At 42.3% G+C, this 129,026-nt stretch overlaps 1 protein-coding gene across 1 annotated transcript; it reads right to left on the minus strand.

Moving 5' to 3' along the window:
- Positions 1-60,849: 60,849 nt before the first annotated feature.
- Positions 60,850-102,226, minus strand: Actr3 (actin related protein 3). The gene is made up of 12 exons (XM_041648772.1): positions 101,835-102,226; positions 84,801-84,856; positions 82,865-82,989; positions 77,935-78,045; positions 74,884-74,979; positions 73,962-74,069; positions 72,556-72,699; positions 71,436-71,609; positions 65,367-65,459; positions 65,036-65,161; positions 62,988-63,071; positions 60,850-62,030 (listed from the first exon to the last, which is right to left on the minus strand). Exons 1-12 carry the CDS (start codon positions 101,876-101,878, stop codon positions 61,935-61,937), a joined length of 1,257 nt encoding a protein of 418 aa, XP_041504706.1. The 5' UTR covers positions 101,879-102,226; the 3' UTR covers positions 60,850-61,934.
- Between the last annotated feature and the right edge of the window lie 26,800 nt (positions 102,227-129,026).

The following is a 129,026-nucleotide window of genomic DNA, read 5'->3' on the forward strand; positions in this document are numbered from 1 at the left end:
CGTTTGGAGCTGTGTTATTGGAAAAGGAGGTTCAGCATTGTCTTCCTAACACTACACAGATGCCCCATTTCCATCCAGTCTCATGTTCCACACAAGTCTATCTTCCCAAGCCACCTGGCTAGTGAGGTTGGATTGCTCTGAGATCTCTTTTGCTGTGTCTCAGGTACAATTAACAAACCTCTGCTATTTAGAATGGATATAATCAATCTAGGCTTTGTTTCTATTAACAGTGGAATATCAAAATACAGCATTTTTGAAACTAGCTAGGATTTGTTTCCAAGTCTTGAATTCATTTGAGGCTCCCCAGAGCACTCTCAGAGCATCTATACAAACATGAGGATTGAATGAGCCTTTCGGGGTTAAAAGTTTTCTACTCTTAAGGGAGAGACCTTGAGGTGCCACGGGGGAAGTAGCCAAATGAACTAAAGAACTGGTCTCATTCCAATAGGCAGGTAACAACTCAAAAAGGGGTCCAGAAAACCACTGGGCATTTACTTACAGGATCACCAGGGCTCACTGACTGCTCATCTCTTTAAAAGACCATTTTCACTGCACCCCGTTAAGTTTCTCACTGGAATTAATTGTTCCTCCACCTAGGAAGGTGTGGGGTATAATTACTTCTAGGCAGTGGGGCTTTATAGCACCTGGAGGCAGATGAAACCTTGTGTCCTTAATTGGGAGAAGTAGTAGTGACAAGACCCATCTTTGTCATTGGTCTTAGACATTGCCTCAGGTCTTGGAGAGGGAGATGATGCAGAGGACCATCCCAGCAGGAAAGGAGCCATTGGAACTCATGGTCTGCCTATCCCACGTGCACGTAAAGGTGCCTTTTGTTTAATGAGTGAGCTGGTGATTCAACCCATTCCTATCAGCACCTCTAGATCAGGCTTCAATAGAAAAGGTCTATCTTAAATCTTCCTAATTGTTTTTTATCAAGGTCATCAATTATTGTGAGAAAAGGATTATAATTGAATGACTGATCATTGGGGGAATGCCTTGAATAAGTCATAATTTTTAATATTTCTTTTTTGAGATAATAGTAGAGTTACATAATTTCTCCCTTTTCTTTCCTCCCTCCAAACCCTCCCACATGCCCAGCCTTTCTCTGTTTCAAATTCATGGGCTCTTTTTTTCTTTAATTGTTCATTATTTTTAAGTCTTCATTCTCCTAAGGATTTGGATGTATATCTCCTAGTCTGGGTGGTCCAAACTACACAATCCCAGCTTTGGCACAGTCTTCATAATTCTACTGAAAAGTCATATGCATATAAGAAAGATGTGCACTTGCCGGGCAGTCATGGCACACGCCTTTAATCCCAGCACTCGGGAGGCAGAGGCAGGCGGATCTCTGTGAGTTCGAGACCAGCCTGGTCTACAAGAGCTAGTTCCAGGACAGGCTCCAAAACCTCAGAGAAACCCTGTCTCAAAAAACCAAAAAAAAAATATGTGCACCATATTTGCTTAATATATGTCCAGTGGTCCAATGGGTATGAGGGTACCATATAGGCCATAATATTGGAGTTATCTTTAATGTAATAAGTCTTTGTTCCCACGTGGAAGAACAAGGGATCAAAATTGACTGCTAAAGGTAAATTAGTTTTAGTCACATTTATGTTTAAAAAAAATAAAATAAAATAGAGTCTTAGTGGTCTGGGTCAAAAGTATGGGTCCTAACAGAGCCTGCTTAACTTAAACTAGATCCTTTTGCATTTTAGTGCATTTGGGGTATGAGTAGCCTAATTTGACAAGGAGGGAATAGAAATATAACAACTGCAAATATAACATTGAATAAAATACAAAAGTTCATAACAGCTGGTTGGAGACTACCTTGGAAGGGATGTTCAAGATGACTCACCGGGCAATCATCTATCTCTTTAAACCAACTTTAGAGATGGGTCAGATGCTTTCTGTGTTTGCCAACAGGTTTAGTCAGCGCCCACAGGGAGATCCCTCATCAGTGGGCTACCTCTTGACCAGACTGTAGTATGTCTAACCCTTCACAACTGTCTTGGCAGAGGGCAAAATTTGGTAGAGACCCTCCCTGGTGGGCTTAACCTTCTTGTCAAGTATTGTCCACAAAGGAGGTAGAAGGATAAAAGAGGTGTGCCCAATCCCTGTAGGTGTCACTCTTTGGGAACATGGGGAAGAAGAGAGTAGCCTTGAAGCCACCCAGATGGATCTGTGACCCTCTGTGAAGGCCGCAGTATGAGACCAATTTATGAAAAAATATTTAATCTTTGTTTAAGACAGTAGCTGTTGAGAGTGTCCTTGAGATTGCTCAGTCTCTCCTTAGTTGGAGCAAGGAGGGATATATTATAAGGTGTGGGGGAGCCTCTGGGACTGCCAGAGGATTTTGGTTCACCCTTATCTGGGAAAATCAACTTCCGTGGAACTCCTTTTGCCTATACTGTTTCCTACCCTAGCTTCATGAGAGCTAACCTATGAGAGCCTCAACACACACACACACACACACACACACACAGAGAGAGAGAGAGAGAGAGAGAGAGAGAGAGAGAGAGAGAAAGTAGAGGTTTCTTATACTCTAATGTTTAATGCTTTGTCTATCTCCAACCAACTCCCGCCTGGGGCAGGGTCCTATGTTAGGTGATTCTTAGACATAGGATTATCAGGTGTCACCAATGATACCTATTGAGCTATGGATCAGGGCTCTACATTTACTTCATGTCAGTGGTAGGTCTCATTCACTATGTCCTATCCAATGTCCAGAATGACAAAAATCACCAAGGACTACTTTGCCATTCTTTGAATTTCCTGCCTAGGTCTGTTGTAGGAAAACCTTTTTGTATACCATTGCAGTGGAATAATGCTTTTGTACACTGTATTGTTTTAATAAAACACTGATTGGCCAGTATCTGGGCTAGAATCATAGGGAGGAAACCTGACTAGAAGAATTCTGGGAAGAGGAAAGGCAGTCAATCACCAGCCAGATGTAGAGGAAGCAAGATGAGAATGCCTTACTGAGAAAAGGTACCAAGTCATATGGCTAAACATAGATAAGAATTATGGGTTAATTTAAGTTGTAAAAGCTAGTTAATAATAAGCCTGAGTTCATAGGCAGAACAGTTTATAATTAATAGAAGCCTATATGTGTTTCTTTGGGACTGAACAACTGCAGGACTGGACGAGACAGAAACTTCTGTCTACAAATTGCACCCAAATGTTTGGCAAGAATTTCCACATAAAACCTGAGAAAGTTTTTTTTTTAAAAAAAAAAAAGTATTCTAAACGGACAAGAATAAAGCCAATTGCAGCTTCTTGGTAACCATATTTTTTTCAGTAGGCTCTGCTTGCTGGTGGCAAGTACAGCAGGCATGGCTCCTTTAAGAAAGGCTTCCTGACTCAGCATTAGCAGCAAAAACAGCATGGTGGCTCTTTTAAGAGGCTCTGCCACCAAACACTTAAGTGGTGTTATGAGCAGCTGGAGACATGCTTCTTGGTGGTAGCATGAACCTAGAAATTCTGCAGAGTTGTGATAATAAATTTGGCTCCCACCAATACTTCTGCCTCCACCATGAAGCTAGACCTCAGGAAGCCAAGGATTGGGCAGAGCCAGCTGTCAAAGCCACAGTTTTAATCCTATCCATGCTGCTTAGCAGATTAAAAAGTCATGTGCTCAGAAAGAAAGATAGAGATATACAGTAAAGACAGATTCAGATGAAAAAAACTAAGCGATTTACAGTGTGTTTAAGAATATATTTATGCTTGGAAAAATAAAGAAAAAGGATACAGAAAGTCCTTAAAGAAGAGAGATAGAGTAGTTGGGCGTGGTAGCATATGCTTTTAATCCCAGCACTTGGGAGGCAGAGGCAGGCTGATCTCTGTGAGTTCAAGGCCAGACTGGTCTACAGAGTGAGTTCCAAGACAATCAAAGATACAAAGAGAAACCCTGTCTCAAAAATCTAAAAATTAAAAAATAAAAATAAAATAAATAGGGTAAAAACAAAGCCACATAAAGAAGGAAAATACACAGAGAATCTGGGTACTGTATGTTATTGTCTTTGAATTGTTTGACTTCTGAAGAAGAAGCTACAGCTGCTAAAAGACATTTGATCATAAATGCTGCTGGACTAATCCAACCTATATATTTTGAAAATGCCTTGACTTTAAAATTTAAGTCAAAAGTGATGTTGCTTTTAAGATGTTTTACTTTTGTTCCCGCAGGAAATGAGAGACTGTGGATTCAAACGAGGTCTGACCATAGAAAACCCCCTGAAAAATCTCCACGGGAACAAAAGTTTCTTGGTTACTGGGGAATTTTCTTGGACCCAGACATATTCTGTCCTGGGATTTTTTTTCTGATCTAGAAGAGTGAAGTTCACCTGATACCCTGGAAACCATGTAACATGATATGGGATACATCCATCCAAAAGGAAGGGGACCCAAATTCTCTTTCAGATGGGTTTGACATTCAACACGAAGCTGGGAACTAATCACACAATCAAGTTACTGTCAATTTTGTTTTGCAAAATTGGAGGTGGGGAGTGGGCTAGCAAGCACACACAGCCAAAGCAGTCTCTCTCCTTTATTTCTAACATAGTTGGTGACCCTGTCTCACCAACCCATTGGTGGGAGCATGGCTTTCCAATCTGAAACAACTGACTAATCAACATGAAGTGGGTGGGGCGCTCAGGGAATGTGAGACCTTGTCTCCTGCTAGGAAAAAAAAAACAAAAAACAAAAAACAAACACATCCTGCACTGGAAGTATTGAGAAAAGCAATCCAAATTTGGCTTCCAGAAAAGGCACCCTAAAGTTTTACTTTAGGATTGCTGTTTGGCTTGTAACACATCTTCCTTTGATGGAAGGCAAGATAGAAGCAAAGATGAACTCTGAAGATCATCCAGAAAATCAATCTGAGTTAAAAGCAGCAGAAAAGTTTTCTGGGGAGGTAGGCAAACAAAGAGAGTGCCCCCAAAAATCCCAAGTTATTTAGTTGAAGGACAGAAATCCAATTATTGCACGTTGTCCACCAGAACGAAAGCAAGTGAACCAGGAAAAGACTGTGGACCAATATCAGGAAAGGTGTGTGCTTGGAAGACCAGGCTTGCAAACTTGCTACTCTCAGTTGGCCAGAGCTTGGCAGTTCGATCTGTGAGTCCAGACTAAATTTTTAACCTCCCTCTGATCCCTCCTGTGCACTTTTTAACGCTTCAGCAGCTCTCAAGCTCAGAGGGAACAGGAAAGGAAAACTCAAAATAGTTCGCCCAGATATTTGGAGAGTCGAGCTTTTGAATTTTTTAACCAGTAAATCGATATTTCTCTAGATCACAGTGACATGGGCAACCTTTGTGGCCTGCTTCCTGCTCTGTCCATCGGGGTATGCAGGGGAAATACCTACACAGTGGCACAGTAACTAATGACCCCCCACATCTTGAAAGCTTGAAATAACAATGGTTTATGTCTCATTTACGCAAACTTGTCCTCAGATACTAGCACCCTCCAGAAAGGTGTCTTCAAGACAGCACTGCTGTTACCTGAATTGCTGGGATCAGAGACGGGCCCCTGACAGATTTAACTAACTAGGAATAGGTATCTCTCCTCAACAGACCAACTAAACAGCTAACTAATAGTGAAAAGGGGAGAAAAGAAATCCTCAAAGTTACTAGACCTTAGTAACCTTCCTAAATCCATTTTCAGGGTCCTGGCATGAGATTTGGATTTAAATAGAGCCCAAGAGGTGTGCATAGCTAAGTTGTCCTGGTGTGGTCCCACCTGTCACCATCCTTTTCTGACCCATCTTTATCTCAGCCCAGTGTCTCCCACAAGGTGTTCTGACAAGTTGCCATAACTGTGTGAAATCTCCTACCAAGAGACAAGCTCCCCTCTGGCTGGTACCGATCTTTTCTTTCCCTAGCAGGGAAATTCTAATTTCTTGGTGCCCATTGTTTCAATTGTCTGAGAGCCAGAGGTTGGGGAACAAGTGTCTTTCATTCCTTCCAGGAAGCTGGTTACCATCACAGTAGACAGTGAGGAGGGAGCATGGAGCATGCTCCAGGCTGAAACACCTCCTCAAGAAATGATCTACACCCCCTCCACCCACAGTCAATGGACCAAAAAGTATGTTACCTCTGAGGGTGGGGAACATCATCTTGTCTGCCTGCCTCATGTGGGGTTTTGCCTGCATGGTGCATACAAAGAGGGATGACAGAAAGCTCTGTTCTGATGCTTAGGAATAGAATCCTAGATAGTTAACTTGGAGAACACCAGCTCCACCGCTACTCTCCATTTCCCTGTTTTCTGACATAAGCCAGTTTTTGAAAGCTCCACTTTATTCAATGTAACTTGAAAGAGTCTGTTAACAGAGTTCTGTTTTCGTGGGCCTTAAAACTCCTTATCCAGGCCTGAGGAGATGACTCAGCCAGTAAACGGGCTTGCTGACAAACCTGGGATCCAACGGGTGGAGACAGAGCTCTGACTCCCCAGGCTGTCACGTGACCTCCATGCTTTCCAGGGTTACATCATTTTGTAAACCTCCTCCATGTTGGTTGAACCATGGAAACTTAAAACTGCTGTCGTTTATTTTCTAGAATCTCAGTAACTTGCTGTCTAGACTCTCACCCTCCCACCACTGAGACAGCCTGGCTACAATCAGGGACTGTGGGCATTCATAAAGTGACATCGAACCTCACCTTTCATCTAAAGCCTTTAAAGAGAACCCCTTCCTGAACTCCCCTCAGAGCCCTCGTTATGCTGCTGTCTGTCTGTCTATGACATTATTGACTCTTTTAATAAATCTTTTTAAAAATTATCAGGATGTCTGTGTCCCCCTCGAGCCCTAGGTCTAAATGTTTCACCTCATGCATGTTATGACACATGCAAGCAGCTCCCACAACCCCCATTCCTACACACAATAATAAGTAAAGATAATGATTTTTTTTTCTAAATACTGTGTTCACCAACTCTCTGTGACTATAACAAATGCAGGCTGACCATATTTAAGGACTTTATAAATAAACTGGTTCATTGGCTCATGATTTTGGGGGCTCAAGGGTGTGGTGCTGGCACTGACTGAGTTCTTATGCATGTCCCCACAGCTTCATTGTGTTCCTTCCAGTGGCCGTGGGAAAAGTGCTTGTGGGAACAAGTGACCACATCACTATTCAGGAGTCAGAGAGAGACCAGCATCTCTCAAAACTTTCCAAGAGCATGCCTTTGAGCTGGAGCACTTACTGCTAATCCAGAGGACCTGAGCACACACACCAGCAACTCACAACCATCTGTAACACCAGATCCAGAGGCTCTGACACTCCTCCCCTTGTTGGACTCTGTGAACGCTGTAGCCACATGCACATACCACACACACTGTAGCCACGTGCACATACCACACACACACTGTAGCCACGTGCACATACCACACACACTGTAGCCACGTGCACATACCACACACACACTGTAGTCACGTGCACATACCACACACACTGTAGCCACGTGCACATACCACACACACACTGTAGTCACGTGAACATACCACACACTGTAGCCACGTGCACATACACACACAATGTAGCCACGTGAACATACCACACACACACTGTAGCCACGTGAACATACCACACACACACTGTAGCCACGTGAACATACCACACACACTGTAGCCACGTGAACATACCACACACACTGTAGCCACGTGAACATACCACACACACACTGTAGCCACGTGAACATACCACACACACTGTAGCCACGTGAACATACCACACACACTGTAGTCACGTGCACATACCACACACACACTGTAGCCACGTGCACATACACACATACACTGTAGCCACGTGCACATACCACACACACACTGTAGCCACGTGCACAGACTCAAACACTCTATAGTCAAGTGCACATACCTACAAAGAGGCACACATACACATAGTAAAATTGAAGATAAATATTGTATTTGGCTAATTATTTAGGGATATTTTATGTGTATGGGTGTTTTGCTTGAATGTATATCTGTGCACCATGTATATGCAGTGCCCACAGCGGCCAGAGGGGAGAGTCAGAGTCTCTGAAACTGGAGTTATATATGGTTTTTAACTGCCATACAGGTGCTGGGAATTGAACTTTTGTCCTCTGAACAAGCACTCAGCGATCTTAACCAACAGCTGCCTTTCCAATCCTAAAAATAAATATTAAAAACACATGTTCTAATGACAAAAGGACTTCCCATGAGGCTCCTCAATTCCAGTTTCACTCCATGACCTAGTTGCCTGTAGATGAACTGTGGAGAGTACATGTTTAATAATAGTGTCATCCTTGTAAGTAATGCCAAATTATAAAATTACAGAATCCCTCGTGATCTAGAGAGCAAGTTCCTGAACATCTAAGCTGGCAAAACCGTTAGAAACATTTCCACATGATTCAGCACACATTTCAGATAACGCACATGGAGCTCTGAAATGGAAATGACATCTCCCCCAAACCTCAAAATTAGTGCTCAAGTATCGGCTTAAGAGGCTAAATGCACAGTAAGCTTACAAATCAATAGAAAGCTAATATAAAGTAGACGTCCAAGCGAAATGACTCATTTTTAAAGATTTGGGGTGTGTGGGTGTGTGTGTGTGTGTGTGTGTGTGTGTGTGTGAGAGAGAGAGAGAGAGAGAGAGAGAGAGAGAGAGAGAGAGAGAGACTGTATGCACTCATGTATTCTGAAACACCAAAAAACTCCAAAATATTTTGGCTACCCATTGTCACTTCCATTTGCAATTCAAACTGAAATATGATTTTTGAGTCATACATAGTTCATGTATGTAATCTAACTAACATGGTGAATCATACATAGTTCATATATGTAGTATAATTTTGAATCATACTTAGTTCATATATGCAGTGTAACTAATATGGCTTCCTTATCACTCTCTTTTCTAGTGTTCTGGTTTTTGGAAAGAGGATCTCATGTCAGCCAAGTTGCCCTAGCTCTATTCTAAGAAGGCTTTGAACCCCTGATCCTCCTGTCTCCACTCCCAAGCTGGGATACAGGCACACACCACTACACCCAGCTAAAGTTCCTCATGGCTTTCTGAATACAAAATATCTGCTTCTGTCTCTCAAAACTTTTTTCCTGTCTCTTTCCTTCTTAGAAAGCCCACAACTAGTGCTGGAGAGATGGCTCAGCGGTTAGGAGCATTGCCTGCTCTTCCAAAGGTCCTAAGTTCAATTCCCAGCAACCACATGGTGGCTCACAACCATTTGTAATGAGGTCTGGTGCCCTCTTCTGGCCTTCAGGCATACATGCAGAAAGAATATTGTATACATAATAAATAAATAAATAAATAAATAAATATTTTTAAAAAAGAAGAAAGAGAGCCCACAACTGGTTTTTGGGATAAGGGGTATGAAAGGAAAAAATAAATGTCTGACTATAAAATTATAGAAATGCAGACGTGAAAGGGGCTCACGGGTGGTGGAAGAGGAAGCTGTTGTGTTCAGGCTGCTCTGGGAGAACAAAAGTATAGAATAAACATATTTTACAAGACACGGCGATTTAGTAGCCTGACTTACCCCACACAGACTGGAGAGTCCGGCAGTGTCTATGTGCAGACAGGCGGAGTAAGAATCGGGTGACTGAGTGACTGAAGGCATGAAGGATCCCTGGAGAGCCGCTGGTCTTCAGTCTACATTGCTGAAGAAGTCGAGTCTCTGGCCAGGAAGGATAGCAGCAGGGGCAGCAGCAAAATCATGGGACGCCACTAGCAAGAAGGGAAGGCAGCCGAGAGAACACCACTGATTTCTCCCTTGGACCACTTCCTAGTGGTGCTGCCCACACGGAGTGAGGGGGGTCCTCTCCCATCAGTTAATCCTCCCAGAAATGCCATCACAGACCTGCCTAGACGTGGACCTCTGAGTTCATGCCAGATCTGATCACACTGGCAATCAAGGCTGACCATCACAGGGATCTCCGTTATACACAACCACACCTCCTTAAATAACAGGATTTCACAGAAGCTCCGAGTTAGCCTGTGCCCCCCTCACCCTCCTCATTGAGCTGCCTCGGTCTTGCATGGCTCCTGACATGTCTCTGCCTAAGCGAGACAGAGAGCTGGAAAGGAAACAATGGTGAAAGGGTTATGGGGTTAAACAGTTGGGCTGTGCTTGAAGAGATAGTCTCAGAGTAGAAACACTCCGAGACCAACAGGACAGGAGCACAGGAAGCTGGGGAACACGGTCAATACACTGGAAAGAAACGGCTCAGAACACCCTTATTTGTGTGTGTGTGTGTGTGTGTGTGTGTGTGTGTGTGTGTGTGTGTGTGTATGCAAGCACAATGTGTGCAGATGCCAGTGAAGTCCAGAAAAGGGGAGCAGACCCCACGGAGCTGGAGTTACAGGCAGTTGTGAATGGCTCAGCCTGGGTGCAGGGAACTGAACTTGGGTCCTCCGCATGAGTACATCTCTGCAGCCCCTTCCTTTGGTCAACTTTCTAGCATAGCCCTCAATGGTCCTTCTTTCCTCTGAGCCCCATTATTGCTCAGGCCATATGAAACAGAAATAACGGATCCTAAGGAGCTACCTGATTCCCCTACAGGGCCGGCTTAATTGGTCCAAAGCAGCATCGCCATCTCTGAGTAAAAAACTGTCCGTCAAAGTCACAGTGGAAAATTCCAATCCCAAAGTCCCACAGATGAGGCGAAACAGCAAGTCCATTATCTGAGCAACATTACAGAATTATTTCCTATTTTCTCCTCAGTGTAGAGTCATTATGTAATGGTCTAAACCTCGTGGTTAGAACACAGTCATTTATTCTGCAGTGTGCTGGTTCCGTTCGTCTGCTAGGTGGATAGGAATATGTTCCTCCCCAAAGGGAGCAACAGTAAGAACAGAAATGTAATTTATTTTTTATTGCTGAGTTGGGCTTTTTCAAATGATTTTTGCAGACATGTCTTTAATAGATTTTCAGGCATATTTTATTTGTTGAAAAATTTCCATGTCCTTGCATAATTTCAATTATTCAATGGGAACCAGTTGGGGGAATTGTTCCAGTCATTTATGCAGCCCTTTGAATAAGCCATATTTATTACTTCAATTGATTGCTTTGTCCATTTGGAGATTAGCTCGGATGAATGGAGATTAAGAGAGAGCTTGATTTAGATCCCTTCTCCCTTACAGACACACGAGTCACCCCCACACTGCTTCCCTCCGAGTAGCTCTGTAGATACCTCATAGCCAGCCCTTGCCGCTGGTGTGGCCTAGATGCCGATGCTCAGAAAGAATGTTTCTTATCACAGAAAGACAGACCAAGTTGAAATGGTCCCTTCTCTTTGATTCTTTCCTCTTCATGACTATGAGGATTTGACCAGAAACAGCCATCCTTGGTCCCAACTCAGGCAGGGATGTGAGGAAGCACCATGGAGCCCCTGTCCGTTGGAGAGTTTTGAAGACACTGGTTCCTGAAGATGGGGCATTCCGCAAGCATGGAGGCTTGACCACAGAGCAGAGCATCCACAGATGTCTGCTTATTTTCAAGAAACCTGGGACAAGGCAGTCACGGTCATGTGTTCCATTATTTTTTGAGACAAGATCGCTCTCTGAACCTGGAGCTTACCAGTTCAGCAAGACAGCCAGCTCCAGGGACCCTCCTGCCTGTCTCTGATTCCATAGCACAGGCACTATCACCCCTGTTTACATGAGTGCAGGGAATACACTTGGGTCCTCATCTCCCTCGACCTACAGAAGTAATTTTTGACTGACTCACCCACACATTTATGTCTGCCATGTATGTCTTCCTACTGGTCCCTCTTAAGGCCGATTCCTGACCATTCAGGAAAAGACAGAAGTTGATGGAGCTAGGGAGATGGCTTGGCTGTTAAAGTGCTTACCATGCAAGTACAACGTGCTGAGTCCAATCCCCAGAACCCACATAAAACCAGGTACAATGTATATGCCTGTAAGTGCAGTGGGAAGGTGAAGACTGGGGATCCCTGGAGCTCCGTGGCCAGTCAGTCTTGTAAGATTCATGATTTCTAGACAGGTGAGAGATCTTGTCTGAAAGGAATGAGGAAAGTGATTGAGAAAGATGCCTAATGTTGACATCTAGTCTACACACACACTTGCACGCCTACACACATGAATACATACATTATGGATGCCATAAACATGATGAATAAATAAGTTACAGGTGTTAAGCAACATGGCTACAGACCTCTTCTTTCATGTGAGGTGCAGATTTCAGGCTCCAGGTTCTGTGTTCTCCTTGCTGTATCCTACACCTCCTGACAAACATGCTATTGTCCTCATGGTCATAGCATGACCCAATACACAGCTTCTAGAAAACCAGGAATGGGGACAATGCCATCCTCACTTGCTGTTTTAGCCAAATATTTGACCTGAAAATGAGAGGAACTAATAAAATGATCATCTAATTTGGGGCAAATTCCAAGCGTGATATCAGACTCTTGGAAGATGCACCCTACCCTCAGCATATTCTTAGTATGTGACCTGACATTCCTTTAAGATTAACACTTTTGTGAGTTTCTATGTACTGAGTGTGTCCAGGCTTGCTCCCAGTTTTCTCCTGGTGTTATTCTGATGTGGCTTTTTCAGTTTTACTTTTTATATGTGTTTGTGTGAAATTCCTAGAATGTAAGAAAGTAAGGAGAGAAATCTCTCTCTCTCAATTTCTCCCTCTCCCTTTCTCTCTCTCTCTCACACACACACAAGAGAGAGAGAGACAGAGACAGAGAGAGAATATAGCATTTTCCAATCTATCAGTATGAAATAAACACTTGTTGGCTGTGTGGTTTGACTGAGAATGGCCCCCACAGACTCATATATTTATATGCTTAGTCTGCAGTTGGTTAGTGAATTATTTGGAAAAATTAGTAGGTATGGCTTTGTTTCAGTATTGGAGGATGTGTCATTGTGTCACTGGGGGTGGCCTCTGAGGATTTAATATCTCTCTCTTTCTCTCTCTCTCCTTGCTGCTCACTGATTAGGATGCATAGTTCTAAGCCACTACTTTAGAGCCATGTCTGTCTGCTATCCACTATGATGATAACAGACCAACCCTCTGAAACTGTAAGCAAGTTATATATAACATAGGCTCACAGTGTTCACATATACAACATAGGCTCACAGTGTTCACATATACAACATAGGCTCACAGTGTTCACATATACAACATAGGCTCACAGTGTTCACATATACAACATAGGCTCACAGTGTTCACATATACAACATAGGCTCACAGTGTTCACAAATATAACATAGGCTCACAGTGTTCACATATATAATGCAGGCTCACAGTGTTCACATATACAACATAGGCTCACAGTGTTCACGTATACAACATAGGCTCACCGTGTTCACATATACAACATAGGTTCACAGTGTTCACATATATAACATGGGCTCACAGTGTTCACATATATAATATAGGCTCACAGTGTTCACATATACAACATAGACTCACAGTGTTCACATATATAACATAGGCTCACCGTGTTCACATATATAATGCAGGCTCACAGTGTTCACATATACAACATAGGCTCACAGTATTCACATATACAACATAGGCTCACAGTGTTCACATATACAACATAGGCTTACAGTGTTCACATATATAATGCAGGCTCACAGTGTTCACATATACAACATAGGCTCACAGTGTTCACATATATAACATAGGCTCACAGTGTTCACATATACAACATAGGCTCACAGTGTTCACATATATAATGCAGGCTCACAGTGTTCACATATATAACACAGGTTCTGGTTTCCAAGCACTAGCCCCTCAACCACTTCCAGAAGCAACTTCTCATTGGCCATCTATGGACCAATCCTAAGGGAACTTATTAGAAATTCAGACCTTCTCATTGCACATCAGACTTGTATGCAGTCAGAAGGTGAACTTTAACAAGATCTTGGTCTAATTGTATACCCCTAAATTCAGGGATGCCTAGGCTAGGCATTTTTATTTTTCCATGCTAAAAGAAAAGGGCCACTTGGGAACTAGGAACTTCACTATTAGTTTTTGTCCTTAGTTTTTTTTTTTCACATATTTCCTTAAAAAATTGTATTCAGCTTTTCATTTCATTTCCATGTCATCTTTGGCCCTGAGATAAGAGGACGAACCAGACAGTGGCTCTTGGTGGTGTGACTTGTGTCTCTCATGCTATTGGGGACTCACTGTGGGCAGTTGAACTTCTTTGACTGCTGCAGTGCTCTGTGAGAGAGCTCTGAAGAAAAGAGAAGGGCACAGACTGCTCCTTGCATTCTAAAGTGTTCCCGGGAAAGGATGCAGCCAATACATCCTTGCTCTTAAAAAGGAAACTTTCTCAGAATCTGTCCATCTCCATGGTGACTCAAGAATCTGCACAGCTTCCATTAACATCCTTGTTCCAGCAGAGGTTCAAACAAGCTTGATTCCCCACTTTGCCTAAGCCTCTGTAGAACAGTGACTTCTCCTCTTACTCTGGGGAAATATAAAGATTTTAGTCACCTCTGTGTGTTCCTGGATAATAAAACTGAGTCCACAGTCATCCTGAGGAGCACTGTGGTAGGTGACCTAAAAGGAGGCATCAACGAGTTCTTGCCAGAACAATCTGAAAGCTGAGCTATCAGAATTCTTTTCCTCCATTTCTACCATTTCTACAATTGTAATTCCCCTGGCTTGGTCAGTTGAGGTCATTCCATGCCTACTTTGTATAGTGTAGGGACTACAAGAGATAGGACAGTCCTGTCCTGGAAAGAGATGTTGCTATGAGAACAAGCAACAGATTAAAATTCTCCCACAGGTCCCCTTGCTTCATCCATGGAAATATTCAACTCCTGGATACCAGAGTCTGAGTGCAGGAAGGGCCCCTTTGTTTCCCCAATTTCATGGCAGCCCTAACAAGGTAGGTTCAGCCATCCTTGTTCAATAGACTACTAAACAGTTAAGTGATAGTAAGAAGGAAAAAAAAAATGTCCTTCTTTCAGTGTGGCCACATGGGGAGGGTGTGCCATTTAGTCTTTTGTCAACTTGACACAAAATAGAGTCATCTGAGAAGAGGAAACCTTGAGGGATTGACTGCTTAAGCCTGACCTGTAAGCAAGCCCTGCGGGGGCATTGTCCTGACTGACGGTTGTGGTGGGATTGCAACCCCTGGGATGTCAGTCCTCAATGAAATAAGAAGGCAGGTAGAAGACGGCAGACCAGGAAGGAGCACTCCTCCATGGCCTTCAGTTCCTGCCTCAGATTGATACCCTGAGCTCCTGCCTTGGCTTCCATTCATGATGCACTGACTACAAGCTGTAAGATGAAATAAACCCTTTCTTTCCCAAATTGTTTTTTGTAGTAGGGGCGGCGGGGCTGCATCCCACCACTCAGCTCAGGGCCACTGGCTAGCTTAACCCAAAATAATTACAAGGAAACTGTATTCTTTTAAACACTTCTTGGCCCATTAGTTCTAGCCTATTAATGGCTAATTCTCATATCTTGCCTAACCCATATTTAGTAATCTGTGTACCACCAGTCTTACCGGGAAAGATTCAGCATGTCTGACCTGGCTGGCTGCTTGCTTCATCACGTCTGCCCTGGAGAGGAGAGGCATGGCGTCTGCCTCACTTCCTCTTCCTCCCAGCATTCTGTTCTGTTTGCTCCACCCACCTATGTTCTAATCTATCAGGCCAATGAAATAGACAGATTGATATATGACACTCCCACATCAGTTTTTGGTCTTGGTGTTTATCACAGCAAGACATACAAACTAGGGCAAATAAAGAACAAATAAAGATGTCCAGTGGCCTGCTTTCCACCTCAAGTCCTTCAGAGTCTTGGCATGAATTAGAGGCTCAGGCTTCAACCCTGATAACTCTCAACTCTACTAACAGCAGCTTATGAGGCAGGGTGTGGGAGGAGGAACTGTGATGTGGGATTCCCCTCTATATGCTGTGAATACCATTGGTTAATAAAAAGATATTTTGGACCTGTGATACGATAGAGCAGAGCTAGGCAAGGAAAACCAAACTGAATGCTGGGAGAAAGGAGGCAGAGTCATGGGAAGCCATGGAGCCACTGCCAGAGACAGACACACTATAACCTTGCCAGTAGGTCACCAGCCTCATGGTAAAATATAAAATAATGGAAATGGGTTAATTCTAGATGTAAGAACTAGCTAGCAATATACTGAAGTGATTGGCAAAGCAGTGATTTAATTAATGCAGTTTTTGTGTGGTCATTTTGGGGCTGAGCAGCCAGGAACTAACAAGCAGCCTCATACAACAAATTGGCACCAACATGGACAACTAAAATCCACTTGAAACCTGAGAGAGTTTGGGAAGGAATTCTAGAGAAAACAAAAAAAGACAGAGTTAAGCACAACGTAACCCCTTGGCTCCTTTAAGAGAGGTTTTTTTGATTCAGCAGTAACAGAAAAAAAATCTGTATGGTTTTGAGTCCGAGGCTTTCTGGGCCATGCTGCCAGCAGGAAGTCTGGAGATCCAGCATTTAAATGGGGCTTGTGGGCAGCATGCTGCAAGTTACTTGGTGGCAGCATGGGCCAACTGGTTATAAGAGTTGAGGTGGTGAGGACGGCTCTCATCCGGCAGACTCAGGCACTAATGGACTTCTGCCACGTTGACTGGGTGGAGCAAGCAGGCAGGACCATATTACTCGTAGCAGTGATACTGTTTAGGTTTTTAAGAAGTGCTTAGCATTTTAAGAAGTCATCCTGATTAGAAAAGGATTACAGATACACAATAAAAACAGAATCAGCCATAAAAGGCATTTAAATGAGACACAGTGTGTTTTAAAAAAAAAATGTATGTAGGCTTGGGAGAGAGAAGATAAAGAGTATAGAGAATCATAAAAGAAAGTAAATGGTTTAGAAAAAATATAAAACAAAGTCTTTAAAGAGACATAGTACAGATAGTCATAGATTAAAGGAGTAAAGATAATAAAATAAATGTTAAAAAGTAATAAAGTAAAAAAATAATAAGTCAAGTAAAGATGGAAAATACACAGAGAGTCTGGATTATGTATATTATTGTGTTTTCTTTGAATTTTTTGACTGTGAAGAAGCCAAGTAAACAAGAAATATACTTTAAAGGTATCTTGTCTTCAAAATTTGGATCTAAGGATATGATGCTCTGGAAAGGAGGTTTTTCCTTTATTTTCACAGAGGATGATAACCTGTGGAATCCTTCCAGACTAATGTGGTTTAATGGACCAAGACCTGAAAGGTCACCTTTAACACCCCTCAAAAAAATTACTTTGCCCAACAAAAAGCAGGAAGCAGTTTGGAGAGAACTATGCCCAAATTTTCAAATATTGTTTATAAATGTTTGTTTTTATTTAAAGGGGGATATGCTATAGAGGTTTGCATTGGTATGGATCTTGCTTTACGGATACAAATTTAAAGTCAATTTTGTTATATGTATATTTCTGCTCTTGATTAAGATATTGTGTTTGTGCAGCTCATTTAAAAATGTAAAGTATAATTAAGAAATACAGGTTAATAGATAGTCATCTATGATAGTCAAGCTTGTAGTCATGTTAGTTAGACCTTCTAGATGTTCAGAGATATATTTCAGGTGGATAGGCATTTTCCAAACCTTTCAAAGACCTTCAGAATATGACATTTAAAATGTTTAAGAACTTAGGGCTTTTCATGACAATGAGACATATCTGGTCCTGGCAGTGCCAATCTACTTCAAGAGGATGGCAGGCATCAAAGAGGCTCCTTATGGAGTTTGCTAGCCATTTGGGAAATAAACTGCTTTTCCCTGGACTGCTTGATGCTATGCTGTATGAAATGGCAGGCAGGACCCACAGAAAAATGCTGAACTTTCCTAAAGGTGAGGTGGTCCTTTGGGGTTCCTGCTTCTTGAAAGAGTCTACAAGACATTCTGCAGGACACAGAAAAAAAAGTGACTGACAAACTGCTAATATAGGCAGAACAGTCCGAAATTTCTTGCTTCATGGAAAAGTCTGCTGGAAACTATGAGCCTGTATGCTGAAGATGGATGCTCCAACAATACAGAAAAACTTTGGGTGACTCTCCAGGCAGTGAGATGTCTCTGTCATTTCTAGAGTTTTGGAAGTTGCTTACAATGCACTTCCTTTTAACTTAGGTAATATTCAATCCTTATGGAGTCTTTGATGGAGTTGAAGAATATATAGTTACAGTTTTCCTTAGTTATTATAAAAGATAAAATAGATATAAATCTTGTAACTGTAATTCTTACTTGAAAACTGTTTTATGTAATTTTACTATGTTAAAGTTAAAACCTTCCTTTTTATTTAAACAGGAAAGGAGAGGTGATGTGGGATTCCCCTCTGTATGCTGTGAATGCCATTGGTTAATAAAGAAGCTGTTTTGGACCTGTGATAGGGTAGAGCAAAGCTAGGCAGGGAAAACCAGGATGCTAGGAGAAAGGAGGCAGAGTCAGTGAGAAGCCATGAAGCCACTGCCAGAGACAGATACGCTGTAACTTTGCCAATAGGCCATGAACCTTGTAGTAAAATATAAAATAATGGAGATGGGTTAATTCTAGATGTAAGAACCAGCTAGCAATATGCTTAAGTAATTGGACAAGCAGTGATTTAATTAATACAGTTTTGTGTGGCTATTTTGGCAGTCAGGGTGGCCGGGAACTTACTAGTGGCTTCCTACAACAGAACTGCTTATAGTGACTTAAGTTCCTTCATGAAAATTTCCTTCCTAACATTTCCACACACCTGCCTCTGTGTCGCCTTGGTACCCCAGTTCTCTTATTAGAATGCATTTCATGTTTGTTTTTTAAGGTTCATTTTATTTTAAATTGTGTGTGTGTGTGTGTGTGTGAGAGAGAGAGAGAGAGAGAGAGAGAGAGAGAGAGAAAGAGAGAGAGAGAGAGAGACAGACAGACAGACAGACAGAGACAGAGACAGAGAAAGAGAGAGAGAGCCAGCACTGTAGAAGGCAGAGGTATTAGAGCCCTTGGAGCTGGAGTTATAGGCTGTTGTGAGCTACTGACTTTGGTGCTGGGAACAGAACAGAGATCTTCTGCAATGGAGTACACTCTCTTAACCACTAAGCCATCTACCCAGCCCCCACTTTCCACATTTTCATAATCTCCACACTACTCCCTGTTCCCATTCCTTTTCTGTGGCATTTTCTGATGGATCCCCACAGTAAATCAGGCAGTCTCTGTGTGTTCAGTGATGTCTTGTTAACTGCACAAGAGGAACACAGTGGAAGACTGGAAAGGGAAGATATCGGAGATGGATTCATAGAGAGGAGTACTAGGAGAACAGCCTCATACATCAGCTAATTGGAGCAGATGGGGTAACTCTATGACTTAATCCCAGCATGTCAGAGGGAAGTAGCTAGATATGGCAAGACTGCAAACTTCAGTCATGGAGGACACGACAGCCATGGTTAGGTTCAGAAGCACTCCCTCCACAGATGAGAATCTCAAAGAAGCCTTATGCGATTTATTAGCCTGAACAGTGGCACTTGAGGAACCATTTATACCACAACTCCTAAAACTTTACAGCAGAAAGGCCTGGTTTCCCTTCTAAATTTGCAAGGAGGGAGTTGTGTGAACAGAGAATCATGTGTTGGCTCTAGAGTACCATCTATTCCTTTTCCCAGGTGGAGCTACACAAGCAGAAAATAACAAGGTGATCATAACAACAGGTGATCATAATAACCTTTTGAAACAAAGACATGGTTGCCATTTTCTGGAGCAAGCAGTACAAATCCATTTTTAGTTAAGGCTACAGGTAAGGCATAGACTAATCCTTGAGAATCAAGTTTAACCATAAGGAGAAATGAGCCTAGTTTGTCTTTACTATAAAATGGCTTTCAGGCCCAAGCTGGAGGCAGGCTGGTTCTTCACCACTAGAGATTGGGGGTTGAACTTTCAGAACCACTCAAGGCAAAATAAACCACTCCCTTCTTCAAAAGCAGCCTGCATCGGGTGTTTCACTGCAATCAGGAGTCTGAAAAATGCAACCAGCTACACACAAGCCAACCCAGGAATCTTCCGGCAACCTTGAGGCCTCTTGCTGTGCAGCCTTTCTACCATCCCCAGCCTGTGGTGCCTTGTCTCCAAAGCCCATGACAAATACTAGCTGTCTAGAATTTGCTTACACCCTCCTCTTTCAGTCTGATCTCGCTTCCCTCCGCGAAATTAATTCCTCTCTTTATGTGTTCCCGTTGAACCTCCTTTTTATCTGTCATAATACTTTTTCAAAAGATTGTCTAGCTTGAGTTCATCCCATGCAAATCTGTGAAGCTTCCCATGGCATGATGGTCTCTTTTTTTTGATGTCATGATTAGCGCCCCTTGGTAAATAGCAATCCACCCATAATTAGCACATCAGTGGGCTGTTCCTGTGTTCTTTGCAACCTAAGGGTTTCTGTATTTAATGACCCTAATTAAAACTCTTAGCATATCAAAGGAATTTTTTTACAAAAACAACAATAATTAGCTTTGGAAATTTCCATGATTTGTTACTTTGTCAAGCTCAATGAGTGCTCATTCCACTCCCTCATTTCCTACCTCCCTGTTTACAAGACTTTCAAGCAAAGCTTCAAAATTCTAAATTTTACTCTCTACTCTGTGGAAATGGTATGGCTGATCATTTTCAAACCTTCTCTCTTTATTGCGGTGCCTCTCTCAAATAACATTCTATATAGGTTTTAAAGACAGCCAACTCAAAGACTAATTGTCAATTATTTCCTCTCTCCTAGGTAACTCCTTTTCGCTTACCAGAATATGCAGAGTCTCCATATTTGATAAATGGATGGTTTGTATTGATTATCACCTTAACAGAATCTGAAATCACCTAGGAGACAAATCTCAGGACACAGCTAGGAGGGGAGTTCTTAGATTAGATTAAGTGAAGTTGGGAAGACCCACTCTAAACGTGAACAGTACCATTCCATGGGCTGGGGTTCTGAACTGAATAAAAAGGAAAAAGCAGGACTCCCATGCCTCCCTCTAGCCATGCTGCTTGTGGTGTGGCACAGCCTGGAGAGCTCCCCAGATTTATTCCTGTCTGACCACACCATCTCTACCTTCCCTGGGCTAGCCAGAGTCACAGCTTGTGCAATCTCCAAGCCTGAGGAGCTCTCCAAATCTCCACCTACCCACACTGTCCCTATACTCCTAAGCCTGGCTATAGTCAAACAGCTTGTACACCATCCTTCCCAGGTGACGACCCAAGATCCCAGCAACTTCATACTGTCCCCACATCCCCAGAAGGTCCAGCAGGTTTCAGTCCAGCCTGTTGAGTGAACAAGATACACTCCTGCCATCCTCACACTCCCAGGCCTATTTCAGGTGTGCAGAGTGCACACTGGCCCAGACAGACCAGCCAGGAGTCACACTGGCCCAGACAGACCAGCCAGGAGTCACACTGGCCCAGACAGACCAGCCAGGAGTCACACTGGCCCAGACAGACCAGCCAGGAGTCACACTGGCCCAGACAGACCAGTCAGGAGTCACACTGGCCCAGACAGGCCAGCCAGGAGTCACACTGGCCCAGACAGACCAGCCAGGAGTCACATGCTTTCTTAGTTGCCACAAAACTACTATCACCCCTCACTCTTTAGTTAAAAATCATCACTATCTGAAGGATTGACCTGCAAGAAAAGGCACCGTGAATCACCAAACTGGACCACTCTGTGGGTAGAAGAACGGTTTTCTGGAGCACTGGCCTACTGACTCTCCATACCTAATCTGATATCAATCAAGTTTTGGCAACATCAAAAAGAGAATCAAACTTCTACTCTACAGAGACAGAATAGAATCTCATATCAGACACAATCAATGAAAGAGAACCAACTTTCTCATCTGGACATCCATAAGTGACATCGGCAAACAGTCTTCAGAATGAATGACCAGTGAAGTGTCATACACAGGGCTAAGGAGATGGCTCAGTGGATAAAGCATTTGCTGTGCAAACATAAGACCCCCATGTTTCAAAGTTCAAATCCCTAGAACCTGAATTAATGTCAGGTATGTGTGTGTGGTGGCCTGCCTCTAATCCCAATGCTTGGAAGGCAGAAATGGGAGGCTCCTGGAGCAAGCTGGTCAGCTAGACTAGTCACATCAGAAAGTGTTGGCTTTAACTGAGAGATTCTCACATTAATGTATGAGATGGGGGGGTACCTGACATCAACTCAGACCTTCACATGAATACACACATATATACATTCTCATTCATACATACACACATGTGCCCACACATATGTGAACACTTACAGCACACACAATACACATACAAACCGTAGGAGTAGAAAAGCAATCGACTGAAGACTAAGGATGTGTGCATAAAAACCTGTACATACATGACTGTTGAGAACGTCAAACAGAAATACCCTGTAAGAGACTGTTCTCTCGGCTACATGAGTTAAGAGTCCTAGGTACTCCCTTAGTGTGACAGAACTAAAGGTGACTATCAGAATCTGCTCTCAGTTTTTTAACATTCATATTCTATAAATACATATGTAGCACCAAGTGTTACGGGAGGTCCTCCCACTCCTCCAGCCTATCGCTGCTGAGATACCAGCCCATTGGGGCGTGGTCTCTCTCCCTTAAAAAAGCGGCCACTTCCCTCTCCTCTAACTCTTCACTTCCTGCTCCGCCGGCGACTAGACTCCCTTCCTGGTTGCGCAGAGGGCTGACGGTGATCTGTAAGTTTTTTCCCCTTTAAATAAATACCACCCTATTAATCATAATTCCAAACTGGTGTGGCATTGTTTATGACTTACGCCTTCAGTTGGCACCCAACGTTTGGTTTTAGAACCTCTCCTTTCCCCGCTCGGCTGCTGGCCACAAGTTCGGCTTGGCGGGAGCCCTCCCTTCCTCAGCTGCCACCAGCGGCCTTGGCCTCCCCACGTGGATTTAAACTCCACAGGCCCGCGTAGTCTCTGCCGCGTGGTTTGCTCTTTTCTGAGTCGTTTTTAAATCTCCCTTGCAAGCACAGCTCTTAAGCGGCACGAACCAGAGCACGCGGTTGCTGAAAGCTGCAACCCCTCAGGGTGACTCTGTCACGTGGAGGCATAAGCGGCTTCCAGGTTGCTCTTCTCTACCCCTGGATTCTGGGTTTCTGGTTCCGTCACTGGAATTGATTTAATTACATTTACTTTGTTGAGCAACTTACATTTTCCAGTTTTTAACAAATACTGGTGGACTCTGAAACAGGACTCTGTTTTCGTCGTGACTTGACAACAGTGCCACCTGCTGGATAATAGGTAATATGGCAGTTTTAGTTTCCAACGCGAATTTTACTGTTCTGGTTACCAATACAATGGGTTATATCATGCAAGGTTTATATGACTATGGGGATAACTTAATTTACTGGTTACTAGTTCAGTATTCTTTTGAATATTCTATCATTTAGGAAGATCATGGCACTCCTAAGAACCATACAATCTTTACTAGAAACTCGTGCAGGTCAGGAGATTCAGGATTCAAAAGAGACAATAATAAAGACAATAATAAAAAGACTTGAAATGATTGAAGAAATAATTGGAGCTGGTGAACAGAGTAATAAGGCACAAAAACAGGATACAATGCCAACACCAGCTATTAGAACTGGCTTACCCAAGGTTTTAGCAGCATACCCTATACTTAATTCTGACAAAGCGTCAACTTCTAAAGGCTCAAAGGGAGTCAGAGAAGCTAGACGGACGCCAATAGCAATGAATGATCTAAAAGAAATTAAGCAAGCTATTGTTAATTTTGGCTTGCACTCTGCATATGTAAAGGAAATGATAAGGACTTGGGCTTCTAATGCAAGAGCTACCCCCCATGATTTCCATCAATTAGTGTCTGCAGTTTTAGATAATGGACCTTCCTTGATGTTTGGAATTTATTTCAGAGAAGAATCCAAACATATGGAACAGCAAGGAAGAGCAAAAGGTGTCAAGGTTTCCCAAGATCAAATTCTTGATGCAGGAGAATATGCTGATCCACAGGTCCAAGCTCTTTATGATGATGAAGTACTGTGTCTATGTCACCAAGCAGCTTTAAATGCTTGGAATAGGATACAAGATCCAGCAAAAAGGGTTGAATCATATACCAGAATTAGGCAGGGACCAAGAGAACCCTTTATTGACTTTTTGCAAAGATTAATTAAGGCTTTGGACATAGGGGTAACAGACCCAGAAGCTAGACGAATACTTCTTGAATCTCTAGCTTTTGAGAATGCAAACATAGAATGCAAAAAGATAATTGGGCCTTTAAAGTCTAGATAGGCACCTATGGATGAATGGATTCAGCATACGATGAATGTTGAGACGTTTAGCTATAATGATGAATCTTGGGTAGGAGAAGCGATTTCCACAGCAATGAGGAGACATCAAACTGCCAGGTGTTTTAATTGTAGTAAATTTGGACATCTGAAAAGGGATTGCAGGCACAGAATTTCTAGGAATATTATCTCCTCTGGGAATGACAAAAATAGGAGACCTAGGCCTTCAGGTATATGTAGGAGATGCGGTAAAGGCTGACATTGGTCCAATGAATGCAGGTCAACAACAGACAAGCAAGGCAACCCGATACCATCGGGAAACTCCTTGAGGGGCCTCTCGCAGGCCCCCAAGCCAACAGTGGCCCAGTCATTCCCAGTCACAGTGGAGAACGTGCCTCACCAAGAAAATTAAAAGCTCCACTTTCTGCTGTAAAAAGTAATACTGGTCTAAATGATGAAATACGTGTGGAAGATGATTCAAAAAACCCAGTAGGACAGAGTAAACATATATTTTGGCAGACTTCTATTAATGATCAAAGACCAAAGCTAAGAGTCTGTATAAATGGCACTTTTATTGAAGGCTTATTAGACACAGGTGCGGATGTAAGTATCATTACCCCAGAATCTTGGCATCTGAATTGGCCTCTTCAAGAGGTAGATGTTCAGTTCCTGGGAATTGGAACCCTATCTCATGTAAAACAAAGCACAAGATGGATTGAATGCATAGGGCCCAAATGGCAAATAGGAAGACTAAGGCCATATATAGCCAATATTGCCATAAATTTATGGGGCCATGACCTGCTACAGCAATCGAATACCCAGATTAACATTCCTGTAGTTCCAGGAACTCATAATTCTGGGAAGGATATGATGAGGTATTATGGAAAAAGGTCACCAGCCATTCAGGCTGTACAAAAACATACAGCAAATACCAAACCTTTAGAGGTACCAACAGCCCTACCTTTAAAATGGCTAACTGAGAAGCCAATATGGATCAAACAGTGGCCTCTAGCTGAAGATAAACTACAGGCATTGGAACAGCTGGTGCAAGAGCAACTAGATGCTCACCATATTGAAGAATCAACCAGCCCTTGGAATTCTCCTGTGTTTGTTGTAAAAAAGAAATCTGGTAAATGGAGAATGGTGACAGATCTAAGAGCTGTCAACAAAGTAATTCAACCTATGGGCCCAATACAATCTGGAATTCCTTTGCCTTCTCTGTTACCAAAAGGATGGCCTCTTATAGTTATTGATTTGAAAGATTGTTTTTTCACTATACCATTACAAGAAAAGGATAAAGAAAAATTTGCCTTCACAGTGCCTACTTATAATAATTCTCAGCCTAATAGGAGATATCAGTGGACTGTCCTCCCACAGGGTATGCTCAATAGTCCTACATTGTGTCAATATTTTGTAAGTAAGCCATTTGAAATAATTCGCAAACAATTCCCCAAGTCCATAATTTATCATTACATGGATGACATCTTGTTATCTGATTCAAATAAAGATACTTTAGAAAGGATGTTTGAAGAAGTAAAGAAAGTCTTGCCTAGGGCTGGAGAGATGGCTCAGAGGTTAAGAGCATTGCCTGCTCTTCCAAAGGTCCTGAGTTCAATTCCCAGCAACCACATGGTGGCTCACAACCATCTGTAATGGGATCTGGTGCCCTCTTCTGGCCTGCAGGCATACACACAGACAGAACACTGTATACATAATAAATAAATAAATATTAAAAAAAAGAAAGTCTTGCCTAGGTGGGGATTACAAATTGCCCCTGAAAAGATTCAAAGAGGAAATTCTATTAATTACCTAGGTTACAGAATAGGGTTAGAGAAAATTAAAATGCAAAAGGCACAAATTAGAAGAGACCGGTTAAAGACTCTTAATGACTTCCAAAGATTGTTAGGAGACATTTCCAGTCTATGACCAGCTGTTGGGATAACACCTGATCTAATAGTTCATTTATACAAAACCTTAGATGGTGATAAAGATTTGAATAGTCCAAGAAAACTGACAGCTGAAGCAGAAAAGGAACTGACAATGATTGAGGAAAAATTACAGGAGGCACATGTGGATAGGGTGAACCCAAATCTTAGCTGCATCCTAGTCATATTGCCTTCCAGAATTTCTCCTACAGGGATTCTAATGCAGAGGGAAGATATTATTTTAGAGTGGATATTTATACCTAATAAACCAAGTAAAAAATTAAAAACTTATGTGGAAAAAGTCTCTGAATTAATTATAAAAGGTAAGCTGAGACTTCGTCAACTAGCAGGTATAGACCCAGCAGAAATTATAGTGCCTTTTACTATTGAAGAAATAAAAAAGTTATGGGAAGACAATGAACCGTGGCAAAGAGCATGTGCTAATTTTTGGGGAGAAATTAATAGCAGCTATCCCAAAAGTGGTAGACTTAACCTCATAAAAAGAACTTCTTGGATTCTTCCTAGAATTGTACGTGATGCTCCAATAACTGGAGCCCGTACGTTCTATACTGATGCAAATAAATCAGGGAAAGCAGGTTACAAGTCAGATGAATTGAGTAAGGTGGAACAAAGCCCTTATAATTCTGTCCAGAAGGTAGAATTATATGCCATTCTTATGGTGCTAAGGGATTTTAAAGAACCTCTTAATATAGTTACAGATTCACAATATGCAGAAAGAGTTATCTTGCATATTGAAACCGCTGAATTTATACCAGATGACACAGAGTTGACTTCATTGTTTATCCAGGTAAAAGACATAATCAGGAACAGGCTTTGTCCGATGTACATAACACACATAGGGTCCCATACAGGTCTGCCTGGTCCTCTAGCCCAAGGCAACGCTGAGATTGATCAATTGTTGATTGGAAGTGTGTTGCAGGCCTCAGAATTTCATAAGAAGCATCATGTCAATAGTAAAGGCCTAAAGAAAGAATTTTCCATTACTTGGCAACAAGCTAAGGACATTATAAAGAGATGTCCTACTTGTTCTTTCCATAATCGAACACTGTTGCCTGCAGGGAGTAACCCAAAGGGTACTAAGAGAAATGAAATCTGGCAGATGGATATGTTCCACTTTATGGAATTTGGTAAATTAAAATATGTACACCACACCATAGACACGTATTCAGGTTTTCAATGGGCTACTGCCCTGAGCTCAGAAAAGGCTGATTTAGTAATCACACATTTATTGGAAGTTATGGCCATCATGGGTATACCTGTGCAAATAAAGACAGATAATGGTCCAGCATATGTATCTAAGAAAATGAAACGCTTTTTTGATTATTATAATATAAAACACATTACAGGTATACCAAATAATCCTACAGGTCAGGCAGTTATAGAAAGATCAAATCGTACTATAAAGGATATGCTGAACAAACAGAAAGGGACTGAAAATACCCCCAGAAATAGATTACATAATGCTTTATTAACCTTGAATTTTCTTAACACTAATGAGAAAGGAATGACAGCAGCAGAAAGACATTGGATAATGGAAAAGTCTGCTGAACTAAATCAACCGATTTATTTCAAAGATGTGCTGACCTCTCAATGGAAGCCAGGAGATGTGCTACATTGGGGAAGGGGTTTTGCTCTTGTTTCCACAGGAGAAGAAAAATTGTGGATACCATCAAAATTAATAAAGTTTCAATTTGAAGAGGAGAAACCTCTTGGAAAGGAGAAATGACAACTCATCCACAATGATGATATTCATACAGGTGGTAAGAAAAACATATAGAATGGGGGCAGGGTTCTGTTCTTATCTCCACAGGAAAACACTCATCTTTGAGAAATTCAAGGGACCCTGGATGTTTGGATACTGACAGATGGAAAAATACCTGCCCAATAGGAAATATCAAGACAACTGAATGGGTTGTGTAAGTAATATTAAACCATATTTCTAAATTTATAAAGCTGGTTTTGAAGTTGGACTCTGGCTCAGTCCCTCTCCAATTCCAAGCCTGTTAGTAAGAGAAAAACCCAGAGTTTCTGGAGTTTCTGTCTCATGTCAAGAGCCATGATATGGGACAGAAAGAAATATGAGTTTAGAAAACATCTTTGCTTTTCTTCATATCTATCATACTTTTCATTGAATATATCTATCATGTCTTTCATTGAATATATATATATGTCTATATGATTAATGTTTAAGTTTTTCATAATGAACAATGAGTTTTTCCTGAAGTAACATTTGAAGTTTCCAGGAAGAAGATGGGGCCCCATAACAACAACTCCACCTGGTTATATGACGTCATGATACTGATAGCACTACTACAAGACCTGCTTTGGGTACCAGGTGCACAAGACAGTTCCAACTTGGTTAGCTGAAATGGTGCACATCTTATACAACATTTTGGCCAGACCTGCACAAAATACTCAGAGACTATTGGCAATTTTAAAAGACATTGATCTTGAAATTTAACCATCATTTTACTTTCACAGGATCCCCCAGAAAGAACGTCGCCCCCATGACAGCTGGAAGTAATTCTGGAGGACGACGTCCCCTCTCCCAGTAAAGTTTGCCCTTGGGTTTAGGGACATCATTTAGGGGTTGATTATAATTAGTATACGACTGAGGGTTGGGGGAGGAATTTTATAAGCTCAGGGATCATTTTGAAAAAAAAGAAAAAAAAAGAGGGATGATGGGATAATAGATTTGTAATTGTGAGTTACTGTTTTTAGACAAATATATTGGTATAGATTCTTGTATATTGATACAAAGTTAAATTATATTGACTATTGTATGCATGCATGTTTCTACCTCTGTTTAAAACATTTTTTATGTATTGACATATATTGTATTGATATATATATATATATTGTATATATTTACCATATTGCAGTGTACATTTCTACCACTGATTAAGATACTTATATAATATTTGTGTATTGATATATATTTACCTACTGCAATGTGTAATTGTACATTGTTTATATTTGGAGGTCATTGTCCTCATTTGTTTCACAGTCGTTTATTGTCTTAGTCTTTAAGTTAGATAAATTTTGAGAATTATATAGATTAATAGTCATCTAAGTTTGTCATTTATAACTAGACTAATCAGGTTCTTTAGATATATAGAGATTATACTCAGTATAGATAGATAATCTTCAACTTCTTCAAAGAACTGTAGAAAATGGCCTTTAATCTAACTCAGAGTTTTGTGGTAGTGAGACACAATTGCTCCTGGCAACACCACTCTATTCCCGAGAGAATGTTGAGCACCAAAGACACTCCACCTGGAGCCTTTCTTTTTGGCAGAACTGGCCTTGGGGCAAAGAAATGCCCATACCTCAACCACTGACAAAGATACAGAGTGTGCATCAATGGATAAAACAGGACTGTCATATCCTGCCAAGACAGGGTAAGATAGTTTTGAAAAGTTGCTTGCCTTTGAAAATGGTATGTCAGTTATGTTAGGCCTTAGCCAAAGTTGGTTGCTTCAACGCTGCTAATGTGACTTTGGGTGATTGCCTAGGTAGCTAGTTGTCTCTGTGATTTGTTGCATGTTTTGGAAGTTGTTTTACTGAACTTCCTAATTACCCAGGTAACATTATTTCCCTTCTCAGATCTTCGATGGGGTTGAAGACTATATAAATGTAGTTACTTTCTCTCATGACTTGGCCAAGTTATTTATTATATAAGACCTAAGCTAGTTAGAATAGGATATTTGTACTTATTGTATATAATTGCATAGTAGGTTTAGAACTCTCTTATTTAAACAAAAGGGGGAGGTGTTACGGGAGGTCCTCCCACTCCTCCAGCCTATCGCTGCTGAGATACCAGCCCATTGGGGCGTGGTCTCTCTCCCTTTAAAAAAGCGGCCACTTCCCTCTCCTCCCTCTCTTCACTTCCTGCTCCGCTGGCGACTAGACTCCCTTCCTGGTTGCGCAGAGGGCTGACGGTGATCTGTAAGTTTTTTCCCCTTTAAATAAATACCACCCTATTAATCATAATTCCAAACTGGTGTGGCATTGTTTATGACTTACGCCTTCAACCAAGTGTAGTTCTTAACAACATAGTAAGAGATTAGTTGTTTTCAGTAATCCTGGCTAACAGGCTATCGATAGGCAGGGAATGTTAGCCTGCCATGTATGGTGCACTGCTTTCAATTCCCTACACCACCAAAGGGAAGAGTTGAGTGAAAAGATTCCCCACTGTTTCTTATAATATATCACAGACTGAACAGGTACCTGCTTGTCTTCTTAACTATGAACTCCTTTGACCTCCCAGTTCTACTTTAAGGAAGCCAGTCTAAGCCAATTAAGAATGTAAATTAATACATCCTCAGTGGTCGCTCCCTTGAGACCACTTCCTAAATATCACCCAAACAGCACAGACACTGAGAGAAACAATTATTAAGTGGGATCTCCTGAAACTGAAAAGCTTCTGTAGAGCAAAGGACATGGTCAACAAGACAAAACGACAGCACACAGAATGGAAAAAGATCTTCACTAACCTAACCCCACATCAGACAGAGGTCTGATCCCCAAAATATACAAAGAACTCAAGAAATTGGACACCAAAAGATTACATAATCCAATAAAAAAAAATGGAGTACAGACCTAAACAGAAAACTCTAAGTAATCTAAATTTTAGAGGAATTTTAGAGGAATCTAAATTTTAGAGGAATTTTAGAGGAATCTAAAATGGCTGGAAGATATTTAAGGAAATGTTCAACATCCTTATTCATCAGAGAAATGTAAATCAAAACAACTCTGAGATTCCATCTTACACCTGTAAGAATGGCCAAAATCAAAAACACTGATGACAACTTATGCTGGAGAAGTTGTGGGGAAAAGGGAACACTTCTGAATTGCTGGTGGGAATGCAAGCTGGTAAAACCCTTTTGGATGTCAGTGTGGCAATTTCTCAGAAAATTAGGAAACAACCTTCCTCAAGACCCAGTAGTACCACTTTTGGGTATATATCCAAAGGATGCTCAATTGTGCCACAAGGACATGTGCTCAACTATGTTCATAGCAGCTTTGTTTGTCATAGCAAGAACCTGGAAACAACCTAAATGCCCTTCAACTAAAGAATGGATAAGAAAAATGTGGTACATTTACACAGTGGAGTACTACACAGCAGAAAAAATAACGACAGCTTAAATTTTGCAGGAAAATGAATGAAACTAGAAAACATTATTTTGAGTGAGGTAACCCAGACACAGAAAGACAATTATCACATGTACTCACTCATAGGTGGTTTTTAAACATAAAGCAAATAAAACCAGCCTACAATTCACAATCCCAGAGAACCTAGACAACAATGAGGACCCAAAGGCATACATGGACTTAATCAACACGGAAACTAGAAAAAGACAAGGTCTCCTGAGTAAATTGGGAGCATGGGGACCATGGAAGAGAGTTGAAGGGGAGGGGCGCAGAGAAAAATATAAAGCTCAATAAAATCAATTTCAAAAAAAGAATGTAAATTAACTAGTGGCTGCAAGGATATTCATCACATTTTATTTATATCAGCAGCCTAGATATCTAACAATAGGAGATTGGGCACAGTCTTTAAAGGAATTATTCTCTTGAAAAATATTTGTTAACATAAAATGAATTCAGTAGATTGAAAATCAAGTTTATAAAGCAATATGATCCCAGTATATTTTCTGTAGGTATGTTTGTATTCAGAGAGAGAGGGAGACAAGGGGGATCAAATTTAGATTTTAAAGTAATTTCATGAAAAAAGACAGATAAGAGAGAGAGAGAGATGATTAAGAGAGAGAGATGATAAAGAGACAGATGATACATAGAGAATAGATAGATGATAGAATAGATAGATAGATAGATAGATAGATAGATAGATAGATAGATAGGCAGACATATACATATATATACATACATATGCATACATACATACATACTTGGATAAATAGATGACAGGTAGGTAGATGATAGATAGATAGATAGATAGATAGATAGATAGATAGATAGATAGATAGATAGAAACATAAATAGGTAGGTAGATAGACAGACAGATAAATAGATTTAGTTTCTTTGGTTTTATTTTGTTCTGAAGCAGAATCTCACTTTGTAGAACATATTAGTATGGAACTTACTATGTAGCCCAAGATGTCCCTGAATTCATGACAATCATTTTGCCTCAGCTTCATAAGTACTGGGATTGCATGCATGAGCCACATATACTAGCTCTAATATAAATTTCCTCTGTTCCTTGTGATGAAGAGTTGCATAAAGGCTACACGCTAGCAATGAAAGCTCCCTTGGTGACATGAGTGTCCCTGCATCTCTGCTATCACATGATACAGCCTGGGACCTAAGCCATGCTGTTTGAAATTTCATCACCCGAGAACTACTAATAGAGAATCTAGGAAAATAGGCTGTTCTAAAGAAATACAGGGAGAAAGCAGCTCTGTGTGTCTGAGGAACAAGGAAAAGGGGGACAGTCCCATGGGATGTGTGATATTTGGCAGCGTCTGCAGGTGACCACAGAGTTTACAGCCTGACACACTCCCTAGGACAGAAGACCTACCAAATGAGAAGGAATTCAGCTGGGTTCAGTCAGCAGAAGGCTTGTCTCCCAAGCAGAAGTACCCGAGTTCAATCCCCCGAACCCATGAACCAAAGCTGTGTGTGGTGACCCAGCACTGGCTTCTTGGAAAATCTGTGAGAGATGCTGTGTCATCAAACAAGTAAGTGGTCCAGATTCCAGCAACTAGTTCCCATTCACGTCCATGTATGTAACCCTAGTAATCCTAGTGAAACAATGTAACCACATACACAGAGAGAGAGGAAGGAGAGAGACAGAGAGAGAGAAGAGGGAAGTAGGAGAACTAATTGGGAAGAATAGAATTGTGAGAGAGGGAGTGAACAAGAGAGGATCCTGGGAAGGGGTGAACATAATCACAATACTATATGTGCATGTTTGAAATTATAAAAGAAACTATGAATTTGCAGTACAAAACACAACAAAATCAGACCAAGCACACAAGGTGGAGTGCTCCTGAGGAACAAGACCTCAGACTGACACCATGATGGACTGTGCCCTCCTGAACTGTAAGCCAAATACAAACCCTTCCTTCTTTATTTTCTTCTTGATGAATAATTTGTCCCAGTGGTGAGAAAAGGAGAGGTACCCTTCTAGAAGCCCAGCTTGTGGGGTACAGACCTCACTGTATGTTGCGACAGTTGTATGTGAATCTCTCTCCCGCTATTTCCAAGGCTGTAAGAGGACCAGTGTGGAGTCTGTTCGATTCTACTTCAACATATAGTTTTGGACTCAGACATAAATGTTCAGTAAGAAATTCTGAGTGAGTGGATTAGTAAAGTAGTGAACAAAACGAAGAAGGATTAACGACCCCAAATGCAGTGAGGTCACCTCCAGGAAGGGGACATGCTTCAAGTGTGGTTAGGAACCACCGTGGATTTGAAGAATCATTCGCCTAGCAAGGTATCTGCCCCACAGAAGTCAGTAGTCAGGGCTATCGAAAGAGGAAGTGATGGGGGTGGATAAATATGATTCAGAGATTAGAAGGATTGCTATGTATGCATGAAGACCTGAGTTCGAATCCTCAGCACTGTGTAAAAAGCTGGGGGTGGTCGTGCCAACACCCGTAATCCCAGTACAGTGGGGTAGAGGGAGGTAGGAAGATCACAAAAGATTGCTGGCTAGCAGCCTGATTCTGTGTTTAATCACACACACACACACACACACACACACACACGTGCACACACACACACACACACATCATAGAATTACCTTTATTTTAAAGGAAACATAGCTAAGGAAGTTGCTCAGAAGAGAGTTCGGGTCCCTGTCACGTTAATCTGGTATGTTTCCAGCAGCACTAAGACATCACTGCTCAAACTCACTTCCTCTCAGCCAATACCTTCCAAAATATGACCAAGGGACAGCAAATCTAGCTGAAAGCAACACGCTATGAATTGGGGGCTCTGAGACAGGACCTGTCCTGACAGGAGCGCTTCTGCCATTTATATCCCTCTTTAATCAAATCCCCGGACACCTCAGCTCTGGGCTCCCAGGGCTTTCAACAGATTAATGGACTTGATTAGTGTCCACCGTTATCCAACCACAGCACTGGCCTCCATGGTTCACACACAAGTCACATTGTCCCCTTTTATTACAGGAACCGAAGGCCATAATGGTCTTGCTAGACAGCAACATAATTTATGAAAAATATAATTTTTAAGAGACACCATGTTTGATCTTGGAGAGAACCTCGGAGCCCATTGCTATTTTAATTTTAAACAGGCAATGCAAATAATTAAATGTCAGGTCATATTGACAGCATCAAATTTAAGAGAGTATAGATGGCAGACGGCCCCCAGAGTACTGGAGCATATTAAATCAGATTTATCAGTGCACTGAATCATATTTTGCTTTTGAAATCAAACAACAGTATCGATTGGGTTAAAAACGAGCCACTTTCTCAAAACCTCTCGGCTACAACTACCTCCATTCAAACCAGAATTCTTCAGAAAAAAGCGACCAAGGGAAATGGAGATGGATTCACAGATAAACAGGAAGTTCCTTTTTAGTCTTTTTCTTTTCTTTTGCCTCCACTATCTCACGCCAGCCTAATTTAAATGTTGACTTCAAGGAGAGAAGGGATGCATACAGCCAATATTCAGTGCCAAGGTAACGGAGGCAGCTTGATCTGCTTTTAGAACAGGTTAACTTGAATATTTTGTCTAGAATTCACACACAGTTTTATGCACCCGAGTATCACTTTCTCACACCAGTTTGTGCTGTGCACTGGGCACTATGGGCATTTTGCACAGCTATTACCAATTAGTAGGATTTTTTATTATTTGTATGTATGTGCGTGTGTGTATGCATGTGTGCATGTGTGCACAAATGCATGTGGAAACCAGAAGAGGCCATCACATCCCCTGTAGTTACAGTTCCAGGAGCTGTAAGAGACCTCATCTTGGTTCTAGGAATCAAAATGAGGTTCTCTACGAGAACAGCAAGCACTCTTAAGGAATGAGCCATCTCTCTGGCCCTAGGAAATGTTTTAAGTCCTTTAAAGATGGCATCTTTGGTAGTTTGAATGAAAATGTGCCCATGTAGGTTCATAGATTTGAAATCCTGGTTCCTGTTTTGGGAAGGATTCAGAGGTGTGGCCCTGTTGGGAGGTATAACACTGGGAGTGGGCTTTGAGTTTTCAAAAGCCTATGCCTGGCCCAATGCTCTGCCCCACTCAGCCTCCTACCTGTACATCAAAGATGTAAGCTCTCAGTGCTCCAGTGCTGTGTCTGCCTGCCTGCCCCACAATGATCACCGTGGACTCTAGTTCTCTGGAACCATAAGTCCAAAATTAAGTGTTTTCTTGTATAAGTTGCCTTGGTCATGGTGTATCTTCACAGCATTAGAAAAGATAACAAAGATAGTATCAAAGAAAAAAGCAAACCTGACCAGCAAATAGCTACTGTGTTCCTATGAATTATGCTACATCATATAAGTTTCCCAACAGATAAAATACTGATGAGGAAGGTAACAGCCAAAGATGTGTTTTCTCTTTTCTCTCTAATAATCTATGTGTGTATGTCTGTGCCTGAGTGTAGGTGCCCAGGCCATGGCACAAAGCGTACCTCAGGTGTGAATTCTTGCCTTCCACCTTGTCTGAAGTGTGTGCTCTGTGCTGTTCGCTGGTGTGTACTCCAGCTAGCTGGCAGGTAAACTGCCAGACACCCTTCTAGTTCTGTTTCCCATTCCACCACTGGAACCCTGTGATGGCAGGTGTACCCAACCATGCCCAACTTTTACCTGGATTCTGGAGATCCCAACTCGGGTTCTCATTTGGGCCATGAGCACCTTGTCCACTGAGTCATCTCTACAGCCTTCTTTTGCCTTGACTAATTGGTACTTAAAAGAAATATTTTCCAAAGAACTTCATAATTAGCTATCACAGGGTAGCCTAGATACAAATTCATTTCTGTGTGTGCACATATATTTGTATGCATGTACACATGTGTGCATTTGTGTGCATATATGTGTGTGCATATATACATGTATGCATTGTGTGCTTTATATGGTCAGTCATACGTATGCACACATGTGCACATGTGTGCAGGCATACACACGTGAATGTGTATGTGTGCTTGTTTATCTAGGTATACACGTGTATGTATGTGCATTTGTGTGTGCATGCACTTATATGTGCAAGTCTACATGGATGTGCCTTCATGAGTCTGTGTGTTCAGGTGTGAATGTGTCATGTGTGTGTGCAGTTATGTTTGTACCTATGTGTGCTTTTCTGTTTGGGTGTCCATGTGTGTGTGTTTGTGTGTGTACGTCCACATGTAGGTGAGTGTTTTAGGTGTAGGTCTACATGTTTGTGTTTGTGTGTGTAGGTATATATGTGTGATATGTAATGCACTCATGTGCATGTGTGTGGAAGTCAGAGGACAGTTTCAAGTGCCATTCTTCAGGAGTTGCCTGTCTTGTCTTTTGAGATGGAGGCTCTCACTGAGCCTGGAGCTCACTGTCTGAGCAGAGCTGGCCAGCCTATGAGACCAAGGGGCCTCTTCTCTCTGCTTCCCTAGGCCTGGGGTTAAAAGCATGCTCCACCTTGGCTGCTAGGAGTTGAACTCAGCGAACAGTTTCCCAGCTCAGCCATCTCCTCGGTCCTTTTACATGAGGTGTGGAGCAGACAGTAGTTCAGATCTGACCCTTAGTCACACAGATGCGCCTACGTTCCTGCAGCACTGTGCATTCGGATAACAGAGGTTGGCATTCATTTGGTAAGAACAAAGAACAACATGAGAGTTTCTGACGTGGTTTGAGTCTCTTCGCTCAAGCCACACAGGTTTCCACTCTATTTGTAAGAGAGGAGTGGCCTCATGGTTCCCTGCTGTTGAGCGAGGCTGGCTTGCATCTCATCAAGCCATGACCTGAGAGACCAAGGATGAGCCAAGCCTCCTCGTCTCCTGAGAGGCTGGGTTCTAGCACAGCCCATTGACTTACTGTTTCTCTGAATTCCCAGACTCTGAAGTAAAGACGGAGCTAGTGCTGTGATGGATGCCAGGCTGTTTCCAGACTCGTTGGGGTCACAGCTCTGGCAACCAGTACAGGCCAGGCTCGGTCACCCATCCTCAGTGGTCCAATTAAAGAAATTGAAAGGCTTGGGGTTCAGAGTTCAGGGACACAACAAAGTGGATTGTTCTGTTGTAGTAAGAAGTTTATTAGGAGAATTATTAATGTCATAGACAGTCAAGCAGCAATATGCTGGGGACGCTGAGGAGAGATCAGATCCATGTGGCAGTAGGGGTGGGGGGTGTCCCTCCTAACAGGTCTCAGAGGAGGGAGAGTTCTAAGGCCCCTGATTGATGGACACATCATCCATGCATGGAGTCAGGCTGTCTTTGAGTTGACTATGAGAATCTGGCCAGTTACCATAGTGCCGGAAAGCAAACCACTGTCATTTTCCAATTATCAGAGTTCAGCCTAAAATGGAGCGTGATAAAACGCTGTGGCTCTGGTTGGCAGAAACAGGCAGATAAAGGAGGTGTATTCAGTGTGGCCATGTGGGGAAGAGGGATAAAGAGGTCCGGGGCCCTCTGTGGCCAAGTCTGATCTTTGAGGTCCTGATATGAGGCTGGGGTTTGAATAGAAGGCAAGAGGCAGGCCCAGCTAAGCCATCCCGGTCAAGTTGAGCCGTCATCCAGCACTGAGCACCATTGTCTAGGCTGCAGTCTCTCTTCCAAGGTGGTCTGACGGGTTGTCAGAATGGTGTGCTGTCTCTTTCTCAGGGGAAACAAGCGCTCCCTCCGGCTGACACCAAGATCCAGCCCTTTCCTTCTCGAAACATGAGACTTCTAGGGAAATTCCACTGCCTTGGGGTCCACTGTTTTAATTGTTTGACAGCTAAATGGAGGGATACAAGTGTCCCTTTAGCATACAGTGATCTCTGGTGAGGTAGCCCAGAAGGGTGCCTGCTACCAAGTGTGACAGTCTGAGTTCAGTCTGCCCGTGGTAGTGGAACAGAAGTGACTACTGCAAGTCCTCTGACCACACACACACACACACACTCTCTCTCTCTCTCTCTCTCACACACACACACTCTCTCTCTCTCTCACACACACACACACACACACACACACTGACACACACACGGACACACGAATATATGGACATGGACACACGGACACATAGACACAGATACACATGCACACACAGAGACACATGACACCCACACATGGACACATGGACACACACACGGACACATAAACACACGGACATACAAGCATGGACACACAGACATACACACACACACAGACATACAGACATATGGACATGGACACAGAGACATACACGGATACACACTCATACACACGGACACACAGACACGCACACATGATCACACACACAACAGCCACACATGGACACACGGACACACAGATGGACACACACACACACCACATAAAGAATATCTTGATTGCTGCCAAGATGATCACTTGGCCTCAGGAAAGGCTCTTACTCTCTTCATAGACAAGAACCTGACGTTAGGTCAGAGAAATGGCTCATGGGGTAAAGTTTCTGCTGCCAAGTCTAACAACGTGAGTTCAGTCACAGATATCCACATAGAAGAGAAGAGAACTGACTCCCACTGCTGTCCTCTATCCTCCCCTTATGGACCATGGCAGGAGTGTGTCCACACGTGAATGAATAGCAAATGGTTAAAAAAAAAACTTAAGACAGGCCCTTGATGCCAGTGTGGGCTCACTCACTGACTGTATCCCAGTGAGAAGTATAGCAAGAGTTTATAGAAATCACAGCATGGGCACCAAGCATTTCCCTCCCAAGAAGCGATGTGAAGACACTTGCTCATCCAGCCTGCTCTGGCTTAGACCGCAGAGAGCTCTGAGGACCCAGGACAGAGGCCACAGGCCAGAGAACCCAGGCTTAGTGATGGAGCAGAGTAGCTGTCCTGCTTAGCCCCCCACCAAGCCCATCCTCGGCTATAAATGAAGGCTTCAGTCTGCCTCTTCTAAAAATGTATTGATTAGGATATATTAATTATGCATAATAATGGGGTTCCCTGTGACATTTTTCATATGTGTATATAATGTCCTTTGATGATATTCACCCCACAGCCCTGTCTTATGCACTCCCAATCCTGTCCATCATCCTCCTCTTCCCTCCTAGTCCCCACTCCCCACTCCCCACCCTCCCATTCTTCTTCCATGGCTTTGTCTATCGCCCAGTGAGTTTAATGAAGGTGTGGGCAAGGCACCTCTTCACCCAACAGCCAATGAACTGTCAATAGCTCAGCTAGGGGTGAGAGTCCCTAAGATTTAAATTGAATTGTGTGTCTATATTTCCCTTTGCTAAGTCTGGCGACCTTGTCTTTAAGTCGCCTGTATTAGCTATGGAACATCAAGCAGAAATAATCCGGTTACAAGCAACAGCGATGCAGAGACTGTTTGCCATTTCCAAATAACTTCCCCCAAACTTACTTGCTCACCACGCTGAGTGAGAAGCTGTTTAGACCCGAGGCCTGAGTGTAGCCCTAGTTATTCTAAGCAATGGCATAAAAGGAAAAGCTGACAGACATCTCAATGCAAAACCGCAAACTTTTTGCCACTTTAATTTGAACCACCAGTGTCTCCAGAGAAGGTCTTTTTGGCCAAGGGCTGACTTGTATTCCGTCCTAAGCCCTTGCTGAACCCACACTGAGTGTGTACTCAACAAAAGCCTGTGGAGACCTGAGAGCATCGAGAGCAACCCACTTGACCACTAGAGGGCAGCAGAGTGCCTGAAACCGCCGCTGTGAGCCTGTAGGTACCAGGCTAATCACTGGTGACCTTTTTAAGGGCCTGTAATAAAAGAAGACAAGGAGTGGTGATTTTTTTTTTTCTCATGAAACCATGTTCCTCAATTTTTTAAACATAATTCTTTACTTATTTGAAGCACGATTAATAAAAACTCAGAGACAGAAATTGGGGTTCAACCTGAATATCCAAAAATCAAAGCAGCCAGGCGCTGGCTCTTAACCTCCACCTAAGTCCGAAAATGGCGATCCTGCCTCCAGGAAGCTCAGAAGGAGACTGTATCTGAGAGCCGTCTCCTCCAGTTTTATAATCCTCCCTAGGTCTGGGATTACAGGCGTGCACCACTAGGATTAAAGGGATGCACCGCCCGGTTTCTATGGCAACTAGTGTGGCTACTGAGATTAAAGGTGTGTGTTACCCCTGCCTGGGTCTGTAAGGCTGACCGGTGGGGCTGTTTTACTCTCTAATCCTGAGGCAAGTTTTATTTATTAAAATACAATTGAATTACACTGATTCTTTGGAAATTTTCACATCATGCACCCCAATCCTGTTCACCTCTCAGTCCCTCCACATCCTCCCCTCACTGCTGCAGCATTCCTCACACACACACACACCCAAAAAAAAATCAGTTAAAAACAAAGCAAGACACACACACACACAAAAAAAAAAAAAAAAAAAAAAAAAAAAAAAAAAAAAAAAAAAACCTTTACTCCTGCATCTTTCCAACACCTCTTCATTCACACTAGGGACACCGGGTGTTGCGGTATGTATACGTGTATACCCTTTCATTTAATCAGTCCCACCTACAAAATGTTCTTTGGTCTGGTTCAAGTCCTCTGGCACCCCATCATCACCGGACCCTCACCAAAACTCCTCCCAGACACCCCAGACATGGAGATCCTGTGGTTATAGGTCTGTAGTCCCTTGACAAGCTCCAGCAGGTTCCAGATGGGGTAGATCTTAGGGTGGACCAACCCAAGACCCAGGACATGGGTCTGGGTGGTACCTGCGCTGCTCAGTCTGGGCCATTGGGACCACCCCATTAGGTGAGAGACAGAGTCAGCTCTCTTAGGCCCTTGTCATTGTGGCCACCTCTCCCATGGGGGGCAGGGCCATTTCTCCCACGGTGGGGGGCGGGGCCAGATCAGCCGGGTCAGGGTCAGATAGGCGGGGCCAGCCATCCCAAGGACAGTCATAGTCCTCAAATTTAAAGGAGTATCCTTAATTCGGAAATTATCTTCCCCATGCTTCTGTCACTAAGCATACTTTTATGAATGACAGTGACTGCGGTTGGATTTTTGTTTCCTGTCTATGGTCAATGTTCTCATGAAATCAAATAAGTAATTGAAACCTTTTGATATTCATGAACGCTTTTAGAAAGTTACTTTATAGGGGCAGGCAGGATAGCCCAGTAGGCAAGACAGCTCCGTTGATAAAGGCGTTTGACAGCCTGAGTTTCATTTTCAGAACTCAAATGTATGTATAGCTCCAAACAGAGAGGGGAGTGGTCAGCATGATGGGCTTCTCTCTCCAAGCTCATCTTCAAGGAGCCTGGGTAGACGAGGCACTTAGGCAGAGAAGCCCTCCCTCAGCTATTCCTTCTTTCTCTCGGAACCCCATGGGTCACCTTTAAAAGCTACTCAACCCAGGGCATGGGAGGTGCGGGCAGACTACAGGAGACTGGCCACGCTGCTCTAACTGAAGTGTCGTCTGTCACTCACGTTAAAGGACCACAGGGGTAGCTCTCTTGTTTGATGAAAGTGAGTTCCTTTGTAGTTAGCGTCCCGGCGTAATTTCGCCATGTGAAGGAGGCAGCACAGATTAGCCGGTGTAGGATTCTCAGGCCTTAGTGGGAAGCACTGATAATGGAATTTCCAGTTGTGTAGCTGCTGCCATGGAAATAGGGGCCATGCAGATCAGGCCCCTGAAAATCAAGTTCATGAAAATCAAGGCAGTCCTGGTTGATTAAATTTCAGTCCTGGTCAAGAGCTCCGTTGCCAGGCAGCCTCTCTGTGGTGTCAGGTTGTAGCATTCGAACACTGGTGGCTGGGGACTCCTAGACCGTGCCCAGAGAGATACCCTGACAAGAACCAACTCCTTCTGGTCTCTCTCTCTCTTTTAAAAAAAAAATATATATTTATTTTTATTTTATGTGCGTTTTGTCTTTCTTGCTTGTCTGTCTGTGTGACTGTGTCAGATCTTGGACTTAAAGACGGTTGTGAACTGCCATGTGGGTGCAGGGAATTGAACCCAGGATAAGAAAATGCTCTTATCCAATGAGCCAATGGCCTTCCCCCCACAAGGTCTGACCTGTCTGAAGCAGGTGATGTAATTTCCTAGAGTTCACGGCTTTTCCTGCTAGTGGTCCATTCCACACTGGAGGGAGGAGTCAGCAGCTCTCTTTCTACTCTGGTCCCTGTAGTGTCATCTGTCCTCACCTGACTCCCTGCTTTTTTTTTCTTCTGAACTTGGGGTCACAACCTATATGACCACGAATCTGAGTTCAACTACCCTTCCCCACAACTACCCATCCTCAAGAAGCCAATTAAAATAGTCAAATTAATAATAAAAAGTAAGGAAAGACATTCAGTGTGACTGCATTGACAATGGGAACAAAGAAATCCAATCTCTCTCTCTCTCTCTCTCTCTCTCTCTCACACACACACACACACACACACACACACACACACACACACACACTCCCCCTACCCTGAATTCACCTTTGGGGTCCTGAAGTGAGCTTCAAGTTTAAACAGAGAACCAGGACTATGGACAACTAAGCAGCCCTGTCAGGGGTGTGGTCCCACCCACCACTGACCCATCATTCTCTGGGCTCCAGTCTCTCCCTTAAGATGGTGTGACAAGTTGTGTAAGCCCATTTCCGGGAGAGCAGTTCCCAGCTGGATGGCTGGCTCACTTTCCTTCCCTCGGCATTCGATTCCCGTGTACATATTCCCATTTCTCTGAGATCCATTGCTTCTCAGCCTGAAAGTCAAATGGAGAGGCACGGTGCCTCTTTTGAATATCTTCATTTCTGCCAAGCTGCTTACACTTTTATCACGTGTTTCTCCAAGCTTAGGTCCCCAGGGGCCTTCTCCCACATCTGCCTTATCTGAGAGTCTGCCCCACTCATCTATGCACGGCTCCCCCCACCGCAGAAAGGAAATCTCAAGGTCTCCTTCGGGTTCTGCCGCTTCTCAGCGTCGCCTGCTGCCCTTCAGGGGTTGCCCTGACAACTTAATTCCTTTAACGGTAAGCAGAGCGGGCACCTAATTCCACAGCACATCTGTGAGGCTGGAAAACAATGTGAGGTCCCACATCCTGAAACTGAATTCCTGGTAGGAAGGTACCATCTGCTGGATGGTTTTGAAACTGCTCGTGTTGTTGGAAAATGAGCAGCTGGGGACAGCTTGCCTGTCCAAACACCACTGGAACAGGCAACTTTTGTCTTCGTGAGCCTGGGTCACTTCATTTCATATAGTACTTTCCATATATTTGCCTGCAAATTTCATGACTTCAGTTTTCCTTACAGCTAAATGAAGTTGCATTATACATATGTGTGGTGGTTGAATAAAAACAGCCCCTATAGGGCACAGGGAGCGGCACTATTAGAATGTGTGGCCTTGTTGGAGGAAGTGTGTCACTTGGGGCAGATTCTGAGGCCTCAGAAACTCAAGCCAGGCCTCATGGCTCAGTCTCTTCCTGCTGCCTGAGGAGCCAGATGTAGGCCTCTCAGCTGCCTCTCCAGCGCCGTGTCTGCCTGCATGCCACCATGCTCCCCACCATGATGATAATGGACTAGAACTCTGAAAATCTAAACCATCCCCAATTAGATGTTTTCCTTGGTAAGAATTGCTGTGGTCGTGGTGTCTCTTCACAGCAATAGAAGCCCGACCTAAGGCAGTGAGGTCCACATTTTCACCCTCTGTTCATCTGCGACAAGCTCTAGGCTGGTTTCATTTCCTTGCGGTGAGCAGGAACATGCAAGGTTTCCTATGGTCTATTCGAAGTCTTGAGGCATACATCCCAGAGTGGTATAGCTGGAATCTATGAAAGATTTATTTTGTATCTTTTGTTTTAAAATGGCCCATGATGGCGATGTGGGAGGGCCAGAGATGCCCCCTTACACCTTACTGCCTGCAGCAGATGAGAGAGCTGACCCTCCCCCTCACCAGCTGCAGCACTCAGGAGATGGACCCCCAAGTAGGCAGCACAGGAGAGCTGCCTGGTGGTCAGAGGTGAGGGGACCCAGTCCTGATGTTATGAGCAAAGGAGAACTGCCCCATCACTCATCTCACACGAGGTAGCAGGGGCGAAAGAGAGGTGCCCCCACCTCCCACCCTTCAATGCCTGAGACAGATGGAGAAGCTGGCTCTGGGGTCTAAGAGCAGGAGGACTGTCCCTACCCCTCACCAGCTGCAGCGCTTGGGAGAGCGGCCTCTGTACCTTGATGTAGGAGGGTGTTTTGTCTATGTGTTACATTTATTGGTTAAATAAAGAGACTGCCTTGACCTTTTGATAGGACAGCAGCTTAGATAGGTGGAGTAGACCGAACAGAATGCTGGGAGAAAGAAAGCAGAGTCAGACAGGCACCATGGCTCTCCTCTCTGAGACAGACACTGGTTAGATTCATCCCAGTAAGCCACTGTCAAGTGGCAATACACATTAATAGAAATGGGTTAATCAAGATGTGAGAGTTAGCCAGTAAGAGGCTAGAGCTAATGGGCCAAGCAGTGTTTAAATGAATATGGTTTCCATGTAATTATTTCAGGGGTAAAGCTAGCCAGGAGCCTGGCGGTGGAAAGCGGCCCGCTGTTCCTATTACAACATTACCTCACCTAAGCACACAATAGAGCTGGCCTTAATGGTGTGGGAGAGCCAGTCCTGAGGGTGTGAGAGCAGGAGAACTGGCCCCACCCCTTGCTCACTGTTGCAAGAGATGAATTGGCCAGGGCAATGCTGGAGAGCTCACCCTGGTGATGAGAACAAGGGAGAACTGGCTGACGAAGGAACTCTACAGCTGCCCAGGCCCAGAACCAGGGTTATGATTTGGCTTGCTCCAACATCCACTCCATCAGTGATCAAGGGACCTGACCCACAGACCCAAAGCTGCAGGATCTTCACAACACAGGGCAACAACAGGATATCCATGAGGAGTCCCCAGGAGGGCCCAACATTGATCACTATCAATGTAATAGAAACCAGAGACCCCAACCAGACCAATGACTCCTTGCAATGAGCATCTGCAAGTAAAGATGCGTGGACAAAGGGGTTTACTGCGTGACTCGCTGTGTCACCCTGCAGCTTCCAAGATGAGATTTTTATTTTCCCCCCTTTTTATTTTTTTTCCTTTTTCTCTTAAATCTTGTTCTATTTGGAGGTCAGAGCAGAGGGTGGGTGCAAACGGACAGGGAAATGAATGAGAGGCATATAGAATAAATAAAAAGGGAAAAATAAAAAGCCATATGAAACCTAGCACTGTGTATCTATTTATTTTAAGATTTATTTTTTATGTATGCATCTATGTGTATTTGTGTGTTTATGCCACATATGTTCACATACCTACCGAAGTCAAAAAAGAGCATTAGACTCCTTAGGTCCAGACTTCCAGGTGCTGTGGTCCACAGGATGTGAACGCTGGATGCAGACTCCTGATTCTCTAGAAGCACATCGAGCTTTCTCAACCATCAAGTCATCTCTACAGCTCCTTTTTCACACATGCCACACTTTAAAAAAAAAAAGATTTATTTAAAGAAATAATCAATCTTTTTAAATAGTAATTTTTTTAACAAGATGAGGTTTCATCATGTAGCCCTTACAGGCCTGGAATCTACTATGTAGACCAGACTGGCCTTGAACTTACTATGTAGATCAGGTTGGCCTAGAACCCACTTTGTAGACCAGACTGGTCTTGATTGTAGATCAGGCTGACCTTGAACTCATAAAGATCTACCTGATTCTTGCCCCTAACTGCTGAGGCTAAAGGAGTGCTCCACCAACAAGAACCACCACAGTTGTCTCTCAAATTTTTTAAATAAAAGCAAGAAAAGAGACAATCAAAGTGTCACTCATGACCACAGAAGAGCTCAGTCGTCAGGACCAGGTGGTTCCCCTACATACATGTGTCTCATTTAACAGTTTTGATCAAGTGAATGTTACTAATTACTTTCTCATTACTATGTTAAAGCTCCTGACAAAACCAGCTTACAGGGCCATTTATTCTGGCTCCTGGTTTACAGAGACACAGTTCACCCTGGCGGGGATGCTGTGGCAGTAGGAGCCTGGGGCAGCTGGTGGCACTGTGCCCCCAGTCGGGAAGCAGAGAGGGATGGATGTTAGAGCTCACCTGTTTTCTCCTGTTATCTCATTCCAGTCCATGGGATGGTGCTGTCCACATTCAGGGGGAGTTCCTCACCAGAATTTACCTGTCTAGTAACTCACACAGGCATGCCCAGACGCCCGTCCCTTCTGCAAGTCTAGATCCTGTCAACTTGACCGTCAATATTGACCACCCGGATTCCATACTCTGTAACTTCTGTAGCTAACGGTAAGTTAAGACAAGTCGACCTGCACCAACATGCCTGAAGGTTCTCGTAAGGAAGAAGGCTAAACCTCTGACCCAAGGGAAGAGCAGGCTTTCCCTGAGGGAAAGATTACCTCCATGAGGCAGTGTCTGAATATTGTTCATGAGCTCTGAGTCAGCTCTGAATGTCTCTCTGTGACAGGTTCTCCATGGAGGCAGACTCAGAACTGCAGATCCAGTAAGGAGAAGGGTGGGGCTGGAGAACACACCAACAGCTACACAGTAGGAAAGGAGAGAGGGGGATGGGCAAAGTGTAGGACGGACATAAAAGAAGCCAGTTGACTGACAGAAAGTCTGGAGCCCCCTTCTCATGAGGGCTACTTGTAAGGGACGAAGCATGCGTGAGAAAAGACGACACTATACAAACTAGAAAGAAGGGGGTGTGATGTTACTGGCTCCTCTGAGAGGTCACGACTCTCCTGGCATCAGACTTTTTAGCTTCTAACCTTCCCTAGCTCTCTGTTTCACTTCCATCCTGGAAGTACTAATTATCTCAATTTCTACTCATCTCCATGTGTCCCTAGTCTAATCCAGACAAAAGAACCTGGTGATCTCAGTGGGTGGCCCATGCCTGTAACATTGAGATACCAGGCTCATACCTACTGCCTTCCTTCCCCCGAGGTGCCAACTCTTGTCCACTGCTATCTGTCCTTGAACTGGGCATTGAGGAACCAAGGAGATACCGCAAACTTCTAACAAAGGGACTTGCAGGAATTGGATGATGTGTTTTGGAATGGCTTCAGTGTCCAGGGAGACTAAGGAGAAATGGGGCAAAGATGCCAGACAGAACATCCTCTAATTCAGCCAGGATGAGCATCTGGCTCTAAGCGGAGATGGATATGAGTTGGTAGCATTGGGCTGGAATAATTAGGTAATAATTATTTATTGCAGAGTATGAATTGCTGTGTTCTGTTATTCAGCAGCAATCATCTGTTACTGTCTTCAAGGAGTCGGAAAACTGTTTGAACAAGGAGAGAGGAGAAAGTAGAATGAAGGTGTTAACCAGGGAGGGAGTCCTGGCTTAGTAGTCTCACTAATAAGGAATTTAAGAACAGACTAAACTTTCATTTCACTAGAGTTTGAGAGAAAAACACCAGGTTAGCTGGAAAATCCTGGTGGTTGCCAGGAAGAGGAAGATGAAGAGAAATCATGTCTTTTGAGTTCAACAAGCTGCTATGAAAATGAGTGTGCATGTGTGCATGTGTGGGTGCATGTGTGTGCTTGAGTGTGTGTGTGTGCATGTGTATGTGCATGTGCGTGTGTGTTTGCATGTCGTGCATGTGTATGTGTATGCGTGTGTATGTGCATGTGCGTGTGTGTTTGCATGTCTGTGCATTTGTATGAATGTGTGTGTGCGTGCGTGCGTGCGTGCGTGTGTGTGTGTGTGTGTGTGAATGCATGTATAAGAGAGGGAATGTCATTCAGAGAAACAATAAAGTCCCAGACTGTCAGGGAAGGTATGGCACTATGAATGAGAATGGCCCCATTGGCCCACAAGTTTGAATACTTGGTCCCCAATTGATAGAACTGTTTGGGAATGATTAGGAGGTGTGGCCTTCCTGGAGGAGGTGTGTCACGGGGGAGGGTTTTGGGGCTTCAAAAGATTCACACCTTCACGTGTTCTCTCTCCGCCTCTCTCTCTCTGTCAGTGTTGCTGTCTCTGTCTTTCTGTCTCTCTCTCTCTCTCTTCTACTCGTATATCAAGAGGTGAGCTTCAGTTGCTCATTCTGCCATGCCTTACTCTACTACCATGGTCCCTAAGCCTCTGAAACCATAAGCCCAGTTAAGTGCTTTCTCTTTAAGTTGCCTTGGTCATGACATTTTGTCACAGCAAGAGAAAAGGTAACTAAGATAGCTTCCAAGGTTGCTAATATCTACTTAGCTATCTAACACAGGGACAATGGAGCCAAAGTAGAAATGGAGCAAATGCCAGCGACCGTGTCCGTCTAGGGCAGTGGTTCGCCACCTTCTTAATGCTGCGACCTTTTAAGGCAGTTCTTCATGGTGTGGTGACCCCAATATAAAATTATTTTTATTGCTACTTCATAACTGCAATTTTGCTACTGTTATGAATCGCAATGTAAATATTTTTGAAGACAGACATTTGCAAGAGGGTCACGACAGATTGCGAAGCGCTGTTCTAGGAGATGGTTGAATTTACACAAATGTCAGTGTCAAAATCTCAAGGCAGAAAGGTAAAAAGAGAACAGAAAAGATTTTTTGAGAGGACAGTAGGGAAATAAAGACTACATGGGGACCCACGGTGGCTTTCCTTTAGGACTGTAGGAAAAGGCGTGTTACTCACTGTTGGAATGCCTATCAGGCGGCTGTGCAGCTGTTGGCTACGGAGTCTTCCTTGTGTACCGTCATGGCCGTGTAGGGCAGTCTCCAGACTGTGTACCATCATGGCCGTGTAGGGCAGTCTCCAGACTGTGTACCGTCATGGCCGTGTAGGGCAGTCTCCAGACTGTGTACCGTCATGGCCGTGTAGGGCAGTCTCCAGACTGTGTACCGTCATGGCCATGTAGGGCAGTCTCCAGACTGTGACTGAAGCCAAAGGACAAAGGCCAAGACACCGCAGGAAACTTTGGGAAACACGAGCAGCCACTGAAACTGAAGAGCCTTTTTTGAATCAAGGCAAGGCTGCTCTCAGCACCAGCTCAGGTTCATCCTCTGTGCACATCTGCCCCCCCCCCATTCATCCTCGGAGCACGGGCAGTGGTTTGGACAGGGAAAGTCCCCACCACTTATGTACTTGAACACGTGGTCGCCAGCTGGTGGTGCTGTGTGAGAAGACTATGGGACCTTCAGGAAGTGGAGCCTTGCTTGAGGAAATCTATCACTGGGGTTTCACTTTGAGAGTTTATAGCCTCTCCCTGATAGTGTCTCTCTCCCTCTCCCTCGCTGCCTCCTTCCTGTGAGGATAAAATGTGACCAGCCAGCTGCCAAATTTTTCTACCATTCACCGTATCTCCCCTCTATGATGGGGTCTATCGTTCTGGAACTGCAAGCGAAAACAGAGCTTTTCTTTATTACATTGTATGGTGGTTTGAATAAGAACGGCCCCCATAGGCTCTTATTTGAATGCTTGGTCGTCAGGGAGCAGCACTACTTGAGAGGGATTGGGAGGCATGGCCTTGTAGGAGGGGGAAGTCTTGCTGGAGGAAGTGTTTCACTGGGGGTTGGCTTTGGGGTTTCAAAATCCCAAAGCAGACCCGGTGTCTCTCTTCCTGCTGCCTGCAGATGAATGCAGAGCTTTCAGCTGCTTCTCCAGCATCATGGCTGCTCGCATGCCACAGTGCTCCTGCCATTATCAAATGGACTAAACCTCTGAAACTGTAAGCAAGTCCCAGCTAAATGCTTCCTTTTATAAGAGTCACCATGACTATGGAGTCTCTTCACATCAACAAGACAGTGATGAAGACAACAGGCTTTGGGTCATGGTATTCTGTCACAGCCACAGAAAAAGTAACTAACACGGGATGTCTTGAAAAACACCTTGCCCACCAAACTCTTAGAGTCTTCTGCCTCTTAGATGAAAACGCCACACTGTGAAGATGAGATTATGTGGAGTGAATACTTTTAGTGTCTCAGGAGCTAGCCGAGGCTCTTCTCTGCTCCTGGGAACTCTTCACTGGGTACCTGACTGACACCTGAGTGAACTTCACCATGGACGGCAGGAACTGCAATCTCATCTCATCGTCTTCTCTTTTGTTTTCTTCTTTGTTCGTTCTGAGACAGGTTTCATGTATCCCTTGAGCTCACTCTGCAGCCAAGGATGACATTGGTTTATTGCGTTTATTTGTTATTATTGTGTATGTGTGAGTGCTTATGCGCATTTGCGTGTGTGTGTGTGTGTGTGTGTGTGTGTGTGTGTGATGGCATGTACACATGCCACAGAACATGAAAGGCCAGAAGACAGTTTGTGGCGGGGATCTGTTTTCTCCTTCTGTTGTGTGTTCCAAGGATCAAACTCCAGTTAACAGGCATGCACAGAAAATACCTTTATCTGCTGAGCCATCTTGCCAGCCCAAGGATAACCGTGAACTCCTGGTTCTCCCGTCTTCACCTCTCACGTGGTGGAATTACTGGCATGCACCACCACATCCGGTTTATGTGGCGAAATGGATGGAATCATCATGCCCTCTAGGAAAGGAAGTCTCGTCTTCACAGGAAGAGACTGGGCAGTAAACGGCGCTCGCCACCAAGCCTAACAACCTGAGTTCGGTCCCTGGGACCCACACAGTGAAGGAGAGAACTGAGTCCCACAAGCTGTCCTCTGACTGTAACAGCACATCATGATCAGTACATACCCAACACATCACACACACACACACACACACACACACACACATACACACACATACACACACACACTTTTTAATCTCAGTACTCTGGAGACAAACAGCAGATTTAAACTTTGAGAGTTCAAAGACAGCCTGGTCTGCAAAGCAAGTTCCAGCTTAGCCAGGGCCACCTAGTGAGACTTCACCTCAAAACATTGTAAAAAAGAGGGGTGGGCAGTGAAATGACTCAGTGGGTAAAGGCACCTGTTGCTAAGCCTGGTGACTTGAGTTCAGTCCCTAAGACCCGCACGATGGAAGGTGAGAACTGGTTCATGCAAGCTATCATCTAACCCCATCCCCCCACACACAAATAATTACATAAAAATAAAATTTCAAAAATGTAAATCACAGAGATCAGCCCCAGGGTTTCTGGCTGCTCGTCCATATGACGCCACCAAAACCTACTCATTCAGATACATTTCCAAACAACAGAATTCGGCAACATAATTAGGGGATCACCCTCAAATAAGCCTTTGTTCCAATCCTGCCCAGCCTAAAGCTAACCCTGCTAACGCTTCCATTATCAGTCTCCTTGATATAAGACAGAAGTCACCTTCCATAGTATGCCACCTTCAGGGTCTGGAACGCCTTCTTCTGCATAGGTGGTTCTGGAAGTGTTTGCTGATGTGCGCTACCTTCTAGCTCCCCATCCTCCCACACTCTGGGCCCCTCCAGAGACTCCTGGAGCACAGGCCCTGGAAAGCCTCTGGTTTTTTCAATTGCCAGTTTAATTTGCCACCATCTGTCATTCTGCATGCGGTTCTTGGAGACCTGGCACGTGAGTCCTCCCAGAGCTCGGCATTGGGCCTGTCCAACTGCAGCCAGATGCAGTCACATATTGGTGTCCAGAGGGGGAAGGAAGAATGAAGGCTGGAGGCCGGCGGGGTGACCTCCAGTCTGCTCCACTGGTGCTGGTGGGTTTGCAGAAACATACCTATGAACATTTAGAAAAATTAGTACCCTCCGGAGCAGCAAGCTCCTGGGAAGAAAATGGCCTCTAAGGCTGGTGACATAGGTAAGAGCTACAGGCCCTACAAAGCTGAGAAGCTGAGGTAAGTCCCTGGGCCCAGCATGGGAGGGGAGAACCAACCCTGGAAAGCTGTCTTTTGACCTCCACACATATGCCATGATACACACACAGTTTTAAATTAAGAAAGTCTCCTAAATACTCTGTTTATTCTTTTGTATGCTGATATGTATTATACTCACAAGTAGCTTTTGTTTTGGTAAAAGAAGCAGCTATAGGACAGGCCTAAAGCTACAGAAAAACCCTGTCTCGGGGGGGGGGGGGAGGCAACTAAGATTCTTAAGGCCAGGGTTGGAGAGATGGCTCAGTAAAAACACTGACTCTCTTCTAGGGGAGCTTCTTTGGTTCCTAGCACCCACATGGCAGCCCACAAGTATGTATAATTCCATTTCCAGGGGACCCAGTACCAAGGGAATCCTATGCCCTCTGCTGACCTCCACAGGCACCAGACATGCATAAGGTGCACAGACATCTATAACATAAAACAACCATACACATAAAAGTAATTTTTTTTAATATTTAAGACCTACAGAATTGTGGGAGGTGCTAAGTGACGTTTGTTGTTCCTTTTGGAGACTACAGCACCCAGCATCCCCCTGGACTGGAAGCTGCAAAGGCACAGTGCATTTCTCCTTGTGTTCCCCGTTAAAAACAGGGGTTGCCACGAGCTCTCTCTCTCTCTCCCCCTCTCTCCTTCCGTCTCTGCACACCCGTCCCTTACTTGTTGTTACCCCCCCCATTAAAGTGCACCCACGTGGGACCGCCGCGTGTCCGTGTCTCCTTCCTAACCCTGCACCGCCGTGTGTAACGTCTCCACTCTCTAACCCCGCAGACAAGACAAGAAAGAATAACAACGTTTACTCCTAAAACCATCAATGATTAAGTCTGTAAAATCATGTAAAATAAATAAATAAATAAACCCTGCCATGTTAGGCTGAGTTCAGAGTGCTTGTCTACCATCCTGGAAGCCCTGGATTCCATGCCCAGAACCCCAAACCAAGCATGATAACACGTGCCTGGAAATCTGGCATCCAGGAGGTAAAGACATGAAGATAGAGTTCAAGGCCACCTCACTACACAGTGATTTCAGGCTACCTTGAGTTACATGAGACCCATATTAAAAAAAAAAAAAAGACAAAACAAAAGGACCTACCTACCACTACCATGCTGTGAAGGAGTAAGGCGTCTCAGACCAGTGTTTTTTGCCTAAAAGGTCGACACACACATCCATGTCTACATGCCACATGACCTACATCTAGGTCTGTTACCTTAAGAATAGTCAGAACAGCTGCCAGTATTCTCCAGGAGGTAGTCAAACATACATCTAGCTGTAACTGGTAAAAGACTGAGCCAACTAGACCAGTCATTATCCACCAGGCAGAACATAACTGAATTCAGGGCGTTGCCAGTGATGAGTCAAAATGGAGAGGATGTGAAGGCAAGAAGGGGAAGCTGTGCTGGAGGAATAGCAGGGTGGTGGGGGGCGTTGGGGCGTATGTATTCAAAATAAGTTGTATGTAGGCACGAATAACTATTTATTCTTGTCAATGGATAAATAAAAGATAAAAGAGACACACCTAAAGGGAGAGGAGGAGGGAGAAAGAGAGAGATTGGTTTCTATCAAATCCACCCTCTCCCCACCCCCGAACACCACCAGGACCTGGGAGTAGAGGTGATGAAAACACTTGAGTTCCACTGCCTCTCAACTGTTGCACCTCCAGAAACACAGCCTAATTCCAGTGCAGTATGCTTGACTGTGAAGCCAATGCTGGGAGTCCCCTTTGTGCTTATGATGTAATCCTGAAAACGAATGCAAACAAGAACGCCGCTGAATTCAAAGCCTGCCATTTCCCAGTCTCGCCTTACCAAGCAACACAGCCAATGCTAATCTTCATTGTTAATGCCCTGTTCAATCCCAGATTAATCTGATCAAAGAACTTGTTCCCAGGGTTTCCTATTAACATGGCTTAGTTTGCTTCCTAACCTAGGACTTGCTGCCAGTTGCCACAAAAGCAGGGGCAGGGTTACAGAGTGACCCCTCCTAGTTGGGGTTGCAGGGACAGAGGCACAGCTTCACATTGTCATCCAAGGTAGCTTTAGGAATTCCTTCATTCTCTTTTGAGTGTATTCTTCATTATTGTGTGCATGTGTGCATGTGTGCCTGAGGGGTGAGCAGAGCTCGGAGGACAACTTGCAAGAGTCATTTTTCTCCTTCTGCCGGGGGCCCAGGGTTAGGACTCAGGCGGTCTTTGATTAGTCGAGATTTAATTGAGGTGGTTGCTTACAGTTTCAGAGGTTTAGTCCATTATCATGGTGGGGACAAGGCAGCTCAGACAGAGTATGGCAGCATGCAGGCAGACACGGTGCTGGAGAAGGAGCTCAGAATCCTACACCTTGATCCAAAGGCAACAGGAAGTTTACTGAGACATTGGACAAGACTTGAGCATATACAAGACCTCAAAACCCACTCCCACAGTGACACATTTCCTCCAACAAAGACATACCTACTCCAACAAAGCCACACCTCCTAATAGTGCCACTCCCTATAAGCTCATGGGGCCCAAACACATTCAAGTCTGCATAGTGAGACACTGTCTTAAAAAAAAAAAAAAAAGCAGTAATAATGGAGGAGACACACATGCACACATACATCATGCACAAAACTTTTAAAAAGACACAACCTCATCAGTATTTCTTCCTAGTTAGGTTAGTGTTTTACCCATCTCCCTTGGGTGTCTTTTACACATCTTTGTAGATTATGGTAGACTGCCAGTCTTAGTAATTCAAACAGGTATTGTGTTCTTCCTGCTGAAAGAGGTTTTGGTGTGGGACTCTACAATAATGTCTATTGACATTATAAATATATTATTCATATATTTAATTTTAATTTGGTTCTATTTAATCTATATTTAATTTTAATTTAATCTATAAATTAATTATTTATTAGCAATTATTATTATTATTTGTTTGTTTACTTGATGAAGGCTGCATCTGTGGAGGTCAGAGACAACTTGCAGGAATCAGTATGTCCTTTCCACCTGCAGGTCCCAGGGACTGAATTTAGATTGCCAGTCTCGGGCATCAGGCTTGCTGGCAAGTACCTTTGCAGGCTTAGCCATCTCATCTGCCCTGGGACCCACTTTCTGATAAAATCCCCGCCCCTATCTTTTGTGTAATGGATTTTGCGTGTGGATCTCCTTGTGCCCCAGGTTTTAGAGGGTTGTGTAAGACCTACTTGCCTGTGTTCACCTTTGCCCTTAGGCAGCCTTTCCATTGCTGCTGGATTTGTGCTGTTTCTGTTTTGGTTTCTAACTCTGTGCTGTGACTAATTCTGTGCGGTCCCTCACCCAGGTGGCAGTGGGTGGTTGTTTCTGGCCCTTCTCTCCAGAGTGCTGATGAAGGGGCTCAGCTTCAAGCCCCAGGCCTAATTCCTGGTTCATTTGCAGAGCCTGTCTTTCTTCACCTGTCTCTCCAAGCATGGTGTAGTATTTCTTCTGGGCTGAGCAGATGGCTCAGTGGGTAAAGGCAATTGCCACAATGCCTGGTAACCTGTTGGGATTAGGGCATGTATGTGCCACGGTGCACACATGGAGGTCAGAGTGCAAGAGTCAATTATCTTCTTTCATCTGTGATTTAAAGAATGAATTCAAGTCATCAAGCTTGCTTGACAAGGGCCTTTACTGCTCAGCCATCTGGCCAGCACATTTTTTTTTTCCTGGTTTTTTGAGACAGGGTTTCACTGTGTGGCCCTGGCTGACCTAGAAATCACTCTGTAGACCAGGGTGGCCTGAAACTCACATTGATCTACCCACTTCTGCTTCCCAAGCACCGGGATTAAAGGTGGGCACCATCACCACCTGATTTCTTTTACAAGGTCTTTCATGGAATCTAGAGTTCCCTGGCTACACTCACTATCCAGCAAACGTATGGATCATCCCGTCTCTGCCTCTCCAGGCTGATTGTAGGCATGCACTGTAGTGCCCAGCTTCAGCCTGTGTGCTAAGGATCAAACCTGACTCTTTATGCTTGCATAGCATGCACTGTACCTACTGCACCAGCCCCTGAGGCACTGTTAATTGATAATTGATGGCCTATTTCAGCATGAAGACCAAAGTAATAGATGAACAAATGTAAACACAAGAAAGTTTGAAAAACAAGTTAGGATGAAGAGTGGCTTATTTACTTCTGCACATTTTCAGCTGTAGATGAGTTTCCTTGGGGTATAAACTGATGGTTTACAACCTCCTGAAGTTCATCTCTGAGGATGCTACCCATGGAGGCTCACGAGCACTTAGCATGTATCGTGATGAACACACCTATCCATAGACATTTAGGAGGCCGCAGACAGTGGGCTATAAAGAGGTTGGCTTGCGCAGGGCCTCGGTGCCTAAGGGTAATGTGTGCTTTATCAGGCAGAGGTGAGATTGTGATAAAAATGGTACCACACACCATCTGTTACCTTCCAAGCTTGGAGAAAGTGCCAAGGAAATAACTAAAACAAATGCTACTTGGGACCAATGTGCGAAAGATTTATTGAAGCTCTGTCTGCTCTATGCCCAACACTGTACAAGCCTAAGGCGAAAATTAAGTGACAGATACTCCTTTGCAGGAGAAAAGTGTCTACACACAAAACCACTGAAGGTAGAAAATAGGTTATAGGAAAGAGATGTATAAGTAAATACTTATAAGTATGTATTATGCTAAAATATACATATAAATACATTTAATGCTATATAAATAGGACATTTAATTGAGAATTATCAAAATAGAAAAAATCATTTCTGATTTCACATGTGCAATATCAAATACTTAAAAAAATAGTGTTATTAATACAAATGACTCCCTGAAGTGGTTCTAAAGGCTTAGCTAAGAGTGTGGGGAGATGACTCAGCTTTTCTGGGGGGTGGGCGAGACACTGAGTGCAATTACCAGGAAGCAGCAGCAATACGTCAAGGGAATCCAAGCAAGCAGAGCACACCCAGGAAACTCAAGCCTGCAGAGCTGCCGCAGTGCTCCAGATCCCAGAGAGGGGCAGGGCAGGACCCCTAGCACAATTAGCAGGTAGCAGGCTTTCACAAGGAGTCTACTCAGTCAAGGTATTCTTTATACAAAGGTGAATTTTAATTTTTTTAAAGTTTATGTATTGTGTGTGGTGCATTTGTGCTTGTTAACACAGGCATACACATACCATGTGGTGTGGACATCTTTGGGGTGCAGTTCTCTCCTTCTTCTGGGACAGGCTCTCTTGCAGCTCCAACTTTGCAACTTCCTCCAGAGTGGATGAACTCTGAGCTTCCCTGCTCCTGTCAGATGCAGGGGGCTGAGCTGACAGAGGCACACCTCACATGCTGTTCTCTATTGTTAATGTGGATTCTGGAGATCAGGCCTCACACAAGCACTTAACCACCCAGCCTTCCTTCTCTGGCCCGAACAAGGCTGATGCTTCCCAGAAAACAGCTACGCACATGGTTTTCTCCGTAGGTCCCTTTTATGGAAAAGAACACTTTACACTAGCATCTTCCTGATTTTCTTTTTGTGGCTGGGGATGATCAGCTTTTCCTGTTTTATCCTATCCTAAGCATATGTTAACTGCTTTAAGACAAACTTTTGTTTCCTACTCGATGGTTTTTATTGCTTAAATGTGTATTCAAATATTTCGCCTCTAATATGTCAGCCTTCAACAATCACAGTCATTATAGAAAACATAAAGAAACCATTGGGAGGAAATGTGCTCAACCCCACGGTGCCCCTCAAGCAAAGGCCCTTTGTGTCTCAGAACAAACAAAATGCTCTAATGCTAACATACTGCAAGGGGCTGTTTGTGTTGGTCTGGGGGTATAAACCGGAACAGACAGCATAAAAGGCAGCTATTCACAGCACTCAGACACAGCCCTGGACTGTATACTTCATGATTCTGGGCCTACCCAGACTTGGTGAGCATAGTACACAGAAGTTATCAAAATCTAGAGGAAAACATTCTTTCAAAAATGACAAATGTATGTTTGAGCATTGTAAGCCACAATGCACGTGAGGCCAGAGGACCACTTCCAGGAGCTCTTCTTCTAACCAGGACTTGAGTTTAGGTCACTAGGCTTGACAAGAGCTCTGCCAGCTGAGCCACCTCGATGGTTCTAAATAGAAAACACACACGCACAACTCTTCCAGAGGACCCATTTGGTTTCCAGCACAACATACGACTTAATAACCAACTTTAACCCCAGCCACAGGGGCTCTAACACCCTCTTCTGCCTTTCATGGGACATACACACACAAAAATAAGTAGAAATAAATGATAAGTGTGTGTGTATAAAATTCCAAGGTGATTACCAATAAATCTCACTGTATATAACAGCCTAAGGAACATTTGTGTTCTCTGAAATTACGACTGAAAATATACCCTTTAGGTAAGTGCTATTATTCGGATAGCTGGGATATCACTTGCTTTTGGTTGGCAGCACAGGTTGCATAGTGGCTGGCTCAACAGCTGGCAGATGGGAGGATTAGGCCCAGAAGCTACAGGCTGCCACTCCTACCTCCTGACACACATTGTGAAATACATTAAAGACACATAGCTGCCTCAATGTAACTATCAGAATCCAAGCTAGGGAGACAGCCCAGTGCGTAAGATGGCTTGCTATCAAACCCCAGGACAAGCTCAAATCCTGGAAACTCATTCAAAGCCAGATGTGGTAGTAATGTGTCAGTACTCCAGCATTCTTTGAAGATGGGTAATGAACAGAGCCCTTGGAAACTCTTAGCTAGACTGGAGTGGGAAATCATACAACACAGCCTCAATAGAGGTAAAAGGTGAGGACTAGCAGCTGAGGTTGTTCTGTGACCTCCACACATGCACCAACACACACACACCCTTGCACAAATTTGCATATATGTATGCATTATATATATACACACACACAAAGATTAAAATCGTAATGGCTGAATGAGAAATCAACAGGGCTTCTTAAGAAGTAATTTCCTCTTCAATTAAGAAAAAAAAGTATTTAAAGCAGGTGGCGGTGGCACACACCTTTTCCCAGCACCTTAGAGGCCAGGGCAGGTAGATCTCTGCCAGCCTGATCTACAAAGTGAGTTTCAGGACAGCTTGAGCTATTACACAAAGAAAACTGTCTTTTTAAAAAAAAAAAAAATCATTTAAATCCATTTAGTCATGCTTCCAGTGCCCTGAGGAATGTCAGTTTCAATTTTATGAGAAGCACAAAAAGAATGATGCTCAGACCAAATGTAAACAAAAGGGCTTTGGTGGTTCAGCGTTCAACATGATACAATTCAGAATCATGTGTGACACAGCTTCTGGAGAGCTGGCTCGCGTGCATTCATCTCTCCTGTGGACAGGATGTGACCACCTTCTTCAGGTTTCTGCCTCCTTGACATCCCTGAAACTGTGCCATGGAACTGTGAGCTACGTACTCCTTCCTTCCTTCCTTCCTTCCTTCCTTCCTTCCTTCCTTCCTTCCACTGTTTCTGCCAGGGTATTTTATTCCATGGGTGCAGCAGGAAACGAAATGAAGACAAGGGCTGATCTGTTTTCAACTATCTTGAAAAAGATGAATGTTAAGACAAAATTTAAGTAGATACATAAAGTACCAAATATGTGACCTAGTCTAAAACAGATATACACCACTTCCTTTTTTAAAATAGGTAAAAAAAAAATAGATCAGAGAAAGCAACATATGAACATGGCTGTTCTACTCCAGCCTCTAAACTCAGGACAGAAAGCTTCCCAGTATTCATGCACAAAGCTTGAACCATAGTAGGGAATCACAATACGTCTCTGGGGGGCTGGTGACATGGTCGTGAGTGAAACCACAGTGGCATTTGTGTAACCCACCAAAAGAAGGGTGGAGTCAACAGAGTCAATGGAGCTTGTTGGCTTCCAGCCTAGCTATAAAAGGGGAAACACGGCCCTAGGTTCAGGGAGAGACCCTGTTCAAAAGGAACAGGTGGAAAGTGATCAGAGAACACTAAAGCGTCCTGGCATTCCTGCATGCAGACAGGTGCAGGGACCCATGTGGGAGAGCTTCCTCCTCCAGGCACAGACCAATTTGCTCATCAGGAAAAACACAGTACATCCCAGGTCTTCCTGTGCCCAACAACAAGTGTAGGCCTAAAGTTTCTGGCAAGTTTTCCCACAAAAAGTTAAAGGAATGATTTTTAAAACATGCCTTTTTAGACTATGCCTCTCCAAGACAATATATTAATTTTTAGGTTTCATTTATTTTATACATGTGAGTGTGTATATGTACATGTTGCCCACAAAACCCAAGAGGGCACCAGGTCCCCTGAACTGGAGTTACAAGCAGTTGTCCACCAGGAGCAGCATCTTCTGTAAGGGCACAAGTGCTCCTAAGCACTGAGGCGCCCCTCCAGTCTTGCAGCTAAGTCTTTAAGTCAACACACATTATTGGGCCAGGAAGACGAGCTAGTAATTGCTATGGACAAATGAAACCAGCAGAGGGCAGGGTTGAGGAAGCAGCTTACTCTCACCCTTTTGTGAGTGCTCATGAAACTCATTACTGATACAACTTCTCTGTCTGTCGTTCTCAGAAAAATAATGACATTCCAAATATCCCGATATACTCCACATGAAAACTGATGTTCAGTTCCCGAGTTTGTCTCTATAGCTTTATTGCAAAAGACCACAACAGCACTTTAAGGGTTTGTAACTTCTTCATAGAGACATTCCTAATTCTATGTGTTTTGTGTATTATAGTGTTATTCCTGACACTGCTGTTTTAAGTGCTTCAAGATTATAAAGCATATCCATCCCATTTGCTGATATATATTTGGTCTATATAACTGGTAAAATCTTATGTCCTACCACACGCATGCTAGAGACTTAAACTTTACCCACTGTTTCTCCAGAAACAGAAATCCTATGGAACATATAAACAATCAGTTGAACTACACTGCATAAAGAAAAAACATCAGAAAGGGTAATTCAATTTTAATTTATTGTCATCACTTTTCTTCATGATCCAGATATTTTAAAATGCAAAGAAAACAAACTTTTCATGATATGTCAGGGACTGGCACTAAAAAAAATTCAGACTGCAAATGAGTTATACAAATGAAAATATCAAATGGAGATCCAGTTATCAAAATGAAAGCACTCAACATATTAAAAGTTCACAATTATTTGTACAGAGCACATAAAAAAGTCAGCTTGCTATCCAACCGCTGTGCTTTTTAAAGAGCTACTGCAGAATTTGAAGAAAATAGACATATTAGTTAACTTATAAAGAGATCAAAGAGCCTGAAACAAGTAGTAAAAAGAAATTTTTGCCTTTATTAGAATGGCATTAGGCCTTAAATATGCCAAATTTGGTAATCACATTATTGTTTTAATAAGAAATGACTACATAATTGCAATACTGGTCCAACAGTCTTGTCTTTTCTTTTAAAGCAAGAAACAGAATGTGAGCAACCGGAAAGCAGGGCAGACATGGGCTAACCCAGAAGACTAGCTTCTTAGACCCAAAGCGCTTGCAGAGAGAACCATTGGTGGGCTAGGGAGGGCGGAGCAGCTCGAGGTAACTGGAACCCAGAGTGTGCGGCCAAGTCCCATGAGGCTGCTTGTTGAATTCATCTTTTTCTTGATCACATTTTTTCCCTCTAATACCATAGTTTTTCTTAGGCTTTTTTTCCTCAAAGTATAAAAAAGTATGAAATATAAACAAGCTCCTGCACTGCCCACTTGGCAGTGCCCAATCAGGCATTACAGAGCTCTCTACACACCCAGAGCCCAGCACATTGGGTAAGTCAATAATATACAAAATATCAGGGCACAGAAAGAACTAAAACCCATTTCTTTTTTGATACACATAAGATTCAAATATTCAACCTAAAGGAAAACAATCGTCTCGGCTCTCTTCTACATCCCCATGTTGACACACTCATTAAATATTCCTGTATGATCATGTTTGGTTAAAAACCTCAGAACCATCCATTCAGACAAAAACTGGTCACCAGAAAGATCATCTCGTTTCCTTCTCCCTAACCCCAATAAACAAGTCAACTTTAGGACATAACTCCAAACACTGGATTGTGACGACAAATGCTAGGTCCAATTTCTTCATAATCCTTTTTGGTGTGGCATACTTGGTAGAACTCGGGCTGAAAACAAAACGAAACAAAACAAATGGCATTTTTAGAGGCCAAATTCTCCTATCTTCCAATGGTCTGTAAAAGATGCTTCACAACGGGTGTTCAATGCACAACATCTATCAGTCTAGTCACAGTGTTTGGACAAAGCTTATAATTCCAGAAATCATGATTAAAATCTATAATACAGAAATATGTCAGAAATGCAGGGCCATTAATTCACATCCCACAGTCCAACCCAAAAGCTATCTCTGCTGGGTTCTGATGTGCAGTCTGTTCTGCAGGGGCTTTCCCACTTGGTGCCCAGAATCTAAAGCACAGCATGGAACCAAGTCACACTACAAGCATGTCTGTCTCCCCTTTTCCACTTGCTGCAACACTACCTTCTAAAGGGCTAGGTACATATGCACTGGGGTAATATACCACAACTGAAGATAACTAAAACTAAGAAAACAATTTTTATTTATTTTAAATGGTTTTATGTCCAATGTTATAAAACTAGTAATTTATATAAAAACACTTTCATTTTAATAGTCCATGAGCTAACACAACAGCACCAATATTTACTAGACTAAGAATGTTAGAACATAATCTAAGGTAGCTTTAAAGGAGTACTGGTCTGGAGAGGGGATTCTAGAATAATTCTCTTTATTCAGTTACAAGCATTACCTTTCCTATGCACTGAAAGTTAACATTTACCTTGACATTTTTAGATGTCTAACAGAAATACCAACAACATTCTGGTGAGTATATTTGTACACATTTAAAAGAATTTTTCCTATAGTAAACATTAAAATGCAGTATAATAAGCTCACTCTGAAGTAAATAATGTCTAATAGGCAAAAGATAAAAAGAATATTAAAATTAAATGACTACTAATCATAAAATATTATGTGCATAGATACAAAATTTTTTAAGTTTCTTATTCTTCTATCTAAACCATGAAAATTTATAAGTAAATTTACGTACCGTGGAAGCCAGCATTGACCCTCCAAACCAGACTGCATACCGTTGCATGTGATGTGTAATAACTTGTACATCAATGGGCTTGGGCTAAAAAGTAACACAGTAACATCATTTCAACAGTAAATTAAGCAATAATTTATCATTTATGCTTAAATATGCAAACACAAAAATAACACCCAAGTGATATGAATTCACTGAGATTATCTACAGAGTGGAAGTAGAACACTGAGGAAGGAGCAAGATGAACAGGACCACACTTTACAGTATACATATCACAGTACAGTTATTCACAGAAGCTACTCTACTTTATACAGCTCTACAAGAAAGAAGTTGAGAGGATCCAGACAAAAATGACAATTATTTAAAACAAACAGAAATGCTATTTTAGTGTTTTTTAAAACACCTGAGTAATACTACAGTGTATAAATGTACCATGTTTTCTTTATCCATTCTTTGGTTGAGGGACATATAAGATGTTTCCAGTTTCTGTCTATTATGAATAAAGCTGCTATAAACATAGTTGAGCAAATACTTTGCTTTGATCTTACAGCTTCTATACATTTATCAAATTATCACACTGTACCCCATAAACATGTATAATTAAATACTAAGTATACAATCAAATACATAAAAGAATACATGCACAGGGCAAAACCTGGGCAAAGAGAAATAAATTACACTAACTATATACTTTGGGCAACTACCTCACCCACAGCTATTTTAGGAAAAAAACAATGGAGCTAAGATTGTTGGCTGAAAGTTTCTTGAACAGTAGGATGCAGGTCAGTCTGAGAGGCCGCCTCTAAGGTCTATACATGTAGATAAAAAGCTAACAGCCACACAGAGAAACTAGGCAGGAATCACTCAGGCCAAGTATTAAAAGTTAGTAGGCGGACAGTGCACACCATGCAATAAAACTGACCTGATATTACTTCTGTGATGTCACTGCCAAAGCACAAACTACACCCATCCACTGGGCGAACACCAACCAAACCCAAATTGAGACAAAGGGAAGAAAATAAACAGCCTGTGTTCTTCAGGTACATTAAGGCCAGAAAACACCGAGAGACCACTGAATCCTTAGGGAACCTGAACTGGAGTGTGTCGAGCCATCAAGACGGCTCAGTGGTAAAAGGCATTTGTTGTCAATCAAAGTTTGCTGCCAGGACCCACAAGATAAAAGGATAAAACCAACTCATGTAAGCTATCCACTTATCTCAATATGTATGAATGCATACATACACAGGTGTGTATACACACACACACACACACACACACACACACACACACACACACCAAATAGATAAATGTCAAAATCATTTCAAAAAGAAGGGGGGAAATGTATGTTCATTGACTGGATAATATACCATAGTTTGTTTTTTCTTGTTTTTAATTTTATTAGATTTTTCTTTGGCTAGACAGGTCATTCTTGAATCAACTGGTAAAATCTCTCTCAGGCAAACAGCCACACTATGTGTAGTCAATGGATAAATTCCCAAAACCCAAAACTTAAACTTTTTCCTTAAAAGTTATTACTTATGTGTGTGCCATGGTGCACTGGCAGAGGTCAGAGAACAACACTGGGGAATTGGTTCTCTCCTTTCACCTTCCCATTGGCTCCAGGAATCAAACTCAAGTTACCGTGCTTGAGCAACAGCATGTGTACTGGCCAGGTCATCTCACCAGGTCTACCACACAGATTTTAAATCTATGCCTGTGAAACACAAGTCAGTTTTCTGTACGTGTGGGGAGAGGTACGTATGTGTCAGGGGAACTGGCTGATTGAGGAGGAAAATAAACAAAAACCTATTACATAAGCAGCAGTCTGCCTATGATGTGAAGTCATGCCATTACTCCACAGAGCTCAAAAAAGACCACAGTACCAAATGTCAGACTGCAAGCCATGAGTCTACGGACAGACATAATGCTCCAGTAGAACCCCTGCAAAGCTTGTCTTAACAACCCCAAGTGAGAAGAAGCTGGCAGACATTCTTCTGACTGCATAACCAAGGGGCCTTCGACATTCTCAGCCAAGAGTTGAGAAAACCAACCTTCAATCTACCACCGCTTAGCTCCTCGCTTAACTTCAGCCTGGCATCTACAGTTCTTTTCAAATCTCTTTGCAAACGACGTCCAAAGTCCCTGAACATGGTTGAACCACCAGAGAGGACAATGTTCTGTGTTGGTAGAAAAAACAAAACAAGTAGTTACGACCTTTACTTTAAAAGATAATCTAAAGACAAATAGACAAGGAATTCAATTGTGTCCTTTCTAAGACATGATTCTCTAATATTCAACAACGAACAAAAATAAAGGTTTTTAAATATGCAATTAAATATGAAAAGAAAACTTAAAATTCCAGTTTTTGCTATAAACACTGACCTTGTAGAGAGGACGCCTGACATCAATGGGGCAGTTCTGAATGACTTCATCTACAACTTCTGAGATAGGCTGAGTAAAATCCGGATTAGCAAACTGAAAGATAAATAATATACATGAACTATGGGATTGTTATTGATTTAAATATTACAGTAACAAAAGGTTGAAGTACCCACCTCAAGAGTAAAAGAACCCTGATCTTCAACAGACTAAAGCTACCAAGGACAGAAATCAAGCGAAATTCAAGTAAAGTAACGTATACACGATAGAGAGGAAAGAGCATGTAAAGCCTGCCTCTCCTCTGAGACAGTAGGCATCATAGTAAGACTGTTTATACCCTGCTAAGAGAATACATACACACCAAAATTACCACCTAGAAAACAATCAGGTAATAGCTAACACAGACTCAAAAGCACATACTGGTGGCTCCTGCAAAAGTCCCCAAAGGAGAGTCTGATCTGTGTACTTTGTGTAAACCAGATTCACCACATTGAAATACTGTGCTAGAAAGATAGCTCAACACTTATTGCTCTTCCAGAGGACCTGGGATCTGTTCTCAGAACCCATGTTTAACTCCCAACTCCCCTTTAATTCCAGTTCCAGGGGATACGATGCCTTCTTCTAACATCCACACGTCTTTTGGCACACACACATAAAATAAAGATGTCTATATACAAAGGTGAAAACAACCCCCAACAGTCCACCAGTAAGAGTGAAATAGATGCCACGTGTCCTATCACCAGATTCTGCATCTGCAAACTTGCCTGTGTGAACAGTGACTTGCAATACTCATGTCAACAGGTGACACTTATTTTCTACACCCTTTCAAGTATGCATATTCCTGGTTGAAGCTGAACAGGTTAATACTTTGTCTTGTTTAACTGTCACAGTGTTAACAGGTGTCATTTTCACAGTCACTGAGTGACTTTTTTGTTTGTTTGTTTCTACTATGACTGGTAATCTTGCTGCTTAGAAGGCACAGTGCTGGAATGTAGTCCACATGTGTCTAGAAAGACTGGGGTGTGTGTCTTGCAAAGTCCCAGTTACGCAGCATCCTTCAGACATGGACAGTGGTGTGGATGTTCAAGAAGCACACATAGACCAGGGGTATGAACAGAGAGGATGATGAAACATGACGAGGGGCTGATAGAAACCTAACCTTTTTTTCCTTTAGGAACACTAGTTTAGTCTTCGGTACTTTATAATGTTCTCAAGAACTTTATCAAGAGATGAAGAACAAAGAGTCAGTGATGTAATCATAGGATACACCATAGCCAAAATAAAGCCACTTTTAATTTGTGATGCTCAAAAGCAAACACACATGCCACATTTTACCTGGAAAGTAGATCCCCCCACCCCCCCCCCACACACACATACTGCACTATGGGAAAATGGAAAACAAAGCTCAACTCAGCTGGCTCTTGATGCCATTGAAAGATAAGCTCATATACAGGCCGAGGCTGACTAACTGAAACAAACCAAAACAGAATGCGAAATCTTACTGTCCCTGATGACATTTGTGATTGCAGACAATCTTTGTTGGCTGTAGACCGCAAGTGCTCTGAAGAGCCTACAGTTCTCAAAGCACTGAGCTTTAAATGAGCCCATGGTAATACTTTAGCCTTAGAACCTGGCACTGATTTTAGATTAAAAAAAAAAAAAAAGCAAGCAAACAAACAAAAATCCTTAATTTTTCCCAAATCTAGGCAGAGAATATCAACAGTTTGACAGAAAAATCTTTTTTTATTGCATTGATTTCTTCAGAATCCTTCCACTGTTAAGGCAGAACTAGTAAAGTGCCTTCATTGTCCTTTGTCCTCTTCAATATTTACCTAAACAGCCACACAGACAGCCCCCTATGCATACATTGTTAACCTTTCCCATAATCTTGCTCATCTTATCTGTCACACTGTGAGCAAAAGGCCAGAGCATGGCTATTCAGTCTGCAGCTGTCTCTGCATCCTTCTCAAAGTAGATATCCCTCCCTGCTGACTTTACCAACCCAGGTTCTTGCTATGAAGCCTAGGGTGGCCTAGAGTTTACGTTATGCTTCTTTCTACCTTAACCTACTGAGTGTTGTGTTTACAGGTGTGCACTACCACATAAGGTTTTTAAGTTTTTAATAAGCAAAACTTTACAAAACCTTTAAAAGTTCCTATATTCTGTGTACACCACAGAAATTCTAATACAGAAAGAAAGGAATGAAGTTTAACTTGGGATTATCTATTGGAGAACTTCAGGGGTTATTGCACTACAGAACCCCAAATGAAAATCAGAATAGTGGTCCAGTGGTTAAGGGTGTGTGCTGCTCTTGCAGAGGACCTGAGTTCAGTTTCCAGCACCTGTACTGGGTAGCTCACAACTGCCTGTAATTAGCTCCAGGAAGATCCAACCTTCTGGGCTTGGTAAGCACCTGCATGCAAGTGTACCAACATACATTCATAAACATAGTTTTAAAAATTAATTATCTGAAGCTGAGGAGATAGCGTAGCAATTAAGAGCACAGACTGTTCTTCCAGAAAACCTGGTTTCAATTCCAAGCACCCACATACATGGTGGCTCACAACCATCCAGGACTCCAGTTCTAGATGATTCAATGCCCTCTTCTATTCTCAGTGGGCACCAAGCGAGGAAATGGTACATAGACATACAGGCTAGTAAAACACCCACATGCATAAATAATAAAGTAAGAAAAATAAAGTTAGAATAATATTCAATAAAGTAGTAAGCTGTGAATATTTTATAAAGACAAACCATTATTAAACAAGTGAATAATTTACTACAAGTTCCTCAATACTCTAATAAACTCAACAGTTGCTCCCCAAAACTAATACTCAGTCCTTCCTTCAGCTTTGTTTTAGAAACAGTCCCAGCTCTAACTATTCCCTGGTCAGGTCTCAGCAGCACACAGCTGTTGAGAATGTTCTAAGGGGCTATTATTAGTTAGGTAGATTGAATACCCCAAATAAATACAACACCACATATATTTCTTATACTTAGAAATAATAAATTTAAAACATAAAATGGCATATAACTTTTTCTTAAAAAAATTCAAAGTCCCAAGTATTTTCCTTATAAAAGAAACCACTTCTTTCTGATATTTGTGCTGAACTTAGCCATTTAAAATTAAACTTTCAAAAGGATATCTGTATTAAACACCTCCCAAAGGGTCAGAGATCTACAGGAGAAGGAAGAGGCTGAAAGATGGTAGGAGCCAGAGGTGGTGACTAACCCCAGGGAAACAGTGTCCTCCAGACACAACAGGAGTGCTACATACACCCAGAGACTCTCACAAGCTAGACAAAACTGCAGCAGTGAGAAGGGTGAGTGGACACAATTTCTCATCCCTTTGTAAGAAACTATTTGCAACTGACACCTGCTAGGAAAATCAGTTTTCTCCCACAGAGTGCCACTGGGCAGCAACTTTTTTTGCTCACACCAGCATAAAGTTGGGTGGGTAGAGAGCTTGAGAGAGGATCTGGGAAGAGTTTAGGAAGGAAAAATAATTATGACCAAAATATATTGTATAAAATTTTTTAATAAGAATAAAAACTAAATTTTCTTGGATATTTTATGTCTTAGTGCTAAAATCTTGGAGAGGTTAAATACTCAATCATTCATCTAGTCCAAATTTTATTTTTTTAAAAAATGAATGAATACTTCAAACGACAGGGAAACAAGAACACAGGAAGTATCTATTAAGGATCCTCAAAATTCACTTGGGAAGTGATGCACTTTCTACAACACTCACACAGCAAGCTCCATTCTGGGAAATTAATAGTGAACAAACAAAACACATTTGTCTAACGTTCTCTGCCCAAACTAAAACCACTGGTAAAGACAATCTTTAAAATAAAAATAGAAACAACACAAAGACAAGGCCGCACAGACCCTTCCCCAACATTTAAGTCACCAATGACATCAAACAAGAATGAAGTTGTTTGACAATAATGGACTGTTTCTACAGCCGGGAGCTTAGAAACTGGGATCGAAAGAGGCCGTTCTTCTCCATAGGAGTCTATCAAAAGCTTTCTCTTCATCAAGACTTCTGCTTAATTTATTCTTAAAAACAGAGTATTCCTCAGAAAACAGCTTCTGGAGCTATTTTTGTCCTATCTAAAAGTAATGGAAGCACACAGCATGGTGTAAAGGTCCCTAAATATGCCTCACAGACTGCTAATCCCACTCCCTTCGCTCCTCCCTTTCTCTGTTACTGAAAACCTTTACCCTCCACACAGGAGCCTTCCTGTGAAAATAAGTTTTCATCTCCTCTGCTTTATCAGGAAATCTAGGAATAAATGATCTTTCCCTGAAAAAAATGAACAATATGAATGCAGACGACACAGGACACAAGGAAAGTACCCAACACAAGAGAGAAGGGAAAAGGCAATGGAAGCCTCCAGACTGGAAAGAGAATATGGGACTCTATAGAAAGTCTAGAAGGTGTATATTGGGTCAGTCCATAATCAAAAAATACAAATTCACAAATAAATTATGCATTTGAATATCCTGAGAAGAGACTTGTTAAGCTAGCAGAGAGTTCAGAGACAATTTCCTGATAATGACTTTTAAACAGAGCAAATGAGTTGTTAATGACCACACAGTAAACAGGGCACAGGATAAGAGATGGCCACAGGGCAGGTGCACGGCAGGAGCACAAAGACTGCGCTGAGACTTGACTCAAGTGTAGAAAATATCAGGGTACAAAGGAAACAGGGACAAGGGGAGGAGAGAAGCAGCAGTTATCGTCCACAACTCAAAGTCAATACAAAAATGAACTAGAGGGGATACCAAGGCTGCAAATCCCTAGAACTCAGGTGTTCTGTTGTTTGGTTTGCTTTGTTTTTAGGGGGACAGGAGCAAGAAGTCTCACTGGGGCGCCCAGGAAGGTCTCAAACTCAAGATTCTCTTGGCTTAGCAGAATTGCAGCCCATGCACAGCTAAAAAGAAGGGTACATAGAGATTCACTCATCGGCTTTGACCTCACAACTCTGACTGCAACTCCACACTTCACTTGAAAGACCTAAGTTACTCTCAAGTTATCAATTCTTCATATTCTTATCCCTCTCATATCTAAGCAGAATCACTAAATCCTAAGACTTCCATTTCCCTTCCCCCTCCACACAAGAGTCGTCCATGACACAGATATTTATTTACCTGAAACACTATAGCAAACTCACATGATTCCAACTTGGTCCACATCATTGTTCTGACCCAAAACAACCTTTTTTTATAAATGACACAAATATGTCATTTCCATGTTAGATTTCCAGACTATGATAAAAGATTAATACCCACCCGACCGTTGGGCTGATGTCATTTTTCAGCCCTCTGAGAAGTTTCCCCAGTTCTCCCAAGCTGACTTATGCTCTCTGCTTCTATACCCTCAACACATATGCCCATCTGTTAAGAAAACTACTTTTATTTAACTACCTTTCTTACTCTCTATATTCAAGAAGAATAAGACTAAATATCCAATGCTTACTCTGAGACCATGAAAGTTAGGGCCAATAAGTGAAAATAAAGCAATTATTAAAAATAACTTGTTGATGCTGGATAAGCACAGCAGGTACTGAATATTAAAATTCTACTACTAGAGTTAAATTCCTAATCCCAAGTTATCTAGAGGATTTACTATCATTTTAAGACTATCAAAAGCACCTATTTATTATTTTAAGACAGTTTTTATGTTCCTTAGATTCCACAGATCAGAGACTATTCTAATAGCTATGACAGTAACTGAAGACTACACATAGTCATATTACACTAGGTACAGGCTTCTGGATTTCCCAAGGTTTAAGCTGTTACAAACTGGAAAGGTGATCCTCTGCCCTGTTCTTCCATGAAACCCCTCTCCATGAGCCATAAAGATCGAAGAGGTAGAATAACAGATAAGGCTGCTTTAATATGAGCTGCTTCTCAGGGGTGGGATATGACAGAAATCATTCTATGGTGCTTTAGGACATAAAGTTTCTGAGATTGACTCCCTCTGAATTTCTTCTGACTTTCTGCTACATATTTCAAAGTAATTCCATTTAAAAACAAACAAAACCACATACTACCAAGCATTACCTCTGGGTGGAAAAAGATCTCCGGTCCCAGAAATCTCTCGTAGCCAACGTCAATGGAGAACTCTTTCTTTGAGATTGCGTTGACTCCGGTGTACTGTTTGATCCACTTTGACCCATCAGTGTCATACTTATTAAATTCTTTTACTAAATCTGGGCAGACATAACTATAGCGTTCCTTAAAAGCAAATAAAGAAAAAAAGGTAATTATTTTTTCGTTTTAGGTAAAGTTAAAAAAAAAAGATAGTGTATAGTATATCAGCCAACAGATTAGAATAAAAACAATTTCATTAAATATAATTAAGTAATTTTGACAGGTGAAAATTTAATGCTAGAATATTTTACTGTGTAGTACAAATGAATGGTCCATACATACATAGTTTCTGACTCCATCAGTACTAAAATATGATAGACTTGGTCTTAACATTTTAACGCCACTTAATGAAAACATTCATTAAAGTCTCCACCATCTACTACGTTTGTAACAGAATAAAACATTCTAGAAAAGAAAAATGAAAAAGCATACACAAAATAATAGCAATAACTACACAAGTTAACATAGATCCTTTATGCCTATTTGGAACAAAACTAATTCTCATCAAGATAATGAATAAAGAAAAAATGTAGAAATGTAAGTTACTCTGCTATTATCTGCAAGCCTGAATTAGCACGTAATTATCTCTGACTATGTCCCAGTGCTTCTATTCCTTGGACAGTTTTTGAGCAACATATACAATTTCCTATCATTTTGCACATCAAGGACTCTTCCCAAGGTAGCTGAAAATATTATCACACAGAGCATGTTTCAGGACAGTGAAGGCTACACAGAGAAACCTCAGAGTAAGCTAAGATAAAATGATTTCTGGGCAAAATAAATATTTACTTTTAATAAAAGGGGCAATCACCAAAGTTTAAGTTTAAACACTCTTATGTTAGCTGTCTCAATGTGAACATGGACAGAATACGCACAGGGCAGGTGATCATCACCCATCTATTTGTGAGAAAAACAGAAAAAACTTATAGGGATCACTTTGGCTAGCTGAGAGGACTTGGATCAGAAGAGTTCTTTGCCATCAGTTAGGCCGGTGACTAATTCCCAGCTGAAGCATGCTGCCAGAGCTTACCTTTACTGCTTTTGCAGTTTCCAGGGATTGTTCGGGAGGGATTCCTACTTCTCGGTCTCGCAGCAGTTGCTGAATAAAGTATGTTATATCTCTTCCTGCAATTGGAATGTGTTTAATACAGCTGCCGATGACATACCCTTCAGCCTGCATGCAAGGAGATAAGTACCTGCTTTAGTGTTCTCAGCATCATAAAGGTGGCTTAGTGGGAAAAGCATTTGTTTTAAAGCCTGAAAACCCAAGTTTAATCCCTATAAACCACATAAAGGTGGAAGGAGAGAATCAACTCTACTCACATGCCCTGGCACAAGCATGCCCTATCCCATTCCCATATAATATTTTTAAAATATATTTCTAAAAATTAAGATCCATTTCTTAGACAGATGCGGCAGGCATGCCTAAAATCCCAGCATCTAAAAGGCTGGGGCAGGATTCTGGGTGTCTTCAAGACAGTGTCTCTGACTGAACCAGAAACTTGCTAACGTTTTCAACTAGATCTTTGAGTTCTTGAGACTATCCTGTCTCTGCTTACCATAGCTATGATTAGGCATGTACAGTTCTGTGTGGGTACTAGGGACCTGAACGTAGGTCTTCATACTTACAGAGTAAATGCCCACCAAGTCATCACCAGCCCCACAATTATTTTAGATACACCACTAAGAAAGAAAAAGTAGCTACCAAGTAAATTACACACAGCTATTAAATTCTAGGCACATCCTAATAAGATATTAAAGATACCCAAAGGCTAAAACCAAAAGGGGATATATCCACAGTGAAATATGACTTGTAAAATAAGAAATGAAATAGTGTATATGCTATACATGGGTGATCTTGAAAACATTACTCTAAATGCACATAGCCTGTCACAAAGACCTGAGTCTATAATTCCATTTCTATGAGGTTTCCAGACAGGCTAACTATTCACACAGAAAACCTGTGGCTGGCAGGTGTAATGTGCGGCATACCTGAAGCTGCCACGTGCTATTTGCGCTTACTGAAAACTTTCCCCCCTGTGTACTCTCATCTTGCTTCTTTGTAGCCCATGATGCCAGCTAAGATTCTCAGCACAGATTATTCTGCCATTTTCCTAGGTCTTTAAGTGAAGATCAAATCTGAGGTTGATCATGCCATACTGTGTGAGGTCCACTACACTGTCCCAGCTCTGTGACCTTCATCAATTACAAGCCTAACTGTGACTTTGGGGTACAGTATGATAGGGAGCTAGCATTGTCTCCTTTCAGAACTGCTGATGCTCTTAAGATCCTTAGCTCTTACAATCCTTCAACTCCTCATGAGGCCCATGATGGTGGCTCAGAAAGATGTCAAAAAGAGCTTCTCAATCTGGTAAAGGTGTCATCAATTCCTGTCATTTACTTCTAGGTGTACTATTCCACATTCTCTGTCCTTACCACAGGAATGACATGAGTGACTCCATCTCCACTGTCTATTACTGTACCCGTCAGCGTCCTCTCTCCTACTTGTCTTGAGGTCCAGGATGCAGCTAAGGCAAGAACAGCCTAGAAAAAATAAGACAGACAAAAATAAACAAAAGAGTTACTAGGGATACAAGTCTATAGAAATAATCTATAATGACACTGCATACATTCTACAGTTCACTGAGAAGTTCATGGGTCTCTTATGGTTCAGAGTTTAGTAGGATCACTCTCTTCCTAGAGCCACAATCAAGAGTGACACAAACACGTAATATGTGTAGCACAACCTTACCCAAACTTACCCAGACTGCCACAAAGTACCAAGGCATCCAATCATCATGAACCAGCAAGCATTACTCTTAAGAACTCAAACTCCAAGTTCCTAAATGCAATCTGCAGTTAACACTGTACAACATGTACCTTAACTGAAAAGGGCACATACACTTCCACATACTCTGAGCTAACCAGAAAAATCAATGACACATGACACCATTTTTTCCTAACAAGAATCTCGTCATGGCCAATAGAAAACAACTCTTTCCTAAAAAAACATTTTTGTAAACTAAGAATATTATTTTTAAAAAAGTTAGATAATCTTATAATTAAAATATATGAGTAATAACTAAAAATAGATGACAAAACTGACTTTTCCCACTTGCTCGTAATACCTAAAAGGAACCAAAATAGGTATTTAGCCCACCATCCTCCTTTGCTCTAAACTCACAACAATCATGGGAGACAGAGGAAGAAGTTTTTCTTTCTGTCTACAAATACTATCTCCCTTTCGAATAGGGTACGATTTGAAAACTTTCTGGGAAAAGAGAGATGCATGGTTTAGGAGTAAATTAAGCCTGAGTAAAATCTAAAATCCAAGATTAAATAAGTATAAATCACTTACCTGCACAGCAATGTACAAGCCTGGAACATTGAAAGACTCAAACATTATTTCAGCAGTATATTCCCTGTTTTCTGGAGTATTCAGTGGAGGTTCAGTCTATTAAATTGAATATATTAAAAGACAATGTGAAATCATTTTGAAACTTCATAGGCAATTTCTAAAGAAAAAATAATTTATAAAGTAATTTAAAAGTACTAAATGTATAAGTAGAAAGACACAAAGACTATAAGAAAACTATAGAGAATTAAAGCAGACCTACACACACATGGAAATAATATGTTCTCGGTGTCTACATGTCCCTTCTCCTTTTGCTTTGGCTCTTTTTCCCCCCATTTGTTTAGTCCCATGTTGATTTATTTTATTATTTTAGAAACATGTTTATATTCTATTTACATAGAAAAGAAAGAGTATGGATTTGGGTGGGGTAAGTCAGGAAGATTTGTGAAGTATTAGGGAAGGGGAGCCATAATTGGAACAGATTACATGGAAAAAATATCTCAATTAAAAAAAATAGCGTTCAGTAACATTACACGTCATCAAGAAAATGAAAATTAAAACCCAATCAAAAAAAGTGTATACACACACAATGACCAAAGTTAAGAATATTAACACACTAAATGCAGGCTAGAATGAACAGTATTATATGAAAAAGTCACCCCAGGCCAGAGCTCTAAACCAGCTAAGTCTCTGCCCTGCAGTAGAGCAAGTCCACAAAGATATGAGAATAAGTGTCTACAGATATAAAATGTTCAAACAGCCAGACTCTCATAGTCGAAAACATTAAACTGGAAAATACAATTTTTACTACAGCACACCTTATATGATTTCATTTACGTAAAACCGAAATAAAGGCAAAATTAATTCACTTGTAAAACAAAAAATTAAGGTGAATGAAACAGTAGCTGCCTCAGGGGAATGGAGAGCATGAATTAACTAGAAAAGGCACTGATGTTACTTATATTGTTACTTATACAACTGTCAAAACTGACAGTGGACCAACCATCTATTCTGAATATTATTTTACCTATACTCACTTCATTAAATACTATCTCCTGCATTAAGTATGGTCTGTGGCTATTTTCACTCTACAGTAGGGTTGAATTGCTGTGACAGAACCCATTACACTCTCATTTGGAATATTCAGTGTCCCTATGAACTACAAAGGCAAATTCTCCCTCCCTCCTTCTTTCTCTCTCTCTTGTTCTTTTTCTTTTGCCAAACCTGGTCTGTCTGTCTGTCTGTCTGTCTGTCTATATCTGGTCCTTTTTCTTTGGCCAAGCCTGGTCAAAATCCATAGAATGGTTCAGATTTGTGATTTTAGAATACACAAATTTTATATAAAAAAGAATAACCATAAACAAATAACAAACTGCTTGATGGACATACTGTTTAACCATGAAATGATTCTCATCTAAATGTAGCTTATTTTGATGTGATTCAAAAACAGACTAACAGAAGGATAAACGAATTTATGTCAAAGCAATTACGCTAAATGTATACTTAGAATGAAATGTTAATTATTGCACTGAGGTTGTAGGTTTATAGGTGTTTATGTATGTGTAAACAGTAATGTTCTTTCAACTTTACATATAGTCCAGTTACAAACAGTATTCACAAAGCACCAAATGAAACACTGAAACTCATGTTCAAGTATAAAGACACAAAAGGCAGTCATTTTGTGTTGTAAGAAGATGGGGGGGTTCATCTATTCTACTATGAAGTAACCAGTAGTTATTAAATAGTTTTAAAAATAAGTAAGAGGGGCTAGAGGAATGACTCAGCGGTTAAGAGCATTTATTGATCGTGCAGGGGACCTGGGCTCAATTCCCAGCATACACGGAAGCTCACAGCCCTCTGTAACTTTAGTTCCAGTGGATCTGATGTCGTCTAACCTCTAAAGGCAAGCACATAATACATATACAAACATGCAGGCAAAGCAGTCATAGAGAAAATGAAATAAATACTTAAAACAATTTTTAAAATCAAGAAATATTGTTTCAGAAGCATTTGCTTTTAAAGCTATGAACACGAAATTTTTAAAAGTTAAAAAATTAAATGGCATTGTACTTTTACTGTTAAAAATAACCAATGAGCTGGGCAGTGGTGAAACATGCCTAAATGCCTGTAATCCCAGCAATCAGGAGGCAGAGGCAGATGGATCTCTGTGAGTTCAAGGCCAGCCTGGTCTACAGAGTGAGTTCCAGGACAGCTAGGACTATTTCACAGAAAAACCCTGTCTTGAGGGGGGAAAAAAAAAGAAAAAAAAAGAAATCAATGAGGTAGTGACCTAACCTTTAACAAGAAACATTCTATAGACCTAATATTAGTAAAAAAAACAAAATACCACTTGTTTACTTTTTGAATCTGCTTTGCAGCTTGCTTCTGAAGATAATTATGACAGTTTAAGTCTAAAATTGGCAGCTGCAGACTCATGTGCTCAAGCCTTCACTGCCAGCTGACCAGCTCCCAGAGGTCATGAGGGCTTCAAACTCACCAACTGACTTATCCACTGAATAGCTAGATGAATAAACTGTGAAGTGGGAGTGGGGGAGTCTGGCTAGAGTCAGTCACTAGAGTCTAGATGATGGTCTCTTTTCTGCCTCCTCCTACCCTGAGGTCCAACCCTCCGCTCTATCACTTCCCACAGAGATGCTCTGCTTTACCAAACACAGACCCAGAAGCAATGAGGCCAAACAACTGTGGATGTAAGCCTCAGAAACTATGAACTGAAAACTTTCTTCCTTACATTATTTTGTCAGTGAGAAAAAAAAACAAAACAAAATAACCTAACACTATTATTTTGGGTCAAATCTTAATGATTACATATTAATTATCAAAAGCACATCATGAGAACATATGCTTGCTAATGATAGTAGGGATCATTTAAATGCTCCTCAAATTCTTCCCAGTAGGCTAGGCATCAGGGCAACATGCCTGTTAACCCAGCATTTGGGAGGGTAAAACAGAATGTTCCTGAACAAAGCCATCCTGGGCTTATAAATCCAATCTCAAAAAAGAGGAAGTTCCCAATAAATCATAATGTGTACTTACCAAAAGAAAGTAATGGTCTTCAGGTTCTGCCCTTAAATATTTAAAAATCACTTGCTCCATAAACCTTTCCATCAAGTCCCAATCTTCAACTATACCATGGCGGATTGGCCACTATTAAAACAAAATTCACAAATTAAGTCTTAACAATGTCAAGAAAACAGACCCACAAATATAAAACCAGAGACTATTAGCTCATTAGCAGATATCAGAAAAAGATGTATTCTTTAGGTGCCATGTTACCACAGGTCATTCTTAGTAGAAATATACACACTTAGAAAAATGAAATTTCTTTTCCAATGTATATTCAGATGGTTGAAAACATAAAATGAGTATGTCAAAAATGTCAAATTTCATCCCAATTTTCTTAATCTTCAATAATTAGCTCATTAACTAATATCTGTTGTATATCTAACATATAATTCATACTTGGTAGTTGAATAGGTGGTACACACTTGGTGTTTTAGCTACTGAGGAGGCTGAAGCAGGAGGACTGCTTGAGTTCACAAGTTTGAGAATACTCTGAACAGCAGTGAGAAATAATTATAGTGACAAATCAGTAAATAAAACATTGCAAAATATATGATAGCCAGAATAACAATTAAGCACATAGAATTTAATTTGGAATACTATACAGGTCTAAATTGAACCAGGGCAACCCACAAGCATACACAGATTACACACACCATGTGCTAGCCTATGGGTAATTTTCAACATCAGAGTGTGCTACACTCCTTCATGACAATGTTTCTTTTGTGAAGTTGGGTTGCCACCTGTTACTATGATTAAAGAAAAAAACATACAAAACAAAATCCACTTTGAAGGCAAGAAATGGAAGTAGCAATGTTTAATCCATTCCACTGTGAACAGCTGCTCAGGGCCTATCAAGCAAAGCTTACCAATGGGAACAGTTAACCATGAAGTAAAGATATTTATTTTCCTTTCAACCTAAACTGCCTTTTTTATGTGGCTTGAACGTTACTAGCTACTTAATAAATAACTGTTGTTGACTACTATTTGAACTAGGCTAAGATGTGTTACATTTGTTTATGTGGTGGAATATTAACTGTGCAAAGGTGTGTTACTTTTGTTTGTGCTACATTTGTCTAATTATGTAAAGATGTGTTGCTGTTTCACCTTGCCTAAGGCACTTGATTGCTCTAATACAAAGCTGAACAGCCAATAGCTAGGCAGGTAAGGGACAGGCGGAGCTGGTGGGCAGAGAAAATAAGTAGGAGGAGAAATCCAGGCTTGAGAGAGAAGGGAGGGGAAAACGAGGAAAAAGAGATGCCCCAGGGCCAGCCAGGCAGCCTCCAGTCAGCAGACAGAGAGTAGGACATACAGAGAGAAATTAAAAAGCCCCAAGACAAAATGTAGATGAAGAGAAATAGATTAAGTTAAAGGGGAAAAAAAAAAAAAGCTAGCCAGAAAAGAGCATAAGCTATGGTTGAGCATTCATAACTAATAATCTAAGTCTCCATATCATGATTTGAGAGCTGGTTGGTGGCCCAAAAGAGAAAAAGCCTGCTACAAACTGTCACATACGTGCTTTTTCAAAATCTGGGTGGCACTTTGAAAATGTTACAGAAATCTAAAAGGCACAAGAAAGCTCCTGAATCTCTGACAGATTATCTGTCACACATTCAACATCTAAGTATCAATGAGGGACAACCCACAGTGTTGGTTCTGAGGACCCTTGCCCACAATACTTTATATGTTACTGTTATTTGCAAAAGAACTTCACCTTGTCTGGGCCATCTACACTAACCACTCTGCTCATCTTACCACTCCACAGATGACTTTTCAAAGTTCAGACCACAGCAACCTCACTTTTCCTGAGGCACCCTGTTCCTGAGCAGCAGGTGGCACCTAATAACTTCCACAGAAAATGGAGAATTCAAGAGAGGAACTGAGTCTCCTTCACCCAATCTGTAAACTTCTACTATGTCAGCAATACTCCTTGCAGTTACGTATACGTGGTATGTGTCTGTGTGTTAAATCCATATTAGTGCAGGTGCCTAAGAGTCTAGAAGACGGTGTCTTATTCTTGAGCTGGAGTAACAGGCAGTTGTAAGCAGAAGGGCCTATGCAGAACAGTATGCACTCATAACCACTGGTTCATTGCTCTAGCTCCCACCCTATCAAATTTGTCATCCAGAGTACATTCCTCCGGTTTTTTAAGACCTTGTTAAGTGCCCCTTCTTTCAGTTTCCTAAGCAGAATTTAACATTAAACGTGTAGCTTTATCCTTTCATCTCTCTCTCTCCCATCACAGCCTAACCTCATAAAATAGTACCCCTACTCTTTCCTGATCTACCATTCACAAAGATACATCCATTCAGCTCCACAATACTTCCATCTTAGCACACCTATCTTATTTGATAGGCCATGTTGTTTATCTCTGTACCTCTCAAGCCTAAGTACACCTCTCAGGCTTCTCTCCTGCTGCAAACTCTCCTAGGTAACAGTATTCACCTCCCCAAGTAACTGATACCTCCCTTACCTCTGTCCTTATCCATCTTGTTTGAGCTCCAAAGCCTGCACACTGTCTGGCAACATGTGATCTGCCTCACAGGTACTTCAAATACGCTGCATTTGAAATTAAATTTATCCTCCCCTCCATACACCACCCTAGTGTTCCTACATTAATGCCCTTTATTTCAGAAGTAACTAGGAATATCCTTACCTACCTATCTAGTCATCAACAGTGTCTTGTCAACCATTCCTTGTTAATCCTTAGATATCCCCTTTATTATTCTTCTCAAACAATAAACTCTAACATACTATTGACTCAGGCTTCTAGATTTCTATGCCAAGAATAAAACAATGAACAAGTAGTGGTGGATCATGGCAAATGACACAATAACATGGGAAATGCCATGATGTTCCATAAGTAAATAGCAAGACAAAAATCATATGCAGAAAGAGAAGTTATGGGTCAGAAGACTCATGAGACTTAATAGCTAAATCCAGTGGGAAATTCTTATTTTAAACATGACCCAAACATTAGGCAATTAGGGAACAGGCAGAGAAATGTACTAAACTCTGACTAAAACCATGAGATGCTGTTAAAAGGCAAGTACTCTGAAGTGACTGACTAAAACATAATTGGGGAATGGAATAACAAAGTAAGATTAGTTACAAATTTGTAATTGCCGAAGATGAGTGACAGGCATGTATGGGATCAATACATTCTTCCTTTTTTATTATTATTATTAATTTGTTTTTGTTTTGATAGTCTCACTATGCAGCCCTGACTAGCCTGGAACTTGCTATGAGACCATGTTGGTCTCAAACTCACAAGGGCTGGGATTAAAGGTGTGTGCCACGCCTAACCCTTCACTCTACTTTTAGTTATGATTTTTTGGTAACATTTTAATGTACACATGTGAAGAAGTGTGTGCACGGACGTGAACACACACACAAACTTCAGTTCTCTTTATCACCACTACCATTACCTTAGTTTAGTGGTTCACAACCTGTGAGTTGCAACCCCTTTAGGGGGGTCACATATCAGATATCCTGCATATCAGATATTTATATTATGATTCATAACAGTAGTAAAATTAGAGTTATGTAGTACCAATGAAATAATTTTATGGTTGGGGTCACCACAACATGAGGAACTGTATTAAAAAGAGTCATAGCATTAGGGAGGTTGAGAATCACTGCCTTAGACAAAGCCACTAACACCACTTGTCGTATCTCATTATCCCAGAATCATACCTGCCTCCCTCAAATTATGTCTCCTCACTATTTGAGCACTACAATACTTTCTTTATACCCATCCTCTAATCAAGGCCCACAATAATCCTGAAGTACTAACAGTGCCATTACATAGATAAATAACTAAATACAGAAAGTTAAAGTCACTGGATGATACCACAGAGCTAGAAAGGAACACTACCAGAATTCAGGTTGAAACAGGCAGCCTTATTGTCCAGTTTATCTATGAAGTAGTTCCCATGCAGCCCCTGGATTTCAGGAATATGAGCTATGCTGCCCTCCATCTTCCTCATAAGCCTTCTTATATACTACCCTCTCTGCCTAATGACTGTCCACATATCTCACCTAACTCCTATTGTATTCTTCAAGGCCTGGCTTAATGGTTTATCCCTCAAGAACTGCTAAATCCCCAACTAGGCTAGCGCTTCCCATGGCACACACCAGGAACACCCTACCAAGCTTCCCTTCTGTTGACTTTATACAGTCTCATTGGTAGAAAGGTTGTTTCTTGCTACTTTCTTTACAGCACAAAGAAAAACTGCAAAGTTTTATTTTTACTTTATTTTTATGGTGGGGTAGTTATGTCATTTAAAATTACAAGGAAAGGAAAGAAACCCCAACAGAGGAAACAAATGGTTGGAAATGTTTACCTTCCAGGAAGGCTAGAGTAGTGGCAGTGGACAGAGACACAGGAAGACGCTCTGTGTTAAGAGATTATCTCTTAACTTGCACAACCAGCCACAAAACTTATTTAATCTGTGCAATGAAGACTACTTGCTTTACTGTGTCAGTTCTATTTCAATAAATAGACAGACAGAAAGGGCAGGGGAGGAAGAGGTAGAACAACATTCCCTGATGTAGCAATGTGGAGATGAGAGAAAATCAATCCCTACTGAAAGCCCTAAGAGGCAATGCACATGGAAAAGTAAACCCATTCACTCCAGTATGTTAAAGCCAGGGGGGAAGAAGAAATTTCTATGGTTAAGAAGATGAGAACAGAGTCAGATGTGGTGGTACACACCTTTAACCCCATCACTCAAGAGGCAGAAGCAAGCAAATCTCTGAGTTCTACAGAGCCAGTTCCAGGCAAGACCCTGATTCAAAAATGTTAAAACAAAAAACAAACAAAAAAAACCTGATGCATGAGAGCATCAAGTCCATACAGAGTTAAACTCAAGCCGCTGACTGGATCCCTCGGGACACATACCTTTGTTGCATATGTGGGTTTTTCTATTGCTTCATCACCAATGAAGAAGTCTAGGTCATCCACACCTTTCATCACCCTCCTCTGGGCTTGATCACCTACTTTTGCAGACTCTTTGATTGCAATACCTTTGAAATAAGTTAATTAGACATTTTAAATTTTTCATCTTTCAAATAAGACAAACTTCTACCTTGCCCTTCTTCAGTTGTAAAGTATTATTTAAAAACAACAACAAATAGTATAAACAGAGTAATGAATGAAGTCATAAGAAACCTGTGACAAAATTCATTCTGTACAACGACACCTCAGCTTCCTCATAGGAACAAGGCCTCAAGTACTCCGAAAACAACACTACTATGGGACTGTTCAGCTATGCTTCCAAAACTGTTAAGTCTATTCTGATTCTAGCTGGGTTTATGTGTGTTACTTGGGTCTCACGCATGTCAGGTGTATACTTCCACCAAGCTATATACCAGACCTTTCAAATTTTTTTTTCTTTAGAGCACAATTCACTGAGCTACCCCCAACAGTCTTGAACTTGAAAACGTCCTGCCTCAGCTTCCCAAGTAATGGGTATTTACAGTTCTTTGCCACCAACCCTTAGCTTCATTCGAAATAAAAAATATAATCCTGGAAGGCCAGAGAAATGGCTCATTGGGTAAATGAGCTTGTTCCACAAGTCTCATGACCTAAATTCGATCCCCAGAATCCTCATGGAGGAAGGAGAGAACCGACTCATCAGAAACTAATCCTGACCTCTACACACATTATGTCAACTATGCAATATATGTTCACATTTGTAACATAATAATAAATTAAAATAAAATTATAATCTTATAAAGTCAATATAAAGCTTGAAGAACATGCAAGAAATTAAATGTGAAACTTTAATAAAAAGAGAAAATCTGCAAAAAGAACTTTTAAAAAACAAGTTTTCTTTACATCTCTACTTAATCTTTTTCTCTGCTTATTCTTATCTAATAATAATCTGCTAAATTTTAGTCCCATATATGAAGACACCTCAATAAATTTAAGAAAACCCATATAGCAATTCCTTTAAATAATTTCAAATCTCTGTCTATTCCCAGAGGTAAAATCCATTATGTGCATTTAGGGGCTGGAGAGAGAGCTTGATAGTTAAGAGTGACACAGTTCACCCAGCAGTTCACAACTCCAGCTCTAGGGGACCAGGTGCTCTCCTGTATCTCCCACCAGCACCCATACACACATGGCAGACACATACACACACAGTGTTTTGGTAACCTGCAATAGAGTCTTTAAGTTCTAATTTTCTGAATTCAAGTTAAGCATCTTCATTCAATATAATTATGCAAACAGCCTTAAGTTGGTTAAAATCAAAAATACAAAAGTAATGTTGAAGACAAGATACACCTTTACTAACAAACATACCTCTAACAATCCAAATCTCCTGTTATTAGAAAGTTAACAAAAGCAGCAAAGAACAAAAGTTCCCAAAGACAATGTTACAAGCACAGTATGCTTCTAGGATATCAGGAAATGTGAGAGGCTGCTGAGTGGAGGACGACACTGGCACTTCTGTGGATGTCCATAGGACAGGTCTCACAAACAGTACTCACACCTCTAACCGAAATGCGGTCACTTTAGCTGAATTACAGGGGCTGAGGTTGGGCTACTTAGTCACACACAGATAGCAGCAATACCCTCAAAGCAGGAAACCGTTTAATTACCAACCCATTACTGGGTTTTGTTCTGTTTTGTTTTCCTTAAAGAGATACTTAGCACATTTGGTAAACAGCTGAAATGAAGAGTTAAGAGATCTGGCAATAAGGCTCTATTTATAACCAGGCAATCATGCTTCTAAATGCCTAATTCTGACAGAATCACAAACTTAATGAGTTATTTTGATAATGAGAAAGGCCTTCAAATCAGCTCATCTAGGAATGAAAAGAATACTTACATGATGGGATAATAAACTGTGGTTCTGTATTTCCAGCATATCCTAGTTTTGTATATCTGCAAAACAAAAATTTCATAAGATTTCACTAATCTCAGTATGTATTCTTAGATTTTTTGTTTAAAAGTAGGATTTCACTATACATAAAATATATAATAGTCAAAAGCTTAGTTCATTTAGCACCTCTGCCTTGAAAACTATCAAAAACACTAGCCAGGCAGTGATGGCACATGCCTTTAATCCTAGCACTCAGGAGGCAGAGGCAAGCAAGCCAGCCTAGACTACAGAGCAAATTCCAAGAAAAATCAAGGCTGTTACAGAGAAACCCTCTCTCAAAAAAACAAAAATTAAGTGGGGGGGGGGGGGAGTTGTAAAAAAAAAAATCACATATGTCCACAGTTCTGTTTCATTTTGCAGTATTGTAGACCAAACTATGAGGCTCTATACATGCTAGGCAAATAAATGCCCACAGCTTTTTTTAAAGTACATCTATGTATGTATGAATGTATGTATGTATGCATGCATGTGTATCATGATGTAGGTGTGGAAGAAAGGGACAACTTTCAAGAACTGGCTCTCTCTTTCCACCAGATAGGTCCCAAGGCCTGAACTCAAATCATAGGGCTCGACAGTAAGACACTTTACCCACATACCCCTCCTTTTTAAGTTTACTCATTTACTGTGTGTGCGCGCACAAGCCACAGCATGCATGTGGAGGTCAGAGAAAAACATTCAGAGATAGTTCTCTCTTACCATGTGGATCCAGAGACAGAACTCTATAGGTAATCAGGTTTGGCAGCAAGCACCTTTACTCACTGAACCACCTCATTAACCACTACCACTGTAAGAAATTGTCACTATAAGACTATACTATTGTGTGAAACAACACACACACAAAAATCATTCTCTAGAACCGTGTTTGTAATGGCAAGAGACTGGAAACGACAGAAGGGAAACTAGCTAAATACACTCAGTTAACACTGTGAACATTACTCAGGTATAATGAGATTGAGGAAGCTTTTATATACTGAGTAGAACAGTTACAGATATAGTGGGGTAACTGAACAAAGCAAGGTACAGATCAATGAGCAAAGTGTACTATAGCTGCATAAAAGTGAAGTAAACACAAGGGAGAAAAATAAGAACATATGATTTGACAAACTAGACACAAAGTATCTCTAAAATATCTGAGATAAGGAAATTTGGTTGCATCTAGGGGAGCAAAGTAAGTGGGATACAGAAAGGAGATGATGATATTTTTAATTATATGTCATTTTATATCACTTGAGTGTTTTACTATTCAAACAAATGTTTTTAATGTTTTGATTCAGCATATTCATCTATACTATTAAACAATAAAAAGTGCTAACACACTAATAAAACTTGTAATATTAGAAAGCATAATGCAACTTTGACACAGTGCTGGAAGCTACATAAGAGATAGATGGGCACACTCTTAACTACAAATAGGCTTTAGAAAGCAAGTCACAGCAGTCTGTATTGGTCTATACTCGAACTTATGAAATACAAGTAGAAAACTTAATGTGACATCACTGAATTCTGATAATATGTGCAGAAAACATAAATAATATGAAAGAAGAATCTCCTTTGAAATGGTCAGCCCCAAAACTAAGTTCAAGAATTGAGTATGCTAAACAGATTAAACCATTAAATATTAGGAGAAATACAAAACTGTTCAAAACATGATATTTCTCAAGTATTTCCCACTGTCTATGCTTTTGTTTCTAAAGCAAAACTTTGCAAAACATATGATACTGTTCCTTTAATATGTGATGCCTAATAACCCCTTCCAGCTGTTCCAATGCTGTTAGTCTCCCTAGTCACAGAACTGATGAGAGCTTTTGAAGAGAGAGCTTTGGAAGAGCTTGGCTCATCTCATGCCACTGAGCCTCTATTAACCCTGCTCTGACCACATCTGACGATTGCCCTCCAGCCCTCAACACAACCGCTACACTCCTGCTCATCTTGCAAAATTCAGGGTATCAACTGCCTCCGTTTGAAAGCTTTCATAACCGCTCCAGACAGCCAATTGCCTTTTTATTATTTAATAATTTCCGAGTCTTGATCCCATCTGTAAAAAGTTAGCTGGGCTTTCACAAGGATTGAACAAGATAACACAGTAAAGTATTTACCACAGAACCTTACACAGCACACGCAAATATCAGTCCTAATTCTATTTTCCACATATTCTCTCCGCTGTCCATTCCTTACATCATCTTAAATCACATCTACACCTTAAGTTTTAAGTTTACATGCTTATCTTTTTATAAGCCAATTGAGACTCATATTGTAGTTGATATCTGATAAACTCTTAGATATCAAAGTAGTATTTTATTCTTCCAATGCAAAATTTCTTACTAATATTAAGTCTTTACATGTGGCAAAAATTGAAATCCCATAATAGCTGGAAATGGGTGTTTCTGAACTGCCCACAGGTCTGCAGACAGTAATCAGAAAAACTACCACAAGTTGATGTATACATGTTCCTCCCATGAGAATCAATGACACAACCGTAACCAGTCAGAAACAAGACTACAACATTAGATCTAAACATTACCACCAGAGTCCAGGTGACCCTTTAACAGTTCCTCATGTTGTGAAAACCCAGAACCATAAAATTTCCTTGCTACTTCATAACTTTGATACTGTTATGAATCATAATTTAAAAGTCTAATATGAAAAATATTGGATCTTCAACCCCTCTGAAAGGGTCATTTGGCCCCAAAGGGGTAGTGACCCACAAGCGGAGAGCCACTGCACTAAGGAAGAGGACTAATAGTACACTTTGTTCTCCTGGGTAAATGGAATGGAATACATCATAGAAAACTGAGGACTTGTCTAATACCAGACAACCTCAAACAGTATGAGACGGAAACCCTCTTTTTAAGTCTGGAACTTCTATAAAGCAGAAGAGAATAATCTCTACAAATCACTAACCCCAAAATCTTAAAATGATGATCTACTGCCAACAAGATAAGAGTTCAAATTAATTTCAGTTTAAGATTAGTCGATTGCAAAATAGTTAAGTCCCCACCAAATTAAACCCAAAAAGTGGGGGACTAAGGAGCTAGCTTGATGGCTAAGAGCACAGGCTATTCTTCCAGGGACTCAGGTTTGATTTCCAACATCAATGTGGCAAGCCCCAAACAGTACCAGATGATCCAACTTCTTCTTTGGTTCTCTGAAAGCACCAAGCACACATGTGGTATAAAGACATACACACAGGCAAAATACTCATAATGTACAAAATAAATAAATGAGTAAATAAAGTTTTTAAAGTTGGATCAGAAGCTCTGATTCCCCACTTTAAAGTAAATACCCATACACTCAGTACAACTAAACTCCTCATGTGAAAAACCAGAAGACAATTCCAAAGTGTATGAATCATCAGATAAATACTGGACATCAGCTTTAAATATTATGATGAAATAAAAAAGAATATTCTTATATTTGATAACAAGTTGATAACAAGGAAGAATCACCAGAAACATGAAAATGATACCAAGGACAAATGGAAACAGGTTAGGTGGAAAAAAAAACCCACTAGGGACACAACAATGACACAACAGTACAATGACAATGTTAAAAATCAGGAAACTTGAAAGCACATCAATAGGCAGTATCCATTCTGGAAGCAGGGAGGGGAGTAAGAAAAAGACTGACCCCCCCAGGACTCAGGAGACAATACCAAAAAGTGACACATTTGCAGGAACAATTAACAACTCTCCCAACTTAGATATATGCTTGAAAGACCCCAAACATTTAAACACCAAGAAAATTACACATAGGTGCATCACAAATTACTGAAGATGATATGAAAGTCATTCTTAAAGAAACAAAGAATGGTGTTTGAGACTGGGAGGTGAAAGGAATAGAAAGATGCTGATAGATACAAACTTTCAATTATAAGAATAATTACTAAATATAAAAAAATAATTATAAGAATAATTATTCGGAATAATTAACTAAGGAGCAGCATAGTAACCATAGATAATAACAATATATTGTATATTTGAAATTCACTTAAAGTATCACACATAAAAATAGAATACAACCATGTGCTAGGGAATGGATATGTTACTTTGTGGGAATCATTGCATACGGTGTGCTTACAGCACTACTTATTTATATACCTTAGATATATACTAGGAGTAAATAAAAGGGATGAAATCATTCTTTCAGGAGACATTCAATTTTTAACTATTTCTTTATTTTTATGTGCACTGTGTTTTACCTGTGTGTATGCCTGTGTAAGGGTGTTGTTACAGACAATTGTGAGTCACCATGTGGGTGCTGAGCATTGAAACCAAGTACTCTGGAAGAGCGGTCAGTGCTCTTAAGCGTTGAGCCATCTCTCCAGCCCAGAGACATTTAATTTTAATGGTGATTCCCCAGCAATGTTTGTAGCATCCTGATGCTTTGTGACTATTCACTCATTTAACAGCTTGTGTGCTTGTGTTTTATATTGCTGATATTATAGTCATCTTCAATAGCTCAGAAATATTTCCAAATATCTCACACACAGAGAAATCATACTTAGTGACTATTTTGAAACATGTCAAATACACAAGCACTAAACCCTTCAGATTGACAAATAGAGACATACATGTGTTTAGAGCTGAAACATACCAAAAAAAATTAAATAAAAGAATATCATTGTTTTTCTTTTCTGGCAGAACAACACAAGAAACAGGAAACTGTAGCTATCTCCAACTAATGGGATAGGAAAGGAGAGAAATTTTGGTTTTTAAATTTTTATCATTATTTCATAAGTGCTCCAGCCATGTATGAGTATTACTTTAAAGCAATTCCTGAATGAGTAATATATGCCCATGAAGAAATTTTAATGAATACAATAAAAAAAAACTAAAGATATTTCTCTCCCATAGTTATCTCCTCCCTACCCAGTTTTCATTCCAATCAATCACTATCAGGTTTCCTTGTATTCTAGAGCTAACTCAGGCATAGGGACATATGTGTCTATAGTTATATAGACAAATTGTGAATCCACTTTATTTCTTCATACCTTACTGAGAAAAGTATCCTTATATCATAAAATAAAGATGGCAAAGCTAGCTTACTAAATTTTATGTAACCCATAAGGAGAGTAAAACATTTTTAAGAAAGCAACCCAAAAATGCTTCTCTATGGCCTAGGAAATAACAATGTTTTCAGAAGAACTTTTTTCTAGAGTAGAATAGCCATGGTGATTAAGCACACCTTTACAATACTGATTTTGGCTTCTGAGGTTTAGGGGAATGGGCCTGCACCTAGAGATGGGAAAACAGAAGGCAGAATTATAAGCACTTCTGAAGTTACCGAGTCTGGATGACTGAAGTAAAACAGCAGGAGAAATATCAGCCTGTTGGGAGACGGGGGAGGCCTAAACTGCTTTAAAAAAAAAAAAAAAGACAAGAGGTTTTGCACAAGAAATGGTGGTGTGACACATAGTTCAGGAAGGGGAGAGATCTGGAGCGTCACTGGTAGTGCTCCCCTGGTCTTCAAAACCATAAAAGGCTGAAATAAATGTGTGAGTGTCAGTAGGCAGTAATTCAGTCTAGGCATCTACTATGCTGTTCACTGTATATTGCTAAAAGACACCCATTTATACAAAATTATTTTAGTAAAGTAGGTATCCTTATACTGTAAAACACATTAGCATCCCTTCCTTTCAACATTACTATACCTGCTGCCTACTCCAATGTTTAGTTATTAAAACTAAACATTGCACTTGACAAGAGTTCTTTTACTTACTAAAGTAGTTTGTATGTATTTATGCCTTCAAGATACTTGAAGATACCAATGGATTATAAATATAAAAGCACGTAATGGGAATATGAACCACATTTTAAAATGAGCTGGATGAAAAGCTGTGATAAAAGTCAAAGAACAGCATATATACTATTCCTCTGAACACAGTGGATGACTCTGCAGTCTACAAAAGGGAGAAAGGGCAGGGCACGAGTGGTGGTAAGGGCCCGTTACTCAAGTTCCACTTACCCCAAAACAAGCCTATAAAGAAGGGCTGTGAGTGGTAGTGGATTTATACAGTATGAACCATGCCTCGGGTTCAATCCCTAGTATCACAAGAGAGGAGTGACAAAGATAGTCAAAGGTGACACTATTGTTTTCTTTCTTTCAGCAGTTAACAACTTTTAAAGCAGACAGCAAACACAACAAACACAAGGTCATAGCACATTAGAATACAGGTCTTTCTTTATCCCAGTGATCCTGTGAAACTCACTTTCTAAAATTTCTTGACAGCTGAAAGCCTATGAAAAACCTGCTTCTACCCTCACACAGCATAGAACACTGTATACAATTCTACTGATTAATCCCAATGCACCCTCTTGTAAAGAGTTCGGCTTTAGCTTTGTCACAAACTTCCTCATTCTGTACCCAAACTCAAAGGGTAAAATCCAGGGTTAAGAACTTTAGATAACAGTGTCATAGCTAATTCGCAGGAGAACTTGCCAAACAAGCAGCAAATATTAGCTGGAAAAATAAATAACAATTGCTTAGAAAGCTTTTCTAACTCTAGAACTCCAGGGTTTGTTTGTGTGTGTGTGTGTGTGTGTGTTTCCCTCACTACCTGCTAAGTAAATGGTCAACCTTATACAAAAAGCCTAGTAGAATATTGGGAGAAAACCTGAACTTAGTCAACAGAGACAACACCATTCTAATTCCCTCAAGTTCAAATCTTGGAATTTAGCCAGAACTTAGGATCAAAAGGACACAGGTGAGCCAACTACAATGGCTCACTCCTGGAATCCTAGTATGGGGGAGGCTAGAGTAGAAGGTTCTTGAAAAGTTTGAGGCCAACTTGACCAAAAGAACTAATCCCAGAGTAACCTACACAAAAGTGAATGCTTGTTTCCACCATTTGGAAGCCTGGATCCTGATTCTACAAACATCTATAATGACAGACCATAAGACCACAGAAACAGACTTCTAATGTCTAGGCAATGACACCAAATTTACAAAGCTCCCTTCCATAAAATAAAAAGTAACAATAGAGAGCACTTTATAAGAATCAGTAAGCATTTCCTTCCCAAATGACTTGTCCTCCACAGATCTCATTACATGTCTTAGCCATTCTTGGAAGAATCTCTTCCAAGATCGTTTTCCCAATCTCTGTGGCAATACCTGTCTATTATCACAAACAGCACAGATTACAGCAGTAAATACTTTCCCCCAAGAAAGCCAATCACAAAAAGCCACAAATGGTTTGCTTCGATTTCTGTGAGATCCTAAAAGTTGGCAAATTCATAAAGACAGAAATTGGATCAATATATGCCAAGGGTTGAAATCAGACAGAGGGAATAGAATGTGGTTGCCAATGAGTGCAGAGTAAGGAAAATGTCCCCAGTTGATGCGATGATTGTATTACCTGGTGACAATGCTAAAACTACTCAATTGTATGTAAGCCTTTACACATGATACCCAACATACCTGTTGTGCTTGCACTAGAACAGAGCGGAGGCATATGGTGAATTAGCATATGAAAAGCAATTACAACAGTGCCTGGCATACCTAATGTACTGTATAGTCTTCCTTCTGTCTTTTCCACTACAGAAAATGCTACAATTTTTTCCCTCCAGAATCTAATTTCTAGTCCCAACTGACAAGAGCCACCACTGAGGATTAAGTCTTGGTAGGAGGCAAAACCTGTCTTATATAGGAGAAAAAGGATACTATCTCATCACACATCAGGTACAAACTCTCCTATACATAGACTAATTCTAGCTATTCTGATCAAAACTTGAATCCTGAGTGCAGTGAGGGTTCAGCTTAGGACTTGTGTTTGATGGGGCTCCTGCTGTCTGAATCTCCCTTCTTTGCTCCTGCAACTCGATATTTCTTTTCTACCTATCCACTAGAATAATTTTGCTAATGTTACTGTATCCAAAATGTCTACAGCGGGACAAAAATATGTCTCCTTTGATTCTTTTCAGTTTTCCTTTCAATTTTATCCCCCCCCCCCCGTTTTAGGTTTTGTTTTGTTTTGTTTTGAGACAGGTTTTCTCTACAAAGTCCTGGATATCCCAGAAGTAGCTCTGAAGACCAGACTGGCTTCCAACATGAAGAAGATCCACCTGCCTCTGCCTCCTGAGTGCTGGAATTAAAGGTGTTCATTAACACCACCCAGCCCCATCTCCCCTTTTAAAAAGCTCGATCTATTTCTCAAATAACCTCCCTTGTGGAAATAGAGCCTGAAACAAGATGAGCAGGGTCATTCACACAAACTGACAGGGGCGACTAAGGAATACTTTCACTGCCACAATAAAAAAAAAAAAAAAACCTACAACAGGAGAAGAAAATTCATCTTTAAAGTACAATTTTCCAAAATCTATACTACAGATTACATTGCCTTTGAAAGGTGTTCTAGATATAAAAGTTACAGTCATTACTAATTATTTGCTGTCATCATTACCCTTTTCCTACAAAGACTTTTAAACAGTAAATATTCATGTCTTTATTAGAACTTTGTGTTTTTTTTAGCTAAAACACACCCAAATATATCATGTACTCCTGAAATTGCAACCTAGTCCTACTTTCCAATAACTGGTTTCATTTAACCTGTACAATCATTATTTCAAAGTCAAAGAGCAAGTTCTGAGTCTGTTTTCCTTTTTCAGAGAAATACATTTTCCTAAGTTCCATTATTCATTTTACTTTGTTTTATAAGGTATCTAACACTAAAGGATTGCTATGGTTTCTAGCCTTAAACTCACCATGTAGCAGAGAACAACCTTGTACTCTAGCCCTCCTGCCTCCCCCAGTGCTAGGGTTATGGGCATGCACCAGCATATTAGACTCAGCGGTTCCTTTCCAATGCACAGTAGACACTCACTTTCAAACTGCAGAAATAGTAACTTTCCTTTTGACATTTAACTATAGTAGAAATTATTTTCTTAATTGAACTATCTAAAATTAATCTGCAATTGTCAATATGTCCTTTAGATACAATATTTATTCTCAGAATATTGAAATGGATCACACATAATTCTTTATCATGTAACTTGCATTGTAATTATCACTACAACCTTTCTACACATTCCATGTTTATACTGAACTAGCAGTTCTAAAGGTAATTAATTTTTAAAGGATGAATGTTTAAGAATAATTCTCTTATCTAGATTAAAATTTTAACCACTTACTGAATACAGTATATTCCCACTAGGGGCAGTCTCTGTCTGGAAGGACTGCACATTGGTTCTCAAACTTTAGATGAGTAGTTCTCATCCGGTGTGGGTCATGACCCTTTGAGGTCAAGCAACACTTTCACAGGGGTCTCAAATTATTCTTCACGTCAGATATTTACATTACCACTCCTAACAGCAGCAAAGTGCAGTTATGAAGTAGCAATGAAATAATTTTATGGCTGGGGGTCACCACAACATGAGAAACCACAGCATTAGGAAGGCTGAGTACCACTGCTCTAGATCTACTCAATTATCAGTATCTCAGGATATCTTTAAAATGTATTGATCCACTTCTGTAGGGTTTCTGAAAGAGTAATAATTATCTCAAAGGGGGAAAAGAAATGCAGCACCTGTGGTTATCTGAATGAGAATGGCCCCAATAGGAGGTATGGCCTTGTTGGAGATGCATCACTGCAGGCTTTTAAGGCTTTACCATACCCACTCAATTAGTGCATGCCTGCTCTCACCACTATACACACCTCTCTCCTTGCAGAGCTGGATTTTGTGTTTCTAGAAAAGCCCCCATAAGTGCTCAGTTCTGTAATTAATTATATGTGAATCGTTAGGTACTTCACTTAAATTCTGAAAATAAAATCATTAAAATTTCATTTAATTTATGAAAGTAACACAAGTTAATTGGTTTCTAAAAATGCTTACAAGACACATTGTATTTACCTAAAATAATTTCTAAAACTTAAATAAGCAAGTATTTTTTTTCCATTTCAGACAAATACCAAAAACACAGTTGACATTTCAACAGTCCGAAATCAAGCCTAAATTGTAAGATCTTCTGTACCTAAATTCCCTTTCAGGATTGCTGTCCTTGTCTTGGAAACCCTTTGTTCATACTGAACACTAAGAAATAAAGATACCTTTCTCAAGAGTATTGTACTTTCATTAAGGGCAATGCACAGTGCCGTGGCTTGCTAGAAGGTGGAAATGAAACAAAAGCATTTAGGAAGAAAATGATGGAATGTTCGGTAACAGAACACCTCAATATACTCAAGAACCTATTACGGAACAAACTATAAGAAAGGGTAAAAGAACACACACAATACACAAACTCACTGCTACTCCTTTACTGGTTTTCATGTGTGAAAAAGTAAATGAGCTGAATTTAGGGCAATGGATCAGAAATGATTTGGGACACACACACACACAAAGCCCTGAAACAGACAAATAAAAATTATTAAAATTTCACAAAACGCCTTTTGAGATGATAAGGATGTCATCTGTCCTTTTTGTTCCAGTGATTACAGAGTGTCTTTTTTGTGTCTTGTGATGTAAAGGCTCATATATACAACAACCAAACACAAAGAAATACTCATCACTGTCTTATTCTAAAGGACCAAATTTAAAACACTACCTATCTTGCACTGGCTAATTCATGAATGTTCTAAGGGCTTGGTGAGGGAGAGTGCACATTTTGCAGTGTTGTTAGCACTTCACTGTTTTGTTCCTGCTTCTTTATGCATATGGCTACTACAGACAGGTAGTATCATTAAAACCCTAACAAGTTCCAATAGAATTATAGACAGCATTGAAATCTTTTACTAACTAGAGGAATTCTGTTGCAGGAAACACTGCTTGAAGCTACATTTTAGCCATTCCACACTTCTGCCTCCATGACATTTTAACTATTTCACTTGTTAGGGAGTAGGACGGCTGAACAGGGGGTTTTAGCATAGCTCTGAGATATTCCCCTCCTGATTAAAAAGTTTGCCGCTTAGAAAATAGGATGAAATAGAACGATGACTCACAAGCCACATGCGCTAGCTGACTTGCTGGCTCCCTCGCTCCCATCATGACATTCCAGAAGCTGTTTCACAGTGTGTTAAAGAAGCACTGAGACTCAATCTTTCTCTTCCTTTCTCTTGGGAGTCTCCTTTCATCAGCTTCAGTCTGCAAACTGCTATAACAACTCAATGTCCGTCCAACTTAAGGAGGCCCCTTTATTTCTCACTCTTCAAAGACATTTCTAGCTACAAAACAGCATTACAAATACAACTATTCCAATATTACTGTCTTGTTTTTTTGCATTTATTTATTTAGTGTGTGCTGTCAGGCTAGGTTCAAATGCCTTTACCCATTAAGCCACCTCTGAGTCTCCCATATTTAAAGGTTCTTAAAATTAATTTCTGGGTGGAGGAGAGAGTACAGTGGGTAGAGGTTCTTGCTGCCAAGCCTACCCACCTGTGTTTCATCTCCAGGGCCCATGTGATAAAAGGAGAAAAGCAACTCTTCAAAGTTGTCCTCTGATCTCTACACCCACAGCACAAAAAAATGTTCAAAAAAGAAAAAAAAAAGCTAACTCTCATATTGTCTTAATCACTCAAGGTCACCATCTTGAAATTCTCATTTATCAATCTACAGACCTAACTCCAAAGCCTAGCTGTACCACCTTCCCTCCTCTTAAATAAGCAAAAACTATACTGACTGTACCCAGATACAGCAAGCAGGCCAAGGTCTGTGTGAGATAAGAACATAAGCACAAAACATGATATTCTTTTTCTTAAAAACTTTAATTAAAAAAAAGAGGGAGCTAACTGCTGATTATAACTGCAACATACAGTGTTCTCACTATGTGCCAAGTCCTGTGTGAGGAACCATTTTTAAGTATTATAAAAATAAGGTAGACAATTACAATTGCTAAACCATGAGTGTAGAAAAATAAGACCTTCTGAACTGGAAGTGGCCAAAGCATACAGGTCCTTCTGTGGCAGGGCCTGAATTCAATTCAAAACATTTGACCACAGAGTCCTTGCAAGCCATAAAGAAACAATGCAACCGTGAAAGGGTGGGTAGGTAAAGACAAAAGCAGCAGTCTTCCAAACGTCTTCCTTCACTCCATCCCTCCCACCAATAGCCAACTGAAAAATTGTACACTACTAAATAACATCCACCAGCAAAGCTGGTGTCAAGCAGGCTGCTTAAGACGCATCTAGCACACAGGGCGTGCTGGCTCATTCCTGCAATTCCCACTCTTGGGAGACTGAGCTAGGACGAGCCCTGAGTTGAGCTACAAAGTGAGCTCCACGCTGGCCAGACACTTTGGTGAGGCTTGATCTCAACAAACAAGAATAGACTCATCTAGGAAGTCCACTGAAACCAACACTCACTGATAGGCCCAATCCTTGAGACTCCACACACTGTGAACAGAGTATCTCTGATGAAGTTTTTAAAAGTCATACTCCTAACTAGGTGTAGTGGTGCAAGCCTTGGTGTTTGCTCAAGAGGTGGAGAAAGCAGTACAATGTCACCCTAAGTTACATGGGACTCAATATAAAAAAATTAAGTAAAATAAAGAAAGCAAAGCCATACTCCTAATTCCTGTTCACACTCATCCACTGTTAAAAACAGGAGCAGATCTCTCAATACAAATCAGAGCTGCTGCTATACACTAAGCCCTGTGGCTTGACCTCACTCTCCTACATGCAGTCCTACTGCATTCCACTCAGTAAATGTACTAAAAGCCATGTTTTCAGCATTAATTACTTTTTTTGAGATTTGGATTCCCTATCAAGTAGAATTCTTTTGAAATCAATGTTTTGCTGACATATAAAACCTGGTACACACAGATAGATGTTGGATAAATGTTAGTTTGTACTGCAAAATCTAACCTTACATTGTTATCAAACAGCCCAAAGACAAGCAGTACAAGACAAGCAGCCACTCTTCCCATCAGCGGTGAGCACAAACACATCTTTCCTTCCTTCCCGTGGTAAAACACTCTCCTGTGCATCTACCCAGCTCCTTGAAAGGATGGCTCAAATCTGACAATTATCGCAGCTTGCTTGGCTTCACTACTTTCCTTAAAACCTGGAAAACAACTATTTTATCTAACATTTGATTAACTGTCAGGTTCAGCTGGCTATGGTGGCTCACAGGAGTAAACCCAGCACTCAGGAAACCAAGGCAAGAAAGTCACTAGGACTTCAAAGGCAGTCTGTGTTACACAGTGATTTCCACTACTCATGAGATTATTTAAAAAACAAAAACTGAAAGAACCCTGCCTTTATCCACCACCTTTAAATTTTTAATATCAGGATTTAGATTCATGAGGGCAGCCTGTATTAGATATTTTTTACTATAATTCCAAGACTGACAGGCCAAATAGGAAGTATACAGTAAACAAGTAACTAGCAAATAAGATAATCCCTTCCCAACCCAAAATTCTGAAATGATTGAAAACTGTCAGAGGTGATCCTTCAGGCTCCATGTTACTGTACTTAGGCAAAAGTGGTTTAACCTCCTGGAGTTTAAATTTCTTCTCTACGTAATACAAGCAACACTGCCCAGGAGGAGCTGATACAGTGTTCACCACAGGTCTTGCGCATGGCTCTTACTAAACACTAGCTTCCTGAGAAACCCCAGAGTGTTTTTTTTTTTAAATCTAAGTAACAATGAAATAGTTTAGAAAGTCAAATATTCAGAGAAAAATCTAAAGAAAGAAAAAAAAGATTTCACTAACTGAATCAAATTCATAAGGCTATGATTATTTTTGCAATATTAATGTAAACAAGAGTTAAGTTGAATTAATTTTACTACCAGAAAGAATGATGTACATGAGTCTCTGAAAGAACCCCACAGACTCAAATATAGAACTTAGTTCAAGTAGCTACTCCACCAACTATTAGCTAAATGATATTCAAGGTAATATTCTCTTTTCTCACTTGTAAAAAGCAAAAAGAGCTGTCACAAGTTAAATAAGGTAGGACAAATTAAAATCCTGGTCATTGCATTCACCAGTAGCCAACCTTTCCCTTCTGTTCTTAGAAATAAAAATTATGAACGGTGTTTAGCAATAAGCCTGGAATGATCACTACACAGGCATCATCCCAAAGTCAGTACAGGCAACATAAGCAGGCAGTTAAGATACTAGCAGGAAAGGAGAGTATTAAGAACCTGTCTTCTCAACAGTCTGTTACCTTCAACAACTCACACAAGTAATCAAGAGTAAGAATTTTAAAGAATCTTTGTTGCCAAGATATGAAGGTTCCTGCCTTTTATACTATTAACACATTGAACAGAACACAAGCAAGAAGATGAACTTCCTAAGAATGCGTTCTCTCATCCACGGCTCTTCACTTCTTCACTGCTCTCAAACTCATCTTTCCTAACTTCTAAGATTTGGCCAAAGCCAACAAAACTATTTCTGCTTAAGGTTAGAAGACTGTTTTAAGAAAAAAGGTAGATTTGAAAAATTCTGTAATTTAAACATATCCAAGATGCGTAAAATAAGGCTGTACACTAACCTCTCATTTAACCAAATATAATCCCCTAAAGCAGTTTCTCAGTGAAAAACAAAATACCTAAAATGAGAAAATAAAGTCCATAATGCAATGCTGAAGAGATGAATGAAAACAGGCAAAAACAAAACTCACCTAGGATAACGTTATTTACCCAAGCACTATATCCTTTGAATGCTTTAATAAACCTGGGTAATGATGATGAATCTTTGACGAGGAACTATGCTAGAGGACTCCTGATTTAAAGTTCTGGAATTAAACTTCATGTGCCCTAACTCTTACAGCTTCTAAGACCACCATCAAGTTTAACCGACAAGCACTTTCTGCCTAAATTCGTTAATGAAATGGGATGGGAAACCTGTAAATGTTTCAGTTACTCTGTAAGAATATCTACAGAACCTAAGAGGGGAGTGTAAGAGCTAGAGCATGGGGGGTGGGGACACAAACTAAAGGGGCACCCTTTGCATTAGGGGAAGTTATTTAGATGTAAAACTCCGTTAGTCACTCTAGGACGCGCTGTTTATCCTGGTCTCTGAGAGGACTTTCCTAATAAAACTCAAGGTATGACTTTCTAAACTGCTGTATTTAATACCCAGCTTAAAGGGGTGGGGGTAAGGGGACACCACACAGAAAGCCTTTTGAGAAGCAAAATAAGTAAAACTCTAAGTTGGGAAATACAGGTTGTGTGATCAACAGTAAAAATACTGAATAGAGAAGATGACTTTAATCAGTCCCATCCATATCATAAATGAACATTCAGCTAACCAGGCCTTGTAAGGTGAGATCAGTCTAGTAATGATTTAGTAATTGAGATATAAGACAGAAATAGCCTACATAGAAGCTGCACCACGCCTCCTGGTCACTCAATGTGTGTTTTTAATTCAAGGTTATCCTTTCAGAAAAAAAGGTCACTTAGGGACAGCTAAATTCAATGAGCTACCCAATACTATTCACTCAAATATAACCAAAACTGCTTTTCAAAAGAGAGAAACACACAAAAAGAAACATTCTACTTAGCCTGTCACAGCATTATTTATAAGATGGTCACTGATTACATGTTTTAATGACAATGATTTCTAAAGCTTCAATACAAGACACCTGAAAAGTCTTATTCACATTGGTCAATTCTAATTTTAATAATATCCCTAACATCCATCTACTCACCAATTAAACTATGAAAGAACAAACTTAAATATACACATAGAAAACACTTCAGGGGAATGAGACAGGATTGGAAGAAAATTTAACTTTACTAAGATGTCAACTAAGAAACTACAGAGAAATTCCAAAGCTAGTGTTTTCCAAGAAAAAAAAAATTAAGAGATCCGTTGTTTCCAGCTGCCTGGAGCGCATGTTAGAAATAAAGGCAGGAGAATTAAGACTGGAGGAACTGACAGACTGACTAGCGCAGGGGAAAGGCATCTTTGAAATGACTGTGGCGTAGTGAATGAGAGGAAAAAGGCTGGCAACTGCCCTCAAAACTACTGACGTGTTTTGAGGATTAGAGATCAGCACAGGCGTCTTCCTCTACAAAGTATTTCAACCTAGAAAATCAAAACTAAAGTCTTCTCACTAAGTCGCTACACAGAGCAAGTTGTAACTCTCTAAAAGGTCCAGCAGTACAAAAACTACCACTCCAAAGGCATTGCAGCCAACCACACGACTATCAGAAACGATTGCTTTAAATCAAACACATTCCTTTATGCCTCTACGCCTCCTTTCGCCTTTCAAATTACTGTCACAAAACGAACGTAAACGTTTAGTTGAGTTTCCAGGGTGCGGTGCGTCCCTTCCCTTCCCTTTCGGCCTCCCTCCGTGGGCACAAGAACAATTTTTTTGTTTTAATTCAAACACACTGATACCTAGCACTCCTGATCCCCTCTTTTTGCAACCTGCCTAATTTTGAAAGTTCTAATAAGACGTGTTAACGTTGGGGACGAAAAACTACCTTATAAGGCTATAAAAGACGGAAAGCAGGAAGCGGCTTTGACAAAACTAAGGAAGTTGCAGCGCGCTTGCTCACTGAGGGACTTTTTTTGAGGCAAGAGCAATAACCCCATGAGATCCTCCTCACTGGAACTGAACTGGGACCTGGTTGACTGGGTGGTGGGAGACGGCTAAGGCGGGGTGCGGGGTGGAAAGCGGGCGGCGCGTGGGTCCTCTGCACGAGCCCCCATCCTAGCTTGCCATTTGCACAGCCTGCCTCTTCCCTCTCCCCACCCACACGCCCTGGAGATTGAGGGTTGTCACAACGATCTTGCAAAACCTGCAAGGAGCGCTTCTCTTTTCTCCTCGATCCTATGTCCGGCGGTCCCCAGTGAGTCCCCCCCGAGATCCCAGGCAGGGAGGGGAGAGAAGGGAAAGCAAAGCCAGGTGGGCCGGACGGCCTTCTCCGGAGGGAAGGAAGGGCCTGAAAAGATTCTTCATTCCAAGCGGCTGAGGCGACCCGACCAGGGAGGCTCCCGGCACCACCCCTCGCCGGTCTGGCCGGCTACCCCCATTCATCGCCCTCCTCCCGCTGTCCCCAGCCTCAGTTTCCCCACCCAGAAGACCCGCCGTACCCCGTGCCACAGTCCACCACACAGGCCGGCAGCCGTCCCGCCATCTTCCTCCTCGCCCGCCGCCGCCGTCCGTTCCGTGCTGCTAGAGGCCGGGGATGGAGACGGGAGCTAGCTGACCATGCACTGGCCTGGGCCGCCCTCGGTCCTGAGGGAGGAAGGGAGGGAGCTGTGGGAAGCCCGAGCAGTAGCGAGTGAGCAGCAGCCTAGTACTTCCGCAAGCCCGGCAGGCTGGCCGGCCGGCAGGCTGTCCCCGCCCTGCCCCGCCGCGGCCTCCTCCTCCACCCCTCCGCTCTCTCGGCCCTCCTCCTCCTCCTCACTCCCGCCCCCACCCTACAACTTCTTCCCCTCACACTGCCTTTCCGCGGGTAGCCAAGATGGCCGCCGCTGCCGACGCCCCGGCCAGGCCAGGCCCCAGGCCGCGCTCGCGCCTACTTCCGGTTCCGGGTGGGAGGGGCGAGCGCGCGTGCGCTGTAGTGTGCGACAGGGCGGCCTAGGCTCCTTTCCGGACATCCAAGAAGTCCACTTCGGGTTTTCCGAGGCTAGAAACCCAGAATCCAGGCTGAACTTGTAGTTCCCCCCCCCCCCCTCCACGCCCAAGCGGCGGCACATGCGCGGTGGCGTGCGGCCTTAGTCCACGACTCCGGTTCCTGCGAGAATTCCACCTCGCATTTTCCGTCCGGTGAAAGCCCCGAAGTCGGGCTGAGTTTCTGGTTCTGAAGCTGCCTTGTGGTGGTGGGTAGGTTGCTGTGCGTTCCTCCTCACCCTAGCTTGAGGGATGAGCAGAAGCCTCTCCTACTGCGGGGGAGAGGGACTAATTGGAAGCGTGGTCAACAGTATGCCCTCTCTATCGCTCTAGCACATCTAGCTGAGCAGTCAGGAGAGGGATGAAACGAAGGTTTGTGTCCTGAGATTTGCCACTTATAGTATCACTTTATAGGTTACGAGCTCCCCCAAGATGGTGGGCTTGTGCCTTTAAGAAAGGCAAGAGCTTGTCCAAGACGTTGGGTTAAGCTCTATTTAATATATTCTGCACAGGTTCACAAAAAAATAAATAAATAAAAAATTCAGGGATTTGGAATTCTAGTGAGTGTCTTCAAGAGAGGCAAGCTTTGGACCAGTGAGATAGCGCTTGCCACTAACCCGTGTTTGATCCCTGGAGACCCACAGAAGAAATGAAAAGACCCCCGTATGTTCTGTGATTTTTTTTCACAGTCCTCCCCCATAAGTAAAGGTAAAACAATAAAAACTATAAAGCAAGCTTCCCAGAGGTTGTGTTCTACATAGCCTGCACGAGTGGCCTTTATTTGGGTTTTGGGGTGATGGTAGACTTCTACAAGAGCAGGAAGATTCTCTTGGGCCTTAGAGAAAGGCCGGCGCCCCAGAGGCTGTGTTCTACATAATGAACTATCAGATGGCCTGTATTTGGGTTGGGGTATTGGTGGACTTCCTTCTGTGGTACTGTTGCTATGGTGCCAGCTTTTTTCCGCGAAAAGAACAAGACAAAAGATGTGTTTTTTTATGTTATAGACCTAAAAAGCAGTATTTTTAAAACTTGAATGCATCAGAGTAAGGTTGAAAGTACGCTGCTGGGTCACATCTCGAGGGGATTCTGCAAGGACAGAGCAGTCAAACCTGAGAGTTGCCTTTCTCGTGAGCAGGAACCTGGAAAGCTAATAGCTTTTCTTCCCAACAGGCTTATCTTTTATTTATCTTTAACGATTCTCTACATATAAACAATGTATCTTTTTGTTTCTTTTATTTATCCAATTTCTTAACATAATTTCTTTATTGATTCTTTCGGGATTTCACATCATGCACCCCAATTCCGCTCATTTCCCAGTTCCTCCAAAGTTCGCCCTTCACTCTTGCACCGCCCCCCCCCCACAAAACAAAAAGAAATTAAAATGAAACCAAACAACAACAAAGCCCACTTCGCTCCTCCGCGTTTCCCACCTTTCCCACCTCTCAAACACCTCTTCTTAGCAGCATTGGGAGCCTTGGTGTGTCACACAGTGGACCTTTTGTCCCATCGGCTTTATGTGCAAATGTTCTTTGTGGTGAGTCATTAAACAATGTATCATGATCAAAATTTACCCTGAACCCTCTCTCCAGCTCACAGGGTACCCTAACATGACTCCCCTCCTCCCTTCATGTCCTCTCTCCTTTTTTTTAATCGTTTTTTTTTTCTTTTGTAACTCACTGGATCTAATCAGTTTGGCCTGTTGGAATGCTGGCTGACCTTGGCTTGACCTTCAAGTAACTGCAAAGTCAGCCTCACGACAGACAGCGTTCCACAGCACTCCTCCCCACCTTCTTGCTCTTCTACATTCCTTCCACCCCCTCTCCCATGATGAGCTTGGTGGAGTGGTGAGGGTTGATACAGGTGTACCATTTCAGGCTAAGCACTCCATAGTCCCTTAATCTCAGCGCTTTGACCAGTTAGGAGTGTATGCTTTAACTGCTGACCACTGCAGAGAGAAACCTCTAGCCGAGGCTGAGGATAGCACTAAATCTATGTGCAGAAATATCAATATTTAGAAGGTAGTTTTACAACAGTTCCATTTAGCGAGGCAGCAGTAGTGGATTTCCTGCTAGAGCCCTGTGGCTTCCTGAGCCACGGGGTTTCAGAAAGGTTTACCGTACCTGGCATAGACACCCTTCTGCAGATTAGGCCTCAGATCTGCTCCAAAAGTGGTTGATTACTCCTATAACCTCTGAGTCGTTACTGCACCAGTGGGTGTATTTTGAACAGGCTAATCTTTTACAAACCACCCTAGGTTTGTTTAAATGAGATTATAATAAAACTATATTAAGAAGGGATGTCTTATTCAATACAGAATATTATCCGGTATTAAGCTGACTTGAGGGGTAAAATATTATTTCTCCTTTATTATAATTAGTCCCTTGACAGAAAAGCATTTCTCACCGGTTCTGTATGGCAGAGACTGTACTGACCCCTGTATACAGTGGGGTGCAGAGTAGGGAAGAGGTGTGACCTTGAGTTCTCTACACACAAGAAGAGAAACAGATTGTATCAAGAGACCGAGGAGTGCTGAGGCCCGTGAGAAACAGTCGAGGAGCTGGAGAACACCAGAGCAATAGTAGCTCCGGAACAAAGTAGTTCAGCCACAGAGACTGCAGAAACAGGCAAGGAGCTGGAGAAGAACACGGGAGCAATAGTAGCTCCGGAACAAAGTAGTTCAGCCACAGAGACTGCAGAATGGAGGAAGGAAGAAAGGGAGGCCCCAGGAAGAGAAGCTGCAAGTATTGAGGACCCGACCTGAGATGGTATTGGGGGAGGGGAGTCTGACTTCTTCCCCAAGTAGAAGGAAGAACTCAGTGGTTACAAGGAAGACGACCACAGAGGACGTGATGAAAAGTGAAGTCTGGGAAACAGGATGGCAGCATGAGTTCATGGAGTCCTCCAAGCTTGCTCGAGCATACCCCAGTGCAACTTGGAAATCTTCGAAGGAATTCGGGGAAAGAAAGTTTGGGCTGTGAGAACTGAAGCTTCTGGATAGAGTTGGCATCTTACATGGAACCTTCTAGAAGGCTCATTACTAGTTATAACTTCACTGACTGTGAGAGGTTGGAACGTCAAGAGTCCAGAGCTTAATAACAATTTACTCTGGGCTATCTCTAGCCCCCTATATAGCCGTTCCTTTGTCCATGACTGTGCCTGCCCTAACACATTTGTGACTAACAGGTGAAACCTTTCGGAATATATTAACTTCCTAAGTCTCTGGACGCTATCCACCAAAAAGCTATGGATATCAATCAGCTACCTGAGGCCAAGCAGTGCTTTTCTCCACTTTGCTGTAAGCCACATCTCTGATGTTTCCTCTCACGTAGTCAAAGCATCTTAATTTATGACTTTTTTTGTTCTCTTACTGTAAAAACCACATGAAACTTTCACTACACTGGAACACAAAGTTGATGGTAATTGAAGTCTATGTTCCTGAGCCATAGTCACTCATATTTGGCTCCAATGTGCTCTCTTTTAGCCCTTCTGGGGGGGCAGTTGTGGTTTTTGAATTGACATCTGCTTTGTTGAGAACTGGTGCAGTAGAATCCAGAGTGGATAGAGTGTGTTCTGGAATTCACAGGTAAACAGTGAAGAACCAGCCTTCCTATGGGACCTGCCTTCGTTGGAGTTTCTGCCATGAAACACCATGGACAAAAAGCAAATTGGGGAGGAAAGGGTTTATTTGGCTTCTACTTCCTCATTGCTGTTCATCACTGAAGGGAGTCAGGGCAGGCACTCAAACAGGGCAGGAACCAGGAAGACAGGGGCTGATGCAGAGGCCATGGAGGGGTGCTGGTTACCGGCTTGTTCTTTGTAGATTCCTCAGCCCACCTTCTTATAGAACCCAGAACCAACAGCCCTGGGATGGCACCACCCAACATAGGCAGGGCCTTTCCCCATTGATCACTAACTGAGAAAAAGCCTTACAGCTGGATCTTCCGGAGGCGTTTCCTCAACTGAGGCTCCTTCCTCTCTGATGATTCTAGCTTGTGTCAGGTTGACACACAAAACCAGCCGGTACAGGACCTGCTAGGTACAGAAGGGCTGAAGGATCAGTTAATATGGAGCATACTCAGTTCCTCATACTAAGTAACCCCAAGGGAAGGTTTCTGAGAAGTTGCCTTCACAGCAGTCAATCAAGAGTGGTTCTTCTTTCAGATACATGGTAGCTGGTTTTCCCCGTACATTTTAGAAGACCCTAAACGGCTTTCCCCTGACCTCTCTCTTCCCCAAGTTTTTGGGGTTATGTGGGAAGAAAGGTGCTAAGGGACCAACCTGGACAGAACATCAAGCAGAGGGCTGATAAAAGCAGATAGATTGTTGCAGCAGTAAAAGGTCACACATGAAAGGTTCTACCAAAGCCCTCCTAAGCAAGGCTTAAAGGAACCTTGGAAATGTCACCAAGAGGCGCTCAGTCTGGCAGTCCCCAAGAACACTACCCAACACCCTGGCCTTGGGCAATGGCGAGAAAAAAGTTACAGCAAAGGCCAGAAGCTCGTGTGTGTGTGTGTGTGTGTGTGTGTGTGTGTGTGTGTGTGTGTGTGACACAGGGCCTCATGGGCCCTGCTGTGTAGCCAAGGATTAACTTGAATTTGTGATCTTCTCTGCCTCCACTTGACTGCTGCCATGATTACCACATGGTGTGTGCCACTGTGCCCCGTTCATGTGGTGGTGAGGATTAATCCCGGGCTTCATGCCTACCTAACAAGCCCTCTGCCAGCTGGACTACATCCCAACCCAAGGATCAGAAACTTCCAGTTCTGGTCTTGTTTGTGATGGGTGATGTGGGCCACCAGGAAGATGTGGCAATACACAGCTCCCACACCCAGCAGACGGTAGTAACTAACCGTTGCTATGTGGGAATGCCGGCCTGATGTTGCCAGAGCCTTCCTCCCAAGAGAAATTTGAAATCTGTGTTTCTTTGTTAAGTGTTATTGTTTGAATATATCCTCCTAAGTGGATATGTTGGAATTTAAACTCCTATGCAGTGATGTGGAGAGGCAGAAGCATTAAAAAGAAATTATGCCATGTAGACTCTGCCCTTGGGACTCATTAATACCATTGTCCTAGAGTGTGTTTCTGTATTTTTTTAAATGATTTATCTATTCATTCATTTTTATTTATTTTATGTGTATGTATATTTATTTGAACATATTGTACACATGAGGTACCACAAAGGCCAGAAGAGGTTATCAGATTCCCTGGAACTGGAGTTATAGGCAGTTGTGAGTCACCTAATATGGGTGCTGGGAACTGAACTCTGGTCCTCTGCAAGAGCCGCAAGTGCTTTTAACCACTCAACCATCTCTCCAGCCCCTTTTTATTTATGTCAATGCATTGTGTTTTATTTATTCTTTGAGAGTTCCATACATTTAAACAGTGTATCTCGGGTGCATCTACCCCCAATTCCTCATTCTTCTCCCAGGCACCAAAAAACAGTCTCCCTCCCTCTTCATTTCCTTTTTTATTTATTGAATTTTTGTAGTTCCCTGAGTTCAATTAATGTTACCTGCTAGAATGTTGACTAATCTTGCCAGCTTCATCTTGTGCGTGTAACCATAGTGCCAATGAGTTAATGTCATGTCCAGAAGGCAGCTTTTCCCAGCATCCTTCCCCATCTTCCAGATTGTACATTCTTTCTGTCCATCGTTGGAAATGTTCCCTGAGCCTTGGGGAAGGGAGGCAGTTGCTCTCCAACTTAGGGTGAGCACTCAGCAGTCACTTATTCTCAACGCTTAACCCATTAGGAGTCTCTACATTAAGCAGCTCGCCCCTTCTCCTGTGCTGTACGTAAGAAACAGACTGAGTGAGGTTCTGAGTTATGGCCATATGAGTTAGAGACGCTCTTCTGATCCCAGTTTCATTGTATGTGTGTCTGCCCCTTCCTCATTCCTTTACCTCCCCTACCTAGTTCTGAAGCCCAAACCTTGAGGGACAAAGTAAATAAATAATTTTCTTTTCTTTAAAATGATTTATCCCTGAAAGAAAATGGCCCCTAAAGGGAGTGGCACTATTAGGAGGTGTGGCCTTGTTGGAGTAGATGTGCTTTTGTTGGAGGAAAGTGTGTCACTGTGAAGGCTGCCTTTGAGGTCTCATATGTCCAAGCCATGCCTAGTGACACAGTTCACTTCCTGGTGCTTTGGATCAAGCTGTAGAATTCCCCAGCACCATGTCTACCTGTATGCTGCCATACTCCCAGCCACCATGTTCCCAGCCATGATGATAATAGACCAAACCTCTAAAACTGTAAGCTGCCACCTCAGTTAAATGCTTTCCTTTATAAGAATTGCCATGGTCATGGTGTCTCTTCACAGTAATAGAAACTGTAGCTAAGACACCAGGTATTCTGTTATAGCTGCAGTGGCTGGGGAGGTGAATACAGTGTTTTAGTTTTCTTTCTGTTGCAATGATAAAACACTCCAACAAAAAGCAAGTTGGGGAGGAAAGGGTTTTTTGACTTATACTTCCAGCTCATAACCATCCATCTCTGAGGGTAGTCAGGGCAGGAATTCAAGGTGGAAATAGGAAGCGCTGAGCAAGATTGCTGGGTGGCTCTCTGACTGGTGCTCAACTACTTCCACAGCTTAGGGACGGTACTTCCCACAGTAGGCTGGGCTCACTCATGAATTAACTATGGAGACACTGCCCCATAGACATGCTCACAAGACAGGCAGATGTCGGTAATTCCTGAGACAAGGTTTTCCTTTTTGAAGATTCTAGGCTGTGTCGAATACGGTTAAAGCTAACTAGGACAGACGGTAAACGAGCCTTTCCCGGGGCCTTATAACAGTTTGTACTTTCCACTGCAGCGGCTTCTCTGACTTAATTGTGTGTGGCCTCAGCATATGAGAAAGCATGAGGAGGGATCAGCAAGCGGCTCAGCAGGCAGAGGCACTTTTCAACAAGTCCAACCACCTGTGTTCCGTCCCTGGAGCCCACACAGCAGAAGGAGATAGCCGACTTCCACAGATTGTCTTCGGACATCCACCTGTGTGCTGTGGCACGCACGCGCGCGCGCGCGCGCGCGCGCGCGCGCACACACACACACACACACACACACACAGAGGCTTTCGGGGGTGGGGGGACAGTAAAAAAAAAAACTTTCAAAGATGTGAAAACCGCTAACGTTCTGTGCCTGCAAAAGCAGTAACTGTTGAAAACATTTGGAAACTTGCAGTGCTTGTTGGCGATGATGTTTCTGCTTGTTCTTCAGACTCTGTCTACCCAAACATTTTGCTTGCTTAAGATCTCCTTTACTTCCTGTTTGCTGCTCACAAAGTTGGTCAGCCTCTGGGCTGCCGCGTTGGCCCAGCCTCCCTCAGCTTCGCAGAGAGCTTCAGATGCACTTCCTGCCAAACCATTTCTGACCACCCTGTTTACATATGCGCCCCTACTGCTCACACTTCTCCAAATACAGAGGCGGAGCATAGCAGTCAAAAGACCTTGCAGAGATGCCCTGCTAGAAGCAAAAAGAAAGCAGGTGGGCTAGAGAGGTTGACCTGATAACCCTGTTCGCTGCTCGCTTGACACACCCCAATTTCCTGTTAGTTCAGATCAACCAAATGCTTAGCTCTTAACAACTTCCAAGGCTGGCTGCCCACATTTCAAGGATCTGTGGTCCTTGTGCCCTCTCTTAAGTCCCCTCTGACTCAAATAAGCTGCAGGTCCCTCCCACAATTTGCACCAATTTAAAAATTCTAAATGAATTTTCCATTGGAAGTCCAGTGGAAAGATTTGATTACGTGAAAAGCCAAATTTCACTGACTAGAGATAGTTTCAATTAAAGATTAGAAGAAAAATGGTGTGTGGGCCGGGCGATGGTGGCGCAAGCCTTTAATCCCAGCACTCGAGAGGCAGAGGCAGGCGGATCTCTGTGAGTTCGAGACCAGCCTGGTCTACAGAGCTAGTTCCAGGACAGGCTCCAAAGCCACAGAGAAACCCTGTCTCAAAAAAAACCAAAAAAAAAAAAAAAAAAAAAAGGTGTGTGTATGTACATGTTCATTTGTGTGGATGCATGAGTGTGTGTGTGAGTGTGTGTGTGTGTGTGTGTGTGTGTGTGTGTGTGAAGACCAGAGGCTAACGTTGAATATCTTCTCCTGTTACTCTCATTTTTTGAGGCTCTCACTGAGCCTAGATCTCATGGATTCTGAAACACTGATTGGCCAGTGAACTCCAAGGATCACCCTGTTTCCACTTCCTCAATGCTGGGATTATGGAATTATAGTTGTGAGCCACTACACCCAATTTATTGTGGATGCTTGGGATTCCAACTCAGATTATCATGTTCTTGCAACCAGCTCATTGCTGACTGAGCCCTCTCCCTAGCTCAGGAAAAAGATACTTAAGAGAAAGCTATCCAAAGCCACGGGGAAGTGTGTTACATACTGTGGCAAGTACCCACATTTTCCTGGGAAATTACCCTCCACTGTGCATTAGAACTTAGATGGGTGGGAGGGGATCACTGAAAGACGGTTTAGCAGTCACGAAAACTGGCTATTCTTCCGGAGTACCCAGGTTGGATCCCCAGCACCCCTGTAATGACTTACAATGGTATGCAGTTCCAGTTCTGGGGATCTGGCCTCCTCTGGCTTCTGTGAACACCATGCATGCATGGACTGCACAGCATATAAACAGGCAAAACACTCATATACTAAATAAAGATAAACTTTGAAAAGTTATTTACTAAAACATACTTAGAATTGGGCCTGGAGACTTGTATACATGCAACCTGGACAATATGAGACCATGTCTCAAAACTTAACACGCATATGTATTAGTTTTAGAAATCCCCCTTTGGTGAATCTTAAAGAAATGGAAATGCTAAGTAAGGGTGTGGGTGTGTGGTTCAGTTGAGAAAGTGCTGGCCTAGTATATGTGAGGCCCTGGTTCTATCCCTAGTGCTACCTAAAATGCTGTGATGTACATATTGCAAGCTGAGCACTAAGGAGGTAGAGGCAGGATGATGAGAAGTTCAAGATCACTAGGCAGTGGTGGCATACACCTTTAATTCCAGCACTCAGGAGGCAGAGGCAGGCTGGTCTCTATGAGTTCAAGACCAGCCTGATCTACAGAGCGAGTTCCAGGAAAGCCAGGACTATTTCACAGAGAAACCTTGTCTCAAAAAAAAAAAAAAACCAAAAACAACACAAACATAACAAAAACTAAGCTCAAGATCATAAGACATAACTTTGGATACATGAATCCTGTCTGAAAAGAAAAATAAAAAGAAAGACTGACAAAGATAGAATATATTTTGAGTTTGGGAAATTGTTGTGTGTTTTTTTTTTTTTAAATCAGAAAATGTAGAAGTCTAACCTATGTCCCAATACCACTGTGAGCAGGTAGCTCCCAGAGACTCTCTGGAGTAGGAGGAAGCACAGCTAGGTCTTGAGGGACAATCAGCAGTCTCTTTCATTAACCCACAGGAATGAGGCACAGGCTTTTTTGGCCTTAGATTTCATTCCCGCGTCAATGAACCCAGAAGAGACACTACTTGCCTTACTTCCCTTTAAGTGTCGACCTAACACAGCCTAGAGTCATCTGAGGGAAAAAGCCTTGATTGGGAAATTGCAGAGATTGGATTATCCTGTAGAGAGATTATTTTGCTTGTTAATTGAAGCAGGGGCCAAGCCCACTGTTGGTGGTACCATTCCATAGACACACAGCCCTGGGCTGTTTAAGCTTTTTAGCCTGTGAGAGCAAGCAAGCTCCTCTGTGGTTCTTGCTGTAATAACTTGCTGGTGAGTGGGTGATATTGCGTGGACTAGCAAGTCTGCCTTTGGGATTGTGCCTTGAGTTCCTACCCTGGCTTCCCTCAGTGATGGCTCTGACCTGGAAGTGTACAGGGAAACAAACCCTCTCCTTTCCTTCATTGCTCTTGGTCAGTGGCTTATGACAACAGAAAGGAAACCAGGACACTGCCTTTTGCTACCCCCTCCCCCACAGCTGGGTGTGGCCAGTAAGCTGTGGCCAAAGAGATGTAAGTTCCAGTTGGGTGGAACTTAGAAAAGAATTCTACAAAGCAGGCTGGATCACTTGGGAGAAGGGTCAGCTTGCTTTCGACCCTTTGCTTCCTACCTGGAGATAGAGGAGGGGACAAGACATCTTCGGCCTTCAGGGGTGGTAAACTTACTGTACTTGCTAGATTTTTTTTAGCAACTTGACACAAGCTAGAGTCATTGGAGAGGGAGGGGATCCTCAATTGAGAAAATGCTTTCGTAAGGTCCTGCTGTAGACAAACCTGTGGGACAGTTTCTTAGTTGCTGATTTATGGGGGAGGGTTGAGCCATCATGGGTGGTGGCATTCATGGGCTAGTAGTCCTGGATCCTATGAGAAAGCAGACTGAGCAAAGCTACAAAAACAAGTCAGTAGGCAGCCCCCTCCAGGGCTTCTGCGCCAGCTCCTGCCTCCAGGTTCCTGACCTGCTTTAGCTCTTGCCCCACTGCTGTTAGGGATGAACTGTTAGACGGAACTGCGAGCAGAAGAAACACCTTCCTCCCCTGGTTGTTTCTGGTCACATGTTTCATCACAGCAATAGTAACCCTAATTAAGACAGTGACCCAGTGACCGTGGGACAGAAAAGCAGTTTTAAGACAGGTAATTAGAAAGAATGTAGGTCCTTCATGACTGGGGAATGCATTATTACCCCTGAATCACCCTCCTCCAAATTTTCATGGGAAAAAAAAATAAACCCTTAGTATGTAAACCACTGTAATATGAAATTTGGGTCACAGGCAACTGGAGCTGACTGATAATGCCACAATAAAGATACATGCAAAAACTATCCAATATATTGCTAAAGAGTGTTAGATATAAACTCAAGTGTCCCTACGTGGTAGATATTGAAAGATGGATTGGTGAAGGTATGTGTAATAGGGAAGACAGGGGCCATGCTGAATTGGTACTTAATCCCAAACTCTATACCCCCCAATTTGTTGTTGCTGTTGTTGTTAGGATTTTTTTTTTTTTTTTGATACAGAGAAGCATATAGCCCAAGGCTGCCTGTGAACTTGATATGTATTATGGTTGAAATTTATCGTGAGTTCCTGGTAACTCCTGCCTCTACCACCTAAGTATTGGGATTACCTATCTGTGCCACTTGGCTGGCCAGGTGCTGGATTTTCAGGAAGTGAGATACGACATACTTAGATCTTGCCATGCTTCATATTAGAGCAAGTAGCATTTGAGACTGTGCCTTTGGGCACACAACTGAAGCTGAATGCCTGCGTAGGGCTGATGATTCTATCACCATGTAGCCACCTAGATTAAGATACACCAAGGTTTTTGGGTTAAAATTCCCTAGTATTCAACAAGTAGAATATTTTCCCAGCTGTACCTACAGTGTAAGCCACCAGTTTCTGAACTTGTATTTTCAGTACGAGCTGATATTGGGCCAAATGCACAAAGAGGGACTGGGGACAGGGAAGAGAGGAGGGAATGATGGGATCTGTATACTGCTATGTTTACTTATGGTATTAGCACACAAATGGCAGAGATTTCACACCAAGAATCAGAAATACAGAGGGTTAGATTAGAGGGAGAAATTACTCAGTTTTTCATTATGACTCCATATTATGTCATATTAAAATCGATATGTGTTAATTTTGTAACATTCTAATTAGGGGTTGATTGATGAAACACTGATAAAAGGTTATGCAAGTCGAAAGCCCATGAAAATTCTACTATATAAACATAAGATGCATTTAGGATAATTGTTTTGAGCAACTTTGATTTATTTTAGATAGAGCCATTAGTATCTTTCTAATTTTTAAATATAATCTCAGCCATTCTTTTAGATTTATTTCTATTGTGGACATGTGTATGAGTGTGTTGTTTGGGTTTGTGCATGGAAGTCCAGTCCCTTTAGAAGCAAGCAAAGGGTATCAGATCCATGGGAGCTGGAGTTACAAGTGGTTGTGAGCTGCCCAATTCTGGTCCTGGAAATTGAATTTGAGTCCTTTACAAGAGAAGCAAGTACTCTTAACTGTTGAGCCAACTCCCCAGTCCCAGACTATTAATATTAATAAATATTAGTGTTTGGGTGGAAGCCTCACCCCAGCCCCTGGCATCCATACACCCAAAGAGTCTGGAATGTTTGGGTGGAAAGTTCCACCTCAAGCCCCCTCCCCTGGGAGTTGCCTTAGTCCAGACTCCACCTCCAAGAGTGCCCGCCAAATGATGACCCCTCCGCAGAGATGCTTAAGATCACTCCCTCAGGGTATTTAAACTGCCTCCTAGAACACAGACGTGTGGTTTTCTGGTCTTCCTTCCCCATCTCCTCTCTGAGGAAGGTCACTCAGGAGCGCTGGTATCCATTAAACCTGGGCTTTTTTAAATTCAGTTTGATTTGGTCTGATTTAGATTATTGCATCAGCAGAGAGGTTTATTGGGGTACAAAAACTTTTCGACTAGTATCAAGAGCAGAAAGTACAGATTTGAAAGGGAAAAGACAAACAGGAAGTCGCAATGACTTTCTTTAGCTGTGAATGTCATGCATAAATACGGCAGTGTTGACACTTGGGAGGCAAAAATGCTCTAGCATGTTATTCTTAAAAAACGATCCCCAGGCAGGCTGGCGGAGCCCACCATGAGAAAAGCGGCTACAGCTTCCCACCAGCAGGAGGGCACGCGTGTGGGCAGTGGCGGCAGGTAACAGACACATAAACACAGGAAATTGCCATAAGTATTTATTAAGAAAGAGGGAGAGAGAAAGAGGGAGAGAGGAGAGAGAGAGAAAGAGAGAGAGAAGAGATAAAAGGAGAGAAAAGAGATAAAAGGAGAGAGACAGAGAAAATGCGTGCGCACGTCAAGGAAGCAGAAAAGGAAGGGGCCAAGATGGCGGCGAGCAGGTCAGAGGTAACGGGAGTGGGCATGACTTGTCCCTTAAAGCAACAGGAAAGCACAACATAGCATACCTTCGTTATTTTTTAAACAAAAAGAGGGGCCGGCGAGATGGATCACTGGTTAAAAGTTCTTGCTATTTCTGCAGAGCACCTGCCGTTAGGCAGCTCATGACTACCTGTAACTCCAACTCCAGGGAATCTGACTCCTTCTGGCCTCTACAGACACCTACCTATATGCATGTTCACAGATACACACATATACACACAATGAAAAATACTTCTTTTTAAATAAAGAAAAGGACAGCATGAATTCTTTGCAATCACACTGTGACCTAGTTTTCTGACTTACTAAAGCTTAAAGCAAGAGCCCCTTGCAGCAGCGGGGGCCTCCAAAAGTAGGAATCCCAACATTTTCATTCTGTAACATTTTCTGCCATTCTTACCAAAATTACTTCTAAACTACTTTTAAAATAGGTCAGATTTTTTTTTTTTTTAATTTTCATTGCTTCCCCCCTCCATCCCTTCCTTCTGTCTTAGGTTGTTATCTTCAAAACACGCACGCAAAGGACTCAAGCAGTCTGGAGAGGCAGCTCAGCAGTAAAGACCTTTCTGAGCATGCCCAGGGACTGGGGTTTCATCGCACACTCTAAATATAAAGAAGTTCCAGCTTGAGGTGAGTATGACCAAAGTGCGATCATGCTTGTCTGAAGGTGTCACCGTGGAACCCTTGGGGTAGAAAGCCAGTGAGAATTAGGAAATGGAAAATGGAATGCATTCAGGTTTCTCATCTTGGTTCTAGTCTGACAAGACAGAACTGCATGTGAGTACATTTATTTTTTTCTAGCACGTCTATTTTCTTTTTTTTTTTTTTTTTTTTTTTTTTTTCATTAATTGGTTAGATTTATTAGTATATCATGCACAGTATCCATAAATTCACCAGTGTTAACATACCACAACAGATAGTTTCTTTAATAATGCAAGTAGGCTTAGTTTCCATATGATCTGAAAATCTTTGTGCTTGCTGCATTCATATCTTGAAGCCCTAACCTCCACCATAAAAGATTTAGAGGGTGAGACCTTTGTGAAATAATTACCTTTAGATAAGATCCTGAAGACTGGGGCCTTTATGATGGGATTAGTGTCTTTATGGGGCAAAGATAGCAGATAGCTCCCATATCTGCTCTCTCCCTCTCTTTGTTTCCTCCCCTTATAACCTTTATCTTAACCTTGGATCCTTGAGAACCACAAGGAGCGAGTAGCACGTCTATTTTCATCTTTTGGTAATTTGACATCTTGCAGTAGTCCCAACATTTCAGGAACAAGTCTCTCAATCAGAGATGAAGCTAATATGATAAATTTAATTATCTTTTTTGGTTTATCCAAAGTAAAATGAATCAGACTTTCTACTTGTTCGCCTATCCCAGGCTCTGATGCAATCTGCCCCGTTATATCATCCATATTCCAGGAATGAAAATCCTTTTATGTCAGTCAGTTGTTCTAACAGCGTATCAGTTTGGAGAGTCTAGAATACTACACAGAATAATAGTTTTGTAGAACAGCCACCATGTGCAAATGAGGAAACCAGGAACCAAGAGGGTAAGGGACTTAAGATCATGTAACCGATGAGTGAAGTTCTTTGATTTAACTCACACACTGGACATTCACATCAGCAAAAGCCACACAGGAACTCCCCACCCTGCTTCTGAAAAACATCAAACTCAATGGTTACATAAAAGCTGGCGTACTGCCTTAGTGGACAAGGTACATTTAATAGTAAATGAGCAAGAACAGTCTTACAGCAACTTAACAATCAAAAGGCAGGTAGCTCAGTGGATAAAGACCTTGCCATGCAAACATGAGGACCTGAGTTTGGATCCCTAAAATCTGAGTGAAACCCGGGCAAGTGTGACAGCCACCTGTCATCCAGTGCTTGGGAAAGCAGAGATGCGGTCCTCAGGGCAAGCGTGTTAGCGAAACAAGCTACATTCAGATCAGAGACCCTGCCTACACAGACTGTGACCAAGGACCATGCTCAACAGCCTCCTGCACACCACTCACATAAATATGCAGAACTTCAATTTTAAAAAGGAATAAGGAGCATTCTTTGCTTTTGAGGATGTGGTGCTCATGTGAGTATAAACTTGGGGAGAAATACAACATCCAGGCACAGCTGGATGGAAAGGCTCCAAAGAGGTTCCAGACTCTGCCTTTTCCTTTTGGCTGGTGTCATAATCACTGTCCTATTGCTGTGAAGAGACACCATGGCCAAGGCAACTCTTACGAAAGAAAGCATTTAATAGGGGGCTCGTTTACACTTTCAAAGGTTTACTCCATTATCATCACAGTGAGGAGCATGGCAGCCAGCATGAGAGACATGGTGCTGGAGAAGCAGTTGAGAGCTACATCCTGATCCACAGGCAGAGAGGGATGGGACTAGGCCTGGCATGGGCTTTTGAAACCTTAAGGCCCATCCTCAGTGAGAGACTTCCTCCAACAAGACCACACCCCAATCCTTCTAATCCTTTCAAATAGAACCACTTCCAGGTGACTAAGTATTCAAATATGAGCCTGTGAGGGGCATTCTTATTCAAACCACCGTAGCTTGTTTGCTTGTTTCGAGGAAGGCTCTCCTGTAGCTCAGGCTGGCTTCAGACTTGCTCTGTAACCAAGAATGATTGTAAACTTCTTATCCTCCTACATCTACCTCCTGAGTTCTGATACAAACATGTACCACCATGTCTGGCATATATGGTAGAGGGGGGAAGGAACTGGGCAAGCACCATACCAACTGAGTCAGATCCCCAGGCCCTAGGAGCAACCTTTCTCTTGGCTTTGTTTGCCCTGCTGACTTGGCTCTCTGGAAACTTTACTCACACTGACAACCGTGGCTCAGCTTCTACTGAAAGACCTGGATAAATCCAGACCCCTCTAGCAGGAAGAGAAGAGCCAAAAATCTAGGATTAGCCGGTTCAGTGACTCTGTTTCAGGAACTAGCGGAAGATAAAGTTAGATGGTAATCTTTGAGAATAATCTTGAGAAACATGAAGTTACCTCCTTGTGATTATCACTGGACTTTTCCAATGACGCCCTCCCTACCCCCTTTGGATTACTGGGTTGTGGTTTCTTCCCTTAAATACCCCTTCTCCCAGCTACTCCGGGTCGAACTTCTCCCCTGAATGGGTTATGAGTCTCGGCCTGGTTCCTGTCCTGTCAAATAAACCTCATGTGATTGCAGCAAGGACAGTCTCTCATGAGTTACTGGGGGGGAGGGGTCGTGTTATCCTGAGACTTGAGTGAGAGTCTCCTCATACCGGGGGTCTTTCACTACCACATGATCAGCCTTGACCGTGAAGAGTACATATCTTTCTCAGTACCTCTGACAAAGACACACGATCAACTCCTGGTCAGATCAGATATCCTTCTTGAGCTCCACATAGTATCTCCACTTAGCCAAGCTGGAGTCTACACCCCAATCCCTAGCACTCTCCCCACCAAAATGAACCGGGCAGACAGAGAAGGAGGAAGGGAAGTCACAAAAGTATTAATAAATATGTATTATCAAAAGAAAAGTCATGAGAGACAGGTAAATACAGAAAAAATTGTCTGTTGCTGTGATAAGAGCAACTCAAGGGGAAAGGTTAACCTTGGCTCACAGTTCAGTACAGTCCATCATGCTGGGGAAGCCAAAACACAAGGGAAGCCTGAAGCAACCGTTCACAGTACACATGGTATCCTTAATCAGGAACAAGGAACAATGAGACTCCGATTCAGTCAGCTACAGTCCGGGATCCCCGCCCCCAAGTAGCCGTACTTGTGGCTAAATGAACCTTCCTACATTCAATAATATAATCACAATAACCCCTTAAAGGCATGCCCAGAGGCAAAATAACCTCACAGATTCGGATGAAAGCTGTCTCCTAAGTAATTCCAGGGTCTGTCAAGTTGGCCACTCTTCAACCATCATAAAAGTCCATTAAAGGACTCATTTCGAGGGGCTGGAGAAATGGCTCAGTGGTTGAGAGCACATATTCCTCATGTAGGGGACCTGAGTTTGGTTCCTAGCGCCCACATTGGGCAGCTCACAACTGCCTCTCACTCTAGTCCCAGCGGACCGGAGGTTCTCGTCTGGATTCTGAGGACATCTGCACTCACACATTCCCAAACCCAAACTCAAAAATGAGAAACTAAATCTTTAATTAAAATTCCATTTCAGTTTACATGCTACAGCTAAACAGTACTAATTAAGTGTTGATTTCTTGCTTAGTGGCCGGGCTTCATAATATTTTCATTAGAAAGAAACATCAAATAAAAAAAGGTTGACTTTGGGGAAAAATAAAAGATGTACTCTCTCTATATTTTTATATGGCTGATCCCTAGTGAATGCCAAAGCAAATGAAAAATAAAAACATTGGACATCTTCCAAACATTGCATTAATCTAAATGTTTAAAGAGCCCATCAATCCCACACTGAGGAAAAGCAACAATTCCGCTTCTGGAGCAGCATTTGTTTATTTGGGTTCCCTGTCAACTCTGCTAAGGAGTTTCTGCTAGCTAGACTCCCTGGTATCTTCTGGAAATGTTCTAAGAACCCAGTTCGAGAGGAGCTGCTTCTTGCACAGTCAATGCCTGGTCTTAGTATAACAAGCACTCTGCTCATTCACTCTTTTTTATGTCATATGCCAGCTATGAATCAGGAATAAGGGTGGATACCATGATTAAGGACATGAGTAATTTCCAGCCCCACCCCAAGGAGTCGAAGTTCAGTAAGTGAAACAGACCCATAGAGACAGGGAAGTGCACAGTGAGAGGGGATTTACATAGGGCTAATAAGTAGGGACCACTCAGATGAGGGATGGGGGAGCCTCAGAGAAGGCTTAGGGTGTGCTTTCCGGGGTGGATAGCAAGAAGAAAGATAATTCCAGAGCAATGTGGAATGATACAGAGGCCTGAAGACGAGCTACAAGTCTGACTGATATAGGGTGTGTACCGGGAAGAGTCGTATGAAAGACTTTGTGTGCTGTTTGAATTTCACATTGTGACTCCAAACCCTGCTTCTCCAGCTTGCCTAGGCTGCCAATGCAGAGAGCAATCTAGAGAAACTGTTAACACAGATTAGCCAGGCCCACTTTTGGAAATTTAGCTTCAGAAAGAATTAATGCTTAAAGCAAATTCATTCCCTACTGAGACCTAGACAAGAGTAGGCCTTTCCGCATCGCATCATGGATCTGGGTGGGGCTCTAAAGGCCCCGCCTCTCCCTGAGGTAGATGGTTGTTGGGGTAGGGACAGACCTTTTCTCCAGTGGTGTAACTACTGGTAAATTGTTCATTCCTCTGTAAACAACCCCTCACATACGTTCATGTATATACTCTTGTGTGGCACTACCCTCAGAGCTGAACATAAGACACAGCTCACCATACAGGAGTATTACAAAGGATCATCACAGGAGGACCTAGTGACCATTGCTGTTCCTTTAGAGAAGGGCACATAGTGGTTGATGTTCCTGTGGACATGGTCTAATGGGTGGCCATGGGACCCTCATCTGAGGTTCCAGCCACTCCTTCCACCATCTGAATGAAAATCTGCCCTAGTTACATATGGCTTTGGAGTCTTAGAAGGGCCTGGAGCACACAGGCTTAGGAAGACAAGAATAGGGAGGCTCCATCTATGAACTATGGGGAAGCCGTCACCCACCAGGAGAAGCCCCTCTGGTGAGGCTGCTGTGGGGTCATCCACGGTCCTGTCAGTAACCTCTCACTCTGGCTTTGTCAGCAAGCCCAATACAGTCATTGGCTCTGCAGGGTGAACTTTGGTGGACTCAAGCTTTGGTCTGTCATTTTTGGGACCCTATGAGGAAAGGACATACGTTGCTTAGTCCTGCACCTAGGAATAAAATTCTTGCAGTAAGTTACCTAATGAAGTTCACTGGGTCACACACAAAGACATGAGAATAGAGGGGAATTCATTGGGAAGAAGAAAGGGATCATCTTGAGAAGGAGGAGGACAAAAAAGGGAAATGAGGGTGAGTGAGATTAAAATTCCATGTAAATGTATGAAATATCATAATGAAACCCATTATTATACATAATTAACATATGCTAATCACAAACTATCCCTATGGATTCTGAGATATTTCCAAGTTTGAAGTGTGCACTGTGTGCAGGCAATGAGGATCCATAGAAATTTCCAGAAATGTGGATAGAACATTTTAAAGCAGAGCCCTTTGCTAATGGAATGTTGCACAGGTCAAAACAGGAGACAGAGAGACCCAGTAGGAGAGTGTTCTCATGGAACAAAGCAGAAATGGCGAACATCAGCCCCAAAGCAGAGACACTGGGGAGGAGGGGAGGCAAGTGTTGACAGAAGTGTAATCAACAAGGCTAGGTGTCTTCTTTGATGTGGAAAGAGAGTCCCAAGCTGGGAGTGATCAGAAAGCACAGGCGGGACAATAGGGAGATGCAGCTGAAGGTGGAGTTGGGCCTGGAGTTTGACCTGGGTTAGAGCCTGAAACTTGGGTTTGCCAAGGCCCAGATGCTCAGATCTGGGAACCTGGGGGCTGAAGACTGCTGACCTCCATACCTGGGCCATACTTTGAGCTGCTTCTGGCACGCTGCTGCTAGTTAGCTCCTACAGCCCCGCAGCCGGGTTTTTTCACCCTCTGAAGTGAGAAACCATGGCTCGCTCATCTTTGTGCTTTCAGAACCTAGGCCAGTGCCTGCACATACTTGATGTGCGCTAGCAGTGTCTAGGTGACTGAACTGTATTAACTAACTAGATAATTATAGCCACAACAACCTCATTAGATCTCAGGCTTTGGCCTCGTTTTTGTGATGATAATTATATAAATTTGTATTTCCCTAATTCTATGAGCTTTTATTATTTCCATTTCTGAATGAGCAAAGATGAAGTAAAATACAATTCTTTCTCCCAAACATTAATTATTGCAGATGTCTGTGTTATTAGTGTGTTAAGTATCACCTACATGTTCTAATTCAGGTCTCACCAAACAGTGCTTACTACGTGACCATACACACTACACACACATGCACGCACACAGACACATTCGAATGCAGACACACACACACCACAAACACATGCACACACACACATGTATGTGCATACTTGCTTTAAAAATTATTTTTAAAAATTTCAATTGAATTAAAGACAGCAAGCAGTTTTCCATTCAGCTACCCATATAAGCTTTTATGATGCAGAGAAATTATTATTTTTAGCACAACTATTTTTGTTTTATTACATTTATCTATTGTGGGAGAGTGAGGGGTGTGTACATACCACAGCTCACTTGTGGTCAAGGACATAGGGAAACTAAAATTTCTGAAGTCACTTTCTCCTCCCACCATACTGGTCCTGGGGATTGAACTAAGGCTTGGTGGCAAGCACCTTTACCAGCTAAGCCATCTCACCTGCCTAGGGAGATTATTTTTAGAGTGTAATATAGCTTCTGAAGTATAGTTATCTTTTCTTTTCTCACACAGTACTACATAGAGCAAACAAAAGAACTCCAAGGTGGTCCGTCCCTACCGGGAACAATGAGCAGACAGCATTGGGAAGACAACATAAGGCGCATTTGTAAGCTAATCTCCATGCCTACACTTTCCTTCTGTGCACAGATTTGATAATCGCTTCTTTGTTTATTCCTTATTATCTTTGCCTTCTTTGGAGATAAGTGCCTTCAGAGTACTAGACTGGAACAGCCTATTTATAGAGGCAGCAAATCAACAGAAAATTCAAATAACTATAACTCCTAACATAATCTCCTCTCTTGAGGAAGAAAAGACAAATAAGCAGGTAACAGCAGCCATTTCAAAATTCGGTTCCCAAACAGATATGGGGTGAACTGTGCACAACAGAGATGACTCAGTGGGAAAAGGACCTGAGCTTAGCGCCCAGGGTGGCAGGGCTGTACTAGAGGCAGAAATAGGAGAACCCCTGGGGCTCCCTGGGCAGCCAGTTTAGCTGAATCAGAGAGCTCCAGGTTCAGTGAGAGAGTCTGCCTCAAAAGAGAAGTTGGAGAATGATGGAGGATAACACCTGACTTGACCTCTGGCCTCCAGATTGCACACATGAGTGTACACAAATGGTACGAAGAAAAACAAAATGGGAAACATACTGGTAACAACTAAGAAAAAGGTCCATTGGGGTTCTCATCTCTACATTGTAAGCTCGTTCCTTGGACTAAATTTCTACCTTTGGGTGATGAGCTCTCCCCTACTCTCCTGCACTTGTTGGTTTCTTTTTATTCCTCCCTGTCTTGTTGTGGCCTAATTTTGAAATTTCATGACTTTTCTTTCCTCCGATCATCAGGAGATTGTCTTCGCCTCCCTGCTTAAAACTTGTGATCCTATATACAGACCGATGGCTACTTATGACTCTCAATTATTCACTTTTCCGGATTTATTGATTTCCTGTGTATGAGTGTTTTCCCTGCAAGTGTGTCTGTGAACCATGTGTGTGCCTCCTGCCATTGAAGGTCAGAAGAGAGGGTCACATCCCATGGGACTGGAGCTACAGACGACTGTGAGCCACCATGTGGGTGCTGGGAGTTGAGCCTGGGTCACTCTGTAGGAGCAAGAGCTCTCCAATCACTCACGGAGCAATCTCTCTAGCCCCTCCCCCTTTTTTGTTACAGGATCTCTTGTACCCCAACTTGGCCTTGAACTTTCACATTGTCATGGACATTCTTGAACTCCTGAGCCTCCTTGCTTTGTGGCTTTATGTGTTAGTCATTTTTCACATTGCTGTGGCAAGATATCTAACCAAAGTTACTTACGGAAAGAAGGGCTTATTTTGGCTCATACTTGAAGGATATAATCTATTGTGGCAGAAAAGGCCCAGACCATCATGGCCGAGGAGTCATGGTGGTCGGAGACTGAGGAAGCTGACCAAGTGGCATCCAGTCAAGAAGCAGAGAGAGGTTAATGCTGGTACTCAGCCAGCTGCCCCCATTTTCTTCAGCCCAGGACTCCAGATGATGGACAGAACCACCCACACTTAGGATGGGTCTTCCCACTTCAATGAGCCCAACCTAGAGACTCCCTTACAGACACAGACAAACTTTGTCATCTAGGTAATTCTGGAGCCTGTCGAGTTCACAGTCGCTTACACTCCACATGCTGAGTGCTGGGATTACATGGGCACTGCCATGCTGTGCACGCAGTGTTGGGCATGAAGTCCAAGGCTTCTAGCGCCACCAGTAGAGCACTCTACCAACTGACTGTGCCCCAACTCTTTGACTCTTTATGTGTGCCCAGTTCCTGGTTTTGGTTTCTATGAAATGCTTTGGCCTTTTCCTACCCAGAACCCTTGTACCCTAATGAATGAATGAAATCCTCAAGTCCCTGCCTGCTAGCATGGAGTACGTGCTTTTCCCTGCCCAGGTTATCTGTAGACAGGCAGCTGATTCCTGCCAACCCTGTCTCTTCGGCTCATGTGTCCATGCTCAAGAGGATTTGTGACAAAGATGGATAAAAAGTTAAAGGAAGGCTGGACAAAGAGCTCGGTGGTTAAGGGCGCATACACTGATAGGGGACCCAAGTTTGGTTCTCAGCACTCACCTCAGGATGCTCAAAACTGCCTGTAACTCTTGCTTCAGGGCTCCATCCAACACTCCCTTCTGCCCGACCCAAGCACCTGCACTAGTGGCCACACCCAACACCTACACTCGTGGTCACACCCAACACCTGCTCTCATGGTCACACCCAACACCTGCACTTGTGATCACACCCAACACCTGCACTGGTGGTGGTCACATCCCAACACCTGCGCTCGTGATCACACCCAACACCTGCGCTCGTGGTCACGCCCAACACCTGCGCTCGTGGTCACACCCAACACCTGCGCTCGTGGTCACGCCCAACACCTGCGCTCGTGGTCACAACCTAAGCACAAGCACTTGTGGTCACACCCCAACACACAGACATGAATATACACATAATTTTAAAAGAATAAGATCTTGGGGGCTGGAGAGATGGCTCAGTGGTTAAGAGCATTGCCTGCTCTTCCAAAGGTCCTGAGTTCAATTCCCGGCAACCACATGGTGGCTCACAACCATCTGTGAAGAGGTCTGGTGTCCTCTTCTGGCCTGCAGACATGCACACAGACAGAATATTGTATACTAAATAAATAAGTAAATAAATATTAAAAAAAAAATAAATAAAAATAAAAGAATAAGATCTTAAAGAAAAACTTAAGAGTCAGTGTGATCTCCTCACCCCCACCCAGCACCTCCGCATTCCTTCCTGGACTCTGTCCCCTGTTCTAGTTAGTTCAGGCAGCTCCTCCAAGTGGTGTGTTCCCTCTTAGCTGCTAAGCCTCTTCTAGCCACAGGTGATTGCTTTGGCGCTCAGCCAACCCAGCTCACTGTTGGTCTGTCTAGACTGAGAGCTGGGTGGGAGAGGCTTTGTGCTGTTGTTTCCATCTGAAGGCCCCTTTGCCTCAGTCTGACTTTCCTGCCTTGCAACACTTTCCTAACTCTATGATGTGGTTCAAGCGAACTACCTGGGGAAGATCTGAGAGCGCACCAGTGGTCAGGGCCTGGGCATGTGTTTCTAGGTTCTCGGCCTCTTATTAAAGGATTGAAAATAAGGACACACATATATTTGCAAAAGTAGCAAGGCAACTCTATTCATAGAAAACAAATAATACAGACCATTGAGGGACATATTGTCATGACTCAGTGGGCCACGTGAATGAGCATGTTGAAGGACCCCAATTCCTTCCTTTTATGGAGGTCAACAGAAAGAGAAACTGTATACTAAGGGATAAAGCTTGGGTGGTTCTCTATTTTGGTTGACAAATTATATCACATTTACAATCTTCTACTTGATTATCCTTTCCCATAATGCACCTGATTTTAATCATATGCACACCTAGTTATGCAGAGGTGTAAGACGGTAAATAAGTGGTTCTCCCTATAAGGATCTCACAGTTTTACCTTGTTGCGCATGTGCCTAAAACCAATTCTGACTGGGTCAGCTATTGTATTCTTCCTGTTGCATATATTGCAAATACTCTTGAATAGAAACTGTCTCAATTTATTTTTGCTAAGGGTAGAAACAATTATCTTATTTGTCTGTGTAGCCTGGCTCAGGAGCTTGTTTGCCTCAGCAAGACCCCATCTCACACACTGGGATAATACCTAGCAAGGTGAAGGCAAAGAGCAAAATAAGTACCATGACCCAGAAGGGCTCCTGTAGGTTCTGCAAAATCCAGAGTCACGATGGAACATGCTATTGAAATGAGTACAAAGGGACACATATTCTCCCCACGCCTCATTCAGTTAACTCTTAACGTCATTCTTTGGTGCCCTCCCTTCAGTAGGGGAGCCATAGCGGGCAGAGGCACATGTACAAAGAATGATGCCCACACTGAGCCTAAAATAACCCTAAGTGGCTTTGCCTGCATGGAAGAAAGAAAGGCCAGCCATGGTAAGAGTTGGTATCAGAGCACGTTGAACACTACAGGCCCTCTGAAGAGCCCTGCTGCTCTCCCTAGGGAACTTGTTCTCTCTGCCATGACACAAAAGCATTCAATAAGCCAAATGCTGTGGTAATTCCCACCAGTCAAGCTTATCGTACGGAGGAGTCCAGGACGGTCGAGGTAGCCTAGAACCTATGAGCAATCATCCTTGGAGCCGGCTTTGGAAACAACAAAAGCCAGGACAGGTAATGGAGTGCAGCTAGGCTGGGACTGTGGATTTGATCCCAGCACCAAATAAACACCAGGCGCGGTGGTGCACGCCTGTAATCCCAGAACTCAGAGGCAAGAGAATAGGAAGCGCTCAAGGTCACCCTCTGCTAAGGAACAAGTTGGAGGTCAGCCTGAGTTACACAGAAGCTGTTGGGGGGGGGGGGGAGACCAACCAAACAGCAACAAAAACTCCCCCAGAGACCAGAGAGATGGCTCATCAAGTAAAGGCACTGCTGTGCTATCCTGGTGATCTGAGATCAAACCTGGAACCCACATGAAGGTGGAAGGAGATAGCCGACTGCACCTAGTTGTCCTCTGGCCTTCACATGTGTGCCTTGGAGATTTCTAAGTCCTTCCTTCATCTCGTTTGTGTTTGTATGTATAGGTTCACGCATGTGAGAGTCTGAAGGCAGAGGCCTGAGGGGTTTTGGGAATCGTTGCCTATCGCTCTTCTACCTTACTCATTGAGGTAGAGTTTCAGCCAAACTCAAAGCTCACCGTTTGGCTATTCTCCCCTGCCAGTTTGCTCTGGGGATCCCCTGTCTCTGCCTCTTCAAGGCAGCAATTACACATGAGCTTCCGTGCCTGCCCAGCATGTGGGTGGGTTCTGGGGATCTGAACTCTGGTCCTTGTGTTTGTACAACAGACATTTTAACCACCAGGCCATCTCTCCAGTCCCCTGATTTCCAGGTTCTCGTGTAAAGAAACAAATAATCGAACCACAGACACAATGGACAGCGATAGAAATAGACAATTAAGGAAGCGGGGAAAGCAGTCCCCAGAATGAAAGTGGGTCAGAGAGGTTGGCCAGGTCAAAGGCTCAAAAGCACCAGATACCATGAGGCTTTTGGGTCCTTTCCCCAGCACCTGCCTTCTCCCGAATTTGGAGCACCAGGGGCTTTATGTGCATGCTCTGTTTTGTAACCAAAGCCCTGGTGGAGGGGTCGCCAGTCTTTCTACAACTGGTTTCCTTCGCAGGTTAACCTGATGCTTCTCTTTCCTCGGTCCCACCACCTTGCCTCACGATCCCGTCTTCCTCTTGACAATGCAAAAAGCCAGCTTTCACCTTCAAGCGGTAGGAGATGGTTTATTCTAGAGCAAAGCACGAGTGACTATGGCCCTGGAACATGGTCAGGTTTTCCCCAAATGCCATGCTCTACCATGGTAATGGTTTACTGAAGTTTTTATAGCATCATAACAAAGGAAGTCATAAGTAAAGACACTTTTGAAATACATTTGTGGAAACATCAGATAAGTTGGTCTTAACAAAGTGGAGGTGTCTCTGCTGTAGGCCTCAGATACTATCTGACTGCCTTCTTAGCCTTTTGACTGTTTGGGATCTGTTTGTACACTTCGAAGTGTTCACCTACTAGTCACAAAGATATTAGGTCCAACACAGAGGTATACAGTAAATGACAAGAAGGCAGCTAGAGACTGGCTATGGACCTGCAAGGCCCCAACCTCTCCACAGTCCTTGTAGTTCTAACCGGTGCAGCAGCTTCCTTCCAGGAATTTTCATCCACAATCATTCACTACCGGGCACAGTCCCCTCTTTGTGTGGCCACCAGTAACCGACTCTCCCAGTTTTAAAGCCCTTCATGGTGGCACATGCCTGTAATGCCAGCAACTCAGGAGGCTTCCGTAGACAGATCTCTTGTGTTCCAGCATTGGTGGTCCAGCCTGGACATTGTGAAACGGCTGATAGTTTTTTTTTTAATTCCCCTTTATAAAAGAATGCCTTTATAGGTGAAGACACAGGCAACAAGCTCATTCAAACACAATCACCACGATTTAGAGTAGGGGGCAGGATTTGCCAGGCACACCCTGTAACAGGTAGGGACTGAGAGCTGCTGGGAGAACCTGGCAGCCAGGTTCGCTCTGCTGCATTAAATAGGCACACAGCGTGTGTCCTGGGTTTGAGACCTGACATTAATATGCGTGAGTAAGGCCACCTTTGGCGGTCTTGGTGGGAGTACTCTTTTAGTGTATCTTTTTGGGAGGGGGAGGGAAGAAAGTCTACCCGTACCAGCCCATTATACAAATTAAGTCACCATCTGCTTCTCTCCCTGCTTTCCATAGCCGCCTACACATTTTCCCCCCCACACTGTCCCTTGCC

The sequence above is a fragment of the Microtus oregoni genome, unplaced genomic scaffold, assembly GCF_018167655.1.
Source record: "Microtus oregoni isolate MIOR12 unplaced genomic scaffold, Mior012 000003F_ref0000135, whole genome shotgun sequence".
In the NCBI taxonomy this organism is placed as follows: Eukaryota; Metazoa; Chordata; class Mammalia; order Rodentia; family Cricetidae; genus Microtus; species Microtus oregoni.

Excerpts from the sequence above, each read along its gene's own strand:
- Actr3 (XM_041648772.1), bottom strand. The coding sequence starts at position 101,878 with ATGGCGGGACGGCTGCCGGCCTGTGTGGTGGACTGTGGCACGGG. Across the intron at positions 84,857-101,834 it reads GTGGTGGACTGTGGCACGGG|ATATACAAAACTAGGATATG; the intron begins GTACGGCGGGTC and ends TTTGTTTTGCAG. Across the intron at positions 74,070-74,883 it reads GCTTGTACATTGCTGTGCAG|GCTGTTCTTGCCTTAGCTGC; the intron begins GTAAGTGATTTA and ends TATTTTTTCTAG.